This window comes from Eubalaena glacialis, chromosome 1 (assembly GCF_028564815.1).
Source record: "Eubalaena glacialis isolate mEubGla1 chromosome 1, mEubGla1.1.hap2.+ XY, whole genome shotgun sequence".
Lineage (NCBI taxonomy): Eukaryota > Metazoa > Chordata > Mammalia > Artiodactyla > Balaenidae > Eubalaena > Eubalaena glacialis.
The window spans coordinates 196,237,425-196,375,317 of NC_083716.1; the positions used below are offsets into that span (position 1 = coordinate 196,237,425).

A 137,893-nucleotide genomic window follows, 5' to 3' on the forward strand; every position below is an offset into this window, starting at 1 on the left:
TGCGTGTCTAACCAGAAATACAACTATAATTGCGTTACTGATGCGACACACACGGTTACCTCTTCAGCAAGGTGCCAGATACTCCGTAGCACTTTCTCAGTTTGAAAGCGTGCTTTAGTCTCAGCCCTTCCCCGGTGAGTCCTGAAACCCCGGTTGTTTGCCTCCTGTCTCTTGCCAAGCTTCTCTCTCCCAGGTCAACTGAGGACAGTCGGCCACGGCCACGGCTGGCCGAGAGACGCTGAGGCAACGCATTAATAGTGTTAGCATTCTGCTTGGCACTGACTCAGCGCTTTATAAACGATGGCTATTATTGTTGCTGCTGTTGTTGTTATTATTATTATTATTATTACAATTCCCAACCAGCCGGCCATCTACTCTCCGCCCCCTTCCCCCGGAGCTAGGCCTGCATCTTTTGCCTGGCGTTGGGGTGGGGGGCGTCTTAGCCGGGAGCCGGGGTGGGGGGACCTGGAGATAGATCCTCGCGTCTGCTCTCCCCCTTCGCAGCGCGCTTCCCCGGCAGGGCTGGGGCGGCGGGTTCCCCGGGGCCGCCAGGGCTGGCGGGAGGCCGGGAAGAGCAGCCGCCGACGCAGCCGCCGCCGCCGCCGCAGGAGGCGGAGCGCCGCACCTGGCGGCGGGTCCTCGGCGCTCAGCCCTGAAACGGGTGCAGCCGGTAGCGAGCGGCGGAGGCCGGGCCAGAGGAGGAGGAGAGAAGGTCGCGCCGGCCGGTGCGCTCGGCTCGCCGCTCCCGGTCCCCCCACCGGCCCGCATCCCTCCGCCGTGCCCCGCCCCGCCGCAGCCCCCGAGGAACCAGTGACCCGCCCGAGATGGTCAGCGCCGTCGCGACAGCCGCCGCCCCGGCGCCCGGAGCCGCCGCCCCGCGCCCGGGGGAGATGGCTCCCCGCGCCCCGCGCAGCTGAGCTCCCGCCGCCGCCGCCGCCGCCCGCCCGCCGCAGGTGAGTCGGGGCCCGGCGCGCGGGGGAAGGGGGCGCGCTAGGCGGGGCGGCGGGGTAGCCCCACCCTGGGCTCCCCTGCAGGGGCCGGGCCCGGCCGGAGGGCGAGGAGCCCCCTGCGGCGCGCACACCTGCTGTCGCGGAGGGGCTTCCGAGGAGGACCCTGGCGTCAGGGCGTGGGGGGGGGGTGTCTCCGCTCCCAGCCCCGCTCGCCCGCTACTGCCTCCCTCCCCTTGGATCCCGAGTCGGTTGTCATCTTTTGGGGCGCTGAGGGCAGCTACAGCCTGCACCCCCGGTGCGCCCGGCGCGGGCAGCACTTCCGCAAACGTAACTGCAGTCGGGAAAACAAAGGCGCTGCCCAAGGAAGCCGTCGCCGGCAGCAGCCAGGGTGCCGGGTGAGGGTTGCGCCCCAGTGTCCAGGCCCTTCTCGGCCCGGCCGCACTCGCGCTCGTGTCATAACCGTCCTCCGGAGAAAGAGGGAGGCAAGAACACCAGACAGTCCGAGTGCAGGGACGTAGCCACTTGGGTGGCAAGAGGAGGAAATTGACAGCGTCTGCTTACCCAGGTGAATAAACACGCAAAAAAATACCTCTTTCCCTTGCCTGCTATCATCCTGGGAGAAATTCCCCGCCTCCGTGCTGCTTTACTTCAGCCTGGCCTAACATGTCCCTAGAGCCATTTTGAGATAACAGTCAGGGTTTCTGGTCCTTTTGGGTCCTTTGTATCCCCTACACAGCTCCCTGTAAATTTAAGTAGGATGGTGAAAAATTCCAAATGCGACTTTCCCCTTCATTTATCCCATCTGCACGTGGACAGGCAGGTGGATTCATTACCCTTAAGGCCAGCACACGGTGCATTTCGCCTCTCCCACACACATTCGCAACCACAAACATTTCCTTTCATCCGAAAATCTTTAATAATTAAACATTTTACAGAGCTACTGGAACAGATGAAATCTTGCCTATTAGTAGTAGAAAAGAACCTTGAAGAGTTGAGGTTTTAATCCCAACTGGTGTCTAAATATTTGTATGCTGTTGGGCATGTCACATCTTCCTGAGCCTCAGTTTTCTCACCTGTAAAAGGAGATGGTTGGATAGTACAGTGGTCAAGCTTCCCCCTAATTGTTGTTCTAGAAGTTTAGGATTTTCTGGAAATCTAACCTCTTCAAAATAAATGAATGTAAAGGGTGGGTGGACGTACAGTTGACCAACGACATGTGATAAAAGCAGATGTGTTTTTGGTAGTCCTCTGGTGTATGCAGAGCATCTCTTCCCCAAGACATGGCCACTAGTCTGCTAAAGGTGTATGCATCATTGATGGCATTGTTAAGTAAAAGGAGAGGATAGGAAGTCGCCTCACTGGGAAGGTCGGCTTTTGACACTTTAAGCTGATGGTCGTCAGCAGACATGGAAGATATTTTCAGTTATTTTGTGGTAGTCAGATGGCTTGTGTTTACCACAAGTTGTAAGTAAAACTTAAGATTGCTTTTAGGAGGAAGCTGGGACATTGCTGCTGAGCCCAGGGCAAGACACCCTGAGGGAGTAGGAGGAGAAAGGATCATATTTCAATAATGCATTAAAGCTACTAAGCATGTTTACAGAAATTTATTTCTAAGGCACTTTCTGTATCTGTATGAATAAGGTAAATGTAAAAACATGAAGGCAAACCAAAACACAAAGATAATCGAAACAGCAAGGTTTGCAGGTATTTGGTGATATGAGGTATTGGATCACCAAGTCTAGCATATATAATTTCTGGATTATTAACAGTAATAAGGCACTTTTTGAGCACTTAGTATGTTCAAGACACCATCTTAAACACTTCATTTCTATATCTCTGTAAGATAAGTCTTGTCGCATTTTATGGATGATGAAAAGGAAGCTCGAATGGTTAAGGAACTTACACAAACCACATAATCAGTAAGAGGTGGAGTTAGGTTTGACCCCGTGTCTCTGGCTCCAAAGCCCAGGAAATTTCCACACGGTGTCCCTCCCTATTCAGGACCCATTAAGTCTCACCACCTACACAGGTGCCTTCCTTTGCTTCTTGCCTTTGAAAATTAATTTCATTTCAACATACATACATTACATATGTTAACATTTATCTGTGTAAGATAATCTGTATAGTGCATATATATTTATGCATGTATGTTTACCCATTTGTTCTCACCATTTTTAGGTTGAAGGCAAGTGTAAAAATGAATATAACCAGATATATTTAGTATTAGGCTGACAGGTTTTTTGTTTGACTTCCTTTGATATTCAGTAAATCTTGATTTAGCAGTCTCATCGTAGGGAAAGGGAGAAATGCAATAGATGTAAATGTATTTGTTAGCTGCTTTGGCACATTGTCTTGGGAAAAAATCATGATATGGTAAGTGAAAAAAGGAAGAGATTTATATACAAACCATCATACAAGCACACATATACCTTGTTGTCTCCAAACTGTTGACAGTGGCTTCCTGAAGGAAGTGGGTTCAGATGGTAAAGAGAAGAGGGTACTTTTACTTTTTACCTTATAAAGTTATGTTTGGGCTTAAAAAGCTTTTTTTTTTTTTTTTTTTTTTTGCAACAAGCATTTGTTCTTTTATTATAGAAACTAAAAAGAGAAACAAAAGGAATAGAATTGATTCACTTCATAAAAATCAAAAATAAGAAAAAAATTGAATGTGCCTAAACTCTGTAATGTTAGAGAACTGAAATATGAGACTCAGGAGATCAAAGAGGAAGGTGGTATTCTGGGAATTGCATGTGTAGGAGCAAAGGGTGACGAGTCTTGGATGACTAAGTTTTAGTTTTTCTAACAGTATCTATAGGGTGTTCTCCAGCACCCCCAATTTTCCTCCCCAATAAGAATGCTTTGGTGCACACACCCCAATTTACCTGCTGGACAGGGTGGTAAGAATTTCTTCCTGCTCTTGCTAGTGGTGGCTGTCTTTGGAAGCATAATTGTTCTTTATGTAGAAGGTAGGAGTAGGAGAAATAAATTTACCTGCTGTGTCATTTCCTGAAATTACGGCATTCTGGATGACTTCAGGTGTAATTATTTTTAGTAACATAATTTCAGGAGCAGGAAATTGTCAAGTTAATCTAGTCTGATGCATATATAAACATACATATATATGTATAGATACATATACATATGCATATCTTGTCTGATGGGTATATATACATACCGATGTATATATACAAATCCCACAATTCCCACAATTCTGTTTTATGTAATACTAATAAAAATCATTGCTTAGAATCCTTAAAAATTAATACATTTCCCTGCTCAGACTTAGAAATCCAGAATCAAATACATTCAGACTTTTCAGAATCAAGAAAACACATTCTTTCTTGTGTTTTGTACCCAAAGGAAAAGTGAATAAGGTTGGTTCATTATAAACGTAATAGGCAATCCTGAGAAAAACATAATTGTAAAATTATTTTGCAGAATAGATATTCTGACAATTTTAGGTGTCATCCAACGTTTCATTTAAGGTTCTAATTATGTTTTGGGCTGAGGGAAATCTCAGTCTTTTGATTTAGGAAACTTTGTTGCTCAGTGGGTTCTCTTTAAACCCAGAAATCAAGTGCAAAATCCTACCCTAGTACAAAGCCAGTTTTGGTAAAACCTTTTCCTCAAAGCAAAAATGAATGTGTCATTTCCCAGGGCACAGCATTTTGGATTCCTGGGAAATGCAGACGTACACATCTGCTGTGAATTCTCTGTGGGGCAAAGAAAACACCCTTAATGTCTCCATCAAGAACATTCCATTTGGATATGATTCCTCCATGTTTAATTACCCAACATTAGCTGTCTTTGGCCATTTATTATACTTTACTGGCATTTTGGAGGGTGAGAATGCCTGTGTCAGCCTGATTTGTTGTCCTAAATCCTGAATGACATGTTATCCAGTACTTAGCCCTATTGTTGGGTTTCAGTAGCTTTGCTTTGTAGCTGGTTTTCCTTCTCTGCATTTATAAGATGCTTATTTACTACTTTGTAAAATGGCATTGTTTAAATTAAGTTACTTGGCTGGGTAGCTTTTGGAAACTATCAGAGTCATTTGCTAAGATATTGATTTATTGGCGCTGAGCCCAATAGAAAACTAAACCAAACCAAAAGATAAAAAATGTGGAACACCTAAACTTTGAACCTATATATTAATATGTGTCTGCTATAGCTATTGCAACTCTGGTTGCTAGTTTGTGGCTCTAAATAGCATGCAAACACACACACACACACCCCTACCTCAGCACCAACAAAAAATACCCCAAATGTTGTGTATTAAAAGTAGCTTTCATCTGCCTTTGTCTACTGTAATGTGAATATGGCTGAGCCATAGATGTGCTGATGATTGTGTTGAAGAGAGTTAAGGTTTGGAAATGTGAATGACTGGCCTGTATTGCCTTGTGACCTGGTGGTCCTGCTGTATTTAGGAAGGGGAGAGAACGGGGCAAAGATGGGAAGAAATCTAGGCTCTTACAAAAACCGTATTCCAGAGATATAAAAGAGGATTGAGTAAAGGATGGCCGAGACATCTTTTTTGACATTTGTTCTGGCCTGTGTTTGAGTAGGGGAGACAAATTCAGGGAATGATGTGCAAGTAGAAAACAGGGAAGTCCAGCTTTGAATGACTCTGAGGAAATGTTTTGATGTGAGACCAAGAGTGGATCTTGGGGGAGAGGGAGGTGGGACGTTATGAGTCAGCAGTGGCCGAGGGAGCTCTGGTGTGGCTTTGTTGGGGATAAAAGGGGAACTGGAAAGAGGAACTGGTGTTGTCTCAACAAACCTGATTTGTGGGTTAATTGTGCCTGGCGAAAGTGAGCGAGAAGCCTAGGCTAGTAGTTAACTCCCCGCGTGGTTCTGTAGAGAGACCTGGGTGCCCCCCACGCCACTTTCCCCACGTGGCCACTGTGGGGTGAAGAGCGGAAATGGAGCGGCAGAGTCCAGGACCCCCAGAGGAACTCTGAGCCCCAGAACAGAGGAGGAGTGAGTCCCCATGAGCCATGTGTGGAATTCTTCTCTTAAAACTGCTCTGGGCTTTTTTAGGCCCAAGGTTAAGGTAGAACACACTTGGCCCAAGGTAAATAAGGCCTCTCTCAACAGAGCCAAGCCCCAAAGCCCCACACTAAACACTTAAAGCAGAGCCATACAAAGCGACGTGGACACTATCTATGACTTTTAAAGAAGTGCACTGATGTGATCCACCATAGCCAAGCTTCTGTAGCTATTGTGGGGTGCCTTCTTTCTTCTATTTCAAAATGCTTTCTGTGGAATTGTGTTTAACTGATGAACAGATGGAGCCCAAATTCACCTTTATGAGGGAGTTTGAATAAAAGAGTATCAAAGGGGTAAAAATGACACACTTTTAAATGTTATTTCCTATTAATGAGGTTCTCCTTTTTGAAGGTGTAAGATCTTTGAAAGTATCTCAAAGCTCTTGTATAACTGGCCCTTTCAGTTGTTCTACTGGTGAGCAGGATCAGCACAAGGATAGGCAGACTTCAACTGAGCACCTCCAAGTGACCTTCCAGGAACTATAGGGTCAAGGGTGTCCCAGTTATCACTCAGATACCTTGTATTTCAAATAATGCCTTTTAAATATGTATTTTATTTATTTATTTATTTTATTATTTTTTCAAAAACTTATTTATTTTTTGGCTGCGTTAGGTCTTCGTTGCTGCGCGCGGGCTTTCTCTAGTTGCGGCGAGCAGGGGCTACTCTTCATTGTGGTGCGCGGGCTTCTCACTGCGGTGGCTTTTCTTTTTTTTAATTAATTAATTAATTAATTAATTAATTAATTTTTGGCTGTGTTGGGTCTTCGTTTCTGTGCGAGGGCTTTCTCTAGTTGCGGCAAGCGGGGGCCACTCTTCATCGCGGTGCGTGGACCTCTCACTATCGCGGCCTCTCTTGTTGCGGAGCACAGGCTCCAGACGCGCAGGCTCAGTAGTTGTGGCACACGGGCTTAGTTGCTCTGTGGCATGTGGGATCTTCCCAGGCCAGGGCTCGAACCCGTGTCCCCTGCATTGGCAGGCAGATTCTCAACCACTGCGCCCTGCAGTGGCTTTTCTTCGTTGTGGCACGTGGGCTCTAGACGCACGGGCTCAGTAATTGTGGCTCGCGGCCTCTAGAGCGCAGGCGCAGTAGTTGTGGCGCACGGGCTTAGTTGCTTCAAGGAATGTGGGATCTTCCTGGACCAGGGCTCGAACCTGTGTTCCCTGCATTGGCAGGCAGATTCTTAACCCCTGTGCCACCAAGGAAGTCCCAAATCTATATTTTAAAAGTGATATATGCTCATTGGAGAAAAATCCAGTAAAGTCTAAGAAAAAATTAAAGTAACTCCTAATTTTACTTCTGAGAGATAACCCCTAGTAATATTTTGGTATTGTTTTCATATCTTTTTCTAAAGTATATTTTGTATGAAGTACATAGATTTACAAATATAAACTCTTACAATACATACAGGTTTGTGTCTTGCTTTTTTTCACTTAATGCAGTGCACAGATCATGAGCATTTCCCCATATTCTATTAATTCTATTTAAGTTCTATTAATTAACTTCAGTTTTTCCATCCTGTGGATGTAAGTTTCTATTTTTCTCTCATGTGGACATACCATAATTTATTTAACTGTTTCTATTACTGATTGCTCACTTTGTTTCAGTTTTGATCATTATGATAAACATCCATACACTTAAATCCTTGCCTTCTAGAAAGACTATACTTCTACTCTCAGTTAATGAGAGTGACTATCGATCTTCATCTTTACCAGCATTGAATATTTTCATTTTCAAAAATATTAGTATGGCATGTTTATTGAAGTATCTCATTTCTTTAATGGGCTAGGTAATAAATCTTTTTCTGAAAGAAACTGATAGCACTTGGTACCTCTCAATTTATCAGAGTCCTAACAGCATAAGAAACAAGATAATTTTAGATTACATATGCTGGAATGTGCTTAGGATATAAATGATGATTTTAGACTGTAGTGTGCTTAGGGGATATAAAGAAAAGTCATTGACGGTAGCTACATGTCTATAGAAGAATGTATCTTAAACTTTGAAGTCTGTATTTTCATCTAGATTGTAAACTCGTAAAAGATATGTCTGAGAAAGAAACACCTATAAATTTCTGTTTAGAATGCCTTGTTTTATAGATAGACTGTATACTCTTTAAGCCTCTTAAGTTTCTCAGTGTCTAATAGTGCCAGAATAGCCACATAATAATACCAGTCTTTTATTGAATAAGCGTTTATCAAGCACCCATTATAAATATAGCATTATTTTACATACATAATACGTGTACTGCTGCTCTAACCCAGTGTTATAGTACCAATACCTGGAGTTGCATTTTTATTTCTCATTATAATTCTTATTTTTCCATAGTCTACTTTTCCTGTGTTCCTAGTGTTTTTAGATTTTGGACCCATAGTCCTATACTAATTGTATTTGCCCAAGTCCTTTTCTGAAAAGATTAGAAAAAAAAATTGAATGTGTGTCTGTGTGTATAGAACAAGCATTCACATAACTAGGTTTAAAAATAAACCAAAAAAACATTTTAATAGAATTTTAATTTCTTTTTTTACTCATATATATTCTGTATAAATTGCTTCTAAAGTATAGCAAGCAGTAATTTATAGAGGAAAATCTAAAACTTTAAGTAAATAACGTAGCTTTCAATATCAATCTTCAAAAAAGTCTTTGTTTTATACTTTGAAAAGATAAGAAAAAGAAAAGATAAGCTAAGATTTTTCTGTGTTAGCTTCTTGGCAAAGAAACAAAAATTGTGTTTATAATCATTAAAATAGTAAATAATTTGATAATAGAGACAGTTTTCAAATGACAAGAGTTGACTTGCTGTGGCTTCTGCTTTCACTATGGCCTGTGCGCATGCTGACCAGGTTCCAGCCTTCCCTCTTTCTCTCCTCTTCTAACCCAGTACCTGTTCTATTACCTAGAAGGTGTTTGAAGACACCGTTGCAATTCTCAGGCTCCCACATGAAAATAATTGCACTTGTAGGATTCCCAATCTGAGAAACTGCATAATGTTGGAAAGCTAATAGGAATTGCATAAACATTTATTAGAGAAATAGATGTATGATGGTAGCATCAATATACATTTGAAAATGAGTGGAACGCGTATGTATGACACATTTATTCAGTGCTTTCAAAGACCACTGGCAGTAACTCCACGGCTCCCACAGGCTAGAACTGTTGCCCTGGAGGAAGCCAGTGGCCGGTGAGTCCATGCCCACTTCTGTTGCTCATGGCTGGAGAGGAGTGGGTAAGGAAGCTCTGGGTGGGCTTGTCTTTCGAGACCTGTTGCTGGCATTCCAGATTGAAAAGTAGAAAGAATTTCCCCCAATTTAAAAGTTATGCGCTTTGTAACACTGAGGTTAGCACTCTTGGTTCAGTAATCTGAGTACCACCACTATTTGTAAGATTATTTCAATGGGGAAATGGTTTCTAAGCTTCAGCAATTAAAGTACAATGAATATTGGAAACCCGGCTGTTCAGGAGTTTGGTTATTTTAAACAAACAATTTCATTGCCGTGTCTGGCTATTGATTTTGGTTTAGAGAGAGATGACTATGCACTGGTTCTATTTTTACAAAGTTTCTGTGGCCCCCTTAAATCCTTACATTGTTTTCCTTCTTGACAAATAAATGCAAGAGTGTCAGCAGCAGCATATTCAATTAATTTTACTTGCTATTTTCAACACCTATTGGATTTTTTTTTTTTTTTTGGTTGGAGAAACAAGATATAAATATATTTTAAAAAACCTTTTTCTTCCATGCTGTACTATGAACTGTTACTTGTTCCTCACACTGGACTTGTTTTATTTATTTATTTTTTAACATCTTTATTGGAGTATAATTGCTTTACAATGGTGTGTTAGTTTCTGCTTCATAACAAAGTAAATCAGCTATACATATACATATATCCCTATATCTCCTCCTTCTTGCGGCTCCCTCCCACCCACCCTCCCTATCCCACCTCTCTAGGTGGTCACAAAGCACCGAGCTGATCTCCCTGTGCTTGCGGCTGCTTCCCACTAGCTATCTATTTGACATTTGGTAGCATTAGGAAGTTTATTTGAGAGGTAGAAGGAAACAAGGTTCAGGGGCCTGCTTCAAATTTATACTATAAGCTCTTGGCACAATATTTAATCAAAAGCCTAAAACGAATAAATAGAAATCTGCTTCCATGATGGTTGATAAGGTCTAAGGACTTACATTACAAATTTTTTTATTGACATTTAAATGTGTCTTCCACAAAGTGAAAGTGAAAACCCCCTTGGCTTTTATTACTAAAACCACATTTAGGGTTAAAGTCTATGCCACGCCCCTGCGCCCCCCACCCTACCCCCCGTGAAAATAATTTGTTCTTTTTACCATCTTAGTAGGTGAAGGGAAATATGTTAGAGTGGGCTTCATCTCCTTTCTTTCACATTTATTATGTTACAGATATAATTAAAGTGTTCCTAAGGTGGCTATAGTTTTTAAATTTTTTTTTTTTTTAATTTTATTTATTTATTTATTTCTGGCTGTGTTGGGTCTTTGTTTCTGTGCGAGGGCTTTCTCTAGTTGCGGCAAGCGGGGGCCACTCTTCATCGCGGTGCGCGGGCCTCTCACTATCGCGGCCTCCCCTGTCGCGGAGCACAGGCTCCAGACGCGCAGGCTCAGCAGTTGTGGCTCACGGGCCCAGCCGCTCCGTGGCATGTGGGATCCTCCCGGACCAGGGCTCAAACCCGTGTCCCCTGCATTGGCAGGCAGATTCTCAACCACTGCGCCACCAGGGAAGCCCCTAAATTTTTTAGTATTTATTTACTTGGTGGCGCCAGGTCTTAGTTGCGGCACAGGCACGTGGGATCTTCGTTGCAGCCTGTGACATCTTTTTAGTTGCGGCACGTGGGCTCTGGGTTGGGACATGTGGGATCTAGTTCCCTGACCAGGGATGGAACCCGGGCCCCCTGCATTGGGAGCGCAGAGTCTTAACCACTGGACCACCAGGGAAGTCCCAGGGGGCTATATTTTATCTTAAAGTTACCATTTATTAAGAGCTTACCATGTACCAGCCCTATTAACCTGTCACATGCATTTTTTCATCTATTCCTTACAGCAATCCTAAGAGTTTAGTGCGAATGAGATTTACAGATTTATAAATGTAAAACCTAAGAGGTGAAGAGGTTAGAAACCTGGCCAAAGCCATGTGGCTAGTAATTGCTTCAAAACTCATCTTTCAGCCTCTAGTGCTCACCCTCTCAGTTATGACATGACACCCTTTCTAAGCACAACCAATCCTCTTGATCGCCCAGTGAAATAGGCTGGGCTTGTGCCCCTGTTCCCACTTTACAGGTGCGGACACTGACCTGAGTGGTAACATAACTTGCCCAAAGACACCTGGTTATTTTTTTTTATTTTTCACACACACACACTGTATTTTATTTTTACAAGAGATAAATAGACTGACACCAAGCATTGTAAATGGATGACCACAACAAAAGCAACAATGATTGCAATTACCAAACACGAAACACACTCATACTATGTCATAATATTGACATTCAGTCCAGTAATCCTCCACTGTAACACCTCCTTTACTTTGCAGTGAAAATTGATTTGTATATTTTTTGCCTCTGAGTCCTTGTGGGATTTTTTTTTTTATTCAAACAGAAAGTCACAAAAATTATAATCATCCTCATCAGTTCACTCAGTCCCAGAGGGCTATATTTTAAATGAATAGTTATTTCTTGCCGTGGATACTTAATTATCATTCTAGTCCATAATCCAACAATGTGTTCTCTAATAAGCCTGTGCACCCATCCCACCTCCCAACTAGGCTGTGGTCATGGAAATGGATATGGATGTAAATTCATGAGCCATGATGGATAAAATGCTAGCTGGGTTCCGGGGTTCAAGGGTGGTGCCAGGGATTACGAGAACACTTGGGAAGAATGCTTTTGGAGTGATTGCAAAATAAGGCCCAGCATTGTAATGAAATATCATACCCTGGAATGAGATCACAGCCACCACCACCACCGAATGTTGCTATGTTGCTTTTGAGTTAGAAAAATGCTTTTTCATGCATTATTTCATTTAAGCCCTAGAACCCCTCTGAGAGTTAATTGACTCTGGTTTGTGTTTTTAGTCTCCATTTTACAATGAGGAAAGGGAGGCTCAAAGAGGCAGTGCTTTGTCAAAGCCAGGAGAGCAACTGAGACTTCTCTCTGCACTTCCTAAAATTAATGTCTGTCACCTTAAGCTTTAGTAAAATCTTATGTGTATTTTGCCATCAGGTATTTGTCAAAAATAGCCAATATTTATTGAGAGCTTACAAGAATAAAGGGCAGTATGCTAAGTACTGGATTCCTCCCTCAAAGAGTTTATAATCTAGTTGGGCAAACAGGAAATATATATAAAAAGAGCAATAAAATTACCCCTACGTCATGCAACAGCTCAGGTGTGGGAGTAATCTTCAGAAGTAGAGGAAGGAGTCAGGAAAATACTGCAAGTTTATTGTATTTCCAGATGTTATAAAGAATTGCCTTAGATTCAGTTCATAAAGTACTGTCTAAAATGATTCCATCACAGGATATCAGTATTTGCAATTAGTGTTACACTAAAATAGAAGGTCAGATGTTAGGGAATCCTTAGTAGAGGTTGCAGTGGCAGAACCCTGCCAATCTATTTTCCACACTGACGCTACAATGATCTTTGTAAAATACAAATGTGGCGCTTCTACTCTCCCGTTCAGTTCTCTTTGGAGGCTCCCCATTATACTCAAAATACATAATACGCACAAGTTCTTACGTATCAGCCGCTGTGCTAAGAGCTCAACACGCATTATCCTTTTTCATCCTCACGGCTACCCTAACGGAAAAATATTATTATGTTCCTTATTTTGTAGATGAGGAAGAGTAAGACTTAGAGAAGTTAAAAGCTTTCCCAAGGCCACAGAACTCGACAGTGGCCGAGCTAGGATCCCAATCTCGGCCAGTCTCTCACTCCCGACTCAGGAACCCCTTGGCATCGTGCAGAAGGCCTTTCTTGATCAGCACCTCCCGTGGTCCTCCTTTGTGGGTTATGCTTACTCATCCGCTAAGGCTCCCCTTAAGGCCCCACCCCAGAGACTCCTGTGTCACCCGTGCTTTCACCTATTTTAACATTTGGCACAGCAGGTTGTGGTTGTGGAGAGACCCCTGCCTCTCTTTCTCTCCACTGGATTTGATAGCAGGGACTGCGTCTTTACACCATTTGAATTATTGATCACCAAGCATGCATCCCATTTAATGGTTGGTGTTAAATTCATGCTTGTGGGATTAAAAAAAAAAAAAAAGCGTGTCTTTATCTTCACTATAACTCTCTAATGTAGTATTTTGTATTCTACCCAGTCATCCCTCAGCTTGATACTTGGGGGCATCTGTAATCTATTGCTGTTTGCTAGCCTCGTTTGCCCTTCAGCCCCAGTATTAACCTTGTAAGTATCTCTTGCTGTCTTTTCTTTCCCCCATCCTGGAGTAGTTTTTCCATCCTTTGTCTAAGGCAAATCGTACACATCTTTCAAGGTTCAAGTTAAGTCCCTCATTCTCTCGACAACTCCCATCTGGAGTGTGGACTCTCTACTCTGAACTCCAGAAGCACCCCTGTTATCAGTAACATTTTTGGTTAATTATGCATTGTTCTGTGACTTCTCTTGTATTATTCCTCTGACTTGTCATTTAAATCTTCCTTGTGTTTTGGGCTCACCTTGTCAACTATAAAGTCTTCGAGGCCCAAGACCTCTTTGTCTAGTAGCGGCACAGTGGGTTGACAGGCAGTACCTGCTAAGAGCACAGAGTGTCTGGATTTGAATCCCAGCTCTGCTGCATATTCCCTATGTGACATTGGGGTAATTATTTACCTTCTTTGTGCCTCAGTTTCCTCATCTGTAAAGTGAGGAAAGTAATCATGTTTACCCCAGAGAACTGTTGTGAGGAATAATGAGTTAGTACATTTTAAGCCCATAGCAAGTGTTGTTTAAGTGTTGTGGTGGTGTAGTTAGTAATAATAGTGAGAATAATATAGCCCACTGAAAACCCTTATTAAAATACAAAAATGTTGTTCAAGGGGGACAACCACAGGCTGTGAATTAACCACTGTATGAATCAGTTTGTCACCTAGCAGACAGGTTTTGCTGTGAGCCTGGGAAAGGTCCATCAAGAATGACAAGGAGAGCAGGTTCTGGCTTCCGGGAAGAGTTTCAGTCCAAGTGGAATGCTGTCGCTAGCAGCTGTGCGGAGCCTGTGGGTGTAGCACTGAGTGCCTGCAGGGCTCAAACTGGACTCCGGAGAATCGGGGCTGACAAAACTAGAACTAGTTTGATTCTTTCACAATTTGATGTAGCCATAAAGGAGCCACGTCAAGATGCTCCAAAAGGAAGAGGAAGGTTCCAAAATAGTCGTTCACCTTTGCACACCTTAATGCCCTTGTAGCATGTGTAACTGTTGTAAAACCAACCTTATATTTCTTTTTCATGACATTGGCTAAATGTGTAGCAGATGCTAAAGCAATCCTTATTGATAAAGATCTGTTGGAATTGAAATTGAGTGCTGTGCTTCTGAGGAAAGCTCTATTCTGGAAAATGCCGGGGGTTGAACTGAATGTTCACAGTATAGTATGTAAATACCAGGATGCGAAGGCTCATTTAGAGGAGCTTCTTTATGTCTATGTTGGGAATACATTGCAGCAGTGATTAGAGTTCTGCTCTGGGATTCACATTGCTCAGAGGCATAGAGAGTGGTCAATAAGAGTTGACAGGGTAGAGCTAGCTCTGAGGGTTCAAGAAGTGGATTTCCCCATTTTGCAGCTTCAGTCCTGATCTCTGGGCAACATCGTGTTGATAGCAGTGGTGCCCGGAGGAATGTCCCTTCTGTGTAATCCAGGGATTGTTTCCTCTCCATCGCTGGTAGTTATGTCACTGCTACATTAGAGCACACATTATCATAGCGTTGGCAGATCTGACCTTTGGCAATTATTATTCCAAGTAATATATTCAGGTTTAAGATTTTCTTTCTTCAAAAGTTGAATCCATTTCCGTATTCATGTATTTGTGGATAACTCAATGTATTTTTGAGCAGCTTTAATTTAAATATTTAATGAAGAAAGCTATCAATTTTAACAAGAATGATTTCATCACCCCTCATCAATAATTCAGAAATACCTGCTATTTTTTAATGACTCAGTGTAGGTACTAGTAGAATGCCCTTCCAGGTTTTAAAAGGCTGTGTTATATATGTTCACAGTAATGATGTTGATTACTATCATTAGAGAGTGCCGAGTGAGAAAACTTTTCTGCTTTTCTAAAAAACAAAAGCCCTTCTTATCCAAGTAGGATTAACTGCAAACCTGTAATATAGATTTTTCTAGAGAAATTCATAGATTTATTTCTGTTTATAATTTGAAATGTCTTCTCTCTTTTTTAAAGTTTCTTTAAAAAAAATCTTTAAGATTCAGAAGTTTAAAACAAAATATTAGCTTAATGGGTTCATGTTGGTGGACTATTAAAAAAAGTCTCCCCTAGATTTGTAAACAGGTTAAGTACTTCATACAGCATGTGAATATTCTAACTGCTCCTTATACTTATTCTATCAATCCTTATGGCAAATTAAATGTAATCTAAGTCATCCAAAGCATGCCCTGCTTTGGGACGTATTTTAATTTTATTAAAATGCAGAGGTTTTTGGGGGGTTCATTAGTTTCTTTTTTGTCCCTGATCCTTTGATTACACAGATGACTATAGTTATACTTTATTTTGTTTCTATGTTCACAATGTGATTATTTCAGTTCCTTTTCATCAATATCTAAATATGACCTGCAAATATTGAGTCTAAACACTAATGTCCAGAGTTGAAACTAAAAGTTTTTGTTTGTTTGTATTTTTAGATTTGAAATTCATATAAAAGTTACTGAATGTGACATTCATATAAAAGGTACTGAATGCCATATTACAGGAACATTTTCTTCACTACTTTGCATTTGTTGATATTTTGAGAACTACTTAACATCTGGACTCATGTTAACAAGAGAAACTTTGCATAACCTATGATAATTAAAAATCATTTGAATCAGATGGAGAGGAAAGAATGGTTTAGGGGAAGTCACTCATCAAGGTTTAAATCAACCTCCTAATGTAATATATTTTGCAGCTTTGAATTAGCATTTGGAGGTTGATTCAGTTCTTCATCATCACTTGAACAATTTGGGAATTATGCTTTTTAAAGGTAACTTTGTGTCCTTCTCTGACCTACCTGTTATAGAAGCAGTAGTTGATTTATGGAGGATAATTAAATAAAAGCCACCTGACAGGAATTCATGCAGTCAGAATTCGTTCTGTACAATTCTGAAAACTATTTTTAGTCTGTGATAGAAAGATACTAGCAGCTGCTTTTGATTATCTTGTACCAAGACAAAGCCCATGTGACTGCATATTTCTTTTTTAGCTTTGATTTTTATTTTTTAAGTGAGTTATGCATGTACAAAGCTTTTTAAAAAAAATTAGCAAGTTTACAAGACTTGTTTCTTTTTTTTTTAAATCAGACTTCTACGACATCCCTCCTCATTTTCCCTCCCAGAGGCAACTACATTCTCTGTCTTTAAGGTGATTATTTTGATATTCACCAGTGCATTTTGAAATAAAAAGCTTGTATTCTTAATTCATGATTTTTAAATGTAGGCATTATCTGTTGTCTTCCCACTATGGAAGATACAGAGTTACTCTCCATGCTGCCCCGGCTCTCTGTGCCCATTCAGCCTTCTCATTTCCCTATCTTCCCCATATAGTTACGTGGCAATTTTGGTTAGTTCAGTAGTCATTACTTATGTTAGTATGACTATGTGATCGAAGCTGAGACATGTAGTAAACTATGATTATTTTTCTTTTCTTGTGCAACTTTTTGTTTTCTTACAGTGTTTTGTTTACCTTTCTCTAAACTTACCAGTAATTCATCCCTGAACTCTTCACCAGTGGTCTAAATTTCCTCTTAGGACATTCAGATGTATTGGTATTCTGCCGGTGTCACTTTGCTGACAAAGCCTCTCCTGGAGCCTGCACACCTGACCCAGCTACACTGGCCGCCTTTTGTGTTATCTTGGGATCTCCAGTCACCAGCATGCCGTATTCCCTTTGCCTCTCTCCTATGTTAGTTCTCTTATTTTCTAAATTCCATGTCTTACTCTCTCTTGTTTTGGCAGTGCACAACCTGAGAAAGGGTATATGAGAGGTACATTTTTTTGAGAAATTGCATATGTGAAATGTCTTTCTTTTACCTATAAACTTGAATGATAATTGGGTTGAGTACAGCTTCTAGTGTTGTTGTTGAGATATCTGAAGCCATTCTGGTCCCTGATCCTTAGTATGTGACACATTTTATTCTCTGAAAGTTTGTAGGGCCGTCTGTTTGTTCTAATGTTCTGAAAGCTTGATGATGTACTTTGGCTTGGATGTATTTTATCCACTGTGTTAAGTACTCCGTGGTCATTTCAGACAACTCATATATCTTTCAGTTCTGAGAAATTTTCTTGAATTAAAAAGATTCCCATCTCTCAATTTTCTCTATTTTTCTCTTGGAGTTCCTGTTTTTTAGGTACTTGACTTTCTGGGCGATCCTATATTTGTCTTGTCTTTTCTCTCCTACTTTCATCTCTTTTCTTTTTTGCTTCATATTTTAAGTTCTTTTTTTGTTGTTGAAAAATAATATAGTTCACTGACTTTTTATAACGTGAATACTTCCATTTAATAAAGATTCAGATAAAAACAAAAACAAAAAACCCCAAAACCCCCAAATTATCAGGACCCCAGAACTCCTTCTAGCTGCTATGTCACCCAAGGGTAATTACTATCTTGAATATTTTTAATTAATCTTTTTTTTTCTGAGATAATTATAGATTCACACACAGTTGTAAGAAATAATACAGAGATAGCGCATTTATCCAGTACCCACTTTCCCCCAGTGGTAACATCTTGCAAAACCTTAGTATAATAGCAAAACTTTAGTATAATAGCACAACTAGGATACTGACATTGATACAGTCAAGATACAGACCATTTTTATCACCACCAGATCCCTCACATTGCCCTTTTGTAGCCGCCTCCACTTTCCTCCCACCTCTACTCCCTACTGAACCCCTGGCAATCACTTATATGTTCTCCATTTCAATAATTTTGTCACTCTGAGAATGATATATGAATGGAATCATACAGTGGATAATCTTTTGAGACTGGCTTTTTTTACTCTTTATAATTCTCTGGAGATTCATTCAGGTTATTGTATGTGTCAGTCATTTATTCCTTTTTATTGCTGAACAATTTTCCATGGTACGGAGGTACCAGTTTGTTTAACCATTCATCTATGAAGGACATCTGAGTTACTTTCAGTTTTCGGCTATTACAGATAAAAGATGTGGTAAACATTTGTGTACGGGTTTTTGTGTGAAAATAAGTTTTCAGTTCTCTGGGATAACTGCCCAGAAGTGCAGTTGCTGGGTCACGTGGTAGTCACGTGTTTGGATTTATAAGAAACTGCCGAACTGCTTTGCAGAGTGGCTGTACCATTTTACGTCCCCAGCAGCAATGTATGAGGGATTTAGTTTCTCTTTATCCTTGTCAGAATTTGGTGGTGTTACTATTTTTATTTTAGCTATTCTTATAGGTGTATAGTGATGTATCATGTTTTTAATTTACATTTTCCTAATGGTTAATGACAATGAACATCTTTTCGTGTGTTTATTTGCATCTGTATATCCTGTATATTCTCTTTGGTGAAATGTCTCTTCATGTCTTGCCTGTTTTCTAATTGGATTGTTTGGTATATTTTCTGTTGAGTTTTGAGAATTCTTTACATATTCTAGATACTAGCCCTTTGTTGAATATGTGGCTTGCAAATATTTTCTCCCAGTTTATAGCTTGTTTTTTCATTCTTTTAATAGAGCCTTTCATAGAGCAAAAGTTTTAAATTTTGATAAAGTCTAATTGTTCATTTTTTCCTTTTTTGAGTCATGCTTTTGGTGTTAAGTCTAAGAACCGTTTGCCTAGCACTAGAACCTGAAGATTTTCTCCTAGGTTTTTTTTTCCTAAAAGTTTTACAGTTTTACATTTAAATCCATGAGTATTTAAGTGAGTTTTGAGTGAGTATTTTGAGTGAGTATTTTGAGTGAGTATTCATATAAGGTATGAGACTTAGGTTGACATTCATTTTTTGCCTATTGATGACTAATTGCACCAGCACTATTTGTTGAAAAGTTTTTTATCTTTCTCCCATCGAATTGTTTTTGCATCTTTGTCAAATATCACTTGGACATATTTGTGTGGATTTATTCCTGGGCTCTCTGTTCTGTTCCATTGATCTATGTGTCTGTTCTTCCACCAGTACCACATAGTGGTGATTAGTATGTGGCTAAGTAATAGATCTTCTTTTTCAAAATTGCTTTAGCTATTCTAGTTCCCTTTCCTTTTCAGATAAATTTTAGAGTAATCTCACCTATATCCACAAAAAAATCTTGTTGGGATTTTGATAGGGACTGTGTTAAACCTGTATATAAATTTGAGGATAATTGAAGTCTTTACTGTGTTGAGTGTTCCACCCCATGAACATGGTATGGTTCTCCATTTATTTAAATTTTTAATTTCTTTTATTAGCATTTTGTAGTTTTCAGCATACAGTCCTGTACATGTTTTGTTAATTTATACTGAAATATTTCTTCTTTCTAGAAGCTTTTGTAGCTTTTTTGGGATTTCCTACATAGACAGTCATGCCAGCTGCAAATAGAGACAGTTTCTTCCTTTTTGATCTGTATGCCTTTTGTTTCCTTTTCTTTCCTTATTGCACTGGCTAGAACTTCCAACACAAAGTTGCATAAGAATGATGAGACCAGACAGTCTTCCCTTCTTCCCTATCTTAGAGAAAAAGCATTCAGTCTTTCACCATTAAGTGTGATGTTACCTGTGGGTTTTCGTAGGCGATCTTTATCAAGTTAAGGAGGATCCCCTTTATTCCTATTTTTCTGAGACTTTTCCTGAATGAGTGTTTAATTTTGTCAAATGCTTTTTTCTGCATCAGTTAATAGGATCATGATACTTTTTTTCTTTACCTTGTTTATATGGTGGATTACACTGATTGATTTTCAAATATTGCACCAGCCTTGCATCCTTGGAATAAATCCCACATGGTCATATGCACAATTCTTTCTACATATTGCTAAATTTTCTTTTCTAACATTTAGTTAAGGATTTTTGTGTCTGTGTTTATAGGGATATTGGTCCATAGTTTTCTGGGTTTTGGACTTTTTTTCTGGAGACAGGAGTCTCACTTGATAATTCTTTTCTTTCGGCATTTAAAAAATATTGTATTCCTTCTGGTATCCATGGTTTCTGATAAAAGTCTGCTATCATTTGAATAGTTTTTCCCCTGTTGGTAAGTTGTGATTCCTGTCTCTGCCGTCAAGATTTTTTCTTTGTCTTTGGTTTTTATAGTTTGACTATGATGTGTCTTGGTGTGGGTTTCTCTTGTTTAGAATTCATTCAGCTCTTGAATCTGTAGGTTTATGTCTTCTGCCAATTTGAGAAGTTTTCAGCCTTTATTCCTTTGAGTAATTCAGTACTGCCCTTTTCCTCTTCTCCTTCAAGGACTCTGATGACATTAATGTTCAATCTTTTGTTATAGTCCCACAGGTTCTTGAGGCTCTGTTAATTTTTTTCAGTCTATTTTCTTTCTGTTGTTCAGATTGTATGATTTCTATTATTCTTTCAGCTCACTGATTCTTCCCTCTCTCTCCTCCATTCTGCTGTTGAGTGCATGCATTGAGTTTTTCATATTTTGGTTATTGTATTTTACAGTTCTAAAACTTCCATTTTGTTTTTCTTTATATATTATATTTCTTTGCTGAGACTTCCTATTTCTGTGCTTCAACTTTCTATTTTTTTTCGTTTGTTTCAAGCATGTTTGTAATTGCTTGTTGAAGCATTTTTGATAGCCGTTTTAAAATCCTTGTTACCTTATTCTAACATTCCTCTCATTTTGGTGTTGGCATCTACTGTCTTTCTTCACTCAGTTTGAGGTCTTCCTGATTCTTGGTATGGTGGTTTTTTTAATTGAAACCTGGACACTTTGGGTTTTATGTTGTGAGACTCTGGATCTTACTTAAGCCTTCTGTTTTAGCTGGATTTTTTCTGACACTGCTCTGGCAAGGGAATGGGAGATGCTGCCTCATTATTGCCAGATGGAGGTAGAAGTCCAGGTTCCCCACTCAGCCTGTGCTGACACCTGCAGTAGAGATGGGTGTTCTGGCTCATGATTAGGTGTCCACTGATATCTCCCTGGCTGGGAGGGGTAGGAGTGCCTTTTTACTGCTCCCCACATGGCCTCCCGTGGATACCACAGTGGAGGTGGGGGGAGTAATCTTGTTACTGCTGGGTGGTGGTGAAAGTTCTGACTCTCCACCGGGCCTCCTCTGACACCACCTCAGTGGGGAAAGGGTGCCTTGTTAATCTGACAGGTGGGGGTGGAAGTCCAGATTCCCCATGTGGCCTCCACTGACACTGCTGTGGGGATGTGGCCTCATTACCACCTAACAGTGATGAAAGTCTCAGCTCCATACTTGACCTTCTCTGACACCAACTCGGCTGAGGGGTTGGGGTGCTCTGTTATAGCTGGTGAAGGTGGAAGTCTAGGTTCCCCATTTGGCCTTTGCTAGTAGAGGTGCGAGTGGGACAGGCTTTTCTTTCTCTGTGGTATTTAACTGGAATAGAGCAATTATCTATAGCTTTCTGTTTTTCTAGACTGCCCTTTCCTGGTTCTTTGGCTGGAGAGGCCCAGTTCTTTTTTTTTTTTTTTTTGGTCCGTCCTCATTAACGTTTCTGAGTTCTTTAGCCCCACTCATCGTTGTGTTGTTCTTTGGGTATCAAGTCCCCTAGCAGGTCTGCCTTTTTCTGCCTACGTTTTAGAGTCTTCTATGTTTGTTTTATATATAATGTCCAAGATTTTTAGTTGTACTTAGCAGGAGCAGTAGGGAAAAGTATGTCTACTTCATTGTCTCAGAAGCAGAAGTCTACCTGGCTTATAATAGCATAAATTAGTTTTGCCAACTTTTGAACTCTGTATCAGTGGAATCATGTAGTATATGTTCTTTTGGTTTTTGCTTCTCTCATTCCATATTATGTTTGTGAGATTTATCCTTGTCATTGTACGTATTTGTAGTTTCTTCATTTTTATTGCTATATGGCATTTCATTGTATGGATATAACACAATTTATATATTCTGCTGTGGACAGGTTGCTCCCAGTTTGGGGCTATTAAAATTGTCCTGAACATTTCTGTAGATATCATTTGGTGAATATATTACTATTTAATATACATACCTTAGACTTGTCATAGGCTATACATTCAGGTTTAATAGCTATTCCCAAACAGTTATTAGTGTATCACTTTACACTCCCACCAGCAATATATGAGAGTTCCAGTTGCTCCACATCCTCACCAACACTTGGTATTATTTGTCTTATGTATTTTTCCCATTTTGGAGGTATGTTACATTATTGCATTCTGGTTTTAATTTGCTTTCACTGCTCACTTTAGTCAAATTGAGCATCTTTTTATATATTTATTCACCATTTGCATAAGCTCTTTTGTGAAGTGCCTGTTCAAGTCTTTCGCTCATTCTTCTTATTGGGCTACTTGATATTTTCCTATAAATTTTAAGAAGGATTCTTTATATATCAGATACATTCTTGTGTCAAATATATATAACATTCACCCTCACCAGAATACCTTCTCCTACTCTTTGGCTTGCCATTTCAGATTTAATGTTGCCTTTTTATGAACAGAAGCTCTTGATTTTAATGTACTCCAATTTATTTTTTTCTTCCTTAATGCTTAGCACTTTTTATGTCCTATTTAATAAATCTTTTTTCTATCCTAAGATCTTCAAGATGTTTTTCTGTGTTTTCTTCTAAAAATTATGTTATTTTATCTTTTACTTTTAGATATACAATTCATCTGGAATTTATTTTTATATGATGTGAGGTCGAGGTATCTGTTTATTGTTGTTGTTTTTTCTAAGTCACCTAAAATTTTTCTTCCACATCATCTGTTAATTTTTCATTTGTGCTCTTTTTTCTTTTTCTTTTTTTAAAAATAAATTTATAAATTTATAAATTTATTTATTTGGCTGTGTTGGGTCTTCATTGCTGCACGCGGGCTTTCTCTAGTTGCAGCTAGCGGGGGCTACTCTTCATTGCAGTGCATGGGCTTCTCATTGCGGTGGCTTCTCTTGTTGTGTAGCACAGGCTCTAGGCACGTGGGCTTCAGTAGTTGTGGCTCACGGCTCTAGAGTGCAGGCTCAGTAGTTGTGGTGCACGGGCTTAGTTGCTCTGCGGCATGTGGGATCTTTCCGGACCAGGGCTCGAACCCATGTCCCTTGCTTTGGCAGGTGGATTCTTAACCACTGCGCCACCAGGGAAGTCCCTGTGCTCTTTTTTCTATAACACATTTTTATAGCTTTTTTTTTTCATTCAAGCATTCCTTTTATTCCTTCCTCCTCCTCCTCCTTAAAAAATATGTATTATCTTATTTTTGTTTCATAGTTGCATTTCTTTTCCTATTTCTAAAGATATTAATAATATATTTTAAAAAATATTTTCCTCCTCACAGAGCTTCTATTTTCTCCATATTGTTTTTTTTTTTCCTGTTTATTTTGGTTCTATCTTTCCTGTAAGAGACTTTCCTTAAATATCTTGTAATTCTCGGTGACTGCTCATGTTTAGTGGCAGGGCTAGATAAGACTCTGAACTCCTGTGTGGAGTGATTTGGTTGGGTTCTTTAGTTGGGGAGGCTTCAATATCAGGATTGAGAGGTCATTTCTCTTGGGCTAGTCAGATTCTCCCTGGAAGAACCTTCCAGTTGTTGCCAGCCTCTGGGAGGATGAAAGCCTTGGAGGATAAAAGCCTTGCTAGCCTCTGGGAACCTAGTGAGGTTAAGTGGGATGGAGGCTGGAGTCGGGGCCAGGGCTTGAATCTAGGATGTGTGTGTTCACTTAATGCCCCCTGTTTTCAATATGGCACCCCTACTCTCAACTGTTCCTGTTGCTCTATGGCTCAAGAACCTCTGTTTCATCCTCTCCAGAGGGAAAAACCTCTAGTTGTTTGGCTAACTATGTGGAGTGGAGAAGGGAATTGGGCATTCAGAGTTAGGGGTCCAGACTTTCGATTAACTCTGTAGTTAGCAGCAAGCCCCCCTCAAACACACACACTCTTACTTGCAGATAACCTAATATGGCCAACCCATGAGCCTTTGAGGGATTCTGAGGAACAAATTGTATTAGTTCTTGCTTTTCCCATTGTCAACCAGGGTTTCAGCTTTCTCAGATTTACCGTGATTTACCAGTTGTCTATGTTCTGGCTTCCAGAATTTTATTTTATTGCTATTATGTACCCTTTAATTTTCCCAGCTTGGATTATGACTTTAAAAGTGTGTGTGTGTGTGTGTGTGTGTGTGTGTGTGTGTGTGTGTGTTGTTATTTTAGTTGGATTTAGGGATGGAGTAAAACCAGATGCACTCAATCTGCCATTTTTACCTAGAAGTGTCATATAATTTTATACATTTTAAAAACAAACATTTCTTTCAAGTTTGAGCTCAAAATGAAATTAATTTAGAAAATAAGTCCAAAGGAGAATTGCTGTTCTTTTCAGGTGATGAAATAGAATTGGAGCTCCTGACTTGGGTAGGTAGAGTCAATAATGATGAAAGAAAAATAAGTAGAGAACATTGAGGAAAACCTTTTAGTATGATTTGGGAACTAGAGAGAGGTGATGGTTGCACAGCACTGTGAATGTACTAATTCTACTAAATCTTTTACTTTGAAATGGTTGATTTTATGTTATATGAATTTTACCTCAAGTAAAAAAATTTTAGCCTAAGTAAAAGAAATACATGAACATTTTCAAAGCTTATAGCCACGTTGACACCTGGCTTTGGGGGTAAAAGATAAACTGACTTATTACACAGGCCTCAGTAAGTTATGTTTCTATTGTCTGCCTAGGAGCTATGTAGAGATTTTAAAATGTTTACAAGCATGATTCTGGAAGATCTTCAGAAATTTATTCTTCATTTGGGGAAAAGGGAGAGCAAGATGTGTTCCAAGGGGTGGCAAGTGGAGTTATTTCTCTCTAGTAAAGAAGGTGAAATGAATTAATAAGTATTTAATATGTATACCACCTACATCCAATTATATTCATTGCAACTTGACAAATCTTGATGCAAGTAAGACCTTTTGACTCTTTAATCATTTGTATAATAGAAGAAAGGGAAATTCTGGTGGAATGTGGCACAGTTCCTATAAATTTATGCCTTTGATATATTGCTTATCTTTCATATGAAGCACCCTGTCTCATAAAAAGGTTTAATAGCACTTTATTATCCAAAATATGGTATTTGGCAGTTCAGTGTGGTGTATTAGAGCATGTGTCCTAAAGCCATAATATTAGGGTTCAAATCCTTGCTCTGCCACATGTGAGTATTTAAACTCACCATGCCTCATTTTTCTCATCTGTAAAATGGAGAAGATAATAGGGTTATTTTAATGAATATGAATTAATACATTTAAAGATCTTTCAGTGTTGCCTGGCACAGAGTACATGCTCAATAAATGCTATCTGCTATTTTTTTTCTGACATTTTCTTAAACTGTAATCTATAAAAGCACATCTGGAAAATGTATGTGATATAAGCAGCATAAAGACTACTTCCTTACCAGGATATCATTGGCATGGCTGTAGTGACCAACTACAGATGCAAACGTGCAATTGGCTCCCTCTTTCTCATCACATTTGCGGTTGTGGTTAAGAGCTTATTTCTGTTTTTCTCTAAAAACTGAACGGTTTTAGCTACCTTTATTTTCTAAGAATTCTGGACTTCATAGTGCAGTGGATTTATTTGAAAAGTAAAACCAAGAAACTATAAATACTGTTTACTTTCAGTTCCCTCTATTTGGTTTGGACATAATCCCTATCATTTGTACATTTTCCCTGGGAGTCAATGAAAAGATTGAGAATGAACGTGAGCTATACACCTGTCATTAGAAGATGTAATTAGTCAGTCAGTGGCCACAAAACGAGTACTTGATTTTTTGAAAGCTATTTTTCTTTATCAGTACTATATGGCTGCAAGTGATAAGTGGTGATGGTTCTCTCTCACAATTACTATTTTTAGTTGTAGTTTGAAACTCCTCAGTTTCCGGCAAGATGAAGCTCTATGTCTAAATGTTATCATGTTCATACTAAGCCTTCTTTTAAATTTTACTTTACAGATCAACAACCAAAATTTTGAAGGTCATCAACTTTCTGATGGTGGTGATAAGCCATGGCGACAGATGATAAAGTTGCCATCTTAACCGATGATGAAGAGGAACAGAAGAGAAAATATGTGCTTGCCGATCCTTTTAATGGTATTTCCAGGGAACCAGAACCACCTTCAAATGAAACACCCTCCCCCTCTGAAACAGCTGCTATTCCTGAGGAGGAAATAGACTGGATAGAGAAACATTGCGTTAAAATAAACAATGATCTTCTAATTTCCAAGGTCTTTTATTTTTTCTTTTACTCTGCATATGGCTCTCTTTACCCCCTTTTGCCTGTGTATTATAAGCAGCTGGGAATGTCACCAAGCCAGAGTGGGCTGCTGGTAGGTATTCGATACTTCATTGAATTCTGCAGTGCCCCCTTTTGGGGTGTAGTTGCAGATCGCTTTAAAAAAGGCAAAATTGTCCTCCTCTTTTCCCTTTTGTGTTGGGTTTTATTCAACCTGGGCATCGGATTTGTCAAACCTGCTACCTTGCGGTGTGTACCAAAGATTCCTCCAAGAGCTCATTCCACCAGTTCAAGCCACCTGTTCACTCTCCTGCCAACGAATTCCTCCACTGTCTCTTCCATTACCACATCACCAGGAATTCGTGAGAAAAGGAACCTGCCTCCTTACAATGGGTCAGAGATGTTAGAAGCAGGACACAGTGTCACGGGAACTGTCATCTTCTCGACAGCTCCAAACAAGACCAGTGCGCCCACTCTGCAGCCTCAGACTGATGAAATTACTGACCATGTTATGAACTTGACCATGAACCCAAGCACTGCAACCTCTGCCCCCCCAGGAAATGCAACCTGGGAGACAACCACTTCTATTGTCACTACCACCAAATCTTTACCTTCTGACCAAGTCACTCTTGTTTATGATCAACAAGAAGTAGAAGCTATATTCTTGGTGATCTTGGTAGTTGTCATAATAGGAGAATTTTTCAGTGCCTCCTCTGTCACAATTGTGGACACGGTAACACTCCAGTATCTAGGAAAGCACAGAGACCGCTATGGACTGCAACGCATGTGGGGCTCCCTGGGCTGGGGCCTGGCGATGCTGTCCGTGGGCATTGGCATTGACTACACCCACGTGGGCGTGCTCATCAATGGGAAGGGGTGTAAGCCCCCTGAATACCGGAACTACCAGATTGTCTTCATCGTCTTTGGGGTTCTCATGACCATGGCCTTGATCGTTGCTACTCAGTTCCGGTTCCGCTACAACCACTTCAAAAACAGTGAAAATAAAGGGAAAGAGGTGGAGATCCCTCAAGTAGAGAGGAACAGCTCCACAGAATCCTCTGAGGAGACACCAACAGCCACCAGCCACTCGCAGGCCTTCAACTTCTGGGACTTAATCAGGCTGCTTTGCAGTGTGCAGTATGGCTCCGTGTTGTTCGTGGCTTGGTTTATGGGTTTCGGATACGGCTTCGTGTTCACCTTTCTCTACTGGCATTTGGAGGACCTGAATGGAACGACAACCCTCTTCGGGGTCTGTTCAGTCCTGAGCCATGTGTCCGAGCTGACAGCTTATTTTTTCAGTCACAAGCTTATTGAATTGATTGGCCACATCAGGTAAGAATATCTGTACTGTTGCTGCCCCTCAGCAGTTGAACTTTATCTTTTCATAGTTTATAGCTCCTTTGAGCACATTTAAGGATATTATCATTTGTGTTGGGGGTAGGGTTGGGGTGGGAATGGGGATTTCTGTTTCTCTTGCTCTTTAAAATAGAAACAAAAGGAAGGAAGTGATGAACCTAGTTGGATTATCTCAAACAAAATATGCTGTTTCTGCTCTGTATGCTAAGAGAATCTTACAGTAAATGTTTTCAGGTATAGGAACACCAATTTAGTCAACTGTGTTATTCCATGGACCTTGAAGGGTCCGACCACCTGTCTCAGGCATTTATGAAGAGGGACTTAAGAGGATAAAGAGGATTATGTTTTTTTAGCCTTCAGTTATTCTCAGCCGCTTGCTGACACAGAAAGACCTTGAATATATGGTGTATGAAGATGTCCATTATATTTAATAAAGCTGTGATGTGACCCACCATCATCCCTAATCCATGATATTATGTGGAAGAGAATCTTACATATTTTTTTCTGATTATTACATGAGTCTCTGCGTTTTTATCTGCCACGAAGACATGGGACATTTAAAAATCTTCCTTCTACCTAAAACTTCCCGTGTAATCCTTTTAAGCAAAAAATCTATAAATGCCCGGTGTTTTTTGTGTAATGTTTCTCACCGTTAATGTTTGTCTGAAGTTGTTTGAATAGTACCTTGCTCTTTAGAAGTCTTTCTGCTTTGCTGTTGGCTCTAAAATGTAGAGCCAGGTACACTTAAGCATTCTTACCTCATAGAAAAGTATGGCATGTCTGTCCCTAAAACTTGAAGTTGCCATAACTAAAAGAAAGCAACTGTGTGTGTTTGTGTGTATGTGGTAATCTTTAAATCTGCTGTTTCCATGAGAAATTACAAAGGAGAAATAGATAAAAGCTTTGAGAAACATGGACCTTTTTTCCTTTAATTTCCCTTTGACTAACTGAAGAAAGTATTTTCTAATGTGAAGTTTCAACCTAGAATCATTCTTCTCCCCATACAATTGTGAGTGTTTTTCCTTGTTTGGTTTGGTTTTGCTTTGGGAGGCTGTGTGCTGTTCCTTCTGTTTCTCAAATCTTTGACCCCTTTGTTGTCACAAACAAAGTCAGGCACTGTATGGGCAGTTCCCAGAGACACAGAGTCCCCGAGGCACACTCATTGGGACCAATCGGAAAAGAACCTTGTAATATTAAGGGCTGGGGATGTCCTTTGACCTTGTCCAGGTCATGTTTACATTCTCTGAGCTGTGTGGATTGACCGTGATGAATCCGGCTCACAGTGATGAATTTCTTCAGCTTGGTTGTTGGTATGAACAGGATCTCACCTCAGCTAATAGTGTGTTTAAAAACCACAGCCATTTATTCCCAGAAAGGTACCCTGTCAGGTCTTACCCGTGAGTGGAGTTCCTAGACATCATGATTTAATCACTAAATAGTGTTAATTGAATGTTGACTCAGTACAGAGTAAGTATATAGGTTTTATTTTCAAAGAAATGGTTAGGTTCTTCTTACATGCTAAGAAAAGTAGTTTCTTTTCTGTCTTTGCTTTTTGTCTGAGGTATATACCTTCATGATAAAATCCTAGTGGGTTTACTATTAATTTTGGTAATTACATGAACTTACACTTGTGTTTTCTTTCCTAAGTATTACAAGTTACTCATTATGTAAAAACCAATGGCTCACTTAACCTTAATTTTCTAGTTTTACGTACAACAGCGTCTTTTTTTTCCTTCTTTAATGATGTAATGGAAGAAGAAAGCTCTTGTCGCATTGTTGCTCCCAAAAGCCTACTGGGATTCCATCAGTTTGTGGTCATTTACCTCTTTTGGATTTTTATTCTGTCCATTAAAATGTATTAACTACGTTTAGAAGATTCTGATAGTTGTAGTGAGATTATGCCTACGTGTTCAGGTAGAACGGATATGTTTCTTTTGGTGAGAGTTTTTGGAGCCCAGTTAGTGGTGGTTGAGATTTGGGGGTTTAAAAATGTAGTGATGGAAGTTTGAACTTTTCACTGGAAGCATATTATGCATTAGTTGATGAAGAGAAATCATCTTTGTACGAATTCAGTCTTTATGTTTTCCTTGTAGGATCATAAGGAGAGATCTGTCTGGCCCTTATGTATGCACGCATGTTTTTCAGTATTCTGTGACTGTCTTATGGGAGTTTGTTTCTAGGAGTCAGCACTACCACAAAGATTGTAACTATTCTAACATAGTCAAAAGTGGATTGTCACAAATTTTTATATAGATTCATAATGAAGAAACAATTTTTAAAACAGCATGTCCAATTTTGAACCATTTACTATTATAACATTTCTGCAGTTTGGGCTCAGTTTTTCAGGGAAAAACCTATTTTGAACCATTTACTATTATAACATTTCTGCAGTTTGGGCTCAGTTTTTCAGGGAAAAACCTATCTGTCAGTCTAAACAAACACACACACATACACACACACACACACACACACACACAGAGTAAATGACTTCTGATTTTGACCTTGGGTTTTGTCCTCTTTGGAAAGTGGCTTTCTCAGGCAAATAAGATAGTGTTTACTATTTCCACTGAAAAAAGTAAATGTCTTTTGATTTGAACCTCAAGACTTTGGAATTTACAACAAGCATATTTCTAGGCTAATTTATGTAATGACGATGACTAGATTTCTTTAACTAGAGATATAAATGTTAAGGCTATATTCACCTTGCTGAATGTTTCAGCAGCCATGAGTAGGGTTGTGATCAAAATACATTGCAATTAATCATTTGTAAATTTGTAAATCATTACTATTCAATATTAGGCCATCACCTATGTTATGTGATTCAAATTTATTTACATTTTAAGGGACGCACAAAAATCTACTCAAGCAACTCTGACTGCCCTGAAATTCTTAAAGTCAGTTTTGTCATGCATATGCTATCTGGAAGGGGTAATATATTAACCATTATTAGCCATTAATTACTACTTAATAGTAGCTAAATATCCAAATGAGCTAGCCAGTCAGTTAGGGAAAGAAGGAAGTGCATGATGCAATTAGCAAGAGGAGGAACATACAGACTTTCCTGGAGGGCACTGCAGGAAGACCCAGAGCAGATAGCAAGACGCTGGCTACCAGCTGAGAACACTTGGGAGGTAGTACATGTTAACATTTTGTCATTGGAGGAATAGCAATCAGCGTTGTAAGAGGGAGGAAACTGCAGCTGGGGTGATCAGGGAAGCTGAATTTGAGCCAGCCAGTGAAGGATTTAGGATCGTGTTTATGTTTTTTTTGCTTCCTATCCTCTTCCTTGTTTCTACCCACCTCTTTGTGCCATATTTGTTGATCCTGGATCCCCTGGCTCTCAGGTCCTCTCCTTACCTTGCATGGCATGGTGCAGATTTCCACAGGCTGCTTTTTCTAGGACCCACTCTGCTGGGTTCACCTCCTGCAGTGGTACTCAACCATTAGACTTACTGGGAGAGCTTTTAAAACTCCTGATGCTCATCCTGCACTTAGACCAATTACATCAGACTCTCTCGGGGTGTTTGCAGTCATTCCAGCCAAAGCTGGTAGCCACCAGACTGGTGAGAGGCACAGATGGAGGATGAGAGGGAGGGAGGAAGGGAAAAACCCTAGCTCTCCGCAGGGTTTTGTGTGAGCCTTGGAGATTGTTCCCTCTCATCCTTTCATGTGGTTCTTGCCCTGGCCTCGGGTGGTTTCTTCACAGGCAGGTGTTGATCAGTACTCAGCTGGAGACTGCAGGGGAACTGCGGGGAATCAGTACTGCAGGGGAACCCTCTGCAGATCTCTGCAGCCCTCTCTCGATGTAGTTCCCTTCACTATGGTACTCAGCCCTGCTCCCAGACTCTCAGCCCTGCCTCCTCAACTCAGGAGTCCTCTGTACCCTGTCAGACGGCATCTCTGATAGCTGCTGCATCTCACCTATGGCTCTGCCCGCTGTGGGGGACCTTGAGCTCTGGTAACATGGCCCTCACCCTTCATCCTTCGGACCTAGACCTTGTGGAGGCTGTCTGTGGCTTTCTCACCGTACTCTGGCTTCTTGGCCCTTCCACCACCTGTCTAACCAAGCCCCCGAATTAAGATTGGTGCCCGTTTCCCTGATTATATCCTAACTTATACACAATCCTTAACTGCTTAGAACTTCTGATGACAATCGCCACAGTGAAGGAATAGAATGGAAATAGAATAACTCAATTCTTGATTTAAAAAAAAAACAAGATGGTGGACCTTAAACAACTTTTTTCCCTTCTCATGTTTTAATGGAGTGTTACTTCTTATTTAAAAATTGACTTTTACCACAATAGAAAAAAATGTTAAGGTTTATTTCTCATAGTAAATTTGAACTCATAGTAAATTTGAAATTATAATTTACACATAATCTAAAGGAGTGAGTATTACTCTGTGTTGTTTAAAAATCAAAACCCTGAATATTTGTTAAGTTTAGTTGAACAAACAGTTTATTTAGGCCTGGGGAACCCCAGATTAATAGGATGCAAGGATGAGCACTAAAAGGATGGGAGTTGGAAAAGACAGGGAGGTTGAAGGCCAGATGAGTGCTGGGATTAGGAAAAGGAGCTTTATTCTGGGTGCAGTAGGGAATTATAGCAAGGTTCAGAGCAGGGGAGGGCCACAGATTTTCATTTATTTGCAATGCAAATAATGCATTTGAAGCAGGGAGCCCACTGAGAAGCTTCTCAAAATAGCCCAAGTGAGAGGTGTTACAGTCCTGGTATGCAGCAGTAGCAACAGAAATTGAGGGAGGTAAAATCAGCAGAATCGTTTGATGTGGGAAGTGATGTAGAGACCCCCATGTTTCAGCTTGGGTACAGTGGTTCCACTAAATCCCGTAGGAAATTCAAGAAGGAGATGTAGAATTGGGGAGAGGGTGGTAAGGCAATTAGAATCCAGTGTTGGGTGTGTTTAGCTTAAAATTGGAACATCTAGACGGGAATGTCTAGATGACAGTTGACTATTATAAAACTTGAAGCTCAACAAAGAGGTTAGGATTGGGGATACAGATTTGGGACAGTTAAAACCAGAAATATGGATAAGATCAACAAGGAAATCTTGTGGTGGAAGAAGAGACATGGGCTAAGGAAAATCAATTATGATTGTCTCCAAGATTTTATTGTGAGTTTCTGATCTTATTGAAATGTTAGTTTATGTTTTATTGCTTAAAGTAAGTATCCTAATGCTTATGAGGAATTGTGTTGTATGATACTTACTGTACCTGTTTCCACATCTTGCTTCAGGAGCAAATGACTTTCTGAGCATCCCTCCAATGCCATTACCTGATCCAGGCGCCCTCTAGGAGTGTTTTATAAATGGACCTGAGACATAAACAAGGGAGAGGGAAAAGTAAAGGGAGAGGGAATAAAAGGAGCAGAGATCGAAAGTAAGAAAATAGCGAGAGGAATAGCTGCTGTCTCCAGAGGAAGGTTTCTTCCTGTCCTGATTCATGAAAGGCAGTGTTACACAGTGGTTACAAGCATGGGCTGGGAGTCACGTTGCCTGGTTCAGAGCTTGGCTCCGCCACTTGGAACCATTTGTTTTTGGACAAGTTATATTACTTTTTGTATCTCTGTTTTGTTACCTGTAAATAGGAATATCATTAGTACTAACCTCTTATTTTTTTTATGAAGACTAAATGAGATAAAAACACAGCAATTGCTTAGAACAGTGACTTGCATATATTCGGAGTTCAGTTGATTTTTTTTATTATTACTTTGCCAATCTTCTGATACATTATGTTGCTTATAAGTACGAGACCCATTGGATCTGATAAAAATACAGTGACTTAGTATATTATCGGTTGTGTACAGATCATTAAGGCTGCAAAGTTGTTTGTGGCTTTCAAAATAAGTAATTCCTCCTCAAAAACATTTTGGTCAAATTGAGATCTTCTCCCCCCAATTTATGATGACTGTAGATTGTTTATATTCTCTGTGCTATTTTTTAGGGCTTGGTGACTAACTCTGTAATAGCTGGCATACAGAATGATTGTAATTGTAGCCATTTTTATTTATATGTGGGTAGGTTTCCAGTTTTCCTATTCCTTTCCCACCTTACCTTCAAAGATGTTGGTATTCATTTTTATAGGAAAAGTCTTTTAGAGCTATTTCAAGTATAGATTCTCATTATTAATCTGTAAGATGTAGAGTCTCAAAAGTAGAAGAATTTATGATCAAGAGCTGAAAGGGCGTAATCTGGTTTTTATAGCCCCCTGAAAAGAACATCTTTGCTAAGAACTATATTACTATATTATATCATAGCTACCAGGCTGACTTGTTAATAACAGCATTACTTATAATTGAGCTATTCATAGTTCAGAATAAAAGGCCATTGTTGCAAGGTAGTGTAAGTGAATCCAGGGCTTTTAGTTATTGGTGTCATATTTGGTTTGTTTTCTCTTCCACCTTTGATGGCTGCATTGAATGAGATACTCACTGAGTTAAAGAGAGCAGGACTAACTCCGAATGAACTGTAGCTTTTGTGGTTGCAGGTGGCCCCCCTCACCATCTCAAGGGGCAAGGTGGGTAGTCCTTGAAGTGTGCACCAGACAAGAGTAAAGACAGCTCCTACAAATTTTCATGACCTAGATAACCACTGTGGAGGCAAATTCAGTAGTCCATGGTAATGTGCAAGTTGGACATTTCCTATGGCTGGAAAATTGCATATTAAGATGTATACCTGCCTAGAGAAACCTTTATACACACACAAAAAGACATGTACAAGGATGCTTACTTGCTTACTGCAGCTTTCTAACAGTGAGAAAGAGAATTAGTCTAAATATCCATCAATTGGGGAGTGGATACATTCAATATGGTGTAGTCATAAGATGGAATATTATGAAGAAGTTAAAAGGAATGGACTAGATCAATATGTCAGCATGGAAAGCTCTCAAAAATATGTTGAATGGGAAGAAAACAAGTTTCAGAATGATACACAGTTTGGTACACTTATGCAGATTTTAACAATGCATTGCAAAAGTTATACATATTTTTATGGATATACCTAATTGTATAGAAAAACATTTACATTTGTAGAGGGAAAATGCATTCTGAATTCATATTAGCCTTAGCTTTCTGGACAGGACATAAAAAGAAGGGACTGGGATGGGGAACAAAGAGGACAAGGAAAGCCCCCACTTTATCTGTAACATTTTGTTTCTTTAAGGAAATATAGCAAAATATTCATATATTTCCATTCTTGGTGCTACATATTTCTATTCCCTACCTTCTTTGGTATTTTATATTGGAAAATAGCTTGGAGCTTAGGTCTACTTACAGTGGATCAATATAATTATCCTCCCATAAAAAGACCAACTGTGTGTGTGTGTGTGTGTGTGTGTGTGTGTGTAGCTGTATATGTTTTAAAGAGACATACTGTATCCACATATATCAGGTAAACATTGAGATTTTGTGCCACTAATATGTATATTGCCCATATATTTTTCCCTAAGTAGCATAAATTTAAGTGATTAAAAGCCTACTTTACATAATTATCATGGCCTCAGGTCTTATTTCTTTCTCTTTAAAATGAAATCAGGTGCAAATTTATACCATCTCATTAGGAATTAGTGTCAAAATGTATCCAACAACCCTGATTTGGGTCATAATCATAATATTGATATTTCTTTATATATAAAAAGAAATCAGGGTACCAAAAAGCCAGGTGATATCCCAAAGATCATGAAGTTTATTGCTGACAGTGAGTCCAAGTATGAGAGTTTGCATGAGCTGTTTAATTATCTCGAGTCATACAGTGTCAATTTACTGCCTTTTTTGTACAAGTCAAAAACCTAAGCAATCTGGCTAACTATATTTCTACTTATCCTTGGAATATTTGGTAGACTGTAATTATATAATTTCATTAGGATACTTTGAAGAGTAGATAAGAAAAGAAGTATTCTTAGAGCTTACTTCATAGCATACCCCTCCAAAGCCTTTCCAACTGGAAGGAAGAACACCACCCCATTCTTATTTCTCAAGTATTAATCATCTTTTCTCTGCCTTTTCTCTGCTGACAACAACATCTTTGAATAGTAATCTGTAGGCTGACAAACAGTAACTTGTTAACTTTTTCTTTCCTTTAGAAAGATAACATGTAGATGGAAGCTCAGACATTTTTGGAAAGTATCAGTGTTAGGTTACGTTTGTCTGGGGACTGTATCTTTGGACCATGCTACTGTGTGTTGTGGACTGCTGAGTGCAGTGAGGACTCCTCAGCGATGGAGGGTTGGCATGGTCCTGGGTTACAACAGTGGATGTTGGCCAAGCATTTCACTCCTTTTAGGAGAATGAACAAGAGCAGGAAGCAGATTGGTCCAGTTTTGACTCCAGTCATCTTCCCAAGCCCTGGTAGGAGTGTTGGGTAGTCTAGTAGCTATCCTGTTTCCTTATATTCTTCTTTTTGCCAGTTCACCCGTAAAGAGTGCACACGTGTTTGTGTGTGCATGTCTGTGTGTGCATGTGTGCATTTGACCTAGGTTCAAATCCCACACTTACTGTATGTCTGACCTTGGGTAAGTCAGCAATTTAGCTTTGTTAAGCCTCAGATTCCTCATTTGTAAAATGGTGGTAATCATTGTACCTAACTTCATAGCATTGTTAAGATGAATGAGGTAATGCGTAGCACATAGTAAGTGCTCAACTGTAAACAACAGGTAGTATTAGCAATATTATTGTTATTATTAATTCACTCCTTCAACAAGTATTTATTAAGCACACACTCGGCGACAGACACTTTTCTAGACCCTGGGGATATATGGAGTGTGTAATAAGATAGACAAAGGCTGGTCCTCATGGAACTAACCTATTGGGGTAGACAGTAAACAGATTATTTCATTGCTGATAATGATGAGTGATACATGGCAAAATTAATGCAGGAGGAGGGTTCCCAGAGCGACTGAGGAGAGGCAGCTGTTTCGGCTTGAGTCAGCCGGGCGGCTTTCTCCGAGGAAGAGACACCTGAGCAGAGTGACATTTGAATAGAAGCCACCCAGTGAAGATGAGGAAGCCACAGGTGTGAATGGCCTGAGGCGAGAGTGAAGAATAATAGAAGTCAGCGAGGTGGGCAGGGCTTGTGCAAGGCCTCCAGGTCACACTGAGAGAGAGAATGTTTTTCTAAGAGAAGTGGGAAGCCATTGGTGAGTCTGAGCAAGAGGTGACATGAACAGATTTCTACTTTGATATTTCTTTAAAACACTTACATGGGTGGAGCATTTATTATTGTTTATCCTGCCCTACTTTATTATTTTTTATTTTATTTTATTTTTTGTGTGTTGTTTTGGAAAACATTTATATTAACATGTAAGGATTTACTGTGGGTTTTTTTATTATTATTCATTTATTTATTTTTGGCTGCGTTGGGTCTTTGTTGCTGAGTGCGGGCTTTCTCTAGTTGCGGCGAGTGGGGAGCTACTCTTCGTTGTGGTGCATGGGCTTCTCACTGTGGTGGCTTCTCTTGTCGCGGAGCACGGGTTCTAGGCGCGCGGGCTTCAGTAGTTGTGGCACATGGGCTCAGTAGTTGTCCTGCCCTACTTTAGAAAAGTCCCATTTTACTTCATCCTCTGAGTTTCAGAGAAATTATGAGTTGTTCTATGAGTCATAAGCTGGTGACTCATGCACGATCTTTGTTGATTTAGTGCCTTCAATCCCAGATGAAGGTTTTTTTTTTTTTTAGCAACTTCAAAATTTCAGAATAGCCATAGACTCTAGAAGATAAGCAAAAAATAAAAATTTTAAATTAAAAAACCTCCAACCTTAACAAAAAATATAATTACAGTATAATATTAATAATATATATTATTATTAATAAAAATAATAATAGTTATTACACTACCGTTTCAGCACTTATACATACAAGTGCTTACCAAGGCACTGTGCTAAATGCTTTACCTTCAAGCCCTCATTTCATCCTTGTAACAGCCTTGTGAGTTAGTCATTGCTATGTCTGTTTTAGAGAGGGGAAGTTCAGAATGGTAAAATAGGTTGCCCATGGTGACACAGCTAGTAAATAGCAGAGGTAGGATTCAAACCAAGCCACTCAGACTCCAAAGCCTATGTTCTCAGCTACCTTATAGATTCATAGGCACATAGACTTAGATTGGCCAGTATTTCGTCCCTTTATGCAACCCAGTCTCACCTCTTCATCTTACTCGTTTCTGCTCTGAGTGATCAGTGCCTGGTACAACTTTTTCATCTGTCACAAACACCCTCCTGGTAAGATCTCCATTCCTCTAAAATGCCCCATTCTCTCAAATTATCCCTTTTACCCCCCGTGAAACTCTCATTCCTCCAGATTAGTCACCCTCAAGCAGTGTTAGGAAGAGAGTAATGTGATTAAACCAACTCACACCGAATATAAGTGGCAAAAACTGTTTTTTAATGATGACTAGGTATCATATAGAAAGAGTTAATTCACAATTAAGTATTGTGTTCAATTCAATATTTCTTTAAAGAAGCCTTTATTAAATGACCAGGTTCTGTTCTAGGGATACAGTGTTGAACAAGACAGACAAGGTCCCTCTTTCATGGAGTTCACTTTCTGGTAGGGGGCGGATGACCACAAAACAAAAAGAAAATGCTGGGTGCTACAGAAGTGTTAACTTAGGCACCTCAGACACTGGGATTTGGAATAGAGTAAAGCAAATAAAATTGAGAGTTCTTTTGGGCAGGGCCTAGTGTAGGTGGAATGAGAAAGAGTTATCTTATGAATTGGATATCAGATGGGTGGTGGTGCCACTCACCAAGCAAGGGAACCCAGGGAAGGGGTATCAGTTCTGGAGTATGGGACTTGTGGAAATCCTATGAGATGGTGCCCATTGGGAAGTTGCATTTATAAGTCTAGATCTTGGGAGAGAGGATGAGGCTAGAGACATCTGTGCAAAACATTGGCATGTAGGTAGAACAGCTAGCTCCATCCCAGTGATTTGAGGTTTCTGTAATCATCTTCCTCCTGTACTCCTCTCCCTTCCCTTCCCTTCAGCTAGTAAATCTACTTTGGGAAATCATCCACCTCAAACAAGAAACATGTTGCTGTCAGTGTTACTTCTGGAAGCAGTGCCATAGAACAGGACTGTTGGGAAGCGACAAGTTCAGTGCTTCTAAGATGGGGATGAAAATTATATTCTGAAGTCAGACGTGAAGTCTTGATGGCTGTATCTTTAATGTTCTCTTGATGTTATTCACTCATAACTCAAGACCTTCATCCTACAGTGAGCCTCCATTCACCCTTACAACTGTGGCCCCTGCATTTCTGTGGGCCTGGAGAACCACAGTACCAGAGGGAATATGATGCCCAATATAGCCTAATGGCTTAGGTGTGATTTTCTGTGCCTAGTGCTTATCTGTTAAGTACAGTGTAAACTGAGAAAGAAATCAAGCCAAGACTATAACAGCAAAGAAATCATTGTTATTGTATTCAACACAAATGCCCGAGTGTAGGAGTTTTTATTGCCTTACCTCAGGAATGCTACTAATAGGTGGAATATACTTTATTCCATAAAGAAGATTCTTGTATCTTTTATAGGGAACAACTTTATGCTCAGTTTCCTAATTAGGCTAAATCAGAAAATCATTGTTTCCATTTCCAATTTTTAGATCACCAATAAAAATAAATGGAAATAATATTATTGTAGGCTTTACAATTTATACAGTTTTCATAAATATTTTTATTGTTACAACCACCTTGCAAAACTGTTAAGTTTTCTTATATTCATTTTACAGTGGTTTGATGAGAGCCTGATATCCTCCATTGGTGGAAAGACCATGTTGACTCCCAGGGGGCCTGGGGTGGAGCCCCTGAGAACCTGCAGTCAGGGTTCATGGAGCCCCAGGGTCTGTTCCTAATTGTGTTAGAGAGTGTGGGTATTAGGGTAGAGAACTGTGTTGCTATGGACTGAATTGTGTCCCCCCAAATTCATATGTTGAAGCCCCAACCCCCAATGTAATGGTATTTGGAGTTGGGACCTTTGGGAGATAATTAAGGTTAGATGAGGTCATGAGCATGGGGTCCTTATTGATGGGATTAGTGCCCTTATAAGAAATCACACTGGAGAGCTTGCTCTAGCTCTTTCTCTGAGCCATGTGAGGACAGAGTGAGAAGGTAGCCGTCTGCAAGCTAGGAAGAGGGTCCTCACCAGAAACTGACAGTGCTGGCACCCTGGTCTCAGACTTCCAGCCCCCAGAACTGTGAGAAAATAAATTTCTGTTGTTTAAGCCACCCAGAGCATGCTGTGGCAGCCTGACCAGACTAAGACACGTGCCTAAACAGATACAGCAAGGAGAGCCTGAGGAGGGTATAGACGGCTGGGATTCCCAAAGATTCTAAGAGTCAGAGGACACTAGAGTAGGAGGGACCTGTGGCCCAACATGGGGATGACAGTTAGAGTGGGTCTGGCAGTGGCAAACTTATTTCTCTGCTTGTGTACACATTCCTGGTAGCATGTGTACTGGTTGGTTGGTCAGAGCTACCATGAAAGCCTAGGAAGGAACAGATTTGCTATGATTTGCCTAAGGTCCACGCTTCTGAGTGATGGAGTAGGGACTCAGCCCAGGGTCTCTGGCTTAAAATTCCCATGCTCTTCTCAGTTTATCAAGAGCAATGTTGGTATTCATCAAAGTAGATGAAGACCAGTATCATTACTATTTCATTACTCAATTTACTATTAATTACTATTACTCTTTCATTACTATTAATTATTACTAATAATTGAGTTATTCTTAGTTCTGTTAATGAGATTTTGTTAGAAACCTAACAATCTGTTTCAAGTACAGAGAGAATATTACAGCAAATCTCTGTGAAACAAGATGTTTAAGGTAGGGTGGCCATTAATATTTTTGTGTGTGAAAAAGAGCACCTTTTAAATTTCCCTGAGTTCCCGTCAAAGTCTTACACTCATGATGGAGGGGCTCTGCTGACCATGGAAAGGGCCTGGGATCTGACAGCAGAAGACCTAGAGTTGAGTCTTGGTTCTGCAATTTATTTAGACCTTGCAACTTGGTTATTAACCTTTCAGGGCCTTGATTTCTTCAGCTGTAAAACAGAATGAACGATAACTCTTGCCTTTCCTATTGCAGAAGATTATTGGCAGGAATAAATGAGATACTAAGTGGGGAAAATGCAAAAGAATTGGAGAATATTACAAAAATGTTAGTATGGGGGAATGGGCATGGGGAGGGGCCTGCAGCAAACAGAAGTCTCAAGACCACTGATGTTGATGCTCTTTCTTCCCAAATGTCGCAAAAAGAGGGGACAGAAGTGGCTTGAACAAAATCTACTATTCAGTTAAGTTCCCTGTTTTAAAAAAGAATAGCACAGAATTCCTAGTCATAAAAATTTATTAAGTGACAAGTTTGGGGCAGGAGTTTATTGTGATTGTATTTGCATTATTTTTTCCATACTTGAAAGATCCAGAAGTTAATTGTCACTTCAGGGAGGATGTTTAGCATTACGAGTTGGGATCACATTGAATTAAGTCTGGAAGTGAAAGTTCAAGAAAGAGAGGGAGATGGCCCCAAACCCAGTGTTGCTGGAGCAGTTGAGACTCCTCCCAGTGGGTTCTGTGGAGCCACCTCAGGGGTCGAGGAATGGAGAAGATCGGGGCTCCGTTCAGCGCCCCTGGGGGGTGAGTCCATCTCGGAGACTTCCCAGGCTCATCTAGAGACCTGCAGGTGTGGTGAGCAGAGCCTGTGCCTGTGGTCGGATCTACCCAAGATGCAGCCTCCTGAACAGCCCCTGTCTTTGTTCTGCTCTCACAGTCCTGTTCTCTGTGTGGGGTTGGGGGTGAGGAGTGGGGGTGTGCCCCTGCATAGTTTCTACTCCTTACGCAACCCAAACCCTACAGTCAACTTCTGATTATTTGATTTCAAAGTCTGCTTGCTCGAGGCAGCCCTTGTCCAGCCCACAGGTGGAGGCAGAAATCCTGGCTCATCCTGTGTCCTGCCTCAGCATTGATACCTGAGGCCTCTGGGGCTACATCAGTAGAAATGGTCTTTTGGTCCATTTCATCTCAGAACACAAAATTTTGCTGGGTAAATTTTTCTTTTGTGATCCAGGATATTGGGCAGCTGTTGAGTGGCATTTGTTTTTCTACTTTTCTCTTACCTCATTCCTACTAATCATTCATCAAAGTTTAAAATATTAACCATCTTCTGAAGTCAACTCAAACATACACCCAACTTCCTTAATCCAAGTGCACAGCTGCTACCAGAAGCATAACTAGGCCAACACAACCAGTCCCTGTCTCCACTGGTCCAATCCAGAGGCGTTTCTTCAAGTCTGTGTCTAGGTTTGACTTCACGCAGGGGCCTTAGTGTAGGAACACAGCACATTGTTATTACCTGCCGAAAGAGCCCTAGGGCAAGGGGGCAGGGACCTTGACCTTCCACTGGCCCACTAACGGTGGCCCCATTCTACCTCTCTGGACCTCTATTTCCTTGTCTCTCTAAAATAAGAGGATTGGACTTGATGTTGTGTCTTTGTTTAGTTCTAACTCTAATGATCTAACTTTTTACTTTGCTTGGTTTCAGTATGTGAAAAACCACACATCAGATCTCACCCCTCCTTGCCCACCCTGCCAAGGACTCAGGCTTTGAATGGTTTTTGCTGATGAGTCAGAAATGTACACAAAGCCATTCATGCCAAGTCATCCAGGCCATGCCATGACAACAGACTGTCTGGCCAGTGATAGGGGATGTGATTTATGATAGCAGTCGTTGGGATCTGTGTAGAGAATTTTGTTTCTCCAACGCCAGCTGACTTGAATGGAAGTTAGAATCCTAAACCTTAGACATTTCTCCATGTGCTGGCTCAGACAGAATTTGTAAAAGACTTGGCTGCTCTTGGTGAAATATGTGCATTGTATTTAATGGTAGTTTACACATTTGCAAGATGTTTGCAGTTTTTCTTGACGTGCTTATTTGATCTTTTCAAAACCCCTGTAGTATAGCCCAGGCAGTTAGGACCATTCCTGAGAAAAGTCCACTTCCAGGATGCCTGTGCCCTGGATTCCACCACTTCAGCCCAGGTGCAGTGTACGTCCCACTGTGCTGCCCCTTGTGAAAACACATTTATTAGCACTGTTTGTCAAAGCCTTTCATTTTACACCAACCTCTGGAAAAGTAAATAGCAATCCCCTAGATAACGTAAATGAATAAATATAGTCAGATTGGGTTGTACAAAATGCTAACAATCCTCTGCTAAGGGTGCAGACTCACTCTCTGACTTTAGAGGCTTTAGAAGCTGCCACTGGTATCACAGGCTCTATTTCTGGTCCACAGAGTTAATGGTTCTTGAGTAAAACAACAACAACAACAACAACAACAAAAAAACTGGCACTCTTTACTAAATTTTGTTTCATGTTGGAGTTTTAAGTAGCCTTGGAGGTCATTTTTGTGAGCTGAATTGTGTTCCCTGAAAATGCATATATGTTAAAGTCCTATTCCCCAGTACCTCAGAATGTGACTGCATTGGAGATGGGGTCTTTAAGGAGATAAATTAAAATGAAGCTGTTAGGGTAGATCCCAATCCAATATGACTGATGTCCTTATGAGAAGAAGAGATTGAGACACAGACACATGCAGAGGGAAGACCATGTGAGGACACAGGGAAAAGTTAGCCATCTACAAGCCAAAGAGAGAGGCCTCAGAAGAAACTAATCCTGCCAACACCTTGATTTCAGACTTAGAGCCTCCAGAATTATAAGAAAATAAATTCTGTTGTTTAAGCCACCCAGTCTGTGGTATTTGTTACAGTAGCCCTAGCGAAATAATACAGTCAGGTAGGCCTAGCTTCATCCCAGTTTGGTTCACTTCCTCCTAATCCTTGGCAGATTGTTACTAAGCCTTTGTTTGGCCCCTTCTAGTGATATGGAAGTTGCTATCTCACAAGGTAGCTAAGATCTTGTGTTACTTAGGACTCTTTCACTTGAGGTGGCAGAAAACCTTACCCAAAGTGGCTTAAGCAAAACAAGGAGTGTATTGTCTAACTTAAAAGTCTAGCAAATGGCCTTAGGTGTGGCTTTAATCAGGTCTCAAATGATGTGATCAGAGCCTGGTCTCTCCATCTACTAGCTCTGTCTCCTGTTGGGTAGGCTTCATTTCTAGGCTTGCACCGGAGGTCCCACGCAGGTCCACATCTTCCCAGGATCAAGTCCAGTTGAAAAGAGGGAATGCCGCATTCCCTTAGTTTCTGCTTAGCAGCTAAAACAACAATATTGTACTGACTGCTCTCAGGTATGACTTTGGGCCAGCACAGCCCACACCCTGTTCAGCAGTAAAGCCCTTCACATATTTGAATGTCCCTCCTGCCGCTTTGCTTCTCCAACTCCCTCAGGGATTTTCCCCAGAATATCTTATCCCAGACTCTCCCCTTTTTAATCTTCCCCCTCATTCAGACTCCTTTCTTTTTTTTTTTTTGTCAGCGATCTCCTAATTGTACCCACTTCCTGCTGTGGTCTGGCCAAAGTCAAGAACAGTAGGATTATTATGTCCTTTTGGTTTGGTCATGATATTCCTTCAGCCTGAATTTTGATGAACTTGTTTAGTTCCCTCAAATTTAGCTTAGGGTCAGCTAAGCCTTTTTCAAATTAATTGCTATGACAAATGTCAATGATTCTTGTTTGGAAATTATAGAATTTGTATTTTATGTATACCTCAGGCCATCCCATGGAAAATTTTTAAACAAAATCATGGTGTATGTGGGTGTGTGCTGTATATGTATGTGTGTTTGGTCATTTGACTTTTACCCTAAGGGAAGGTATAACAACAAAACAGCATATTGTATCTTTCAAGTGGTTGGGTTCCATTAATCAAGGTTCTTTTTTGTTTTAAACATCCTTATTTTTCTACCTAGAGATATACACAAGCTAAGAAAAAGTGGGCAGATAAACTAAAAGAGCAATGCAAAGATGTAAATATGGCCAGGAACCAGCACCGTGACCCGGCTGATGGTTACCAGTATTTTTGTACTCTTAGCTTAGCTTATCAGTCATTTGAAGAGGAAAGATTTGAAGGCAGCAAAATAATGACTTAAGACCAGCAGAGACTGAGACTTCACTTTTATCTTTTCTTTTTCTAGCAGAAAAAAACAGAAGGAAGTATTAGTAGCTGCAGAAAACATACATAGCTAGATGAATATTCTTTTTCCCCCATTCACTCTTCTGATATACAGTGTGGTTCTTATTCTCTGTTCTACAAAGATGGGTCAATGGCCAGCTACATACACCTGTTTGGCGATAGAAGCTTGGTGGCTTCCAGGGTCTCTGTTGGTGATCCCTTTGGCTATGCTGTGGTTGGTATGGCAGTGCCACTGACTCTTTGAGCTTTGTGGCTTACATGCTAACTCTTATTCTGGTGAGATAGGCTTGTGGGTACCCAAGATCCTTGTTATCTGCTTATGCACATGTGTTGAGGATCCATTGCATGGTGCTTCAGGATACCCCGCAAAAGCAAACTATAGTCAGCTATTCATTGAACTATTCCTTGTCCACATAAATGACTGAATATTTATCTTCGAGCATAGCCTGTTAACATTAATCAAAAATATTGCCAAATGTGGACATCCATTTTTTAATCATTCTATTTCTAGGCCTCTTTTATAAGTCAGTTCATTCTTTCACATACCCATCAGTTATTCCTATACCATGATCAAGTATCTTATTATACATATATATAATTACAAGTATGCATATATAATTACCAATATAATAGGTGCCTACATACACATATAATTACAAGTATAGTATATGCATAGTTTACATTTATATCATGTTCACTACCATATGCCTGGCACTTAACACAGAGTATGTTCGTTCAATAAATATTTGTTGTGTGATGTTCTATTTAAAGTATGTATATTTTCCCTCTAGTCCATGAGTATTTACTGAGTGCCTGCTATGTGTCAAGCACACGAGATAAATCTGAGCCAACATAAAATGAAATAGACATCACTCTGCATGGAGCATACAGTCAAGTTGTCAATGTACAGTTACAACTGAGATAAGGGTTATGAGGAGAGGCACATGATGCTGTGATCATGTATAAGGAGCTGAGTGAGATCTGAAGGAGGAGTAGGAATCAGGTCACAGGTAGGGATGGGTGGGGACAGTGGCCCAGTGGGTCCACTGGGAATTCATGTGGCTAGAGGACAGAAGCTAGGCAGCGCACTGTGCCAGATAGTCTACCAAAAAAGATGTTTTATAATAGAATCTTTTTTTTGCTTGTTCTTAGCGGTTTTGATTCAAAGGTTCTCATTGTATTACATATAATACTTTCTGATGATCCAAGTGGCTCTTGAAGCAAATGAATACTTTTCTTAAGTTTATCTCTACAGACTGCCAATTTTCTTTGTCCAGAAAGAACACAATCTTGGCAATGCTGAATATTTCATGTGCCTTTCTTAACTATTTGTATGACTCTTTGACTTACACCCAATCTCGTAACAGATTCAAAAGATAGAAATAATATTGAATATTAATTAAGCTAGAATGTTGTATTATTTTTAAACCAAAATAGAAACCTAGATAATGATCCCTTCAGGTTGGAAAACCATGGGTCAAGCATCATACATCATTTACTGTGCCTATTTATAGCTACATGAAGCACAGTGACTAATCTTTATTCTTTGAGAAAGTAGATATACACATGGGAAAAAATTCAAGAGTTCTAAAAGATATTCAGTAAAGTCTCTCTCCCACCTTTGGGACAGTCCCCCAGCTCCATCCCCCACCCAGAGCCCATCAGTGATATGAGGTTCTAGTGTCTTCCTCCAGAGATAGTCTCTTCACATGTAAGTGCATACATGTGTATGTAACTCTCCTTCCCTGACGTGAGGATTACAATGCTGTACTTACTGTTCTGCAGTGACTTTTAGCTCACTTTAGGTGACAGTATCAAATAGTTAGTGGTTGGTGGATTAATGATAAGATGTAACATATTCACAACTTAAACATTTTGAAACACAAAAATATAAAAACATTTGCTAATCTTTGGTTGTAGGGCCAAACCTTTTCTTTGAAAATGATTCTGTTATTGGGGTTATGATTTCCATCAGTTTTGGTTTCTTTTGTGTGGAACACAGACATAAAGATACTTTAAAAACAATTTGGGTACAGAATTCTAGTTTTTTTATTATTTTAACCTAAGTTTTTAATGGTTGCCTTCCCATGCCTAATTTGATAGTTTTTTCCCCATCTTTTAAATGTTTATTTTTACATGATTTTCAAAAAGTACATAACTCACTATGCAAACTCAAAATCTACAGAAATACACTCCTTAGACAATGAATGGTCTGTAATCACAAATCTCCAAGGTAACCATTGATCATGGTTTGGTGTCTGTCTCCTTCTAGATTTGTTTAGGTACTAATATAACTTGAATATGGAGAGACACACACACACAGGACATTTTATGATACAGTGACCAGGAAGCCTTTGTTTTAAGGGACTTATCTAGTGCTTCCCAATAGGAGGTGTTTAGAAATGTGTGAGGGGGCATTTTAGTTTTTTCAGAGACTGTCACTTAGCGCCCAAGGGCCAGGATCCTGAACATCCCCCGGTGAATGGGTGGGTCCCATATGATAAAGAATTATACCATCCAAAATGATAGTTGCCCATCGAGAAACACTGTTTTCATGAGAATAGTGCTTCTTTTTGTCCTCATGTTTTATCCATTTACATAAGATTATATTAAATTACTTTACTATAATTCACTGAGCACTTGAGCAAGGCAGGCTCCTTTTGAGTACAAGATGAAAAAGACACAGTCCTTGCCTCCCAGGAACTCACAGTCTTCTGTGTATAGCACTTGTAGATTGTGACAAGTACCCTAATGGAAACAAAGAGTATAACAGAGGAAGAGTTATACCTGGGGACATTTGAGATGGTGAGATAGGATCAGTTATACCTGGGGACATTTGAGATGGTTTCTTGAAGAGATGAGCACTTTCAAGGGTAGGACTCTCACAATCAGAGATACTAGTGCCCAAAGTCGTGTCTTGGAAGAAGGAACAGGTGTGTCATCAGCTCTGCCGCTTCTAGGTAAGCACTGGGCATGAAGTGTGACAGCTCCTGCCACATGTTGCTCAGGTCATTGACTCTTGGCCATGTCTTCACTCTGTCTGGTTGCTTTTGCTACTACTGTGGCATGAGAAGTGTCCCGTGATGGTAGCTCGGGCCCTCTGCTTAGGGTGGGAATTCCGAGGAATGCCAGCTAGGATCCGTTCAAGCCAGCCAGCCCTGGGTATGGGACACAGGGTAGAGAGGACAAGAAAGGGGAGGTAGGACAAGAGATTCCAGACAGTGACAGTAAAACCCTATTCTGCTACATAGAGGCAGAGAAATCCTTGGAGGACACCCACAGTGACATTACATCATGCAGGTTGGTTGGGAGGAGGGGGATGAATATGAAAAAACAGTAATTTTCTAGACTAAAATTTAAGTCTTCAAGGCTTAACCTTCTATTTTAGTTATCTTCTAAAAAGTTTGGATTTATATTTTCCTACCTTTTAAAGCTGACAATCGGGAACATCATTTTACTCTAAGGTTGTCAGGATTAGGTGATTATGCTGGAAATAAGCTTCATTCTTGGGGAGGAGGGCACTGCTTACACTGAATGCTCGCATTAAGCACCAGAATCCTGACCTTAATTAGCAGCTGACGTCTGCCTGCTCTAGAAAGACATCTGTAGCAATATCTGCAAGAACTTTTTTTTTTTACTGACAAGTTCATATAGACCATAAAAGGATGATCTGGGAATGATGGAACCCAGCCTAAGGGTGAGTCCGTATACTGTTTACCATACAGAAAACCTAAGCTGATTCATATATGAGGCAAAGAGTAGACTGTGCTCCAAGTATCTGGTACTAATGACCACTTCTTTCCCATTAGGAACTGGTGTTCCTAATGAAACTCTAGCTAGGTGACATTGTCCTCTAGCTGAGGACATTGTCCCAATGGTCTGTAACCTGTCAAAATATTACTTTCTGAATCCTGGTTCGTTGCTAGTCTGTCTTCGTCTCCACCCAGCCCTGGAGCAACACTTCTGTGCGTTGGAACACTGTGTCCTTGTGCGAGGGCTTGCACCACAGGTTGAGCGCGTGTTCAGACTCCATCTGCAAATACTCCATGTCTGGTTGATAAGAACCATCCTTATCCAGGGCATTTTGTTTTCATCTAGTGTTTTTTCTTTTTTGAGGAACTTTTCTGTTTCTCCATTAGAGGCTTTGCAGCATGCTTGCTGCCAATGACTCATTCGGCTGAGAATGGGTTCTCTTTGCGTGGTGTTGCCCTTTCATCTCGTACGTCTGAGAGCATTGCAGGATAAGCCTACTTAAATCCTTCTCTGCTGCTCATAACCTGTATTGTCTCTGGAATAGAGAATAATTTCCAGATTGGATCTGGGCTGGAAAAGTTCACTCATCTCTTCATAAATCCTTAGACTTTGATCCTTCTTATATCGTTCAAATACCCTCTCTGCCTGCAAAGGCTTGAGGTTTTATGGTTAACCTTTCTATTGTTCCCTCTGCCTGTGACGCCCGTCCCTCCTCCTCTGTCCGTTTGCTTCTAACCCAAGTGTCCTGGGACCCCCAGGGGTAGCTAAGAACCTCTCCTTTGTGTAGCCATAGCACTTTGTGCAGACCTCTTAGGGTATTGTATTTAATTTATTTGCTTCTGTGCCTGTCTCCCCACTAGACTAAGTTCCTTGCAGGCAAGGAGGATTTCTCTTCATTTTTATTCCCTTTCAGTCCAGCACAGTGTATGTTACATAGTGGTATCTCAGCTAATGTTTATTGAGCAAAATTCATGTTCTTTGTAATTTAGAAATGTTCTCAGGGGTTATTCAGCCATGTTATAGATTAGATGGTTTAAATTAGAAAAGTAGGGCATCATAATTAACCCACACTCTGTTAGGAATTGCAGGATGACTCACAATTAATTGCTTCTGTATCTTGAATACTGTCTTCCTGAAAAACAAAACAAAACAAAAAAAACAAGTACCAGTTTCATTATAAGATAATCACCAATCAACTTATCCTGTCAACACTGTGGGTTGTGGTTTTGTAAGAAATTAGAAACTCATAAGTACTTTTCTCCTACCATTATATTTTGCTCAAATAAAGAATCAAGGAGTTTGACAAGTGATTTGGGTTTTCCATGGTGTAGTGTTTTCTGCTCAATCATTTGCTCCTTACCAACTGTGTTCTTTATAGATCAGTTATCTGTAACACCTGTTCTAAAATTGTCTTTATTTCTTGTCTACTTTTATACTTACTGACTTCTTGTTGTGAAATAGGAAAGCAATGACGTTGTTTCTGAGCTGTTTCACTATAGGTGTTCAATGGGTCTCTGTATGTCGCTGAGAGGCATTTTTCAGACTATTTTTCTGTATTTCCAGACCTCTTAATGCTCAGGCAAATTCTAGGACTCCAAACATATGCTCTATATTCAGCGTAAAGAATTTGTCCAGAAGATGATCTAGTAAAACATATTATAAATTCCTTTTTATTAGCAAATCCTTAATTTCATGAGTGTTCATGTATTCATTTCCTAGGGCTGCCATAACAAAGCACCACAGACTGGCTTTAAAAAACAGAAATTTTATTTCCTTACAGTTCTGGAAGCTAAAAGTCCAAGATCAAGGTGTTGGCAGGATTTATGTCTTCTGAGGACTTTTCTCCTTGGCTTGTCTTCCAGTGTCTTCACCTGGTCTTCCCTCTGTGTCTGTCTCTGTCCTAATCTCTTCTTATCAGGACACTAGTCATGTTGGATTAGGGCCCACCCATATTACATCATTTCACCTTAATCACCTCTTTAAAGGCCCTATAGCCATATCGAGCCACACTCTGAGGTACTGGGGGTTAGGACTTAGACCTTCAACATATGAATTTTGGAGGGGACGCAGTTCAGCCCATAACAGTGAATACTACGGCAGTTTAAATATCCCATTCAGATATTAAAGAGATTCTTAGGTTGCTGCAATACTTTTCAGTGATTATTCAATAAATATGTTGTCTACTTCTTTCCCTTTTCATAGATCAAAATGCTGCCTTCCTTTCTGCTCATCATTTTACACTTGCTGATTTTTTAAGCCACCGGCTTCGCCAGAATGGTTGGTGAGGGAGGAATGCTAGTGTCCTCTCTTTTGGAATTCTGGGATAAAAGTTTTATCAGAAAAAAGAAGGATACTTGGACACTTTTCTTTAAAATAATAATAATAATAGTAATAATAATACCTTTTATTGAGTGCTTATTATGGGCAACTCACTGTGTTGTAATTATCACAAGCCTGCAGAGTTGATGTTGTTGTCTACTTGATATATGAGGAAATCGAGGCTCTAAGAGATGAAGTAATTTGCGCTGGATACTTCTTATTTTGTGTTTTTACCTTTACGGCACCTGTTTGGTCCCAAAGAACTATCAGTTGTGAGATTAGAAACAGAAAAGAACTGAAAGGTATATCAAGCTCGTAGTCACTGGGCTGGTTGGTGGCAATCCGAGACCTAAGGGTCCGAGAAATTACAGACTCCAGTGGCTGAATTCCGCATGGGTAGAGAGAGGTTTGAAGGCATAGCACAGCCTACCTCTTATGGGTTACTTAGGGCCAGGCCCTGTGGACTGTGGCCTGGATTGAATAGCGGTTGTCATGGTAACCCTGATTCAGAAGTGGGCTCAAAAGAAAGGTATAGGATAGGCAATATGAACACAAGGAAGATGTAGTACCAAATCTTTTTATGATGGGATTATGGGCAAGAATTACTTGGAGCTGCTTAGAATTAGCTAGATCAGTGGTTCTCCACCTTTGGCTCAGTATCTGAATAACCTGGGGAGCTTTCAAAAGCACAGAGCCTGAGTTCCAATCCTAAAGAGCCTTAACTGAGGGTGGCATGGGCCTCGACACTGTAGTTTTTAACAGTTGCCCGAGTAAATCTGATGTACAGGCAGAGTTAATAAGAACTAATGAGCTAGGTCAGAGGTTGGCAAGCTATGGCCAGGGGCCAAATCTGGCCTGCTGCCTGTTTTGTAGGACCCAGGAACTAAGAAAGGTTTCTATACGTTCAAGTGGTTGAAAAAAAAATCACAAGAAGAATACTATTTTGTGATACATGAAAATTACATGAAATTTAAATTTCAGTGTTCATAATTCGAATTTTATTGGAACGCAACCATCCATGCTTATTCATTTACATATCGTCTATGGTTGCTTTCATGCTACAGCAGCAGAGTTGAGTATTTGCAAAAGACCTACAAGACCTATTTACTATATGGCCCTTTATAGAAAATGTTTGCTGACCATGAGTTAGGCTAAGTTGATGTCATCAGCAGGGCTGCTTTAGAATCTGGAAGGAAACATATTTGTGTAACTTGTGTGTTTGTATAGTGTATTTTGCATTTTAATCTCCTGTGGGCTCTTCGTTGCTGTTTCCTAGCAGAGGGACCCTGGCTGATGGATTTATAGCAAGTTTGTTCAGCAAACTTTTTATCAAACAGGTTTGAAACATACTTTTTTCTTCAAAACATACAAGTAAAAAGAGCATAAAGTCCAAAGAATATGACAACCCAGACCTTTTCGTTATTGAAGAGCTCCTAAATCCATTCTAATATCCATTTCCTATCCCATCCCCACCCCCTCAACCCTTATGTTGTCTTTCCCCATATTTCTTTCTGCTCCGTATTTGCAGTTAATACCAGCTGGATGCCTCAGAGCATTTCGTTTCCTTGATCCAGTGTTGGAAAAAGAGGACACTGTTTATAAGAATGATTTTAATATAAAAATACAGTTGAGCAAGATTAGGAAAATACCACTGATTGTCAAATTGGTTTATTTCTTTTACCTTCTAGTTTTCATCCACTTGGATTTAGAACACAAGAAAAGCATTAAGGTTGGGAAAATTAACAGAAAATGGAAAACAACCAAGAAAAAGAAATTCCCTGGGTTGTGTGTGTGTGTTTTTTTTTTTTTTGAAGAATTAATTCCCTCTACAATTTTTTTAAAAATTAATTAATTTATTTTTATGGCTGTGTTGGGTCTTCGTTTCTGTGCAAGGGCTTTCTCTAGTTGTGGCAAGCGGGGGCCACTCTTCATCGCGGTGCGCAGGCTTCTCACTATTGAGGCCTCTCTTGTTGTGGAGCACAGGCTCCAGACGCGCAGGCTCAGTAGTTGTGGCTCACGGGCCTAGTCGCTCCGCGGCATGTGGCATCTTCCCAGACCAGGGCTCGAACCCGTGTCCCCTGCATTGGCAGGCAGATTCTCAACCACTGCGCCACCAGGGAAGCCCCTGGGTTGTGTTTTTGTAAAGAGAAGTAGCCACCGTTTGCTTCCAAACCAGCCCGTCCAGTTCAGAATGAGAGAGATCGTAACCTTATGCTTGGATTCACCATTTTAGGCCTTTTGTTTATTTTGTTTTTACTCATAATTTTGGTGGTGGTGATTGTGAGGGTGAAAGCTAGAGGCTGACATATATTTATCAATTTTGTAAGCATGTGATATCATGGATTTTTTTTTTTTAAATAATGAACTTGTATCAGTTGAACTGATAGGAAAAAGTGTTTGATTTCCAAATAGTTATTATTCATCATTGGATGATAGTTTTCAATGACCTTGAGAGTCTCTTTGTGAAACTGCTTGGTGTCTTGGGTATCGCAAGTGAGGCCACATATTCACGTGTTCTCATTTTTAGGCTGTCCTTCCCCCATCATAGTGAAGTGGCTACAATCCCAGGCATATTTACCCTACAGCCACCTGGAAGGAAGCCAGCAATGTCATTACAGATGGCAGTATGCCCAGACTATCTTAAAAAAGCATCATCTCTGCTACTAATTAAGTTTCAGGAAGGGTGATGTTTGCTTTTATATTAACAAGCATTTTGAAAAGGCTGAGAGCAGATATGTTAGAAGCAGGTTTCTTATTCCTAAGAGTTCATGGTTAAATTTAATTGTCCTTTAGCTTCCCCACTTCTGAGTTTGGAACACTGTCTGCTGGATGATGGATGTTTGGGGCAGGGGAAAAACTAGGTGATATTTGCATGTTTTGTATCTCTACCAGAGCCTCAACTTATTTTCCTTTGCTTTTTTTAGGGTTCTGTACATTGGCCTGGCCTGCAATACGGCTCGCTATATTTATATTTCCTACCTGGAAAATGCCTGGACTGTTCTCCCCATGGAAGTTCTTCAAGGCAAGTTAACAGTTGGAATTAGAATTATTTTTCTACCTGAGTTATGACTACATGAAAGTTCAGTGGCCTTCAGCATCTGACTCTACAAAGGAAGGGCAGAGGCACTGTTTTATATGAGTTTGAAGTGGTTGTGAAGGAACAGGTTACGTCAGGGGGCTGGTTCTTCAGTTCCTCTGAGTGCTCTGTGTTTGTTGAACCAAACAAAGCTGGATTATTTCCCACACCCTTGTGATTAAACAAAGAAAGAGGAACTCTGCAATAAACTCTCATGTACAATTGTTAGGTGTACACATCCAAAGGTGGTTTTAAATATAAAAGGATTTATATTTTAAAGATTTTGGTATTTTTGTAGGTTAACTATACTTACTGCAAAAAAAGAAAAAAAAGGTTGTCATAATTATTTTATTTCTTCAGTTACTTTGATCACATCTAGTGATTTGTAACTAAAGCTTTATAGTCAGGCTGTTGTTTTCCCATGCACCTTTAAAATCTTTGCTCAAATATCCTGACCTGAGTTCTTCTCTTTGCTTCACTGGACCCTTCAACATGTAACTTTGAAAAAAATTTCTTGCCATGTGGCTTAAGAGCAGTGAAAGCATTGATTTCTATTCATTAGCTCATATAATCCAGACTGTATCCTGAGAAGTTCTGTTAGCAGCTTGGCTAAACCATTTGGTGATTGGCATTATGATTAAAATAAAGGTTCAGGATAACATCATTGGAGTTGAGGTCTTCCGGGGCTGCCCAGGCTCCTAAATCATTAATTGTACCAAACAGTCTATGACTATATACAATTTTATTAGCTTTATAGATTGCCATTGTCATTTTCCCTAACCCTGAGGATGCAAATGCCGTACAATCAACATAATTCTTTATCATAATATCTAAGATGAAAGACTCACAATTATATATCTAAACAAAATGTATAAAATGCAAAAGCTCATTCACCAAATCCCATCGTGGCAATGAAAAATAAAAAACCTATCCTAATGAAAGGAGACATAATTTATAGTCACATTAAAATTATAAAATTCAAATATGTACACACTTTAAAGGTGCTTTTCTCAGGTCTGATGCAGTGGTATAAATGATGAAAAGAGATTTTGTTTATAAATATATAGAAAATGGAAATTTGGTCTTATAATAAATTATTGTTTGTAATAATTAGAACTCTTGAATAGTCTTGAGGTGGGGCATACATCTCAGTATTGTGTCATGTAAGAAAAACAAAGCACAAAATATGAACTGCAGGAAAGAAATGTGCAACAACAAGGTATAAGCAACACAGCCTTAGGGGTTCCCACCTCTAATTCTGACTCTATTCTACGAGGCAGGGTGCTCGCCTGACTTAACTGCTTTATTTATTGGTATGACACCATGTGCAGACTCTTACTTAAAAAAAACAACAAAAAACAAAAAAACTGGTATACCTGTTATAATAATACATGAATAATACATGCATATACCTTTTTCTCTCCTTTTAATTTAATATGAATTAGATAAAAAAGGATGGTTTGCCTTAGTGACTTAAGAAAATAGAGCAGGGACTTCCCTGGTGGTCCAGTGGCTAAGACTCTGCACTTCCCAGTGCAAGGGGCCTGGGTTCGATCCCTGGTCAGGGAACTAGATCCCACATGCCGCAACTGAAGATCCTGTGTGCTGCAACTAAGACCCGGTGCAGCCAAATAAATAAATAAATATATATATATTAAAAAAAAGAAAAGAGAGCAAAAGAGAGAAGCTTTTTTAAAACAGTGGTTAAAGAAGACATTTATAACAAGAGAAGAATTTTATAAGAGGGAAAAAACAAATGCTGTTGCGAATCGAAAACGTCTTTTTTCCTGTTAATTTATTAAAGGTATGTTAAATAGCCACCAAGAGTCACGCAGCATGCTGAGTGCTGGGAATATAATTAAAAAACAATATATTAACTTAGACCTCAAGGTCTCACTGTCTGTTCTGGAAGCCAGATGTGTAAATACATAATTGCTACCCAGTGTGTTAGATGGATTAGATGGAATCAGAAAAATGTGCCAGGTAACAGAGAAGGAGCTCCATGGAGGGAATGATTAGCTTTGTGAAGCAGAGAGTGGGAGGATGATATTATTTATTTATTTATTTAAATTTTATTTGTTTATTTATTTATTTTTGGCTGTGTTGGGTCTTCGTTTCTGTGCGAGGGCTTTCTCTAGTTGCGGCAAGTGGGGGCCACTCTTCATCGCGGTGCGCGGGCCTTTCACTATCGCGGCCTCTCTTGTTGCAGAGCACAGACTCCAGACGCGCAGGCTCAGTTGTTGTGGCTCACGGGCCTAGTCGCTCCGCAGCATGTGGGATCTTCCCAGACCAGGGCTCGAACCCATGTCCCCTGCATTAGCAGGCAGATTCTCAACCACTGCGCCACCAGGGAAGCCCTGGGAGGATGATATTATTAAAAGATTCCCCAAGGAAATCACAGATAAGCTGGATTTTGAAGGGTGACCAGGACCCCACCCGGTGGCCTAAAGAGAAGCAGACATTTTGGCACAGAGAAGAGCCACGTGCCAAAGCACAGCCATGGAGAGCGGAATGGCATCTCAGGAAACCTGAGTGGGAGGCTTTGGCTAGGGCTCGATGGGTTTGTCATCCTAAGCTGCTGACCCAGTACATATTTGTATAATATGTATTTATGTGCACCTTAGGGCAGTTTTCCCTGCTTCCCATGGCAGGCTACAGTTTATACCTCTGTGTTTCATTTTATTTCCCCCGTGCCAGTAGAAACCTAGTTACTGATCTGAAGCAAGTAAAAAGGGGGAACCTGTAAATACGGGGAGTCTCCGCATCTAACACAGGGCTCTGTGACCAGTTCCACAGAGCTCTTTGCGTCTAAAACTGGAGGAGACGGTTTCATTCCCTGGCAGAAGTGAGTGCTGAGTGTTTTGGCTGTACAACAAAAAATCCCTTGCCTTTGTTTGACCCATGCCCACCCTACGGAAAACAGTGGATTATCTATGCGGAATAAATCCTGTTTCATAGGAACACACTTCTAACTGAACAGGTTTGTTTTTCCAGTCTGAATTCTTCCAAATTTACAAGGCTCATCCAAATGACTTTAAAGTCCCTGTGCTTAAGGCAGCTCTACTTAGGATGCAGTAAAACAAGAAATGATGACAAAACATGGAATGATTTAATTACAGGACAAGCCCACTATCATGATAGATGCCCCTTAATCCCTTGACTGGAACTGCTACCTGATGATTTCCAAAGACCCAGCCTTAGGAGGGGGAGGGTGGGGAAGCAGGACATTGGCTCTCATCACTGATGGTCGTGACACTGAACAGTCAGCACTTCCACTCTTTGATTCCGGCCCCAGCGCCACACAGAGGGTCTTCTTAAAAAATAGAGGTGGGGGCTTCCCTGGTGGCGCAGTGGTTGAGAATCTGCCTGCCAATGCAGGGGACACGGGTTCGAGCCCTGGTCTGGGAAGATCCCACATGCCGCGGAGCAACTAGGCCCGTGAGCCACAACTACTGAGCCTGTGCGTCTGGAGCCTGTGCTCCGCAACAAGAGAGGCCGCGATAGTGAGAGGCCCGCGCATCGCGATGAAGAGTGGACCCCGCTTGCCGCAACTAGAGAAAGCCCTCGCACAGAAACGAAGACCCAACGCAGCCAAAAATAAAAATAATAAATAAATTAAAAAAAAAAAAAGTTAAAAAAAAAAAAAATAGAGGTGAGGTCTAGCTCTTCAACCTTTCACCCCGTGCCTCATCCCCAAAACACCATGAGAACTCGTACCACCTAGTGGAGCAACGGAAGGGGAGGAGACAAGGGATGTGCTTTATTCCATATCTCTGGCTACTCATCTCTTCCTCTTTGGGGTTACCTGTAACTGACGGAGGAAGATTCCTTGTTATCCTTCATTCCCTGAAGCTCTTGGTCGTCATCTCAGCATTTGTCTCCTCAGGCTATGTTGGTAATAATTAGCAGATGGGATGGGGATAAAGCAAATTTCCTCCTCTCTAGACCCCTAGGAAGGAGGCTATGTGGGTATCTATTTTAGGGTCAAGGTAAGACTGTTGGAGATTATGAGGATGTTTCTTTCCTATGATCTTTCTCACATTTAGTAGCCAGTGTCTCTTGCAGCCTTTTAGCCGTTCACTTGTCTTTTGCAGCAAACATGTTATTCAGTAGGCAATGGGTGCCACCATGTAAAGAAGCAGAAGATGTATTTCCTACTTATAAGGAGTCTGTAATTTATTTTAAAAAGAGACAGTGGGTCTAAGTGCCTAAAAGCATTGCTGGGTGCAGTGGAGGGATTAGGATAGTTTATATTTATTTATAAGATCTCATTTTAAGAACCCACGTGTTTTTCTCCTTTACTTCTGCACGAGAAGTATTTAAACATATTCTTGATTGTGATCCGGAGTATACACTTATGATAAAAATCAAAGTCAAATTTGTTATGCTCATTTTTATGCCGGTGTTTGTTGTGAATCCTTGCAAGACTTTGAGATGAATGTGATTCAAATTATTTTTGCTATTAAAATGTATTTAAGGAGAGTAAGGCCAGACCAGGGCTGCTGTAACTAAAGAGGTCCTTTTGTGGTACTCAAATTAATGGCTCAAGCACTGAAGGGTGAAAATGAGGTCTGTGTCGCGTCCTTCTCTGCAGGTTGCTTGATCGGTAGGATCCGGGTTAAGATTTTGATGAAAGATAGTTTTTTAATGTCACCAGTAGGAAAGCTTGAACTGACATTTATGAAGCTTTACTCTCTTATTTAGTATGCCTACTCAGCCGAGTGAGAATCATGTTTTCCTTCCTCTCATGTTCCGGAAGAACATGGAGAAATTATGAAAGCATTACAATGTAGCCCTTATCTGACAGTGGAAATTCTGGCCGTGATTCCAGGCTGTTATCATCCATATTGGAAATTTTCTGTCTGACTTAACCCTTAAAACACAAGTAGCTTGTCACATGAATATATAAGATATACAAAATGCTCTAAGTTTAGTATTTCAGTGAATAAATTGGCATACGGATGTCATTGATGTTACTGCTAAAGTTAATTTTTAATCAGAATAGTCATAAATTGTAATAGAGCAGTTTTATTCTTTATCATTCCCATGCTTTACAGTTACTAAAAGTTCTTATACAATCTCTTAAAAATAGACATTATTTTGTCCCTTCAGAATTCATTTTAAATATCTTCTGCTGCAACAATCCTTTTCTGGCAAACTGCATCTGACACTTAGCTCTTCCTTTTCTGAATTGTTCTCAGAGTTACGGACTATGTTACACAGTTTAGCACTTAATTGTTACCCAATTATTTTATTTAACAAATACTAGTTTTACTTTCTGACTTAGTTTTAACCCTTAAGTGCAAAGACCACGCCTTACAGTTTTTGAATTCTCCAAGGAAGCATGCACACAGGAAGATATACTGTAAATGCTTGTTGTTTGATTTCACAGTCCCCTGCAAAATGTACTATAGTTGATATTTTCTAATTATTAAAGCTTTTGAATAATAGAGGAAGTTCTATCTCAGAAGCTTATAAATATGTGAAGGAAAGCTGAAAACTAAATTTAAAAGTTGAATCTTTAATATGTTAGCTTTTTCCCTAGGATACCATCCTGCCATCCATTGCACATTTGTAAAAACAGCAGTGTGTTTTAATCATTTACTTAACTTATGCCCCACCTCATTCTACAAATTATTTGAGACAGCTTACCAAAATATGCAGTAAGCTGGAAACCATAAAGTACTCAGGCTTGAATTAGACTATCTTGTGTTCCAGCTCCCCTGCCTATAAGCTCTGTGTCCTTTAGGCAAGCTGCTTAATCACTTTAAGCCTCTTAGACTTTTGTGCTACAGAATAGGCTAATATGAGTATTAAATAAACTATTCTATGCAAAGTATATAGCATATTACCTGGCACATAGTTAGCCTTCAATAAATGTTAAGTAACATGCAATAAAAGTAAAATAAAAAGTTATAATAAAAATCAGGACCAGGGGAAATGTAACTTAGAAGATTCTACCCTAAGAGGTTACATTGCAATTATGCATGAAAGCCCGGCCATAAATGACTAGTCAGTGTACAGTGTTTTTAAAGTTATCTTTGGGGAAGTGAAATTTTTACTGGCTTTGCTGTAAAAGCAGTTCTCATGTGTGGCTTGCTATGAGGAGACATTGGGCATATAGTATATAGTGTTGTTAAGTCTTGCCCTTAAACACAGGCAGTTTGGGGTGGCAGTCTCCTAAGACCTGTTTTAAGGTATGCCAAGGGTATAATGCCAGCATGTAAAATTCACGAAGGCCCCCAAAACATTGTTGTATATTAGTTATAGACTTTTTTTTTTTAAAGCAACTTACATGTCTTTCTTTTTTTAACTTGCAAAGTGAAGCTTATAGAAACTTCATTTCTTCTTTCCATTTTTACTCATACATGGGAGTTGGAATTTTTCTCCATTGTTACCCAGGGTACCTTTTATCCACAAGTGCTTTCTTCCTCATATCCCAGCCCGCAGGCCACTGCCTGCTCAGTTTCATTTCAGCTCTCTTTTGCTCAGCTGCTGTTATGCGTCAAGCCCTGTGCCAGGTCCTGGTATGTTTGTTCTCCTCAAGGAGCTCAGTTTGCTCCTCCTTCAGGTAAATCCTGCCCCCTTCCACCCACCAGACTATAGGCTTTGTGGTGGTTAAACACGTGTTCTGTATATCGTCACAGTCTCGGTGCAGAGCAAGGGCTCCGGCACGTGGTCTGGGTGCTCAGTAAGGACTATTGAGTGAATGAATGCAGGAGATTCTTGCAGTGCTGCACATGGGAGGGCGTGGAAGTGCTGATTGTTGCGTGTCATATATAAAGTCGCTTTCATGTGACACAAGAAGGTTCATGAAGCTTCTGCTAGGTCCACTGCTCTTTGTGGGGTCCTCTACTCTTTTTGGAAGGTCCATTGCTGTTGGTGGCCCTGACTTTGGCAGAGATACTGGCTTGTTGTTCACCTGCTACTTCCTTTTCTTCATGGACACACACTGGACCCCACTTCCTAGCCTTCCTTGCAGTTAGGTATGAGCGTATGACTGATTCTGCCCAGTGGAATGTAAGCAGGAATGACGTGTCACTTCTAAACCCAGCCCATAACATTTTCCATGTTCCATCCTCTCCTCCGTCCTCTGCTGGATATCGGTGCCCAGGGTAACCATGTGAGGAAGAAGACAGAGTCTCTGCAGCCTGGGTCCCTGAATGACTAAAGCAGAGCTGCTACTCTTCCTGTCCCTGGACCATTGGACTTTATATGGGCAAGAAAAGAAAACATCTAATGGGTGAAACCACTAAGATTCTGAGGTTTCTCTCTTACAACAGGAGCATTACCTTAACCAATACTGACTCCTTTTATTGCCTGCCCAGTGGAGGGTTTGTTTTTGCTTTGGTTTGGTTTTTGTTTTCTTGCGTTGTTTTTTGAAGAGTAGTCTCTTACTGGTTTTTACCAGGTTGATCTTTCAGAAACTTTTTTTAATCTCAGCATTTGAGAGGTACATGGAGCTAATTGAAATGTATGCTTTGTTCCATCAATGGAAAAGGTTTGTCACAACTGATTTAGTGTGCCACTGCTAAAGGGATATGTATGTTTTGTTCAGTAAGCACAAGTCAGTGGCAGAGCAAGAAAAACAAAACAAAACAATACTAGTTCCCCGATACCGCATCAGTTCTCACCCCTCCCAGCCATTATGATGTGATTTCCCCAAGCCAAGCAGCACTGTACAAAAAGAAGCTGTCTTCTTGGGAAGAAAGGATTTTTTCTTGTTCATATCAGTACATGCCATGTATTGCACTAGAGCATTCTTGTGGGCCAAGACTGAACAATCTTGAAATTTGTGTTGCAGAATCAGGTAAGAATGTTGAATATTATAAGGTAAAGAGTTATTTGGGGCATATAAAAAACTTGATATTATGTGTGATGTGAACTCTTTTAGGAGGGAGGGGAAGAAGGTAGTAAGAATGTACATTTTAAAAAAATTGATAGATTATTGGGCATGTTTGATATTATCAAGAAAACCTCTCAAATTAGATGATTACATTTATTATAGAATACTTTTAACAGTGGTTATGAGGATGTATAGTATAGTACTTAAGCACTGAAGTTCCGAGCTTAGACACCTTGGGTTCAAATCCTGTTCCACTACCCTGTTGTCTGTGTCACTCTGAACAAGGCACTTTAATCTCTCTGTGCCTTTTTGGAAAATGAAGAAAAAAATGGTACCTATTACTAGGAAGAATAAAGGAGATAATCTACGTAAAATACGTAGCACAGCTCCTGGTAGAGTAAGCTGCTATAATAATGTTATTAATGAGAGAAATTAAATGTTAATCATAATTATTTCTAATGGTTCTAGGTTATTCAAATGTAGTGTATTCACAAACAGTTAAGGTCTTGGCAGTAGGTGGTGTGAAAATATCTCTGAGTTTCTGTTAGCCTTGAAGGTAATCCCGAGGGACCCCAGTAAAGGTAAGAAAGGACTGAGAAGCTAAGTTTCCATGACCTATGTGGTCTTTGAGCGTTATTTGTTGTCAGTTAACATATGGTGTTGAATTGCCACTCAAACGTATTTATTAAGCACCTGTTATGTGAGTTGGTGTTGAATTGCCACTCAAAATTATCAGTAGTTTTGTAACAAGTAGCCAAGGAAGAGTTAATAACATATTGCAAGGAGAGTCATTTCATGTGCCTTTGTTACTACTGTCAGTCACAGAGGTAACATCCTTTTATTCTTATTGTTTGATCCACCAACTTAGTTACCTCATACTAAAAGGTTTAAAAAGGTATAGCTCTAGGGTAAACACATTTACCAGTGACACAATACATTTGCTTATTTATTTCATCATGTAGAGGATAATCATCTACTCCTTTTTCACAGTTCTCTAATAAAAGGGAAAGAAGTAGAAACATTTTCTTTTTTCTGCTTATGATATCTTTTACCCTCTAAATTTTAAAATAAAGTTGTTTTATACCTAAAATACAATTTTACAAATACGGAAAATGATGGAATTTTTTTTTTTTAGATTTCTAGATTGCTTTATTATAGAGGACCAGAACACAAGTGTAGTAAAAAGATTGGCAAGAGTTTCAGATTATTAATATGATTACTAGGTTGCATATTCAAGTTTAAGAACAAGAACCAAAACTCCACAGTTGTCATTTGTATACAAGGTATTGTTATCAACCCAATCCCCTCTTGTGGATTTACATTTGCTAGTTCTTTTCTAGGAAGTAATATGGATTCTTCTATTTACATGATATTTTGAAATAAAGGTATTTCAGAGAAACCAATTTTAATTCTACATCTACCCTGGAAAATGTTGGAACATACAAGCCAAATGGCTTTCATTCTTCTGCTTTTAGTACCAGAGAAAAAATTTTTTACTGAATGCTTTACTATTTTTCCCTTCAGTTAATGCCCTGAGTTGCTTTAAAGAATGTAGTTTCCAGTGATCTAATCAGTCCCAAAAAAGCAACGAGGAAACTCTGGAATTCTAACTACAGAGACTCTTTTATAACTGCCACTTAATACCAGCCAACAAATTTTAACAATAGTTTAAAAGTATCCTAATTTAAGTCATCCTGCTGGAAAATGCTTTAATTATCTTAGAAGACTCAAAGGTTTAGAAAACCCTTAGAATTAAAAAAAAAAAAAAAGAAACCCTATTATTGGAAGATTTTGTGTGTGTGCAAGCCTTCACATTTAAGAGAATAACTGCTAGAATTATATTTGATCTAGAATTATAGCAAAAATATATTTGTTACTGTTTTGGTCACATAAATACATAGACCCATCTTTGCCTACTTGTAAATCCTGTAATTGATTGCTCAAACATAGACATAACAATAGTCTTGGCATCACCATTAAAGTTAATTGACAACCATTTGATGTGGTTTCAGGTCTTTGATGATTCACCTTTAAGAAATAATTTCCAAAATCTATGCTGGATGTTACTATTGAATCTAATTAATGTTGAATAAATTTCATTTTATTTCTCATAATATTTTTGAGTTTCTTCCTTAGTGTTAATGAAAAACTATGCATATCTGAAAAGAAATGGAGTTAGCAGCATCTTTAATAATCTATTCTTTAAAATATATAATATTTTAATTGTGTACTACTGTGTCAACATTTACAGTTAAGACTCTATCCAGGCATTATTCAATTCTGAGAAGGCTGGCATTATCTAAGGTACTGCAATTGTTTAGTCAGATAAAGCAAATACTTCATTTGAATTCTGTGGAAATTAATTAAGTGTGCATACTGCCTCTTCCATCTTTCTAGTTAAAAAACAGCCTACTTGAAATTATTACTGAAACATATAAGAAAAATTATTTTGATATTTCTCAGTTTACTATAGGGCATATAATCTAATGTACCCAGTGAAAATAGTGTTCATTCTATTATGGATCTACTTAAGTAAAATCATACTGGTAATTTGATTATATGTCCGACATTGTGAATTTTACCTTGTTAGGTGCTGGATATTTTTGTATTCCTACAAATATTCTTGAGCTTTGTTCTGGGACACAACTAGATTACTTGGAACTAGTGTGATCCTTTTTAGTCTTGCTTTTAAACATTACTTAGATGGTACCAGAGCAGTGTTTAAACTAGGGCTAACTCTTTCATAATACTAACACAAGACCCTTTTGAGTACCAATTTTTGAGTACCCTTTTACCAATCCCAGGAATCATGAGTTTTTCCAGTTTGGCTGGTGGAAACAGGTATTATTCCCAGCCCTGTATGGGTTCTGAGGAATGCTTTCTGTAATGCTTTTGGGCGGTTCTTTCCCTGGCTTTGGATAGTTTCTATACACGCTCTTGCTGATCAGTACTCTGCTGAATACTTGAGGGAAACCATCTGCAGATCTCTGGAGTTTCTGTGAAACTCTCTCCTCTCTGGTACTCTGACCTGGAGCTCCAGGTGCCTTGGTCTCCCCAGACTGTCAGCTCCATCTCCTCAACTCACCGGTTCCCCCTCTGTGCCCTGCAGCTTTCAAACTCTGACCAGGCAGTAAGCTAGGGCTCCTCCTTGTTTCCCATCTCTCTGAGATCACTGTTCTTGTTGGTGATGTCCAGTGTCTTGGGAACTATTGTTTCATATATTTTGTCCAGTTGTTTGTTGTTTCAAGAAGGAAGTAAATCCAGTCCCTGTTATTCCATTTTGGCCAGAAGCAGACTAATGTCAGATTAAATCTTAAATGAATATTAATCTTTCAGTTTAATTTTCTAAAACATGGGTTAAGAATTTCTGATGATATTATCTCCAAATGAGATTATTTTTCAGGAAGCAAGTCCAAGACTTAATCTAGGCAGAACCAGATGATCTCTTAATCCTTTCCAGCTATCTATAAAACCTGTTGTGACAATATCTTCCTATTACATTTATTTTCCTTATTAGTTTTTTGGCTGCATTGGGTCTGAGTTGTGGCATACGGGATCTTTGTTGAGGCATGTGGGATCTTTTTCGTTATGGCATGCAGTCTGCTCGGGTTTCTCTCTAGTTGTGGCATGCAGGTTTTCTCTTTCTAGTTGTGGCACGCGGGCTCCAGGGCATGTGGGCTCTGTAGTTTGTGGCACGTGGGCTCTCTCACTGGGACGTGCGAGTTCAATAGTTGTGGCGCGTGGGCTTAGTTGCCCCGCGGCATGTGGGATCTTAGTTCCCCGACTAGGGATTGAACCCACGTCCCCTGCATTGGAAGGTGGATTCTTCTACCACTGGACCACCAAGGAAGTCCCTCTTCCTATTACACTTAAAGCAGTGCTCTAATAAAGATTTAAATTCATACAGTGCACAGTTGCTGTACATTAAAATAATGATCAAATTTTCTTTCACCTGTTATCTTTACCCTCCCCTCCCTGCCAACAAATGGTGAAGATATAATGAAACTGGTAATGAGGCATTGTAAATAGTCTGTACACTCTTGGAAAACAAATTGGAGCTGTATATTAAAAGGCAAAAAAAATATTATATTCTTTGAATCATTAACCCCACTTGTAGAATTATAGCCAATGTAAATAAGATATGTAAAAAGCTGTATCTCCAAAAATGTTAATCATAGTGCTAATTATAATGGAAAAAATGGGAAATAATCTTTTAAAAGTGAAGTACAGTTGATTTACAATACTGTGTTGGTTTCAGATTACAGCAAAGTGATTCAGTTATATTTTTTTCAGATTATATTCCATTATAAGTTGTTATAAGATACTGAATATAATTTCCTATGCTATAAGTAAATCCTTGTTGCTTATCTACTTATGTATAGTAGTTAGTATCTGTTAATCCCATACTCCTAATTTGTCACCCCTCCTGCCCTCCCTCTTGCTTTTGGTAACCATATGTTTGTTTTCTATGTGAGTCTGTTTCTGGTTTGTATATAGATTCATTTGTATTATTTTTTAGATTCCACATATAAGTGATACTGTATAGTATTTGTCTTTCTCTGTCTGATTTACTTCACTAAGTATAATATTTCTAGGTCCATACATGTTGCTGCAAATGGTAATATTTCATTCTTTTTTTATGGCTGAGTAGTATTCCACTGTGTGTATGTACATATATATATATGTATATATACCACATCTTCTTAAGCCAATCATCTGTTGATGGGCACTTGGGTTGCTTTCGTGTCTTGGCTATTGTAAACGGTGCTGCTATGAACGTTGGGGTGCACGTACCTTTTCAAATTAGAATTTTTTCCGGATATATACCGAGGAGTGGGATTGGTACCTCTATTTTTAGCTTTTAAAGGAAACGCCATACTGTTTTCCATAGTGTTTGCACCAATTTACATTCCCACCAACAGTGTAGGAGGGTTCCCTTTACTCCACACCCTCTCTAGACTTTTTAACGATGGCCATTCTGACCCGTGTGAGGTGATACTTCATTGTGGTTTTGATTTGCATTTCTGATAATTAGCAGTGATGAGCATCTTTTCATGTGCATGTTGGCCATCTCTATGTCTTCTTTGGAGAAATTTCTATTTAGGTCTTCTGCCCGTGTTTTTGATTGGCTTGTTTGTTTTTATGATATTGAGTTGTATGAGCTGTTTATATATTTTGGATATTAACTCCTTGTCGGCTACATCATTTACAGATATTTTTTCCCATTTCTTAGATTGTCTTTTCATTTTGTTGATGGTTTCCTTCGCTGTGCAAAACCTTTTAAGTTTGATCAAGTCCCATTTGTTTATTTTTGCTTTTTATTTCTTTTGCCTTGGGAGACTGATCTAAGAAAATATTGCTACGATTTATGTCTGAGAATGTTTTGCCTATATTCTCTTATAGGAACTTTATGGTGTCATGTCTTACATTTAGGTCTTTAAACCATTTTGAGTTTATTTTTTGTATATGGCATGAGGGAGTGTTCTAGTTTCATTGATTTACACGTAGCTGTCCAGCTTTCCCAACACCACTTGTTGAAGAGACTGTCTTCTCTCCACTGTATATTCTTGCCTCCTTTGTTGTAGATTAATTGACTGTACATGCATGGGTTTATTTCTGGGGGTCTATTCTGTTCCGTTGATCTATATATCTGTTCTTAATGTCAAAATAGGTACCCAGTAAGAGGTCAATATCCAAAATATATAAGGAACTCTGACAACTCAACAGCAAAAACCCCAAACAACCCAATTTGAAAATGGACAAAAGACTTTCTCTAAAGAAGATTTACAAATGGCCAAAAAACACATAAAAAGATGATCAATATCACTAGCCATTAGGGAATGCAAATCAAAAGCACAATGAGATACCACTTCATACCCATTAGGATTGCTATTATAAAAAAACACAGAAAATAACATCTGGTGAGATGTGGAAAAATTGGAACTCTTGTGCATTTCTAGTAGTAATGTAAAATGGTGCAGCTACTGTGGAAAACAGTCCCTCAAAGTATTAAATATATTATTACCATATGACCTAGTAATTCCACTTTTAGGTATATACCCAAAAGAACTGACAGCAGGGACTCAGATACTTGCACATCAGTGTTCACAGCAGCAGCATTCACAATAGCCAAAAGGTGGAAACAGCCCAAATGTCCATTAACAGATGAATGGATAAACAACGTTACAAGGCTACATATCCTTTAGCCTTAAAAAGGAAATTCTGGCACATGCTACAACATGGATGAACTCTGAAGACATTGTGCTAAGTGAAATAAGCCAGACACCAAAGGACAAACACTGTATGATTCCACTTATATGAGGTACCCAGAGCAGTCATATTCATAGACAGAAGGTAAATGGTGTTTCTCAGGGCCTGGAGATAGTATTGTTTAATGGGTGCTGAATTTCAGTTTGGGATGATAAAAAAATTCTGGAGATGGATGGTAGTGATGGTTGCACAACACTGTGAATGTACTTAAAGCCACTGAACCATACACTTAAAAATGTTTAAACGATAAATTTTGTTATGTGTATTTTACCACAAATAAAATATTTATCTTTATTAGGTATATATATGTGTGTGTGTGTGTGTATATATATATATATATGTATCTAGTTAAGTAAATAACTCATGTTCCAAAAAAGAGTAATGTAAGGAGTGCTGATCAGTCACCCTGCCCACTTCTCTTCCTCTCCAGGAGTGACACACGCGGCCATCTGGGCAGCCTGCATTTCTTATCTCAGCGCCGCGGTTCCCCCAGAGCTGAGGACGTCTGCTCAGGGCATCCTGCAGGGCCTTCATCTGGGTTTGGGGAGAGGTTGTGGAGCCATGATCGGAGGCGTGTTAGTCAATTATTTTGGTAAGAATGGTTTTCTCTTTTTCCCTTTCTTCTTTGATGAAAACTTACAAATTTTTTTAGCAACCCCTCAATAAACACTCAAATTATTACTGAAGATTGCCAGAAGCTAAACTCCACTGTTCATATATTCTCTTTCTAGCTTTCATGGTAGTCAAAATTGCAGAGCAGTATGCTTCAGTAGTTAAGATGATTAGAGCCAGCTTGTAACCGTGCACGCTTCTCTGACAGCTTAATGCGATGCTACACGGATACCTCAAAGGAGCCAAACAAATGAATAATCACACGTGCTTTTGGTTTGAAGTAAAGTACCCTAAACCTGCTGGTAATAATGCTAGAGGAAAGAGAGTTCATCATTGTTGTTCCATCAGGAGATTTTGAACCAAAAAAATCTAACTATATGCTGGCTTTGGTAATGTCACTGCATCTGTGATAACACAGTCTGTCTGCCCTGTCAGATCTCCCTTATTGGAAATACAAGGGCGGGGCTGAGGTGGAGATGGCATTATTCTGCTCCAGGAATCTTGACTATTCAGGTCCCTAGAAGGTGGGCTCAGAGATGTCTGAATTTATAGCACTACCTGAGCTCGGCTGTTGTAATTACAGATTAATAAGGTTGTTTAATCTATAGTTAGGTAAATGGTCTTTATGAAGAGAGCACCACTGAATTTTAAAAAGGCACTCGGAGACAGTCCTTTATTTTATAAATGCAGTTTTAAAATTTGATCAATGACAGATATCCAGTACCAGCACTTGGATCTCGTGACACCTACGCAGACCTGTGCTTTTCCTACTATAGGAAGCTAATGGCCATTTGCCAGTCTTTGCTCTGCTGCCTTTGCGCTGAACTTTAGAACATTGACAGTTTTGGATGAGGGCTGCCTGTCTTTCTGGGAATCACTCTACGGAGTGCTGCCTGTTTCCACAGGGGCTGCTGCAACCTTCCGAGGAATCGGCATGGCCTGCCTGGTGATTCTCCTGCTCTTTGCCCTGATCCAGTGGCTGGCAGTGCCAGATGAGGAAGAAGGTAAACATGTGCACTGCTCCCTAATGGTTCTAAAGGTTGAAGCCATGGGGGATTCTACACACACCCCTCAGAAACCCAGAGGTGGCAACAAGAGTGTACCACAGACCTGCATGGCTAGATTTTCTCAGTGGTGTATCAGTGAACTCATGTGCACCATTGCTGGAGAGAAGCCACTTGCTGTGTTGAAAAGAATACTGGTTGTTTTAAGCAGCTTGCTTTTGTTTTGCTTTATGGTACAAGGTACTGGGGAAAGTATTGGTTTTAAATTTCTCTGGTATTCTAAAGAGATTTAAAATTTAAATCAAATACATATAGGATTATACAGTAATTTTACTATTAGGGATAGGAAGTGGTATTAATCTCTATACTTTTAACCTTCATTTGATAAAAATGTCTAAACCTTAAATGTGAAGTTGTCCCTTAATTAGGCATGGCCTTCTTAAAAGTATTATACAGAAAGAAGGTTATATCCAATATAATGTGTTGATGAGAACAAGCTTTCAACTTTTTGGGGGAATCAACTTTTTTTTTTCAATGAAGAAGGCCAACCATTAAAACAAATATTCTTTCTCAGCTCTTGGGTCCTGGAACAGGGCTCACCTTCTGTGGTGTCCTGTCCTTTGAGGAGCGTTTGCCTCAAGTACCTGAAGTGCTTCTGTTAAGAGAAAAACTAACTAGTTACAGAAACCCCAGAGACAGATTTTAATTCCAACAAGTTACTCAAAAAGAAAGACCAGTACTGACTTTTCTTATTCTTGTTCTTTTATAATCCTAACTAGATCATATCTCTTATGCAGCTTAGTCCATGCCTTCAGTAAAAGGCCAATAAAAGCAGCTACTGTGTGATTTTTCCTATTTTGATGCTTATCTTTAAAATCTCAATCCCGTAAGTGGGCCTAAGGCAACATTCACTATAACCTATGCCCCACAGATGTTACATACGTTAACTGAACCAATACATTTCATAAATAAATATAAGTTAATGTCTATTAAGCCCTGTAAGGAGACCCTGGAAGGTAAACATCACATTCATTTGCTCAGTACTTGCGCCAAGTAGAGAAGCCACCCTTGGTACACAGCAACGTATCAACATTCCCAAGCATACCAGAATGGGCTTATCGAGGTTGTCCATTTGTTCAGTTTTTATTATTTATTTATACATACATACATACATCTGTTTAAATATGTAAAAACTCTGAGAAATGATTTAAACATGGCTTTCTCTCCAGACAAGACGATGCTGGCAGAGAGGATTCCTGTTCCTTCTAGTCCCGTTCCCATAGCAACCATTGACTTGGTCCAGCAACAGACAGAAGATGTTCTGCCACGCGTTGAGCCCAGACTTCCACCCAAGAAAACCAAGCACCAGGAAGAACAGGAGGATGTGAACAAGCCAGCCTGGGGGGTCAGCTCCTCTCCCTGGGTGACCTTTGTTTACGCGCTCTACCAAATTAAAGAGATGATGCAGCTAACAAGAGACAACCGTGCTTCTGAGATACAGCCTTTACAGGTAAAAAGTTCCTCTGCTGCCCTGCCTTAAGCAGGCTCAGTTGTTTCAGTTATTCAGTTATTCATTCAACAAGATTTGTGGGAGGTCTGGTGGGGGACATAGACATGCAGACAAATAATTTCAGTGCTTTGTGACAAGTGTATTATAGAGGTGTATACAAGGTTCCATAGAGGGAAAATTCTGCCTTATGGGGTTCAGGAAGGCCTCACAGAGAAGACAGTACCTCTTGAAAGAAAGAAAATAAATCCATTCTGATTTTATATATTTCTTTGAAATGTCTGTTTTGGTGGACATGAGTTACAGTGTGGATATATGGTTCTTGCCTTGGTGAATTATATATATTAATCTCTGTAATTTAAAAATTCTAATGGGGACATTCTATATAATAGGACCTCAATAAATATCTGATCAATTAAGTAATACTCTGAGGCCACTAAATGGGTCTGACAGGACACCTAACTCAGTGGAAATGTGGTTTTGCTAGCGGGCTCACCTGAAAGATAAAAAGTGTGGTTTTTCTTGTCCCTAGAGGTGTGGTCTCTCCTGAGCGTCGAATCGCATGGATAAACACACTGTAGGTAACTGTAACTGAAGCTATATAATACTTTTGGAAAATGTTTAAGCGTGACTTCTATGAACAGTTTGGCCAAAGTAATGAGTCTACGTCCCTGTGTTTTTATGAATCACTCCCTTTCACTTGATGAATCATGTCAGCTCTATATCTAGAGTAGCTTCAGAGGACACAGGAGGAAAAAAAATAAAGGGGAAAGACTTTAAGAGTAGTTTGAGTCATTTCCTTAATTTGAACTACCTTAATTAAATTTATCACAATTTTGTAAACTGACATGTAATATTTCTCTAATTTAAACCAAATCTGATTCTTCGCTGATAACCAGGATGCGTTCTAGTCCATGTTCGCTGATAACCAGGATGCATTCTAGTCCATGTATGACCCTACTGGTTTATCAAGATAATAAACTCACAAATCCTCTGCTCACAAGTCAAGGAAGATATCAGGGTGGGAGGAGCATATAAAGGATGGGAAGCAAGGAGGAGATGCAGGAGGAAAGATGAGTTCTGCCTGAATGGCAGTGTTTTCATTACTTTGGATACTCACCCTTGTTTTCACAGAAGCCTATTAGGCTTAAGTATCATTAAAATTTTTTCTGATATATTAAGATTAATAAAACCTGGCTGGTATGGCTTAGCTACTCTTATGAAGAAGTCATTATACTAATATTTTTTCTTTCACAGTTTAGAATTAATTACAGAAATAAAACTTTTTTTTTTTTTTCTTTTTTGCTGCTCAGCTCTTTGAAGTGATGGGTACTAATTCAGAGGAAAATCCATTAAAAAAGAAATGTTTCCTGATTTTTACAAATCAGGAGTGTGGCATTTTACAGACATGCTGCAGGTGATGTGCTGGAGTGATAGGTACTCAGTTACTCAAGCCAGTGGGTTACATACGTGCTTGTTTACATTACTTTTTTTACGTGGATGTTCTCTCTTATTTAACTTTTAGTGTGTACTTTAAAATCCCAACTATACATCAGGACTCAATTTCAGGACCTTCTTTTCCTGGCCCTGTCTCCGAGGCTGAGGATGCCTTCCTCACTTCCTGTTGGACAAGGTGCTTTCCAGCCTTGAATTCTCTGGTCTTAGCAAGTGGCCTGAGTTCCCGTTCCGTGCCGCTTGCCCAGTGACTTGCCACAATGGCTGGTGGGGGCCCAGTAGATATGTGCTGATATAAATTGTTCTCCTAGGAGTAACAGGCATGTTGGTAGTAACGTTCCTTTATCCACAAGATACGTCTGCTTATAGTGTCTGTGTTTTTCATGCGGCTTGGACAGTTGCACGTAGGAAAGGAGATGAAAGGTAAGAAAGACATTCTATCCTTATTCCTCTGTTACTTGTTTCCTGAAGTGGTTACTTCAGGATGATCTCCCCATGTTTCCTATATCTTACTTGAAAGCATATAAAAAGTTTGCTAGCATTGACCATGGGGCACCTCCTGTTTTTTCCTTCCAGGGGACCAGTGAGGATCAGGAAACTTCTCCAACTGGTGGAGCCCGGCCTGGACCATGTGAGGCTCCCTCTGACCCATCGAGAAACCAGCCGTCCCCTCAAGCAGCAGCATCTCAGACGCAGAGCAGCCCCACTCACCCCGGTGTAGACCCGCGCAGGGAGGAGGCTGAGGACCAGCAGGCTCAGCCTGCCTCTGGGGGACACTGAGGGGTCCTGCTCGTCTCACACCCTGCATGGAACTGGGCTCCTCTGCCAGCACAGAGGGAGCACCTCGAGGAGCACAGCACCACATACGCTGCTGAGCACCTGAACTCATCAACGCAGAAATACACACACACACTCACACATATAGAAGCTACAGTACATATTGGCAGAAATAGGTCAACTTCCGTAGTCCCGCTAGAGTCACAGAAGGAAAATGGATCTCAGTGAGGACGTTCAGTTCTTGGATTGGTAGGTTAAGGACTACAGGACTTCTCTGCCAGGGCAGTAAGCGTCGAAACCAGCAGTTACACTAAATGCGTGGAGGGAAAGAAAAGTGTTTCAAGGTGAATGCTGCTATAATTTCCCTCTTCTGATTATTTATCCTAATTATTTGGTTCTTAATGCAAACTGGGAAGAAACAGAATACATCTATAATTTTGTTTCTCTTAAAGAGAACAATTAAAAAAAATTTAAGACGTATTTTAAAAGTAACCAGATAAAAGTTAGTGGCATCTATGCTTTTGTTTAAAAAAAAAAGGAAGACGTTTCATCAGAAACTTGGCATATCTCTAGCAAATATATTTTTATATGGGTATGGTGTATAATGAAAATAGTCAGTTCTTTGAGTGGCAAAAGCTGTTACTGACTACTGCAAGCTAAGCTGAGCTTTAAAATGCCTTTTGTTTTAAATGGGCTTTAAGACCAGAGGAGGGAGTATTTGACATAAACCAACCAACTTAGTATCCTGTGGCTTGATAGACAAGGGTTTACTAAATATATTGATACTGTAAATAGCCTCTATCACTATTTACAACTTTATAGTGATTTGGGCTCTAATTAGCTGATGGACTAAAACACACACACAAAATCACTGAATTCCTAAGGGTTTCTTTAATTAAGCAGTACTACTTACAAATAACAGTATAAGATTTAAGTGCCTGGGGAAGGGATACAATTTTTAAAAATTACATACTGGTTCAGTTTTTTTGTTTTGTTTTTGGTGAGGGGAAAAGGTGGTGAATAGGAAACCAGGAATGGAAAAGACAGAAATAAGAAGTAAGTACACTTTCCAATGACTAAAGAAACAAATCTCAGTATATTCTTTCCCATGAAGACATAGTCAGACACTGGACAGTTCAGATACCGGCATGCTACTGTAAATATTACAGCTACAGTCAGGACAATGGCCGGGTGACTCATGCATAAAGCTTGCTGCTAAAAATGAAAGCTGAGGTTATAGGAAGCCTTGGGGGAGGGCTGTGGACAAGGGAACATTGCTTTAGCTGAAGGAAGGTCAATTATATAGTGTGTACAATACTGTGGATGAGCACAGGAGAGAGGAAAGAAAAGAACAGAGTTAAAAAATGAGCAACTCACCTTACTCTCTGACTCTGATTAGGCAGGACCAATTATAAAGTGAGGGCTTCTCCACGATACCATACTTCTGCCCACAACTGCATCTGGAAGAAGAAAGTCTACACTTGGATATCTAGCTTCACCACAGAACACAGCTTAAAAACAAAATAACGGGAAGAAATAGAATTAAGCAAATAGTTATTTTTGCACTTGAACTGAAATGTACTGTACTGTAAATTATCATGACTCATTTTAAGTGACCTTTAAAAATCAGATGTATTTATTATGCTTATGTAATTATAGAAATAAAGAAATGGGTGACAGGCTGAACCTCACCTATGAATGTACAGTATGTGGATTTGTGAAACTGACTGTAGGAAGTCAAAAAACTTCTACTGTGTCTTGTGTTTACAGTTCTGATTTATTCCTCTGAAAAGCCTGCTGTTTTGGAAATGCACAGTTGACATGTTGAAATAAAAATAAATACCATTTTTAAGTATTTCTTAAATGATAATGATGTGACCAAACAAATAAAAGTCCTTCACTCTGTAACGAATGAGATCAAACTCTACAGGCCTTTTGTTATGAGACATTTACTGTGAGAGGTGATTAAACAGTGCAGTAATTTCCAGCCTTGTAGAGCAGACACCTTCATGGGTTTGTGGCCTTTGTGACTTCCTCCTGTCCTCAAAGTGCCATTTTAAAAAAAAATTAAAGTGAATTCAAATTAAATTTTGATTTGAGAATTTTCTAATCCCCTTTGCGATCCCCTGGAAATACCCAGGGAGGTCACAAAGCCCAGGTCGGTAATCACAACCTTAATGACTTGTTTCATATGCTTTTCCCCATAATTGTAGAAAAAGTGAATTACGCAAAGTGCTGAGCTCATGTGGATCCAAAGAGGTTAGTTACTAATTATTAAACTATTACTCAAGGCCTTAAGTAGAATAATAGATGACAATAACACATATACCTCCACCAGCCAATAAACCTCATGAAAAGCCTAAGGAATTCATAGGAAGAATATCGCTGCCTTACTGGCTTATTAATCTTGTCACGGGCCACACGAAGCAGACAGTTGGCTAAGTGCTTCCCTCTGATTTGCCGTTCCTCCAAGACTGCTGGGCGTGGAGGCTACTGCTGGTGCTGAGACCATTATTTAAGTGGTATTCCTTGCAGCCAATCTGGAGTTAAGCAATGATTCCAGGAAACAGGGAGCCACACCCACTGTTACTGGGTGCTTGGCGTGTGCTGATGACATTATCGTTTTGTCCTAACAACAACGCACTGTAATACATATCACTATCCCCTCTTTTAATATGAGGATTTTGGAGCTGAACTCGGCTTACGTTATGGGAACAAGGTCACAGTGCCAGGATTCAAACTCAGACCCGCCTGACGCCCAAGTGCAGGTCCACCCAGGACCTTCTCCAACCCCAGGAGGCGGGGAGGCCACTCTCTGCTTCTGTTGCGGTAGAACAAGCCTGAAAGCAGCCCCGGCCATTCTGACCCTTATCTTGTGTGCCTGATACTCACCCTGTGTGGCTGCAGTTCCATTTAGGATTGCTAGCTACTCCCAGATACACAGAAATCCAGCGCCTGCAAACTCCTGCTGCTCTGTTAGTCGTGAGTGCCGCTCTGGAGATAACTCAGAAGGTCTGGCAACCCTGCAGAGAAAACTTGGAGGTTGCAGGGACTCTGAAGACCAGTGCCACAGGAGCTGGGAAGGGCCAGCAGACACACCCACCGCTCAGTATCCTGAGGCAACAGCTTCGTAGAGCAGCACTGTCAGGTGTGGTGGCCATTAGCCACAGGTGGCTATTAAGTGCTTACAAGGTGGCTAGTGCATCTGAGGAATTAGATTTCTCATGTTATTTATTTTATTTTTTTAACTAATTAATTAATTAATTTTTGGCTGCATTGGGTCTTCGTTGCTGTGCGCCGGCTTTCTCTAGTTGTGGCGAGTGGGGACTACTTTTCGTCGCGATGCGCGGGCTTCTCATTGCAGTGGCTTCTCTTGTTGCAGAACATGGGCTCCAGGCACGCGAGCGCAGTAGTTGTGGCTCGTGGGCTCAGTGGTTGTGGCATGTGGGCTCAGTAGTTGTGGCTCGCGGGATCTAGAGCACAGGCTCAGTAGTTCTGGTGCATGGGCTTAGTTGCTCTGCGGCATGTGGGATCTTCCTGGACAAGGGCTTGAACCCGTGTCCCCTGCATTGGCAGGTGGATTCTTAACCACTGCACCAACAGGGAAGTCCCTCTCATGTTATTTAAATTTAAACAGCCATCTGTGGCTTGTGGCTACCATACTAGACAGTGCAGGAACAGAGGAAGAAATTACCTTTGGGAGATCTCTGGGTCTTATTTTCTTATCTTCATTGTGAAAGGCTGGACCCTAAAATTAACATTATTCTGTGAAGATGGGGGCATGCTGTGACAGAGCTGACTGTAGGCAAATAAAAGATGATTTTCCCTTCAGAAATTATTCTCTCCTTGGGTGCAGTGGGACAAGACAAAGCTACTTCTGAAGCCCCAAACCACTCCTGTGTCATTTCAGCAAAGTTCTAAGAATACCTGGCTCAAAAATTCCAAACCATCAGGCAGATGGGAGAGAGGTCAGTGCCTGGATGGGAACAGAATAAAGTGATGAGAGAAAGGGGGAGTGGGTTCTCAAATCACTAAGTAATTTACCTTATGAGAGGACAAACTGCAGTTTAAGATAAGAGAGTAACTGGAAACTTGGTGATGTCTAGAATGGGGAAGAAATGAGCCAGTCCAGGTGGGCGCCTTACTCTCACTCAACTCCCACCTGCTTCGGGCGGCTAATACAGGACCACTTGCCCCACTGTGGCTCCAGGGAGGTCCCAGTCTTTAGATGGCAACCCAAGGACCTTATAGTGCTGGGGTTAGGATTGCCGGCTCTGGAGCCCCATTGTCTGGATTTGAGTCTTAGTTCTGCCAGTGAGAACTCACATTAAGTAACCTCTCTGGGTCTCACGGCCCTCCTCTGTAAAATTAAGATGATTACATTATCTGCCTTACAGGTTCTTTTGATGGTTAAATGACATACCTGACACACAGTAAACACTCCATAAATGTTGCCATTATTTTTGTGTGACAAATAGCCCATGCATGGCAAGGGGAGTGCTGTCTTATTTCCCCATCCAGGCCCTAGCTCTTAGTACTTTGTTAACATTAATCTATAACCATATTGCATGCTCCCAAACTACAGTGCTATGTTAAACGTTTACCTATACCTAATAAGCTGTCTAGTAAGACATTCAGTTCCAACATGCATTGTAAACATTAAGTGGTTGGAGATATGAATTAGTTAAGGGACAAAATTAATCAAAACATAAGTTGAAGAGAATGGGGAAAAATGACAAGTAATGTTATATGGCAACAAATTGGACAGCCCAGAAGAAATGGACAAATTTCTAGAAATATTCAGCCTGCCAAGACTGAGTCAAGAAGAAACAAACAATTTGAACAGACCAATCACTAGAAGTGAAATAGAATCTGTAATGATAAAAACTCCCTGCAAATAAAAGTCCAGGACCAGACGGCTTCACTGGGAAATTCTACCAAGCATATAAAGAAGAACTTATACCTATCCTTCTCAAACTATTCCAAAAAACTGAAGAGAAAGGAACACTCCCAAATTCATTCTACGAGGCCACCATTACCCTGACACCAAAACCAGACAAAGACACTACGAAAAAAGAAAATCAGAAGCCAATATCTTTGATGAATACAGATGCAAAAATCCTCAGCAGAATATTAGCAAACTTCAATGGAACAGGATAGAAAGCCCAGAGATAAACCCAGACACATATGGTCACCTTATCTTTGATAAAGGAGGCAAGAATATACAGTGGAGAAAAGACAGCCTCTTCAATAAGTTATGCTGGGAAAACTGGACAGCTACATGTAAAAGAATGAAATTAGAACACTCCCTAACACCATACACCAAAATAAACTCAAAATGGATTAAAGACCTAAATGTAAGGCCAGATACTATAAAACTCTTAGAGGAAAACATAGGCAGAACACTCTATGACATAAATCCCAGCAAGATCCTTTTTGACCCACCTCCTAGAGAAATGGAAATAAAAACAAAAATAAACAAATGGGACCTAATGAAACTTCAAAGCTTTTGCACAGCAAAGGAAACCATAAACAAGACAAAAAGACAACCCTCAGAATGGGAGAAAATATTTGCAAATGAAGCAACTGACAAAGGATTAATCTCCAAAATTTACAAGCAGCTCATGCAGCTCAATATCAAAAAAACAAACAACCCAGTCCAAAAATGGGCAGAAGACCTAAATAGACATTTCTCCAAAGAAGATACACAGATTGCCAACAAACACATGAAAGAATGCTCAACATCATTAATCATTAGAGAAATGCAACTCAAAACTACAATGAGGTATCATCTCACACCGGTCAGAATGGCCATCATCAAAAAATCTACAAACAATAAATGCTGGAGAGGGTATGGAGAAAAGGGAACCCTCTTGCACTGTTGGTGGGAATGTAAATTGATACAGCCACTATGGAGAACAGTATGGAGGTTCCTTAAAAAACTAAAAATAGAACTATCATACGACCCAGCAATCCCACTACTGGGCATATACCCTGAGAAAACCATAATTCAAAAAGAGTCATGGGGCTTCCCTGGTGGCGCAGTGGATGAGAATCTGCCTGCCAATGCAGGTGACACAGGTTCGAGCCCTGGTCTGGGAAGATCCCACATGCTGCGGAGCGACTAGGCCCGTGAGCCACAATTGCTGAGCCTGCGCGTCTGGAGCCTGCGCCCCGCAACAAGAGAGGCCGTGATAGTGAGAGGCCCGCGCACCGCAATGAAGAGTGGCCCCCACTTGCTGCAACTGGAGAAAGCCCTCGCACAGAAACGAAGACCCAACACAGCCATAAATAAATAAAAAAAAAAAAAAAAAAAAAAAGTTAAAAAAAAAAAAGAGTCATGTACCAAAATGTTCATTGCAGCTCTCTTTACAATAGCCAGGACATGGAAGCAACCTAAGTGTCCATCAACAGATGAATGAATAAAGAAGATGTGGCACATATATACAGTGGAATATTACTCAGCCATAAAAAGGAACGAAACTGAGTTATTTGTAGTGAGGTGGATGGACCTAGAGACTGTCATACAGAGTGAAGTAAGTCAGAAAGAGAAAAACAAATACCGTATGCTAACACATATATATGGAATCTAAAAAAAAAAAAAAAAAAAATTGGTCATGAAGAACCTAGGGACAACACGGGAATAAAGATGCAGACCTACTAGAGAATGGACTTGAGGATACGGGGAGGGGGAAGGGTAAGCTGGGACAAAGTGAGAGAGTGGCATGGACATATATACACTACCAAACGTAAAGTAGATAGCTAGTGGGAAGCAGCTGCATAGCACAGGGAGATCAGCTCAGTGCTTTGTGACCACGTAGAGGGGTGGGATAGGGAGGGTGAGAGGGAGGGAGATGCAAGAGGGAAGAGATATGGGGAAATATGTATATGTATAACTGATTCACTTTGTTATAAAGCAGAAACTAACACACCATTGTAAAGCAATTATACTCCAATAAAGATGTTAAAAAAAAAAAGAATATTAGCAAACTGAATCCAACAATGCATTAAAAGGATCATATAGCATGATCAAGTTGAATTTATTCCGGGGTCACAAGGATGGTTCAACACACATAAATCAATCAACGTGATACACCACATTAACAAAAGGAAAGACAAAAACCAAACGATCATCTCAATAGATGCACAAAAAGCATCTGACAAAATTCAACATCCATTCATGATAAAACTCTCATCAGAACAACAAAATGGACACAACAGCAAGAACAAGCAGACACACCAATGTTCCATGCAAATCAAGGGATTATTGAATCTCATGGGGAGAAGGGAGAATGAACTAAATGGTAGATTTTCACACTCAGGATTCAGTAAAGGATCTTTTGTTTGCTGAGGGGAAAAAACCCCACAAAAAACCAAAACTCTCATCAAAGTGGATAGAGAAGGGAACATATCTCAACATAATAAAGGCCATTTACTACAAACCCACAGCCAACACAATACCCAATGGTGGAAAGCTGAAAGCTTCCTACTAAATTCAGGAACAAGACAAGGATGTCTACTCTCATAGTATTGGAAGTCCCAGACAGAGCAATCAGACAAGAAAAATAAAAGGTATCCAAATTAGAAGAGAAGAGGTGAAACTGTAATATTTGCCCATGACATGATATTCTATACAGGGAACCCTAGAGTCTCCACCCCAAAACTATTAAAACTAATAAATGAATTCAGCAAGGTTGCAGGATACAAGATTAATATACACAAAATGCAAAATATTTCTATACACTAATAATGAAATATCAGAAAAAGAAAGTGAAAAAACAATCCCATTTAAAATCACATCAAAAAGAATAAAATATCTAGGAATAAACTTAACCAAGGTGAAAGACCTATATGCTGAAAACTATAAAATATTGATGAAGGAAAATGAAGATTCAAAGAAATGGAAAGATATCCCATGCTTTTAGATTGGAAGAATCATTATTATTAAAATGGCCATACTACCCAAAGCAATCTACCAACATAATGCAATCCCTATCAAAACACCAGGACATTTTCCACAGAACTAGAACAAATAATCCAAAAATTTATATGGAACCACAAAAGACCCCAAAGTGCCAAAGCAATCCTGAGAACAAAGAACAATGCTGGAGGTGTAACCCTCCCAGACGTCAGACTATACTACAAAGCTACAGTAACCAAAACAGCATGGTATTGGCACAAAAACAAACACATAGATCAACAGAACACAGTAGAGACCCCAGAAACAAACCCACACACCTATGGTCAATTAATCTGTGACAAAGGAGGCAAGAATATACAGTGGAGAAAAGACAGTCTCTCCAACAAATAGTGCTGGGAAAGCTGGACAGCCACATGTAAAACAAAGAGATTAGAACATTGCCTCACACCATATACAAAAATAAACTCAAAATGGTTAAAAGACCTAAATGTAAGACATGAAACCATAAAACTCCTAGAAAAGAACACAGGTGAAACACTCTGTCATAAATCACAGTAATATTTTCTTGGATCAGTCTCCCAAGGCAAAAAAAATAAAAGCAAAAGTAAACTAACGGGACCTGATCAAACTTAAAAGTTTTTGCACAGCAAAGAAACCATCAACAAAATGAAAAGACAACCTATCGGGGAAAAAAAAATTGGAATGGGAGAAAATATTTGCAAATGATGCGACCAACAAGGGGTTAATATTCAAAATATACAGAAAACAGCTGGCTCCCGGGTCAGATAAAAATACCTGTCTCACTGTGGGGGATCTTCAAAATTTCACATCTATTATGTTATCTATGCATAGGATCCTTTTTTCAGTTGGACAAAAGAAAAAGGTGATTTAAATATTGTACTTCTCTAACTCTGGGGAATAATCACATACAAATAATATAAGATCCTTTTTCTTTTCTTGACATTCTGGAGGCCTTAATTCTTCCACATGTTTCGATGTCAGCTATTCCAAACCTCTTAATATCTAAAATCTCATAAATTTCTAGATTTAAAAAGTCATAAATTCAAGTATTGTCCTAAATGTCAGATGGACACTTCCCTGTAATTCAGCTCTAAGTATTATTGGCAAACTATACAACTAATTGACAAAGCATTTTTTGTGATATGTAAAATGTGTTTTAAAACCTTTAAAAAATAGGGACTTCCCTGGTGGTCCACTGGTTAAGAATCTGCCTTCCAACGCAGGGGACGTGGGTTCGATCCCAGGTCGCGGAACTGAGATCCCACATGATGCGGGGCAACTAAGCCTGCACACCACAACTACTGAGCATGTGCGCCACAACGAGAGAGAAGCCGGCGTGCTGCAATGAAAGATCCCGCGTGCCACAACTAAGACCCGACGTGGCCAAAAATAATATTTTTTAAAAACCTTTAAAAAATAACATTGAATATGACTGTTTAAGCATGGTGACCTACACTACATCTCACTCATATGTTTTGGGGTCAAACAGTCCAACTTGCTAACAACAGTGAGCTTCTGTGAGGCACCTCGTGGGCGCACTAACACAACAAAGGTTCTGTTGTGCTCCACAACTGCACACCTAGGGTGGCATGAGGCACAGAACCAACTGTCAACAACCTGTGAAGGGTATAACCATTTTACTGAATGGTCATTTAAATTGTTTAAAGGCCTTTAAATAAATGAAGAAAAAGAGGAGAGAGGGAGTGGGGTGGGGGGAGAGAGAGACAGACGGATAGACAGGGGAAGGGAAGAAGGGAAGGAGAGAAAAAAGATCTCTTAGAGGAGCTGTCATACACACTGCTTGATGGGGACTAGACCTATGATCAGCACTACAACGAACCCCAATTCAAATAAACACAACAGAAATACACCCAATATATCGAAAGCAATGCTTTTAATTATTTAGCTTCTCACAGTACTCATGTAACAGAAACTGACAAATCCATGGTTTCCTCTAAAAGTAAACATGAAAAACAATATCCCCAAAGCCTCTTGTTGCTCTTTTTCTCTTCCTTTAGCTATTTTTATTGCAATAAAAATCACAATAAAAACAGCTACACCTAGCTTCTTGGCCCACCAGGAACTGCTTTCTTCTACTGTCGGCACCTGTTCACCCTGGCGCAGGTGAGGCCCAGTGGCTGTCTTGGCTGGGTGTCCCCTGGGAACTCCAGCAGACTGCACACGTTATGCACACACACATTTTGTAGTACACACACCGCCTCTTGGTGAGCACAACCACAAACACATCTGATACATTTATAATATAGCACCAATAAACAGAATTACAAAAAATAAAAATCAGATTAAACTGTAACAAAAACGCTATTACAACTGTTTACACTTACAAAAGTCATCATCTTCATAAATCTGAATGGAAGATACTTTGAATTTTTTATATCAAAGTCTATGTGAAAGCACAGATTAAATTTAGCGTATTTCACAAAAATAGCAAAGCTCCTGATATTAAAAGGTGTCTGGCAAAAATAGAGACCCGTAGAACACTGACACACTGCTTCAATGAGAAAATATCATTTGGAAATCAATCTAAAGAATTACAAACAGGCAGCCACACTCTTATTCAACGATTTAGAAAAACGCTATACCAAATTTGGTTCCGGAAAGCAGTGCCCAAATGATCTGTGTGTCCCTCCTCCATAACCCTTCTAGAAAAGGGAGATTCCTCATTCTTTATGCTGCTACTCTTTATGGCCCCACCACAGCAAAAGAGCCTGCGTTTGATTCTTAAAGAGAAGTTAGCAACATCTTAACCCTTGGATTGTTTTGCCATGCTCAGATCTTTTCTCAGACCAATGTTTTGGCCTCTTTTCCTCAGGGTCAAAGCTCATGGTTAGTCCCTCATTTCACTCTGGAGTCTAAAATCATGAACCACAAGAAGAAAAATGATTTGTTCTCTATAAGAAAGATCACAAATCTGTTTTGTAGGAAATTGTTATAAACACGTATAACTAAACAATTTTTTAAAATAGGCCAGTCGAGGGGCTTCCCTGGTGGCGCAGTGGTTAAGAATCCGCCTCCCAATGTAGGGGACATGAGTTCGAGCCCTGATCCGGAAAGATCCCACATGCCACAGAGCAACTAAGCCTGTGCGCCACAACTACTGAGCCTGTGCTCTAGAGCCTGCGAGCCACAACTACTGAGCCCGCGTGCCACAACCACTGCAGCCCGTGAGCCTAGAGCCCGTGCTCTGCAACAAGAGAAGCCACTGCAATGAGAAGCCCGTGCACTGCAACGAAGAGTAGCCCCCGCTCGCCGCAACTAGAGAAAGCCCGCGTGTAGCAATGAAAGACCCAATGCAGCCAAAAAAAAAAAAAAAAAGAACTGTTGTAGAAATTCAGGTGTGAACACTATTGAGACCTGAATTTAAGGAGTAAAAATAAAATAAAATAAAATAAAATAAAATAGGCCAGTCGACTTGAGGTTAAATGCCTTCAATTTCAACAAAAAAATGTAAAAAGTAATTCTAAATTCTAATCTTTATATATGTCTATAAAAGTCTTATTAAAACTTTAAAATATAACCTTAGGAAATGTTTCTCTTTATCACAGTTATCAAACAGTTAGTTGGCTATTATTAAAAAATAAAAACTAAGTCATGAATATTGTGAGACCCAAGGCTGTGGAGAGATGGCTGTGGAGAAATGGCCCCTCACACCAATACTGTGAGACCCAAGGCTGTGGCGAGATGGCGCCTCATTTCTAAAAGTCTCTTCTTCTACCTGAGTCATTGGAAACAGTAGGGCTGGAGTTCTAGTCCCAGGGCTGCCTCTAAAAAGCCCTGTGGTCTTGGACAAGTTATTTAACCTTCTGAAACCTCCATTCCTCCACCGTCAGCGTTTTCCAAACATGTGTTCCAAGGAATATTAATCTCATGAAAAAGGGTTCTGTTGTCAAATTAAGTTGGAGAATGCTGCACACAATTTCTCCTCTTTAGGAGGTTCACAATGTGCATTAGCATTATTAAAGGCTCTGAGAAGTCCTGCAGTACATTTGTTTAATCATGCATCCATCTTAGTTGACCTCAGGATTCCTTTACCTACTAACACTTGTTAGCATCCTGTGGACTACACTTTGGAAGATACTGGTCCAGTGTATCTCAGGTCTCTTCCAGCACTTACACTGATAACACGCAGGAAGAGCAATGCAGAGTCTTTTGACACAGGTTCTGGGGATTAAGAGAGGATTTAATGCCCTGCAGTTGACAAGGCACCTATTCACATTAATTGGCCCCTTGAAGATCAACATGATCCCTTTGTTCCTAATGAAAGTCTTCATTCAAGGATAGTGGTAATGACTGTCACAGAATCGTGGTGGCCACCTACAGTACAATACACAGAACTGTCCAAGAAGGATCAGTTATCTTCAATACAGTTTAGTTTTCCTTTCCAGTGTGACTTTTCTCCATCGTGAATGCTTTTGCCACTGTTCCCCGGCACAGTTCTGCCCACCTTTAATAGGATCCCTGTCCTTCCCCACTTCCTTGTCCAGAATGAAGTCAGTGTGCAGGTAGACTGTCAGGAGTCCTCAGGTTAAAGAGCTGCTCTTCCAAGAAGGCACCCGCAAGGCCATATTGTTCTTCATGCAGCCTAATTTCTTCAGGCGACAAGTGGCTTCCTCCAAGAACAAAGTCTGCAAACCTAGTAAGTATTTGTTTTAAATAAAGTTAATGTTATCACAGAGAGGTTTATTTGGAAGATAACATGTTCCCTGGCTACTTATCCCCTTTAATTAAATTTGACTTTGCATCAATAGAGGATGGCATTTGCACAGTGGGTGTAAAAACAGGAATGGCTTATGTGGCCCTTCTCTAGACGTTCAGGGAAAGGATCGAGAAGTAGGCAGACTTAGGAGCACCTAATGCTGCCAAATATACCCATTCCTGCTTTCTAATCCCTTCTTTCTCTCTTTCTTATTAAACGTATTATTTATTCATTATTTTAGTGTCAAGACTTTCCCCCTTCAATCTTTAATTTGAGGGCCCTGTGGTTTGGATAAAGCTAGGAACAAGGGAAAGCAGTAGGGAAAAGATGCTGGGGCAGAGATGTCTTTCTTGGTGATCTTTACAAATGACTTTTCCTCTCCCCCGTAGGAAGAGAAGCAGGTGACACATCCCATTCCGTCTCCCTTCTCCTATGAGTTATCTTTATGGCCTTCCCTATGAAACACATCTGATCAACATTTATTCTGACACTGGCAGTTCCACGGGGCGAGGCAGAGCACTGAAACAAAAGCGACTCTGACAGCTTCCATGTCATTTGCTACCCAGGGAAGTTGTCTGTTTCTAGCCTGAAGTATCTGATCCAAACCATCATGTTATTTTCACGGTAACTCCAACCCAAGCTGTGTTGCGGACAGTGGAGCGGGGCTTACGTTTTAGGCGCCCGGAGCCTGGAGACGGCCAGCCAGGACGGGAAGCCGGGGCTGCAGCAGGCCTGGCGCAGGTCCTCCAGGGCGCGGGTCGTCGCAGCATCGGCTTGTTCCCTGTACTCGTCTTCAGTAAGAAACTTGACCACCAGCTTTTCTGATGTAAACCATTTCTTCATTTTCCTAAAACAGGCTGCATTTGGTTGCTAGATTCCTGGCCATATTTGGTTGCTCAATTCAACCCTTAAGATTTATAAAAATACATTTCTTTGACAGTAATGGTAATAATTCTTAACTTCCTCTATATCACACTATACTTTACTATTGTTATCATGACGGAGGTTTACAGAACGTGTAGTTTGGGCCTAACAGTACATTTCCCCTCTTCCTGGACCATCTGAAATAATGTCCTACGGCGTTTGAGGATCAATTTCTGATAGAGATGTTGATTGCATTTTTCTTCCTCAGTGATTTCAAATCAGACAATCAGACAAGTCTGGCTTCTTTATGCTTGCCCTGCTGATTTTCTTAGCAGCAAGCCTCTGAGATGTCCTTTTATGGAGACCTAGCAGAATCACTTGCCACTTAGTCTGAACAGAGAAGCCAGGAAGATTTGTGGAATATCGCCTCCACCTCGTGGTGGGGATTCTGACTAATCTTAGAGGAAGTAAACACTGTACAAGGGTCGTGTATACACAGTCATTTATAATAATTCTTCCACTGCTACATGCTGAGGGGCTCATGACTGGAATTTTTTTCCAACCAAAAAAGTCCTAAAGGGAAGAATCTCATAAAAATGGTAATGATGAAAAGGTTTTAACATATATGTTATACTTACCAATGAGTTTAAAAAAATGTTTTTAGGTGGTTTAAAATTTAATTCAACCAGAGATTCCCAAATATAAATGAGCATCAGAATTACCAGGAGGTGTTTTAAACATACATTTTCTTGAGGTTTGGGACTTGAAAAATCTTTAAACTTTTATTGATTGTCTGGTGGTTGATGAGCTGAATTAGGGAACCACTGACATTATTTCCTTCTCCTTTTCTGAATACCTAGACTGTCTCCCTAGAGGAAAACTCCTGGGCTCTGAGGAGAAGCCTGGGACACAGTCCTGACTTTGAGCTTTACCCACTGTGTGAACTGGGGCAATTCCTTCACAGTTCTGAGCCTCACCTTGCTCACATGGAAAAAAATGAAAGCAACAAGGAGGTCACTGTACAGATGAAATACATTATTTTGTGTCAAGTGCTTAGCACAGTGAGTGGTCTATAATAAGTGTTCAACAAAGATAATCAAAAGAATAGCTACCATATATTATTAAAATATATTCAAACAGCTCTTTGCAAACTAGAAAGTACTATACACATCGAAGTATTTCCTCTGGTTTATTATTTAACCTATAAGTTCCTGTTTTATCCCCTAATGTTTCACATAATTACTCACTAGCAAGATGAAAAGTTGAGGAAGTTACAATACATTTTGATCATTACGTTTGTGTTAACAGAACGCACAGCAAATGCATTAAAGGATCACCGTGCAGGTGACAGAACACACTTTGCTCTTGGCAGGGCAGTGGATGTTTAAAGGGAAAGTGGAAGGAATTCTCTCTTGGGCTCCTCGGGCCACAAGCCTGGCAAAGGACCAGAGGTCTGAAGGATGTGTAGCGGCCACTGTCCTCCTGGCAGAGGGACCTCTGAGACCCCCAGTCACTGTCTACCTCTGAGACAGGGCAGGGGGAAGCAGTCAGCATCAGTCCCCCGACCCTGCTGCCTTTCAGTCTCCCCAGCACCCTCTGCAGAGGGGCCCTGCCCTGTCGCTGGTGCATTTTAACCCTGTGACGTCACCACACATGCAGTCATCAGATCCAGAAACTACCAGTTACCACAGAGTCTCCTTCCTCACAGCCAAGTTTACCTTGTAAATATTTATTAACTCCCTCTTCCTGCCTTGATCTCACTGCCCTACTCCAGGCCCTCATCGCCTCTTGCGTGGATTGCTGTGATGTCTGGTGACTGGTCTCCTGCCCCAGAACCTCCCCTTAACCTCCACCCTCTGTGCCAGAAGACAGATGGGCCCCTCCTACTGCCCGAGGCATGGTCACGGTCTCTGCTTTGATTTTTGCTTGTTGAATGTATTTTTATTTTCAGATTAGTTGCCAACATTTAAACATTGTGTCAGAATTTACATTCTAATCCACATTCCCAGCTTTTCTAGAAACCCAGAAGAGCCGGCCAGGCGAGGCCCATATTCCCACATGGCAACAGTCAGCTCAGGCCGAATGGCAACTGACCCCCTTTCAAGGAGGCAACGTTGTAGAGTTTCACACAGTCCTCACCACTGCCTTCCCTCTGCTCGGACTCATTCCTTCAGTACCTTCTGGGCCCCAGGCATTTGATTTCTAACCCTGTCGAGGCAGTAGTCAGAGAGCACTGACGAAGATGCGTAACGGCCAGCTGCCTCCGCCGCGTTACAGGATCAGATCAGATTCTCCAGCAGGGCCTGCGATGCCTCCATGACCTGGCCGACACCCACCTCGCTCGCCGGCCCTGCGATGGTACCAAACTGGGCTTTCTCCCCGTCAGGAAGGCCCTTCCTACATTTATTCATCTGGCTGTTTTGATTCATTAAAATTCAGCCCACTGACCTCCTCCAGGAACCTTCCTGAACTTTTTCTACACACCACAGTTCCTGTGCAGGCCTACTTTAACACTTCAGAGCTGTAGAAACACATGCCTACGCGTCAACAAGTGCACCTCGAGGGTGGGGACCATCTCCTTCACCTGTGCACCTGACACAAACACAGGCGCTCAGACTCCATGACTGAGGACATCATAAAGCCGTGACAACAGAAGCTGTCTCATCTTTCTTTCTGTCCTTTCCAAAGGCTTAAGCCTTATCTTAAAACTTAAGAAAAAAGAAAGTCCGAATTATATAAATCGTAACTTTCAATCATTTGTGATTCATTTCTGTTCCCTAACTCTTATCTCATATGCACAATTACCTCTAAAGCAGTCCTGGGCCCTAAGAAAAGGAAACGTAGAATGAAAGTAGAAATTATAGGCGACCCCGAGCCCAAGTAACTTTGCCACTGATTTTAGTGAATTCTGGGTGAGCTGTCAGTACCTAGTGATCGGTGGTGCACCTCTGACAGATGAACGACGACTAGCAATGGAGATGGGATCAGATGCTTATTACGTTCTCTAACTGTCCCCCTCTCAGAGGGAAATATCCAGATGAAGTGGAGTTAATTGTGAGATTAACTATGATGCATCCAAAAAATTCCCCCCCCAAAATAAATAAAACCAGAGCTCAAAATGTCAAATTTATGATGGAAAAATTAAAAAAAGATACGCACCATCTCACGTAAGCGAGTGCTCGCAGTGGGTAGTGCAGGACCTTGGATGACAGGACGAGGAGCATCACCGCACAGGCGACCTGAGGAATGGCCACGCCAGCGTAGACCAGGAGCAGGGAGAGGAGCTGCAGCGTCCACGCCAGGAGGGTCCTGCTCCTCTCCTCCACGAGGGGCCCATGCTTGTAACAAACGGTAAAGCTGACACACCCAACTACCAAGACGTAGCCTGTAAAAGCAGAAGAATGTAACATAATGTAACGCTGAACTGAAAAGTTATGGGAAGAAAAACCGGCAGAGCCATGACTTAGAGCTAAGAACATATCAGAAAACCTTCATTTTTGTTTTCTTTTTCCAATGAAGTTGAAAAATGCATTTAGGGCTAGTTATTCCCTCCATGTGAGATATTAGGCTGACTTTTGTAATAATTAAGGATGTATAATAATAAATTATTATAATATTAATAGGTAAGTATCCCTATTTTCTGGTCCAGAGTCCTAGAGGGCAAATGTGATCACAGTTGCTTTGGTCAGGAATAAGCCTCAGTGTATGTCACAGTCTGCTACAAAAGCTATTCCTAATTCTTATTTTCTAGTCACTAAATGAAAATATAATTTTACAGTGGAGGGATCAGGCTGTCACCCTCGTAATCCAGTGCTCAGTTTCTGTATTACCAAAAGAGGGACGGTGAGATATTCTGTGGTGTCTCCTGTTGTGATCCAATGTCACGTGCACATTGCCTCTTACGTATTTTGCCAAGTGTTTCATTTGTATGTAAGCAAGCCTCAAGATCTAATTTCCAGCTTATAAAAAATACAGGGGAGAGAGAAACAAATTAAATTATACTACAAAGGAATAATCAGAGAAATCCAGAAAGTGGGACATTCTATAGGACAACTTGGTCTCTTCAGCATATCATTGTGATGGAAAAAAAAAAAACCCCAAAACCTGTTATGGATTAAAAGAGACTGACAGGACACAATAGATGCAAAATGTGATTCTGGACTATATCCTACCTTATACAAAACAAGCATCAAGGATGTTTAGGAAATTTGAACATGGCCTGGATAATAGATGATTTTATGTAACTATTCATTTTTTTAGATTTAATAGTTACTTAACTATAGAGGAAAATGCTCTTGCCTTGTAGAGATGCTTAGTGAAGTATTTAAGGAAACACACCATAATAGCAATAATTAACTTTGAAAATACTTTAGCGTAAAAAGAAAAATGGGCTAAAAACATAAAACCTTCAAGTGAAACAAAGAATTGATTGCTTTTGTTCTGGGTGGGTGGACTTATGGGAGAAATTTGGCACTAAGAGGTTAGGAGAAAATTGATTCTCCCATCTTCTATAATTTCCCAAATAAAACACTTTAAAAAGTTGGGTTTTTCTTTTTTGTTTGTTTTTTAAAATAACATCAAACAAGAAGAATAAATGTCTCTGTTTCTGAAAAGTCAAGTTTTCATTAGTCATTTATATTTAGGATTTCTCACCTTTCATACTGAATAAATTAAGAAAAAGAAATAAAGAGCCACATTTTAGAGAAGTTTTTTCATTACAATTTAGATGTGGTTAGAGCGTAACCACAACTCAAAGGCACATGCAGTCAAAAAGGGCAAATGCTTTTTTGCTCTTTTGATCATTAGTATAGAAAACTAAGAAGGATGTCATACAGAAATAGTCTAAAATGAGAACTAGTGAACTGAAATCACCAACCATGGGAATAAAATAAAATATTATTTTTAACAGTTCTTCTCCTTAGTTCAAAATGAAAATTTGGATGCTGGAGAGAAACGTAGGTCAAAAGAAGGCCTCTGGCTGTACTTCTCAGCTTTACCAATAATAGACCATATTTTTTAAAGCTTTACCTACCTAATATATATATTCTGTTTTCACACCACAGCCACTTCAGATCTTCCATCAGTTGCCACACAACATAAACTGAAGCAAACCAACAACCAACCATTAGAGCCCAAAAGGTGCTATACTGTGTGTGGAAGAAAATAAATGACACAGTTTTTGGTTCATTCACTCTCATAAAAATAGAAATAAACAAATAAACCCTTTGTATTCAAAACTTCTATATCAAACTGCACTGAAGTCAACTCAAGGCACTCTTCTCGAGTCTTGTTAAAGGTCTGATCCACGCACCAGCAGCTTCGATGTCACCTGGGAGCTTGCTGGGATGCAGACTCTCAGGCCCGCTGAGACTCCTGAATCAGAGTCTGCGTTTCAACAGGACCCCCGGGTGACTTGCATGTACATTACAGTTGGAGAAGCACTGTTCTAAAGAATAAATTTATCTCAAAATAATGCTGGTGTTGCAAGCTTTCATCAGAGTAACTACAACATGAGCATCATGAACTAATATATATGTATCCGCAACTAAGTGCGGGGCATTCTTTTATTGAAGGTGTTTTGGGGGAACTAATAATGATGAAGAAATCCCCAGATGTAGCAATGCTGTTATTCAAGGCCCCAATGGTTCAGCATCATGACATTCCTCAGCTAAGCCAAGAGAAATTTGCACTCAGCATAGAATAAGCCCCCATCACTCATAAGAAAAACGTATTATCTAGAAAATAAAAGGGTCTCAAAAAAAGTATCGCCAAAACTTAATACTTAAGCCTACACATAGTAATAAATAAAAATGGAATCTCTTGGAAAAAATACAATTTAAGCCAGTTTATACAATGCAGAAATACGGTTTGAATTAGGAACTTTCATAATAAACATGAATTAATTTTAATCAATTTTTCATGTTTATGAGATCATGATTTCCATTTTTTTATTCATTTGTACATGGTATACCTACCTTAGGAATGAACTTTTTCACCAGCAACAGGACGAAGACTAATGTCATTAGAATACCTAGCATAGTCCCCGAAGAGTAAAAGAAAACAGGGCTCCTGTCAAGACAAGCAGATAAAAGCCATTTAAATGCCAAGTCGCTCTTTCAGTATTAGAAACATGTTTAACTTGACAGTAGTCATAAAGATTACTAAGAAGAAAAACTCAGATGGCAGCTTTAATTACATCCTATACCCTTAAAAAGTGAAATCTCTACTTGAAATTTATGGTAAATAGCTTGCCACTAACTCGAAACAGAATGTCTGAGTTATCTTCTATGTTTAGAATCTGGTCCAATAATAATTATTGGAGCACCTATCACATAGCAGGCACTTGTCTGAGAGCTTAACATGCTCTCACAACAGTCCTGTGAAACAGCTATCCATGTCTAAATTTTACATGGGAGGAAACTAAGGCGCCAAGAAATTAAAGGCTTTCCCAGGTCAGTATCTGCCAGTTGGAGGATTCAGGCCTGCAGCCCAGCTCCTCTGAGTCCAAGCTCTACTCTTCAGGCTATGTAAGCAACATCCAATTTATTAAGACCATGGAGAACATGAAACACACTCTCTTAAGCCATAAGGAAAAACTTGAAAATAAACAATGGCCAGAATAGCAAGTTAAGAAGTAAAATATTATTGGAATTCCTTTTTCATGAGAGAAGTTATAAGAAAAAAAGTATCAGGAAAATATGTTAAATTCAACCTTCTGTATCAGAGCCACAAATCTAGGAGGTGGTGCAAATGTAAGAGAGAGGAAGGCAGCCAGCATCAGAAAACCTGAGTACAAATTTCAGCCCTGGCAAGACTACTCATGTAATGACGGATGTTGGTTTTCTCACTTATAAAATGAGAACAATAATCCAGAGCTCACATAGTTGTTAAGAGAATCAAATCGATTAAAATATTGTATAGGGGCTTCCCTGGTGGTACAGTGGTTAAGAATCCGCCTGCCAATGCAGGGCACACGGGTTCGAGCCCTGGTCTGGGAAGATCCCACATGCCGCGGAGCAACTAAGCCCGTGCACCACAACTACTGAGCCTGCGCTCTAGAGCCCGTGAGCCATAACTACCGAAGCCCGTGTGCCTCAACTACTGAAGCCTGCCCGCCTGGAGCCTGTGCTCCGCAACAAGAGAAGCCACCGCAATGAGAAGCCCTAGCACCGCAACGAAGAGTAGCCCCCGCTCGCTGCAACTAGAGAAGGCCCGCGCACAGCAACAAAAGACCCAACACAGCCAAAAAATAAATTAATTAATTAAAATAAAATCTATTAAAAAAAAGTATATTGATACGTAATACAAAATAATGCATGTGAAAGTACTCTGTAACCAGTACATATCATACTATACAAACAAATGTTACCGGTTTTAAAACCTTTCAAACACTGTCTTCAGACCAATTGTTTGCAAAATCTAAAGCAAGACCTACAAACTAGTGTGGAAATATTCAGCACAGGGTCAAAAATGTCCTACTCTTTTTGATTCACAAATTTAAGAAAGTAAAAATGAATACTTACTGACTCAAGGTCTTTGCATAAAAGAAGAGGAAAATGCCCGCCATAAACACAAGGAAGAGTTTGAAATCCACAACTGGAGCAAAAAAGACACAGACATACAACAAACAAAGATTTTGTGTCAATGTAGTGTTAGTGAAAAAAAGTCAATTTACTGAAATGTCACTCCAGAAAAACTGATTCCAGAAATCAAGTATAATACAAACAGACTTACTGTTTCGATTCACGCTTACTGTATAGATAAATATCTTCCTGGCAGGCTTCACAGAGAAGCACACAGTCTCCCCATATGGATTGATGGTTATGGTTATATCATTAGACTCCTTTGGTGTCCAAAAGTTATGAATCACACATTTGATAATAGATAGAATGGTTTCTGGATACTGGCAATTATATCTTTCTGTGATATATACGATACTGAGCAGGCCTGAACTGGTAATTTTCACCTACAAAACAAGAACAAACAAATTCACAAACACAGAAGTTAAAACTTCTTATAAGCTTCTTAAAATCATGAGAAAAGGAGTAAAGAGAGCCCAAGACTGGTTGAGTAAAGAACACTCAGAGGTACTTGGCAATGTTCGGATCCCAGGGACAGACCCAGAGATCTGTGTTTAGTCAACACACACTGGAGCACAGACACTTTTTAAAGTGGATGTTTCTTCCCCTGAGTTGTGGATGATGGAATTCCCTCTTCCAGCAGGTTACTGTGGCCAAGGGACATGTGAAAATGGATGAGACAGAAAATAATAGGTAGCAAACTATTTGGTTATAAACCTAATGAGAATAGAGTTTATATATCTACCACTTCTACTGTGATTGAGAAAAAGCATTTCTATCTTACAGATCAGCTGAGCATATGTGATTCAGGCTTCTCTCACCATGGTCGCTGAAGAAGGATCAGAACCCAACCCCAGGTCCTACTCAAGTCTCACAGCAAAGAACCAACTACAATACTAAGCAGATGATGACAGCCCAGGGATCATTAAAGGACAACTCCGCTGCTGCCTTTGTCCCTCTCTGTTTCTCTTCTTTGTCCAAGGATAGGGCAAGCCTGAAAAGGGGAGAGAGAGCACCAGCTCCGAATCTCAGGCATCAGGTGAAATCACCCACTATCTGTCTACCTACGCCCCGATTCTCTTGGATTTTAGCTCCTGGCTCTCTGTTGCTCTCTCTCCAATTCTACTTCCTGTCATATGTCTCTGGGATTAAATATACACAAGATACACACAAAACTCCTTCCAATATCCTGTCCTCTTGGTTCCTTGAACTCCTCCCCTCTTATGCTCCACTCACCTCAGCTAATCATGCCTGCGGCCACACCCTGATCTTGTCAGTCCCAAACTGCAGCCCCCAATACAGGCTGCATGAAATGCACCCCACTAGCTGACCACCACCTCCTATCTTTCCAGCGTGCCCCCCTTAACACCCCGACCCCAGCAAGCATTAACCCCAGCAGGGAGCAAGCACCTTTCCTCTGCTCCTCACCCTTGATGTCCTCAGCCCCTTCTTTTCCAGCAAGTTCCATGATCAATCATTATAAAGCATTCCCTTATATGCACCCTTAACTTGTTTGTACCCCTCGTGCTTTGTCACACTCACTTGCAAAATCCAACCCTCCACCTATTCCACTTTTGCATCTGCACCACCGATCATGCTGGAGAAACTCGCAGTGCTCTCACTTCAAACCCTTGACTGTGAAGCTGAAGTAGGACCGGAAGGCTGCCGGCAATCATACCACACGTTCCTATCCAGTCGCTCGTCCACTCTCTTCAACGATGACCTCACGGCTTCTCCTTCCTCAATACCCCAACAACCCCTCCCTCCCTCACTTCTGGCTGGTGAACCTTCCTACTTCACAGAGAACGGAAGAAATCGGAAGAGAACCGGGAGGGCTCTTATCCCCATATCCACCCACCTGTCAGCATCTGCAGGCACATGCTCTGCTTCTGGCCTGTGCATTTCCGGAGGAAATTTCTGCCACAGAGGAGATTTACATGCTCCATTCTAAAGGCAAGCCCCCAACCTGTGCACTGGATCCGATCCCCCTTTGCTACTCAAGGACATCCCACCAGTACTGCTTCCTGCTCTACCAGACCATTCCTATCAGCTTACAAACATGCTGGCATTTTTCCCACTTAAAGAAAAACACACAAAACCCTTTTATTGACTCCATTTTCCCCTTCAGCTATCACCCCCTTTCCTCGCTTCCCACTGCAATAAAATTCTTTTTAAAAGTTGCCAATACCTGCAGCCTCCAGTTCCTCTCCCCCGTTTCTCTCTTTAGCCACTTCAGTCAGGCTTTCATTTCCAACAGGCTGCCCTTGACAAGGTCATCAGTGGCCTCCATGTTGCTAAACCGAGTGGTCAACTCATTGCCAGTCATTCTATCTGATCCGTCAACAGAGTCTGGCGCTGCTGATCACTCCCTCCTCCCTGTCGCACTTCCTGGGGCTCCCTGGGCACCTCCTTCGCTTGTTGCCCCTTCTCTCTCTCCTCTGCTGGCCCCTTCCTCCTCCCAGACCTCTTACTATCTGACTGACCCAGGCTCAGTCGCTGGTCCTCTCCTCTTCTCTGTCTAAACTCACTCCTTAGTCCCATGGCTTTAAGCACCATCTATAAATATGCATCACCACTTACTTTTGTAAAAAGAAACACAGGAAAGATATACCAGAAACTAACAAGATTGATTACCTACATGGGTTGGGTGGGAAGGGATGAAGGGGAGTGACACTTCTCTGAGAACACCTTTGTGTAGTTTTGACTTTTGAGCCATATTAATATTGTACATACTAAAAAATAATGATAATAAAATCAACCAGGATGAGGAAAAACTCTGACATGGAAACAAATAAAAACAAGTGTATTTCAGATGAATAATATAACCATATTGAAGGGGGATGGGTGGGAATGAATTAACCCAAGTAACTTTTGAGCACAGTATTTAGACTGTGACCCCTCAAACTAAAGATAAAACACACTGTAAACAAATACTGAGCTCTTGTTACTAGGTTTGTTTTTCACAACGGTATGGCTTAGCAACTCTGAAATTACTCTAGGATTAGGCAAATAAATCAATATATTGACGATAATGGGAACCAGGTTTCTCACATTCAGAGAAGAGAGTTATAGATACAGAAAGGAGAAAGACTAGAGTGAACCCAGTGGTGCTGGAGAGATCAGAATTCATGGTTTTTGAAGACAAATAGACAGGAAGAAAGAAGAAAGAAAGGAAGGAAGAAACAGCCATGTGTATAGGAGTGTGGGTGTGTATATACACATATGATAATGATATCCAGTAGTAATGAATACACCTGACACTGAATGCTCCCTGGAAAAATGTATGACTCCAGAGCTGCGTCTAAGAAATTACAGGGTAAGCTTGGGAACCTCTTGTTTGCCAGAAGGTAAAGAAGTGCTCAAATAATGATAGGCACAAGTTAAAGAACATAAGAGCTAGTTCGAAGGGGCTCCTACTGGCCAAATCTAGGACAATTTGAATAACAAAACAAATAATAAAAGTAAGGAATTGTAGTCCAGCAAATGAATTGGCAATCCATGAAACTATATGGATATAAATAAACTGGGGAGGTAAAACTCTTCCTTATAGAAGAATGCCAATGAATGTAGAAGGATAATGGAATTAGAAAATCACCATTTGATAAACATCGTGATGATAATCGATTCAGGCAAGCATCATCAACAGATAATAAAACTAGGGGGTGAAAGTTTGATGAGGAATAGAATATATACATAGTCTCAAATTATCCCCTCAAAATAGTCATTCATTACAGAGGTGAAAATAGTTATTTTACAGTGGTAAAACTGTAAACTGACAGATAACACCTTAACCAAGTGACCAACGTGGTGTGTATTATCAGTAACAGTACAAAGCAACATCAAGTGCCTATTGATATGATGATGTCCTAGTTCTTCCCTCAGATACCCTGTTGGGTAACTCACATCACTGAGATCTTACTCATGTGTCACCTTTTCAATGAGAACGACCCTGACCACTCTTTTTAATACTGCAACTTGCCTCCACCCACCTCATTCCACTTATCTCACTCTACATTTTCTTTTTTTATAGCACTTACTAGTTTTATAATTTTCTTCTCTTTTACATTTATGGCTAACCCCACCCTACCCCTTACCCCCATTCCCAAGAGTGTAAACATCACAGGAGCGGGGATCTATTTTGTTCACTGATGGATCCTAAGAGCCTAGAATAATTCCTGGCACTTAGTAGGTGCTTAATAAATATTCATTAAATGCTGAAGGAAGGAAAGTGCTAGGCTATTAAGAGTAACTACTATCTTGACCATACCTGGGATCAGAGATAACTTCAGAATTTCTATAGAGAAGGGTTTGAGATAGCAATTACTTTGGAAAGTAGGCGACAGGGTATTGTCTTGAGCCATGTCCGAACAGCAAGCACACTGCACTCAGATAGTATATCTACTTGGAGTGGTTGGAGAGGGGCTGATGAAGAGTATGGAGGTTAATGTCCCCTCCCATAGCCCTCCCCCTGAACTACTGTGTGTAATCCCCCAGGCAGCTTTCATATTGATACACAGCTCTATGTCATACAAAAGCTACTTCTACTCTTGAAATAGTACGTTTTAACTCCCTGTTCCTAAGACATAATTTGAAAGTAGGCTCTTACCTGCACAGTCGACCATATATACTTCCATTTCACTTGGGATTTTTGATTGTAGCAGTAACAGTCTGACTGAGACGTTTTAATTAAATCCATTTCCTTCAAAGCTTTACATCTTGGAACTGAGAAACGGAAAAGAGAATATATATCCTAAATATGTAATTGCCCAGAATCTTATCTTCTTTCTTTTTTAATCACAGGGTTAATGACGGCTGTTTTTATAGTCTATGGCCAGTAAATTCTTCTACGTGGTAATTATAGTCCTTCAGTCTCTCCAATCTAGCAGGAGGCAGACAAAAAGATTACAGTCCAGTACCAATACTCTTATGACAGATGGAGGGACTGTAAGAGCACAGAGAATAGGCACTTCTTCAATCTTGAAGTAGAGGGCAAGGATTGAGGGAGGCTTCCCAGAAAGGAGGAAACGTGAGTGGAGCACTGAAGCACAGTCAGAGGCAACGAGACAGAAGTCAGGGGGTGGGGTGACAAATGTGTACAGAACCATGGAGATGAGGGAAATCATGGAAGTGCTTCGACCATTCACGAGGACGGAGTGTAGGGAATACACAGGACATTTCAACACCTGCAGCTAGAGAGCTAGGTGGTTTCTATTACACTGAGGAGTGTGGACTTCACGCAGAAAGCAGAGCATTGAAGGATTTTAGGTAAGTGTCAAAGTCTCAGCAAGACACTGCTGACATTCCAAAGGGTTTAACTGAGAAGAGTTCAGTGAAGATGTAGGCAGGGTTAAGGCATTAACAACAAGGAACCGTGAAGTTCCCAGGCACCAACAAGAGCAGAAAGCCTTCAACATCCCTAGGCCTGAAAAGGCAAAGGGAGGACCCGTTGTTACTGGAGCCAAAAGGACAGCAGTCTAAGGGAATGCAAACCCTGCCAGAACTTCAGGGGGAGCTCTCTCCTGCCCTCCCGTCAGTGCCTCTCATCTGCCAAACCCAATCGGAAGCCAGAGGGCAACGAAGCCCACAGAGGCCAGCTTCCAGGAACTGAGCAGGGGAGAGCAAGGCAGAGAATGGATCTGTGGGAACAGAGAACACAGTCGTGTCTTAGAAAGAGCATTCTGCAAGCCACGCAAAATGTTAGAGGGGAAGAAGACTGAAAGCAGAAGAACTGTGGAGGCTCCCGAAGCAGTCTAAACAAGAAACAAACTAAGTAGGCAGGAGAAAGAACAGATGTAAGAGCACCTAGGAAGTGGAATCAACAGACTCAGAGATTCAGAAATGACCTGATGGTGCTGGTGAGTGGGATAAGGAATACTAGAGAAGAAGCAAAAAAAGGGGAAGAGTTCAATTTTAGAAGTATTGAGTCTTGGTTGGTGGGGCTAGGTGAAGATGGATAGGTCTGTAGCACAGGAGAAGTTTGGCTGGAGACAGATGTAATACATACATATGTGGTGTGTTCTGTGTAATACACAAAAAATATTTTATATATAGTATGTAATATATAATACAATATAACACAGTGTAACAGAGAGAGAGAGAAGACAGGTGCTGCATTACAGATGGTAAATGTAGTAAATGCCACAAGAAAATTATGAAGTAATGGGGTTCATTTTATTCTGAGGCTGCTGCTATATTTGAATTTAAAATGAAGTGAGATAAAAGTCACAGATGCTTCTGGACCCAGGATAGGGTATCACCACTACGTCTGTCAAATATGAAACACCAACAGGGAACGTTTATGCGCACATCGAGAAACGGGCCTTATGCCCAAATCCCCGCTCCTCTAAGGAGAGTGTGATCAGCTATTTCTCCAGAAAAACCTGAAATGAAGCTAGAACAACCTGCTACACCAAAGTTGGGGACGGATCGGGTAACCAGTAATAACAAGTCGACAATTACATCCATTTAGGGAATAACACTAAGTAAGCCCAGATAGGTCCTGGTCCTGCCTAGAAACATCCTTAGCATTAAGCTGGAGAAAAGTGAAGAAACAGACACTGTGAATGCCTATCACCTCTGGAAATACAACTGCATAAAAGTCAAGGTTCTCAGGTGGCTGCACAAAGCAGGGAAGTTACACGAGGATCCAGTACCCTCCACTGTGAAACCATTTAATCTTTACTCTTAACATTGTGATGCATATGTTTTTAAATATACCAAGAAATTTGCAGAGCTTGAGAGTCTGAGATGCAAATATAAGAATCCAGGTTAAGAGGCAGATCTCAAAAAGACATGAGAAGGAAGCTCTAGAGGCTCTCTTTTAAATATAGGCTACAAAAATTAAAAATGCATTCTTTCATGGTCTGTTTATACACAAGGGCAAAAAGGAGAATGCAGAACAGTGTTAGCAACACACAAAGCAACAGATGCTGAGGAGCCTTCTTGGGTGTATCTGAGACACAAATGACTCCTGGCCACGGGCTGCACAGGGGACAGGGCCCTCCCAGGACCCCAAGGGGCTGCAGCTGGCCGTATGAAAGACGCGAGTCCAAGGAGGCAGTGCGGATCCTGGAAGGGCCTGAGCGACTGCGATGATAACACACCACGCACGTTAAAAGCCCTCAGCTAGTGAGCAGCAGGGGCGGCTCCGGACTCGCCTTCTGGTATCCCACGTGCTGCCTTCCACGGTCCCCTGTGGGCTCTCTAAGCAGGAACAGGGTGAAATCGGGCGGCTGGAGTTGAGAACCTTATGCTGGGAGTCCCCAGTGGAAGAGGGGTTCCTACCTATCGTCGGGGAGGGAGCACACTCTGGGGGTGGCGGCAGGTGAAGAGCGTGAGGTCTATGGTCTGCAGACGCCAGCAGCCCAGACCATCATGAGAACGTTAACTGCAGCCCGTTCTTTCTTCAGGGTTATTCCTAACACCATACGCGTGCTCACTAGGGGCTTTTCTTGTGGTCTTTCCAGGGTCCCTCCGTGCATCCCCTCTCCTAGAGAGCGTTCCACTACTTCAAGGGCTGAGTCAATTCCCCTAAGTACACGAACTACCCTCTTGTTAGTGGTCTGAGGAAAAACTCTTTGGAGCCTGAGCTTTGCAAACAAACGCTGCCTTCCAGTGAGTTTTTTTTTTTCCATTTTGGTCCTGAGACTGTCTCCTAAATCATTTGATGTCTGTAACTCTTCAGATAAGAGCAAGATGACGCAATTTGGGTAGAGTGCAATAGCTTGAATTTAGGAGTAAATGCTTCTCTCCTGTCCAGGCCGCAGTCTTCTTGCACTTGGGTTACTATAAGGGACTTCTAGCTGGTCTGCTTCCAGGATCGCCCCTACGATGCTCCCCTACAACCTGTTCTCTAATCAGTACAGGGACCTTTTAGAAACATCAACCAGAGCACAGCATTTACCGGCTCAAAACCCTCCAATGACTTCTCATCACACCCGTAAGAAAACCCACCCTCCTTTCCTAGGACCTGGGTACCTCCGACCTTTCCTCCTGCTTGGCCTCTCTGGCCACACCACCCGTCCTGTCCTCAGGATGCCAAGCCGCCCCTGCCTCAACCTTTCCTGCATGCTGTTTCCTCCACCTGCAACCGGCTTTCCCCAGATCTCGGCAGAGCTTGCTCCTTCTGATAGATAACGTATGTATTTGCTCAAAATTCACCTTCTCAGGAAGGCCTTCTCTGACCCCACTGTCTAAAATGGCACACTCCAACCCCTTTCACCCACCTTCTTCTTACTCTGCTTTATTCTCTTCATATTATATATGTATTTTTTAGTTTATACTCTCTTTCCATGAAGTCAGGGACGTGGCATGTTCATTAATGTATCCGTAGCATTTAAATATTTGTCTTTCATGTGTGTGTTGTAATTCGAGAGGATTGGTAGGTTATTTGGGCGTGCACAGCCGACCCAGTGAAAGCCTGGCCAATCTTTATAAGAGGCTGGCCAGTGCCAGCACCGTAAAAGGGGGTGCACTCTGCTCTTCCCCTTGAAGCAACCTAATGCTGGACACCTGTCCAGCCCGTGCCATTGTCATCCCACCCACAGAACCTGCAGGCTACGCCTCCTCCTTACCCTACCCCATCATCAATGTACCCTTAACTAGAGGGTGGAGGGCTGTAACCCTTAATACCCCTTGGGCTGAGAACCCTCTTCTTTCTCCTCACCAGGTAGAAGAGGGCAGAGGGAAGCAAGCGTGTTTTTGTTGTACTCTGTATGGTACATCAGTGTACTCTGTGTAAAGACCTCCCAGTTAGAAGAAAAGAACTTGCTCTGATTCCACCTTGGTCTTCAACCACATTAAGGAAAGTACAGATAGGGGTACGTTGCCCTGATTCTTGATACTTATAGAAACACTACTAAAAGCATGTTGCAAACGGCATCTCCCCTGGAATTCTCCAGAGCGGCCTCTGGCTTTTGAGGTGAAACTGATGTTGAATTCACACAATACATGAGACATTATAGACAAGGTGTCAGCATTTCATGGTGCCCTCTGGCTGCCCTCATTGTTATCACCTGTCTCCTGAGGTGAACGCACCTCAATCAACCCACACAAGAATTCCTAATTATCTAAGGAACTAGAAACTCACAGCCACAAGAAACCACAACCCTAGCTCCAAGGGAGTTCATGTGAATCTTAAGCCATGGGCAACTAGCATAAGACAGTGACTTGGACAATCAAGATTCTTATCGCAGCTGGCCTACTGCCTTCCTAGAGGGAGCCAGATCTTTTAATCTTAGATTGTTTATAAACGTTGTCTTTCCTAGGCCTCTTCTCCCTTCAGTAATCTTCTTCTAGAGACATTTCATTATTAAGCTTCTACTTCCTCTATCTCTGCCTGCGGGTAGGAAACAGAAATTATAGCCAGCTTGACTGCTTAGCTGAACTCTATCACCTGTTCCAGCCCTGACACTGAGGGCTGTGAAGCTGCTGGCAGGTCTGCAGGCGTCCTTTATTCATGCAGTCTCAGTCTTTGCTGGTTCATTCAGCTAGGATTGGAACCTCCTGGTGTCAGATCTGGGCAAATCCAAATGTATCACAATATCAACAACATCCCCTCACAAGGCAATCCAGAAAACAAAAGGGAATTTCTAGGGATTCATAAAAATGTAATAATAATCATTCATTTGGTCAGACGAGAACAACACCTGCCTAGGGAGAGCCACTGCTTCCCCCTGGAGCTGAAATATGTCTCCTCCCCAGAGGGTGCTCCCATAACCTAGGCATTCACTTCCTCAAGCCTGATTCAGGTCAGGAGAGGGGTCTGCAAGTGTGGGCTATCCCAGCTCTGCCTCATTTCCCAAATACTTAGGAGTATAAGCAGGACCAACCCCGAATGCCATGCTTATTATGGCTACCCCAGCAAGGCCACGGACCGAGCACGGCCCTCCTTAACTACCTGCAGTCCTCGGCAGGCCCTCTTGAACCTTTCAATAAACCTGACTCCTGGAGAACAGTGTATTTCTGGACAGTTGTGCCCAAACTGCTATGACAAAGTGCAATTCTTTACATTACCAAAGGATTTGAGTCAGGGTTACCTTTACCAGTGAAATCCCTTAGTTCATTTTAAATACCACTCAATTTGAATATATTCAATTAATCTAATATTAGGACTACATATCATATATAAAAAAAGAGACAACTGCACATCACTTGCTTTAACTGATAAATTAAATTTAAAATTACTCTTTTGTACTACTGTTGTCGTTTATGTTTTCCTAAATGTATAAAGATATAATTAAGTTAAAGAGTTTAGTCATAAACTAAATTACCTTTTATTTTAAGGTAAAAATATTCAGTCAAAACTTCAGAAAAGGGCAGGCAGTACTTAAACCTACTTATAGAATACGCTAAAAATAAAAAGCACATACACTCTTCTAATCTAGCAGATCTTAAACAATCTCCAACATAAAAATATTTCAGCAATGTTCCTTCTGAAAATTTAACCTTACAGGGCCCTTACGGGAAGAAATATCTTCAGATGAAATTATAACTGAATAATAAAATCACTTATTAGACTGCCACTTTCTCCATCTGGCCTACGTAACTGCTTTTCTTTTGGGATAAGGAAAGGGAGGGAGAATAGTTAAGACAAAAAGCAACAAACCTTAACTCCTGAGAGTTCAAAGGGAGGAAGGATTTTTCTTGGTATTATTTTGTAAATTCAAATTCAAAGTAATTAGCATGTAGTATCAAAGTTACAAAGGATCTTCTCTATTAACCCCAGTTGTTGTTCTTCTAACCTGGCTTGAATATGAATCTTGATTTTCATTTCTCCAAGAATGTGCATAGAGAATGGAACTGCAGCTATCACATGCTAATGCACATTCAGGCTTGATTTTAACTTCAAGTATTGATTTTCTTCTCCATAGATGAATTTGAAAGCTGTGGTTTCAAATGGCCTATTGCTATGGTTCATTCCTGGGCGTGAACTTCATCTCAGGACATCTCATGGTTTCTAGGGACCTCACAAACTATGGGTGACTCTTGTCTTCAAGTTTCTCTTCCTCTCAGCCCGACAACTATCCGCCTGTCCTGTATCAACTGCCTCTGACCTTCCTCCAAATAGGGAACCAGAAAGCTGGCTTCAGTCTGGATGTTCTCCATTCCATGGAAGGGTGTGTGTGTGTGCTGAAGACAGAAATTTAGAACAGGAAATATCATTTAATCCAAGCTTCGCACATTATAGTTGGGCCCTATTTTTTGAAAAGGAAGTACCAGCTGTTTGATTTCAGGGTTCCTCATAAAACTGCAGACTTTTAGAGCAGCAATGGGTCTCAGACCCAGTCTAGTCCAGAGGTGTCACTGGCACACCACAGTATCCAGGATGCTTCAAAGTCTCAGTTGTGAAGCCCATCTGGAAGGGCAAGTGTTGCTATAAGGCTACAGAAGTTGCCATTTTCTTAGCTCTGGACTAGAATTTTATCAACTCAGTGGGCATCCTGCATGTCTCAGGCAGAACAGAAGCATTTATGTATGATTTGATTAACAAAATAAAGAAGTTGACATTGTTAACACTAAATCTGGTAGCATAAAAACCTGAAAAACAATGGGTTCATTGAGGCAAATAAAAGGTAAGGAAATTATTGGAGAACATTCAGTAATAGAACATCTTCATCTTTACTGATGAGAAAACTATGGCCCATAAAGATTACGTGCCTGGACCAACGTAATTCTGCAAGTGGGTGGCTGAATGTAATGACCAAACTAGAGAAATCAAGGTTATGGATGCTGGTCCAAGGCTACTTACAATTTTCTGGCTGCTGCCATGCTCAGAAACGCTCCTTCTTAGACAGATCTGTGATTTATTTTTTCATCAGTATATACTGGTTACCTCTCTTACTACCAAGCCTTTGTTCCCTCTTTTGTAAACTGGGTATATAAATGGTACCTACCCCATAGGGCTACTACGAGTATTAAATAAGATAATGCAGTTAAAGCACTTTTAACACTGCCTAGCACATAGTAAATACTCAACAAATGTTCATTCAGTGAAAACTGGTATAGAAGAGTCCCTCAAGGCATACCTCACTGCAAGATACAGAGGAGTTGGTAGCTCCAGCTCAATCTTATAACTGCCTTTATCCTTAGACAAACAGTCCTGATTTTATTGGAGGGGAGCAGCTATGCCCAGCTAAAAGCCCACACTTGGTTGCCTCCCTTGCAACCAAAGGGGGGCAATAAGATGAAGAGAAGTTAGTGGACAGTGATTCCAGGAAATCTTTTAAAAATAGTGAAAACAGTGAAAAAGTTAAGCTCATAGCAAATTAGTAGCAGCTGTGGAGTTAGAACTCCTGCCTTGCCCCACTCCAGACAGCCCATAACAACACTATGAACAGCTACCGTTTCTTGTTTCCTTTGTACCAGGCACACGTTAAACATCACAGTAATCCTGCGAAATATTATTATCCGTGTTTTACATGCGACCAGTAGTAGCATGACTCACTCAAGGTCACAGAGCTAGTAAGAGCAGAGGAATTTCAGTCCAATTCTAAAGCCAAAGCTTTTACCTTCTCTAGTCTTGAGTCCAAAGTTTTAGCTAGATAAATAATAATATTTTCAACCTAAGTTGATGTATACAAATGCCCTGTGTTGAAAGTCGGGAGACTAGGATCATCTGTACAGTGACTATCTGTGTGTCCTTGGGCTAATCAAAACTTCTCTGGGCTTCGGTTGCTTCTGTAAAACGAGGGAACTGGGCCAGAATGAACTCTGCAGTTGCTTCTAATCCTAAAATTACAGTGTCCAAGTGCCAGCAGAGACCAGGGAAGCCCAAGCAGGCGGTAAGGGAGGCCGCGCCCGCGGAGGGAGCCTTAAGCCCGGCAGGGAAACAACTCCCCGCACCCCGCCGCCGGGGAGAGGAGAGCTTGGTCCATCACCGGAGAGCCGGGCGAGACTGGGGGAAGGGGCAAGGAAGGGGGGGTAGGGAGCGGGGAAGCCGAGGAGCGTGCGCGCGCCCGCCGCCCGTGCCCGCGGTTACCTGACAACGCCGCCTCGTTCTCCTCGCCGCGCACCGCGCCCGTCTGCAGCACGGCCAGCGGCGGCAGCCAGAGGAGCAGCCAGCACGTCCCCGGGGGCGGCCGCATCCCGCCAGGGGGTCAGCTCCGCGCTGCCCAGGGCGGGACGAGCCCTGGGGGACCCGCTTGGCCGAGAGTAGCGGAAATGGCGCGGGGCCCAGAAGGAGACCAGGGGTCGGTGCGGCCTGCTCGCGGGAACGCGGAGGTCCCGCCCCCGGCGGAGGAAGAATCCGGCCGCCGCCGCCGCCCCGCTCGCGCCCTGTCCCGCCCCTCCCGCCTCCGGGGTCCTCCGGGCTCCGCCCCGTCTCACCCTGGAGGGTGTGGGGAGGAGGAGACCCTTCGTCTGTGAATTGTACCTAAAACTGCCCTGACCCGTGACTGTGGGGCTTTAGGGCTCAGTTGTCAGAGCTTCTGAGAGTCATACCCCAGGAAGGCGAAGTCCCTTCAGCAACCTTCTTATTTAGAAATAAAAATCAGTTTATTTTTCCTTTTTGTTTCTCATTTTCCTTTTTGTTTGTAACAATAACAGATTGGCAATTTGGTTGCTTAAATAGCATTGACTTTTCACATTTCAGTATAAAGAGCATGTAAAACGTTCCCTCACCAATATATCCCTTAAAATTAGCGCGTGTGTGTGTGTGTGTTTAAAAAGACGTAGAGAACAGGTTGGTGGTTGCCAGGGTGGGGGGAGGTGGGGGAACTGGGTGAAGGTGGTCAAAAGGTGCAAACTTCTGCCAGTTATACGATAAATAAGTTCTGGGGATGTAATGGTGACTAAAGTTAACAGTACTGTAACGAATATTTGAAAATTGCTAAGAGTTGATCTTAAAAGTTCTCATCATTAAAAAAAAATGTGTAACTGTGAGGAAACGGATGTTAAATAAATTTATTATATGTGCAATATATACATATATCAAATCATTGTGTTGTACCCCTAAAAGAAATACAGTGTTATATGTCAATCGTATCTCAATAAAACTGGAAAAATATCTTGAGTGGTTTTAATATCGATAATGAGTATAGAGCTTGTAGTCTTAAACACTATTATACTGTACTTTTTTTTTGTTTTTTTAAGGCCCAGACCCTCCTCAGGCCTTGGAAACCCATTAACGTGATTCAATATTTCCTACTAAACACTCGGTGGAACAAAAGGTCATTTCCTCTTTTCTAATTTTGGGCTTCTGCTAAGGTACTTCAGAGAAGCCAGTTGTAACAGAAATCATCCTCTAAAAATAGCTTAGCCTCATTTTCCCCAAAGGTCTGAGTAGAACTCACTAGACTTTCCCTGGCTTCAAAGTTAGGTTTAACCAACTGCCTTCAAACCCCTGGTGCCATGTGCACACCCATATATGGCTTTTCGAAAGTTCAGAAATCTCCTTGTAAAGGACTCCTGGGGAGGATGATTTTTACAGATAAACTGTTATTACTTGAACTCCTACCTTGCCTGACCCTGCAAACTGTCTCCAGAGAAATAGCAGAGACCCTGACCCCACTTGCCTCTTGCCCATTTTTTTTCCCTAACCATATTCATTTTGATTTAGTTTAATTTTGAGTGGCACTATGAAACGTGACTAAAAGAAACAGGTATATTCTTTTTTTTTTTTTAATAGGTATATTCTTGAACGACAAGTGTGTTTTCCTACAGCTGTATCAGGTAGAGGAATAAAAGGACAGGAAGTAGTGTATTAAATTAATATTTAAAGTGCTATTCATGTAGCATACCCTTAATAAATATCTTTAGCTTCTTAGTAAAGAAGCTAACTCAAAACACCACATTCCTTTTTATAGGATAGCAATAAATTTTTTTCCAGAGATAACAGACTCTTAGGAGGTGATAATTTTGTCATTGGGGGACCATGATGAAATCTGACCTAACCTCCCCAAACCTTTCTCTCATATGAAAACCTCTCATATGAAAATAGATAAGCTTTGTGGTGACAATGCAATGAGAAGAAGGGAAAAAAGACACCAAAGAACCGTGGAGAAAGAAATAGAAGAAGACAGAATAAGGAGAGTGGTCAGATTTAGGAAGGCTCATAGGTCCTTTGACACATCATGGAACACTGCTTCCTTCTCACGAGGAGCAGATGGGATTAACAATCTGTGATTAGTGCAGTCTATTGTTTTTTTTGTTGTTGTTGTTTGTTTTTTTAATTTAATTTTTTTATTCTTTTTTTTTTGAATCAGTCATCAATTTTATACACATCAGTGTATACATGTCAATCCCAATCGCCCAATTCAGCACACCACCAGCCCCACCCCACTGTGGTTTTCCCCTCCTGGTGTCCATACGTCTGTTCTCTACATCTGTGTCTCAACTACTGCCCTGCAAACCGGTTCATCTGTACCATTTTTCTAGGTTCCACATACATGCGTTAATATACGATATTTGTTTTTCTCTTTCTGACTTACTTCACTGTATGACAGTCTCTAGATCCATCCACGTCTCAGCAAATGACTCAATTTCGTTCCTTTTTATGGCTGAGTAATATTCCATTGTATATATGTACCACATCTTCTTTATCCATTCGTCTGTCGATGGGCATTTAGGTTGCTTCCATGACCTGGCTATTGTAAATAGTGCTGCAATGAACATCGGGGTGCATGTGTCTTTTTGAATTACAGTTTTCTCTGGGTATATGCCCAGTAGTGGGATTGCTGGATCATATGGTAATTCTATTTTTAGTTTTTTAAGGAACCTCCATATTGTTCTCCATAGTGGCTGTATCAATTTACATTCCCACCAACAGTGCAAGAGGGTTCCCTTTTCTCCACACCCTTTCCAGCATTTGTTGTTTGTAGATTTTCTGATGATGCCCATTCTGACTGGTGTGAGGTGATACCTCATTGTAGTTTTGTTTTGCATTTCTCTAATAATTAGTGATGTTGAGCAGCTTTTCATGTGCTTCTTGGCCATCTGTATGTCTTCTTTGGAGAAATGCCTATTTAGGTCTTCTGCCCATTTTTGGATTAGATTGTTTGTTTCTTTAATATTGAGCTGAATGAGCTGTTTATATATTTTGGAGATTAATCCTTTGTCCGTTGATTCATTTGCAAATATTTTCTCCCATTCTGAGGGTTGTCTTTTCGTCTTGTTTATGGTTTCCTTTGCTGTGCAAAAGCTTTTAAGTTTCATTAGGTCCCATTTGTTTATTTTTGTTTTTATTTCCATTACTCTAGGAGGTGGATCAAAAAAGATCTTGCTGTGATTTATGTCAAAGAGTGTTCTTCCTATGTTTTCCTCTAAGAGTTTTATAGTGTCCGGTCTTACATTTAGGTCTCTAATCCATTTTGAGTTTATTTTTGTGGATGGTGTTAGGGAGTATTCTAATTTCATTCTTTTCCATGTAGCTGTCCAGTTTTCCCAGCACCACTTATTGAAGAGACTGTCTTTTCTCCATTGTATATCTTTGCCTCCTTTGTCATAGATTAGTTGACCATAGGTGCGTGGTTTTATCTCTGGGCTTTCTATCTTGTTCCATTGATCTATGTTTCTGTTTTTGTGCCAGTACCATATTGTCTTGATTACTGTAGCTTTGTAGTATAGTCTGAAGTCAGGGAGTCTGATTCCTCCAGCTCCGTTTTTTTCCCTCAAGACTGCTTTGGCTATTCGGGGTCTTTTGTGTCTCCATACAAATTTTAAGATGATTTGTTCTAGTTCCGTAAAAAATGCCATTGGTAATTTCATAGGGATTGCATTGAATCTGTAGATTGCTTTGGGTAGTATAGTCATTTTCACAATATTGATTCTTCCAATCCAAGAACATGGTATATCTCTCCATCTGTTGGTATCATCTTTAATTTCTTTCATCAGTGTCTTATAGTTTTCTGCATACAAGTCTTTTGTCTCCCTAAGTAGGTTTATTCCTAGGTATTTTATTTTTTTTGTTGCAATGGTAAATGGGAGTGTTTCCATAATTTCTCTTTCAGATTTTTCATCATTAGTGTATAGGACTGCAAGAGATTTCTGTGCATTAATTTTGTATCCTGCAACTTTACCAAATTCATTGATTAGCTCTAGTAGTTTTCTGGTGGCATTTTTAGGATTCTCTATGTATAGTATTATGTCATCTGCAAACAGTGACAGTTTTACTTCTTCTTTTCCAATTTGTATTCCTTTTATTTCTTTTTCTTCTCTGATTGTCATGGCTAGGACTTCCAAAACTATGTTGAATAATAGTGGTGAGAGTGGACATCCTTGTCTCGTTCCTGATCTTAGAGGAAATGCTTTCAGTTTTTCACCATTGAGAATGATGTTTGCTGTGGGTTTGTCGTATATGGTCTTTATTATGTTGAGCTAGGTTCCCTCTATGCCCACTTTCTGGAGAGTTTTTATCATAAATTGGTGTTGAATTTTGTCAAAAGCTTTTTCTGCATCTATTGAGATGATCATATGGTTTTTCTTCTTCAATTTGTTAATATGGTGTATCACATTGATTGATTTGCATATATTGAAGAATCCTTGCATCCCTGGGATAAATCCCACTTGATCATGGTGTATGATCCTTTTAATGTGTTGTTGGATTCTGTTTGCTAGTATTTTGTTGAGGATTTTTGCATCTATATTCATCAGTGATATTGGTCTGTAATTTTCTTTTTTTGTAGTATCTTTGTCTGGTTTTGGTATCAGGGTGATAGGGCCACATAGAATGAGTTTGGGAGTGTACCTTCCTCTGCAATTTTTTGGAAGAGTTTGAGAAGGATGGGTGTTAGCTCTTCTCTGAATGTTTGATAGAATTCGCCTGTGAAGCCATCTGGTCCTGGACTTTTGTTTGTTGGAAGATTTTTAATCACAGTTTCAATTTCAGTGCTTGTGATTGGTCTGTTCATATTTTCTGTTTCTTCCTGGTTCAGTCTTGGAAGCTTATACCTTTCTAAGAATTTGTCCATTTCTTCCAGGTTGTCCATTTTATTGGCACAGAGTTGCTTGTAGTAGTCTCTTAGGATGCTTTGTATTTCTGCGGTGTCTGTTGTAACTTCTCCTTTTTCATTTCTAATTTTATTGATTTGAGTCCTCTCCCTCTTTTTCTTGATGAGTCTGGCTAATGGCTTATCAATTTCGTTTATCTTCTCAAAGAACCAGCTTTTAGTTTTATTGATCTTTGCTATTGTTTTCTTTGTTTCTATTTCATTTAGTTCCACTCTGATCTTTATGATTTCTTTCCTTCTGCTAACTTTGGGTTTTGTTTGTTCTTCTTTCTGTAGTTCCTTTACGTGCAAGGTTAGATTGTTTACTTGAGATTTTTCTTGTTTCTTTAGGTAGGCTTGTATAGCTATAAACTTCCCTCTTAGAACTACTTTTGTTGCATCCCATAGGTTTTGGATCGTCGTGTTTTCATTGGCATTTGTCTCTAGGTATTTTTTGATATACCCTTTGATTTCTTCAGTGATCTCTTGGTTATTTAGTAACGTATTGTTTAGCCTCCATGTGTTTGTGCTTTTCACGTTTTTTTCCCTGTAATTCATTTCTAATCTCATAGCATTGTGGTCAGAAAAGATGCTTGATATGATTTCAATTTTCTTAAATTTACTGAGGCTTGATTTGTGACCCAAGATGTGATCTATCCTGGAGAATCTTCCGTGCGCACTTGAGAAGAAAGTGTAATCTGCTGTTTTTGAATGGAATGTCCTATAAATATCAACTAAATCTATCTGGTCTGTTGTGTCATTTAAAGCTTCTGTTTCCTTATTTATTTTCATTTTGGATGATCTGTCCATTGGTGTAAGTGAGATGTTAAAGTCCCCTACTATTATTGTGTTACTGTCGATTTCCTCTTTTATAGCTGTTAGCAGTTGCCTTATGTATTGAGGTGCTCCTATGTTGGGTGCATATATATTTATAATTGGTATATCTTCTTCTTGGATTGATCCCTTGATCATTATGTAGTGTCCTTCCTTGTCTCTTGTAACATTCTTTATTTTAAAGTCTGTTTTATCTGATATGAGTATAGCTACTCCAGCTTTCTTGTGATTTCCATTTGCATGGAATATCTTTTTCCATCCCCTCACTTTCAGTCTGTATGTGTCCCTAGGTCTGAAGTGGGTCTCTTCTAGACAGCATATATATGGGTCTTGTTTTTGTATCCATTCAGCAAGCCTGTGTCTTTTGGTTGGAGCATTTAATCCATTCACGTTTAAGGTAATTATCGATATGTATGTTCCTATGACCATTTTCTTAATTGTTTTGGGTTTGTTTTTGTAGGTCCTTTTCTTCTCTTGCGTTTCCCACTTAGAGAAGTTCCTTTAGCATTTGTTGTAGAGCTGGCTTGGTGGTGCTGAATTCTCTTAGCTTTTGCTTGTCTGTAAAGCTTTTGATTTCTCCATCAAATGTAAATGAGATCCTTGCCAGGTAGAGTAATCTTGGTTGTAGGTTCTTCCCTTTCATCACTTTAAGTATATCATGCCACTCCCTTCTGGCTTGTAGAGTTTCTGCTGAGAAATCAGCTGTTAACCTTATGGGAGCTCCCTTGTATGTTATTTGTCATTTTTCCTTTGCTGCTTTCAATAATTTTTCTTTGTCTTTAATTTTTGCCAATTTGATTACTATGTGTCTCGGTGTGTTTCTCCATGGGTTTATCCTGTATGGGACTCTCTGTGCTTCCTGGACTTGGGTGGCTATTTCCTTTCCCATGTTAGGGAAGTTTTCGACTATAATCTCTTCAAATATTTTCTCTGGTCGTTTCTCTCTCTCTTCTCCTTCTGGGACCCCTATAATGCGAATGTTGTTGCGTTTAATGTTGTCCCAGAGGTCTCTTAGGCTGTCTTCATTTCTTTTCATTCTTTTTTCTTTACTATGTTCCACAGCAGTGAATTCCACCATTCTGTCTTCCACGTCACTTATCCGTTCTTCTGCCTCAGTTATTCTGCTATTGATTCCTTCTAGTGTATTTTTCATTTCAGTTATTGTATTGTTCATCTGTTTGTTTGTTCTTTAATTCTTCTAGGTCTTTGTTAAACATTTCTTGCATCTTCTCGATCTTCGCCTCCATTCTTATTCCGAGGTCCTGGATCATCTTCACTATCATTATTCTGAATTCTTTTTCTGGAAGGTTGCCTATCTCCACTTCACTTAGTTGTTTTTCTGGGGTTTTATCTTGTTCCTTCATCTGGTATATAACCCTCTGCCTTTTCATCTTGTCTATCTTTCTGTGAATGTGGTTTTTGTTCCACAGGCTGCAGGAATGTAGTTTTTCTTGCTTCTGCTGTCTGCCCTCTGGTGGTTGAGGCTATCTAAGAGGCTTGATGGGAGGCTCTGGTGGTGGGTAGAGCTGACTGTTGCTGTGGTGGTCAGAGCTCAGTAAAACCAGTCTATTGTTCTTAAATTACACCAGCATTTGTGTGCCTCTTTCTAGGAGATGAACTATACTGATTAAACAAACCAAACCAAAACTGAATCCCGTATAAACAGGACACCTGCAGAATCTTCTGTTCAAAGCCTCCTGGGATTATTATGCAGGTTTGCTTTCTATCTTTCTGTTAGAAAATAGAGAATATGTTTGCCCATCAGTGGGTCAGTGAGGTGAGAAAATTGTAGTTGGGGGTCACCATTAAATTTGCCCAGGTGATGTAAGACGATTAATTGGAACTGGATTTTAACACCAGCCCATACATTTCTACACCAAAAGAGATGCTTGAAAAAGGACAAAATTCATTGTCTCTTTGAAGAAGTTGCCCAATTGTATTGCCTACAGATTTCAGCTATGGATTTTTTTTTTTTTTTAATAACAACATTGGCAATACTTTGAGTATTGTCACTATTGCTTTTGCTTGGGAAACAATTTTTAATATTTGTTTATTTATTTTTGGCTGCGTTGGGTCTCCATTGCTGTGCGCGGGCTTTCTCCAGCTGCGGCGAGTGGGTGCTGCTCTTCGTTGCGGTGCGTGGGCTTCTCATTGCTGTGGCTTCTCTTGTTGCAGAGCACGGGCTCTAGGGGCACGGGCTTCAATAGTTGTGGCACGTGGGCTCAGCTGTTGTGGCTCGCAGGCTCTAGAGCATAGGCTTAGTAGTTGTGGCGCATGGGCTTCGTTGCTCCATGGCATGTGGGATCCTCCCAGTCCAGGGATCGAACCCGTGCCCCCTGCACTGGCAGGCGGATTCTTAACCACTGTGCCACCAGGGAAGTCCCTCAGGTATGGATTTCTGGTAAACACCCCATGTCCGTCTCTAAGACAAAATGAAGCACTGCCACTTGGGGGATCTGGATCTCATAGACAGGGAAGAAGTTGGAACTCTTGCCAGAATGCTAGTTGTGTGGGTAATATGTAAATGTTTAGCACTGTAAATGCAGATTCCCAGGACATACCCTCCAGAGACTGATTCAGTCCATCTGGCATAGAGCCCCAAATGTCTCTTCTTAACATGTAACCCAAGTGAGTCAAGAGTATTAGGACTAAATTTTGAGTTTTACAAGTTTCATGCTTGACAGTAAGTAGAATTTTGGGCAAGTTTATAATCACAGCTAAAATATTGTGTGTGCATTTTATGTAATTCATATTGCTAGGATATGACATATTCTTATTTTAAAAAACCAATGTATAATAAAGAGCTTCCTTAATATTATTTTAGTGACCCAAGTTCTTTAATTCCATTTGACTATTTCCACATGGTGTGAAAAAGACTGCAATTCAAATTTCAGCCTCTGCATTTTTATTTCTAGAGTTCTTGCTCTTCATAACTAATTAATTTTCTGTAACTGTCATAGGGTTATAATCAGTCATTATGAATCAGAAGTAAAATTTAGCTCATGTCAGAAATTATTTAGGAGCTTTCACTTGGTTTCTAGGTAGGTAGAACATTTAATTAAATGTATTAGAAGAAATAGGCAAAGTTCTACTACTTCGGGTTCTTTCATAAAGAAAGATTTAGAAAGACTGTAATGATATCCACCAATGCTGCAAAGATTATAGAAGTTATATGTCATCATTTCTTCCTTTTAAAAATTCCCATTTTTAGAATTTTATATATCAAGAGAAAAAAACAGGCTGTTCAAGACTTCTCCATAAAAGAAAAGAATAAAAATAGACGTTGACTTGTTGGATCATGATTTTCTTAGCATATTTCATTTAGGAAATACTTTGAAACTGACTTGCCATATACTAGTTCAGTAATTTTAATAATTCATGTCAGAAGTAAAAGATAGGTAGCTCTTCAGTATGAATAAATGATGTTGGGAGGGATTAGAATATAATTCATTAAGAAATACATCAAATGTTCTCTAAACTAAATTGCTAAAGTCCTTGATAAAAGATAATTGGTCAAATTCAACTCAGGTCTTTCCATTCAGATTGAGAGCTGTGGAATTCTTTAAAGTAGTGGTTCTCAAATTTTGGTGTGGATAAGAGTCCCATCTCCAAAGATTCTTATTCAGTAGGTACAGTGTATGGCCTGGGAATCCACATTTATGATTCTGAGGCAAATAGTCTTTTGACCATGCTATAAAACTGGTGGGGAAAAAATATTCAAAAGTGATTGATGATTAGTTGATGATGACTGGAAAATAGTACTGTATCTATGGGAAAAGATTGATGTTCTTGGTTAATCTGAGAAAAAGAAGGTTGAAGAGTTGCAGCTTTCTAAGAGTTAATTTAAGGAACTAGGATACAGAAAAATAGTCACCAGTTATTTGTTATGTTTTCTTAAGAGCAAAAAAGAAATAGGTTTAAATAGGTTTAAATTGCAGTGAGTAAGCTCAGGATTGCATGTAAAATGCAATACATTTTCCCAGCACTGGGTTTCTAGTTTATTTCTTACCTGGACACCATCCAATCCCGCCACTCCACTTGACTTGATTCCTAAAGAACCTCTGCCAAAGTCTTCTTTTCTGCCAACTCACCCTTAGGGAGCATTTTTCTTAATCGGCCATTCTCTACAATCTTGGTCCTCCCACCCTGCCCCCCGCCCCACTGGAGTAATCTCTCCAAAAAATAATTTATAGTGAGATAATTATATTTGAAAGTCTTTTCTTCTTTCGGGGAAGCTATAAACTGCAGATATCCTTTTAGTTAAGTTCTTTAACTGCCTTATTAGTCATTTATTGACAATGTAAAAGATCTCTGTGTAATTTAAGGAGCCCTTCAATTCAGTTAAAACAGAGATTTTCTCTTCTTGCTTTCAGTTTCCCACCAGCTACTTCAGAATGTCCCCAGTGGTCACAGTCTACTCAGAAAAATTCTTCAACCTATATTCTTTCAAGTGTTTTTAGAAAGAAATCTTTTTTAAAAACGGTATGTGGAGGCTGGAAGATGGAGATAAATATGTCTCAGGTTTTGTTCTTCTGCTGTTTCTCTCCCCCTTTGCTTCTCTAAGTCAGATCTCAATAGCCTCTATTTCCAATATTGCTGTCTCTTTGTATTCTATATCTGGCTTGACCCAAGTGTATTATGGAGTTGTTACACAGATTTTTGACTCCCTTATTTTTCCAGGATGTTATTGTGACCATGGGTGTGGAAAGACAGTGTAAGCTACTAACTGTTAGGAAGAAATTTATAATGTTTTATTTATAATAAAATAATACTTTATTTTTTGAAGAAAATTGACACAAGAAAGTCTATCTGTTCTGAGCAGTTTCTATAACAAAATCATAATTTCTAGATTAGTCATGTTTCAATAGAGATTGTGGCAAGTATAAATAATTCAACTAATGTACTTCTGTTTTGCTAATATTATTAATCATCTTTTGCCGATAGAGTCTATCTGACAGAAATTATATATATTTTTGCTTGCATTAAGCAAAGTCTGTAAAGCTGGATGAAAAAAATAATTATTTAGGACATTTCAGTAACATTCTGCCCAACTCAATTACATTTGCTTACTTTGATTTATACCCTGTCCTTATTGACTGGGTCAAGAAGTCTACCTGTATTATCAGAGTATGTATTAGGATGTTTCCAAATACAAGTAACAGAATTTCCAAGTAAAAGTGTCTTAAAACAATGAAGACATTTATTATGTCACATGGAAGTCCCAGCAGGTTGATTCAGCAGCTGAAGCATCCTATCAAGGTCTCAGGCTGTTTTCAGTTCTCTACTCCACCACTCTCAGCTTGTTGGGACTTGTTTTCAAGCTTTTCTCCTCATAATTGAAAAAAGCTGCCATTGCCACTGATATTGGGTCCTCCCTCACACAACTGTACCCAAAAGCAGGAGCACTATTTCCCCTTCCATCGCTTGAAGAGAGAAATACAGCCTTTCTTAGAAGCTCTCACCTTCACCTTCTCAGCTAACTCTCTTGCTAGTCCCATTAGCAAGTGACTGGCCCATGTCCTTGTTAAACCGCGTGGAGTGAATGTTCGGCATTTCCAACCTCAATGGTGGGAAGTGGTATCGCAGAAGACAAAAACTGGAAGAACAGATAGGGAAAAGTTTATTATGGTGATATTTTTGACAGCTTCCGAAAGCCCTCATAAGTGTCTGAAAATGGTAGTTTGAAACTTTATGCTAACTTAATAAATGAGTTTTTGCATTATTCTCAACTTCGATAAATGTTTTCTTTTTTTGAAATTTACACATTGACTCAAAATGGGAGTTACTTCTACACAAATCACATGTTTTTCCTTCTATCGGTCTTGTTTAGTGGATTTACATATCATCCTCATTCTAAAGCATTCAATTTCCAAAATAGCAAATATTTTCTATTAGAATAATGAAAGAGAAGAAAAATTAGACAAAGGAGTGTGGGTTATAATGGGGAAAATGAGGAGAAGATAATAGGAATGGTAGAAAACAAAAAAGGCAGGGGAAAAAAAAGGAGGGATAGAGTAGGATGAGCAATGACTAATCTGGATGATCTAATGTGACAGAGTTCAGTTAACTAGGTCACTTGCCCCTTGAAATGATGGGCAGGATAAGCCATTAAGACATTGGAGCAAATAGAAGAAAAGGAGGAGGAAGCCAACTCTTCAGGCATGCATTTTGCAGGTTAGAATTTGGTCCTAACCACACTGCGGGTGTGTCCCTGGAAACTCATGTTCATGTGGCTTGGCAGTAGTGTTCTGATGGCACTCTTGGTTTTTTTCATTTAAAGATAATTTGCCTAACAATGATGTTTAAAATAATCCATCTAAATATTTAAGGCTCTTAACTTGTCTCAGCAATAATTAAAACAAGGAAATATTTAGGCTCTGAGTTTCAAAGGGCCAGACTTTCCAAATGATTGGGGCTTTATAAAGATTTATTCCTCTGTGTACAATCTAAACCCACTTTAGAGAAAAGAGCTCACCTAAACCTACGAATATTGCTTGGATTTGTTTTAGGATTAAGAGGTTACTGTCCCTGCCTTTCATTTCACCATCTCACCTGGTTCTTTATTGACTTTTCCTCGTTTTTCCTCTTTCCACTCTTTGCCAGATATAATAATCACTGGAAATATAATAGGTTCTCTTTGATACTTTATCAATCTTGAATAACATACATGAGAGGATTTTGTTGAAATTCTCCCTTTCATGTAATAGGTATCCTTTATGTTAAATAGGTTTTTATTACTTTTAATCCTTATATCTATTGTAAAATAAAAGATTTAGAAGGCAATGCAAAATAAACGTATACCCCAATGAGTTGTTATAAGGCAAACACTCTTGTAGCCAAGACCCAAGTCAAGAAATAGAATTTTCCAGCTATTCCAGAAGTCCTCCATGTGCTTCATTCCAATTTCATATCACCTCCCGCCCCTCAAAGTACCCACCATCTTGATTTTCATAGTAATCATTTCCACTTGTTTCCTTATAGTTTATGACACCCAAATGCACATCCATAGACAGTTTTGTCCATTAAAATTTTTTTTGGATATGTCTTTTAAATCTCTCGTATTGTACAGTTTCACTCTTCCATTGTTTCTTTTCTTTATGATTTATCTATAGAAGAACTCAAGTTTTTTGACTTGTCAAGTTTCCCATAGTCTGAAGTTTGCTGTTTTCATACTCATTATGCAGTGTGGCATGTTCCTCTGTCCTTGGTATTTCCTGAAAACTGGCACCTGGATTCTGAGGCTTCATTGGACTTAGTTTTATTCCTTTGGGTAAGACTATAGGTTGTGTTGTGTTCTTTCATCAGGAGACATACAATGTCTGGTTGATTCTCTTTTTGTGGTATTACTAGCTACTGATGTCTAGATCCATTAATTCAGCGGGGGTTGCAAAAGGGTGATATTCAGATTCCATTATTTCTTTTTCACTTATTATATTAGCTGAAATGCTTTGACAAGGAGACATATCTCTCATCTACTATTTGGTTACCCAGTGATACATTTCATGTGGAAAAGGTAGGTGCTCGGTTCTTTTCCTCTATTTACCAGTTTTTAAGAGAAGAAATTGGTTCCTTATCCTTCTCTGAAGGTCACCAATTCTTTGTTTTTAAAAACATTGTCATGAACTCATGATTTCAACATATTTGATAAAATTTCAATCAATAGCAATTATAACTTTTTTTTTTGAAGCTCAAATTGTCCTATCTTTGGCCAGCAGGATTCTCTTCAGGTTGGTCTGAGCCCTTTTGACACACCCTAGTAATTTTTGAGAACTTCCCTGATTTTTAATAACAGATGTCCACATTCATCTTGTATGCATCCTGCCCCAGATAGGAAATCAGTCATGTTTCCAAAAGCCTTGATTTCTTCTACGATTTCAAGACCACGATCTGAGTGCTAATGCTTATTGCTACTGGGTTGATTACTTATTGCTACTTGGCCTTTTCAGCGGCAGAGCTAGGAAATCTATCTATCTATTGATAAATATACATATAGATATAATTTTACAGATAAAATATCTAATGATTATGCTGATATTTCCAATTAAAAGTCAGTACTATGGGATTTTAACCTAAACTTTTTTATACTTTTACTGCATCTATATCTCTCTTCCTCCATAACAAGATTTCTGGTTCCCAAGTGTACAGTAGATGATGGAATTGTATCTCATAATTACTCATTTACATTATTCTACATTGTACACACGACAGGCTTAGAATAACAATACACATATTACCACCACCAATATAATTACAAAGAACAGCTGAATTTTTTTATATGCTCTCCTCACCCTCATCCCATTTTTTAGTTATACTATATCTACATTATGTGAGAATATAGCCTTTATATGTTATACTCTCATTTAACTCTCATTTATTATTAGTTCTTCATATAACTATGTTTTACCATCTACCACCTGATGTCTCTTTACTGATGTCTCTTTACTGATGATGTCTCTTTAATCATTTTGATTGTCTAATACTCGTCCTTCTCTAGATTCTTGAGAACAATATTCTCTGAGTCCTTGCATATTGATAACTGTTGTTTTGTGCCTTTTATAGTTGAAAGTCAGTTTTGCAGAATATAAAATCCTTGGTTTACATTTTATTCCTTGTGTCTCTTAAATATGTTATTCCATTTTCATCTGGCATGAAGTATAGCTGTCAAAAAAACCCTGATGATAATCTACTTTTTTACCTTTTAAGTCACTTTTGGTTTTGATTGGATACTCAATGTAATTTTTTTTTTCTTTAAAGTTCATCCATTTTGTTAGAAATTTGTCTTGGTGTTGATAATTCTGGGTCAACATTCTCAGCTACACAGTATATTTTTTCAATATGTAGTTTCATATTGTTTTTTATAAAGAAAATTTCTCTTTAATTATAATTTTTAGTATGTGTTTTGTCCCCTTGCTTTACACTTCTTCAAAGATTCCAATTATATGAGGTTGAATCTTCTTTGTCTATCTTTAATATTTGTCGTTTTCTTTCTTTTTTCTTTTTTTTGGCTGCGTTGGGTCTTCGTTGCTGCGTGCAGGCTTTCTCTAGTTGCGGTGAGCGGGGGCTACTCTTCGTTGCAGTTTGCGGGCTTCTCATTGCGGTGGCTTCTCTTGTTGTGGAGCACGGGCTCTAGGCGCGAGGGCTTCAGTTGTGGCACGTGGGCTCTAGAGTCCCAATATTTGTCATTTTCTGTCAAATGTTTCTTATCTTTTTCTTTACTTTTTATTTAAAAAATGTCCTCCTTTGGGACTTCCCTGGTGGTCCCCTTCCACTGAAGGGGGCCGGGGTTCGATCCCTGGTCAGGGAACTAGATCCCACATGCATGCTGCAACTAAGAGTTCACATGCCACAACTAAGAAGTCCACATGCCGCAACTAAGAAGCCCACATGCCGCAACTATGAGCCTGCATGGGGCAACTAAAAAAGATCCCGCATGCCGCAACTAAGACCTGGCGCAGACAAAATAAATAAATAAAAATAAATAAATATTAAAAAAAAAAGTTTGTTGGGAAAAAAATTTAAAATGTCCTCCTTTTAATATTCTATTTCTTTTAAGGCTTAATCTGTTTTGTTATGTTTGCTCTGTGTTCCTTCATTTTAGTGTCACTTCTGAAATAATTTTTAAAAAAATTTCTAATTGTCTCCTGGATTTTACCACCTCAGTGGCAGAGTATTTTAATAATGTTTTCATTTCATGTCTTTATCGTTTTCTTAATGTATTTTAGCTTCTTTTGAGATAGAAGATAATAGTTTTGATTTGTTCTGTGAGCATGTCTTTCTGGTGTAGGGATATTTATTGTGCTCATTGTTTTTCTTAGAAATAACTTTGCAAGGCATTTGGCCTCAATACTTTTCTGTTTCTCATTTTTATGTTAAAATGGCTTTCCAGAACTTTAGTAGGAGACACAGCTTTGAATAGCTTTTCTAACTTCATAAACTCCCTCTTCTGTTGTTTTCAGGTAGTGTTAAGAAGGGTCAGCTTGCTTTATGAGATTTCCTGGTTCTGTTCCCTTCCCCCCCGCCTTTTATCTGGGTCTCCTCTATCTGTTGTTCTTTCTGTCTCTGTCCAGCTTAATTTTGATTCCACTCTCAGCATTTCTCTTCAGCGTGACACTCTGTCCTGAAAGGAAGCTCTGGCAAGTCAGTCTCTAGGGCTGCTTAAGCACCTTCAGTCTTTGTAGCAGACCCCTTGCACTCACCACCTACCCGATCGGGCAAAACCTGACCACATGCTTTCCAGTAAATAGTCCTTGCTATTTAGGGCTTCTCTTCTCAAGTCTGTCAAAGTCTGTCAAGTTTCACTGCTTCTCTCTCCTTTTCCTGCTCACATGCTGATAGGATCCAGGTCTTACGGCTGTGGGTGGTCTGTTCTCATTCACATGTATTTTGAAGTTTGTGTGGATGCCTTGCAGCCTAGCATCTGTGTAAATGTTGTCCATGGGATTTTGATTTTGCTAAGTTGTTGTTCTATATGTTTTCTTTTTTAATGTTTTATTTATTTACTTTTGGCTGCGTTGGGTCTTCGTTGCTGCGCATGGGCTTTCTCTAGTTGCAGCAAGCGGGGGTTACCCTTCATTGTGGTGCGCGGGCTTCTCATTGCGGTGGCTTCTCTTGTTGCAGAGCACGGCTCTAGGCACGAGGGCTTCAGTAGTTGTGGCACGCAGGCTCAGCAGTTGTGGCGCACGGGCTTAGTTGCTCCGCGGCATGTGGGATCTTCCCGGACCAGGGATTGAACCCGTGTCCTCTGCATTGGCAGGTGGATTCTTAACCACTGAGACACCAGAGAAGCCCCATATGTTTTTATGTTAAGATTTGGATTCAAAATTATACTGCTGCTGTAGTCATCTTCCCTGAACCCACTAAACAGATTTAAACTACTCTCTTCTTTAAGTAGAACCCGCATTTTCACAAGAGTTAGAAATAGTACATTACTAATAACTTCCTAAGCTTTGATAATTTTATTATAACTTCAGAAGGGTTTGGGAAATGTATTCTCCATGTTATAAAATCCTCTGAGAACTTTGGAGCAGTGTAATTTTTGTTTTACTTCTGGTACAATTAAAGAGAGAAAATTTCTGTGTCCCTGAACCAGTAAAAAAAAATTAGGTGCTCCATGTATTATTGGAAACCAACTTTATATAAACCTTTGACATAATATATCTGTGCTATTGAATACAAAAAGCGTATTTTCCATACATGCCAGCAAGTAAAATTTTCGTTATAGGGAAATGTAGACTGTTCCTCTGGTGGCTCTTGGTGCCTCCTGGCGTGTTACCATGTACTCCTGAAGTGTTCCTCAGTCTGAAAGCATAAGAAGAAATACAGAGAAGTAGACTGGGGCTCCATCTTGGGAGTTTGAAGGTTTTGCTAAATCTTTGGACTTTGTTCTGTAGACACTGAGGAACCAATGAAGCATTTCAAAAAAGAAAGTGACCTGATCAGTTTTGTGTTTTAGAGGAATGGCTTTAAATTTCTTTGATCATCATCTATAGTAAGAAATACAGGGCTTCCCTGGTGGCACAGTGGTTAAGAATCCTCCTGCCAATGCAGGGGACACGGGGTCGAGCCCTGATCCGGGAAGATCCCACATGCCGCGGAACAACTAAGCCCGTGCACCACAACTACTGAGCCTGCGCTCTAGAGCCCAAGGGCCACAACTACTGAGCCCACGAGCCACAACTACTGAAGCCCGTGCACCTAGAGCCCGTGCTCTGCAACAAGAGAAGCCACCACAATGAGAAGTCCGTGCACTGCAACGAAGAGCAGCCCTGCTTGCCGCAACTAGAGAAAGCCCACGCACAGCAACGAAGACCCAATGCAGCCAAAAAAAAAAAAAAACTTTTACATGCCAATATATGCAGATTATATATAATATATATGCATATGCATATATGTGATTACATATGTATATATGTAAAATAACAATTTGTTGAAACTTGACTGATATTTATATATTTTCCACCCTAACCAATTTCATCTAGGAAAAGTTAATGCAATCCACTAAGTTGGTTGCACAACCCCTGATGGAGGGCACCTCAGGTAACCAGAGAATTTATACACTTCATTAATATTTTGAATGGAACAAAGTTGTACTCATTAAGAAACACTTCAATGCTTCTTCCAGGAGGTTTAGAAGATGTTATTGGGAAGGAAGAGGACGGGAGGTTCCTCGGCCCTATGACTATGATTTTCCTGGCAGCCTGCACACCCTTTCCCTGGGGCCAGATTCTCTCTGCTCTCCTCTGTACCATTCATTCTCTTGCAGCCTGCCCCCTTCTCTCCTAGGATAATTGATTTCATACAGAACCTTCTCTAGTCATCCTACTTGAGAAGACCCAAGAAGTGGGAGAGGGTAATCTCTGTATTGAACTTTAACTCTCTCTCTCAGATAGAGAACACTGAGGGTAAAATGTAGCACATAATGAAGACTATATGTATTAGTTTCCTAAGGCTGCATAACAAAGTACCACAGACTGGGTGGCTTAAATAACAGAAACTGATTTTCTCACAGTTCTGGAGGCTACAAAGTTAAGATCAAGATGTCAACAGGGCTGGTTTCTTCTGAGGCCTCTCTCCTTGGCTTGCAGATGGCTAACTTCTCCCTGTGTCTTCACATGATCTTCCTTCTGTGTGTCTGTGTCTTAATCTCTTCTTATAAGGAGACCAGTCAGATTGAATTAGGGCCCACCTGTAAGACCTCATTTTCACTTAATTACCTCTTTAAAGGCCCTATCTCCAAATACACTCACATTTTGAGGTACTAGGGTTTAGGACTTCAACATATGAATTTTTTTGGCCGGGGGACAAAATTCAGCCCTGTAAAAAACTAATAAACAGAAATCTCAATTAAATACAGTCAGGAGACCAGAAGGGGGAGCTCTCATGCCCTACCATGAGCCCAACGGGAAGAAGAAAGACTCCTTCTTCTTTCCTGGTAAGCACCCAGCCTATGAGAGACAGTCATGACTCAGCCAATGAAAAGCCATGGGCTCTTTGTTTACTATACCTCCCCCCAACTTCTTTTTCCACTCTGTAAAAGAGTTCTCTCCATTTTTGTGGAGCCACTTGCACATGGCTCACCATGGTTGCACACTGTGAATTGCAATTCTTTGTTGATCCCAAATAAACCCATTTTTGCTGGAGAAATAACTAGCAGTCTATTTGTTTTAGGTCAACAGTCCATAGCACCATTTATGTTTATTTTTAAAAAATCAAATACAGCCATTTTTATGTTATACAAAATAAATGCCAAAATACCAGCATTACAAATAACATCACAGCTTTATTTTCGTGATATAATGAATTCAGTTACTTAATTCTATTATGGATAGACAGAGTTTCCATTTTAGTGGCCCCCCCCAGGAGAGTCTTGGAGGCTACCAACTTAATTTTTTTTTTTCAAATAAGGAGGTCTTAGTTTTTATTTTTATTTTACTGTGTACTTAACTGTGTGCCCAACTGCTTCACCCTGCCCTTGACTGGATGTCCTCAACACATAGAAAAATTTGCACGAAAAGCTGGTAAATGGTAATTAAAGGACTTCAGTAAAAGAGAAGAGAAAGAGAAGAAATCTTTGGTTTGGGATTCACTGGGCTGACTGAAAAGAGAAAACCCAAACAGCCCTTTCTCTCTTTGGGAAGTTCTGCAAGAAGCAAGCCCAGAGGATCTGAATTAGCTCAAAGGAAAAACACAGGCTAAGACCAGTAGAAACGGGACATGAGCTCCTTAGCTAAGCTCTGGTCTGATAAGGCCACTTCCCAGCCAGGAAGCTCATATGGTTACAGACGGACTGGGCGTCTCCAGTCCCCCACTCAGCTGCGCATAGACAGGCCCTGCAGCATCAGAGCGGGGCTCTTCCTAGTCTGCATCCTGCTGTGCCGGTCCACATGCCTCACCTCCTGCCTCTTACCTCTCCGTGGAGTGAACACTCCCCGGCTTCTGCTTCTGAGTTTCTCATTTTATATTTATTTCAGGAGGCTGCTGCGGGGGTGGGGGTGGGGGGGCAGTGCCCTTGTTTCCAGTTGGTTGATTGATTTATCAGACTTTATAGACTCCCCATACTACTCCTTGGCCGAGTCCTTTTCAGCTCTCTGAGTCTGTAATTCATTCTATAAATGTGGTTGTTCATCAAGATGATCTCTGTGATTCCTCTTCCCTCTAATGTTATATGAATCTATTCTTAAGTTTCAGACTTTAAGGCAGATTTAAAAAAAAATCCCATGTATAGTTACAAAAGAAACTTAATATAGATGCCTTTGCCTAACAGATAGAGGGAGAAAAGGTACCCCTTTCTTCCTGGGATTTTAAGCTTATTTTAGATAGAAAATTTAAGCTTACCTCGACTACGGGTCTTCAGCTCGCTCCTCTGCTCTGCCTTGAGCCACTCTTGTTTATGGAGGCAACTCTGAGATTCTCCTCAGTGACACTGGCAGGTTCACTGCCAACTATCAGGCTAAATAACACACATATAATTCTGAATGACATAATTAAAAATTAAAAATGACTATCTGTAAGATGGCATTATCAGCAATGCTTTGCTTTTTAAAATTAGAATTGCTAATGAATTGTTTTCTAATGTTCTTTTGTACTGTCCTATGGATATTTTCTTAAGATATTCACATTTGCAGAATGCCTTTGTACTGTTTTCTCCTCTCGCCCACTCATTGCCCACACATACCTGGCCTCCTACTCCTTGCTAACTCATGGGCCCAGCCTCTGCCCACACACACACTCAGTGACCTGGCACCTACTATCGACCCTCTCCTTTGTTCTCCCGCAAATCCACCCACTCATCTTCTCTCCTTTACACAGGTGGACACATTCGTACTCGTACTGCTCAGCAGCCAAAACACAATAATGGCTTGAGGGCGGGGAGAGAATAATTTTTCCAACGACCATTATGTTTTTTTAAATTAACAAGCTCTATCCACACATGAATAGTCAATAAACAGTTCTTTTATTCTTAAATTGGCTGTGAATTATGCCAGAGCAACTCCAGAGCCAACACAAGGGTCAGCCCACTCATCAAAGCCCTGCCAAGGCCTCCTCTTGGGGAGGCTCGCCCCCGAGGAGGCGGGGAGGCCAGTCTTTGTTCCTTGTACGTATTTTTAAGGCCTTCCCCAAATCACCCTCAACCTGATGTTGCTTCGCCTAAAATTCCAGCATTAGAGAGTCATTCCTGAACCTTCTCAGTATTTAAAGTATGAAGAATTAGAAAGATATTGCTGGAGTTTCTTCCCATTTGTGGTAACTATTTTTATCTTTTCAAGGAGCTCAGATAATATGCCACATGTTGTGAAGAGAATCTATTCTGCAATATTACAAGTCCACTCGTTAATAGGAAATAAGAACATAATGGTGGGTTTTAAGAAGTGCACAATTGAATTTTTGTTGGTATTTTTTTATTTTGTTTTGTCGTTTGGCTTTCTCTATATTAAATTGATGTGCACTCCTTGAAGGAAGGCTGGGACCATTTCTCCTCATTTATCTCTCTGAGGTGTAGTAACATGCCTAACAAGGCTGGTAATTTCTCTTGTCAGCACTAAACCTTAGGGCCAATTTTATTCTACTTTTTATCCACCAGTATTTTACTCTTTATTTTGAATATAACTACTTTCTCCTTTAAATCTCCACAATGCTGGCTCTACTCTCTTATGCATTTATCACTTTCTCTCTTGTATCATATTTAATCTTAGAGCTCATCATGACTCATAAGGACTTTTAAGTATATGATTTAACTTTATGTCCTCACACTAAGCAAAGACCCTTACATAAAAATAACTCCTCGGGACTTCCCTGGTGGTCCAATGGGTAAGATTCTGAGCTCCCAATGCAGGGGGCCCGGATTCGGTCAGGGAACTAGATCCCACATGCATGCTATAACTAAGAAGTCTGCATGCCGCAACTAAGAAGCCCGCATGCTGCAACTAAGAGCGCGCATGCCGCAACTAAAAGATCCCGCATGCTGCAACGAAGATCCTGCATGCTGCAACTAAGACCCGGCGCAGCCAAAATAAATAAATAAATAAATAAATATTTAAAAAAAAAACACCTCACATAGAAAGATGCAGGCAAAGCATAAAAAGTAAGAAACAAATACCTCCTAGACCATTCCACAGTTACAGTGGTGATATGACTGCCACCAAGTTTCTAGCTGTGAACTTATAGCTAAAGATGGTGCAACAAACAGAGGCATATATCTCCTCTTAGTAGAGATCAGAAGAGGGGTTATGAATAGATGCAAGATTTCAATAAATATTTGGTGGAAAGAGAATGGGGGAATGCTAAGTGGCCCAATGGGAGACGAAGTCACAATCTAAAGTGTGTGCAGTGGGGCATGCTGAAGATAAGAAAGATACTTCACCTTGAAGAACCTGAAAGAGGCTCAGGACTTGGAGTCACCACATTTGGCAGAAAGTGAGGGTAAGGTGTGCAGTGTAAAGCAAAAGTTGAAAGCTTATATATGGAACAGTCACCTACTCTTATACCCCTAGGCACAGAAAATCAGCAGCCAGCCTACTCCTTTTTGGAGGGTGAGGAGGGAGATTTATTCCTGGAGATACTCAGCAGGAAAGGCCTGGGCATCAGAGAAATCAGGTCTACAGAAGACATGGAGGGACTTCCCTGGTGGCGCAGTGGTTAAGAATCTGCCGACCAATGCAGGGGACACGGGTTCGATCTCTGGTCTGGGAAGATCCCACATGCCATGGAGCAACAAAGCCTATGCGCCACAACTACTGAGCCTGTCCTCTAGGGCCCGCGAGCCACAACTACTGAAGTCCGCGTGCCACAACTACTGAAGCCCGCGTGCCTAGAGCTCGTGCTCCGCAACAAGAGAAGCCACCGCAATGAGAAGCCCATGCACCGCAACGAAGAGTAGCCCCCACTCACTGCAACTAGAGGAAGCCCGCGCACAGCAACGAAGACGCAATGCAGCCACACAAAAAAAATAAATAAAAAAATTTTTAAAAAAGAAAAGGGAAGACATGGATAAGGCATGGGGATATAAACAGCAAAATGAATTCAAGGTCTGCATTGGCTGGATCATCTGTGCCCTCTCCACTGCCACACAATCAAAGCACTGTTAATCAGGAAACTAACCCCTAGGCTAGGCTTTTTCAAACTGTGGGTTATGAAATAGTTATGATTAGTGGATTATGAAATCACTTTAATGGGTCATAACGAACACTGTCATTGGTTGGGTTCCCTAGGAAGCAGATTCTGAGACAGAACTGAGAGTTCAGAATATTCATTAGGGTGAGACATTGGGATCAAAACCGGTAGAAGGAAACAGAATTGGACAAAAGATGAAGTAGAGCTGTGATTCAAGGCCCAATGACCTCTTTGGCCAAGCCCATGGGGAATACTGAAGCTAGAATGGCTCTTCAGAATTGTCCCAAGTCAGGCCAAGGTAGCCAGGCCTTTATCCCCTTTACCTTTGATTTGGTGATGAGGTCTTTAAAGAGGTGATTAAGTTAAAATGAGGTCTCAGGGTAGAGCCCTAATCCAATGTGACTGGCGTTCTTATAAGAAGAGAAAGAAACATCAGGGGCATTGCATAAAGAAGAGGCCATGTGAGGACACAGTGAGAAGATGGCCATCTGCAAGCCAAGGAGAGAGGCATCAGAAGAAAACAAACTGCTGACATCTTAATCTTGGACTTCTAGCCTCCAGAACAGAGACAAAATAAATTTCTGTTGTTTAAGTCACCCAGTCCACAGTATTTTATTGTGGCAGCCCTAGGAAATTAATACATTCTCCCTCATTGGATGTGGCCATCCCACGAAGTGTGACCTTGGGCATGTCAACTCTCTGAACTGAGGGAATCCCTGGAGGGGCTGACAGCTGAAGACTGCCCACCAGCAGTGCTCAGTGACTGGGGCAACCAGACTTTCATTGCAGAGAATATGACTGGTACCTCACAAGGTCTGTCACAAACATTAAAAAAAAATAAAATTCAATAGACTAAATAGAAAATATCTGAGTGCATTATATTTAGAAAAGTTAAATATTGTTTCATGAAACTTTTTTGCATATACATATATACATATATGTACATATATGTGTGTGTGTGGACTGGACATGATGAAAAATAATTTCTTTCTGTCAAAAATGTTTAAAAGTCACTTCCCTAGGCAAGAGATTAGAGGAATGTTTTTCAAAAAAGCTAAACTGACTCTGAGAAGAAACAAAATGTTTTCTCCACCATCCAAAAGTGAACCATCGCCTTGTAAACACCATCCACACTCACAGAGTTCCTCATCAGCTCTTTTAGCATGCTGTTCTTAAATATGAACAGACAAAAAAAGACCACCAGGTATATAAGGCAAACTCTAACCTAAAAAAGAGGACTCATTATGATACACAGAAAATAGAATACAAGAGAAAATGATAGAGAACAGAAAAATACTGTTTATATGCTAATTTATAGCCTCAAAACATTATGAGAAGATTTGTATATGTAAAATAAAGGCAGAATGCTATGATAAAAAGAACGTTAAGAAAAAAACAAAAGAGGGCTCTTGGAAATTAAAAATATAATAATAAAACTTCAGTAGAAGAATTGGAAAATAAAATCAAGGAAATCTGAAAATAGAACCAAAAGATCAGTAGATGAACAATAAGAAAGAAAAGATATGAGATTTAGAGACTCAATCCAGTAGGTACAATATCTGACTAGAAGGAGCTCTAGAAAGAGAAGAAATGGAGGGAAAATTATCCAAGAAAAGTTTCCAGAACAGGAAGGCGTAAGTCTGAAAATTGAAAGTGCCTACCAACTACTCAGCACAAGTAAAAAAGGGCACATCATTGAGAAATAAGTGTCAGACCACTGGGAATAATGAAAGAATCTCAAAAACATCCAGAAAAAGAAAACAAATGAGTCTTACACTAAAAAGTAGGAATCAGAATGCATCAGGTTTCACAACTACAATAGCAATGGACTCAAAAAAGCAAAGGAGCAATGCCTTATGAATTATGAAGGATAATTTTTTAACCTAGAATGCAACACCCAGCCAAATTATCAATAAAGTGTGAGGGCAGAATAAAGATATTTCAAACATAGAAGAATTCAGAAAATTTACCTCTCATGTGTCTTTTGTAGGAAGCTACTGCAGGATATGATCTAGAAAAATAAGGGGGGGAAGACAAGAAAGAGAAAGACGTCGGATGCAAAGAAAAAAAAGGAGAGCCATCACATTGGGAATCCACATGATCACTGTGTCATTGTGAAGGTGATTTGAGCACAGCAGCTCTGCAAGAAGCCTAGAGAGCAACAAGTTCAGACTGATGCAAGAGGACGCAGGGCTTCAGGAAGCAGGTCTCCAAGAAAATTGAGAAATTTACAGAATGCGTCATGAATTTGAATGTATTGAGCGATCTGCATTTCTGGAAGAGAATAGGGAATTTTTTGACAAGTACATAGAAAAGCAAGCATACAAATAAAATGAGATGATCAATTCCAGGGAAAACAAATTTGTTCTGAGAAAGGTAATATAATCATAGTATATTACATGCCTCAGCCTTAAATAATATTTACATTATCTTAATTATATAAAACCGAATACTGACCTGAAAAAAGCATTGTGATATAACTATATTAGGAGAATGAGTGGAGGGTATAAGAAGCTAAATCCATATCTTCCATAGAAGAGAGTCCTAGATAATATCTGGAACTTTGAAAAACCAAGAAATAGCATTAGAAATATGGAGATAAATACCAGAAGAAATGGCTGAAAGTTGAGTGTGGTTGCTTTGGGGATGGAATTAGAACTAGAACTTGCAGATTGTGTGGGGAAAGGGGCTGCTCTTTTTCTTTTGGATTTTGAAGAGAGGTTTGGCTTTTTAAACTCTGTACATTTATAACTTAGATGAAAATATAAACAATTTCAGAAAGAAAAATGATAATATAGGCATATCATTTTTCAGATACGGAGGCAACCATCTTTAAAGCTACAGGAAGTCACAGGTACATAATGAACACGTAGGGAATATAGTAATAATATTTTAACAACTTTGGTGATGGATGGTAACTGCACTTATTGTGGTGATTATTTCAAAATGTATAAAATATCAAATAATATTGCATGTTAAGTATAACTTAATAAAAAAAAGCTAAAGGGAAAATTTTGAAAGTTTTTTCTGGGGGCGGGGGGTGGAACAGGACTGGAGTTGAGCTTCACTGTAAGCACTATTAAACCATTTGATTTTGTAGACTTGTGACGACCTTACATTGAATACATTTTTTAAATGAAAAATAAAAACAATTAATTTGCAGGAATGAATTCAGGCACATAGACACTTAGGAAGGGCTTTGAATTTTAGCTCTGCTGCTTGCAGGTTCCTAATCTTTAAAATCTTTAACATCTTCCTTACAAAGTGTAAGGAGTTCGTGAGAAAAAACATCTGGAAGCTCCTGGTGGGTTGAAAATGATCAATATAGGGCCTCCCTGGTGGCGCAGTGGTTAAGAATCCACCTGCCATTGCAGGGGACATGGGTTTGAGCCCTGGTCCAGGAAGATCCCACATGCTGCGGAGCAACTAAGCCCGTGCGCCACAACTACTGAAGCCTGCGCTCTAGAGCCCGTGCTCCACAAGAGAAGCCACCGCAACGAGAAGCCCGCGCACCGCAACGAAGAGTAGCCCCCTCTTGCCGCAACTAGAGAAAGCCCGAGCGCAGCAACGAAGACCCAATGCAGCCAAAAATAAATAAATAAAATAAATAAATTTAAAAAAAGAAAAGATTAAAAAAAAAAGAAAATGATCAATATAGGTTCCCTTCTTTCCTCTTACAGATAAAAAACCAAGACACTAGTTTTCAGTAGTATAAACTCATTCTTTGAAACCCCTCTTTGCTTGGACTCACAAGGACCCTCCCATTACACTTTGGATATAAAAGGAATACTTAGTGTGCACATAAATAATGAAGGCATTAAAATAGTACCCTATGTGAAATAAGAAATGCCCTTTGTGTAATCTGGCTAGCTTTGCAATGAATCTATTTTTTTCAACAATAAAGTGCAATACATAGTTTACTCACTTGACTTTTCTCAAGCCTTACTGATTTTTGAATAAGTTCCAGATTCAAATTTTATCTAATAGTAATTAGAACCAATCTATCCATTGTGGAATCCCATTAAAGCTGGGCTGTGGGGAATGGGTCAGGAAGGGGGGGTTGAGAAATTGATCCCCACATTTCTTAGGGTAGGTGGACCCCCTGAATCAGCAGCCTCTGGCCAAGAACAGCCTAACTGTTTTATACAGTACTGTATGATTATTATGAGTTTTCTTTGAGTGCCCTGTCATGAAAAAGGTTGGGAAGCAATGCCTTACCCAGGTGCCATAAAAATCCATTATAAGGAATGACAGCTATTTAGACAAAGTCTGAAAAAAGTTGCTTCCTTATTAAATTTATAAGAATAGTTAAATTTGCATGCCTTTAGATGATTTTTTGATATCTCCCAAATCTGAATGGAAATTATGTAACATTAGGTTTATGTATTACTTTGGATTACTAAATTCAGCTTCAAGTAACTTAACAGAGACCCCAAGATGGTTGTTTAACAATTAGATTACTCCCTCCTGTAAAAAGAACTCTGGAGAAAGTAGCCCAGGGCTAACACGGTGGCTTCATAATCATCAAAATTCCTGCTGCTTTATTGCTAAGGCTCAGGGAATGTAAGCCAGTACATCCACACCCCAAAGAGCAGGATGGAGGAGGAGAAGGGTGCGCCCTTTCTCTCAGGAAGACTTTCCAGAAGTCACCATCCTACTCCCATTTAGGTCTCCTTGTGAGGAATTTAGTCACATGACCAATAGCTGCAAGCTTGGTAGCAAGTTGTGGTCTTTTAGGTAGGTAACAATATGTCCAGCTTGAGACAGGAGTTTCATTACTTTGACAGAGGAGAATGAATATTTGATAGGCAAAAAGCAATCTTTACATGTTTTAGTAACTGCTGTGTAATTCATTTCAAACAAAAATAATCTGTCGATTTGTTATTTTATATATACTGCTGGAAAAGCTGACATAAGCATTAAGTAAGACTAATTAGCAAATTCATTATCTGAAGTTTTGATTACATATTTGTGTTGGATTTAATAATTCATGACTAAGGGAGTGTAGCTAGGAGGTAAAATTCAGATTCTGAAGCAGACTGCTGGCTTCCATCTATTAGTTGTGTGACCTTAAGAAAACTGCTTCAGTGCTCTGTGCCTTAGCTTCCTTTTTCGTAAGGTGGAGATAAAAATAATAGTACCTATTTAATAGGGTTTTGGAAGATTAAATGAGCTAATACATGTAATGTACTTAAAATAGTATCTGGCATATATAATAAGTTCTCAATAAATGTTAGCTATTAATATATCTTTTACTTAAATTAAAATCTTTTCCTTTAAAATCATAGGTAGAAAAAGGTCATGAAGAACCTAGTGGCAAGACGGGAATAAAGACACAGACCTACTAGAGAATGGACTTGAGGATATGGGGAGGGGGAGGGGTGAGATGTGACAGGGTGAGAGAGTGTCATGGACATATATACACTACCAAATGTAAAATAGATAGCTAGTGGGAAGCAGCCGCATAGCACAGGGAAATCAGCTCGGTGCTTTGTGACCACCTAGAGGGGTGGGATAGGGAGTGTGGGAGGGAGGGAGATGCAAGAGGGAAGAGATATGGGAACATATGTATATGTATAACTGATTCACTTTGTTATAAAGCAGAAAGTAACACACCATTGTAAAGCAATTATACTTCAATAAAGATGTTTAAAAAAAAAAAAAAGAAAAAAAAATCATAGGTAGCTGTGACAATCTGATTCTCTATTAAGAATTTCCAGGTATGCAATATTTTCCTGGTTTCGTATTGGTAGATAACTTTAAAATGCTGATGCGTGGAGTCAAACCATAGGGCTTTACTTGAGCTAATAAATGTTCTGTTCCACAGTAGCATTATGAAAGGAAAGGAGTTAGACACCGGTAAAACTGAACAATAACTGGTTTGTCTCTTTTTCTCTCCCCTTCTCCCACTTCCTCCGTTAATAGACTGTACTGATGATATCACCGCCTCTCCTCTCCCTGCCACAGCCTGACAGTCCCCTGTTGCCCCAGGCTATACAGATTCTTGGTATCTTTACCCCCAGCACTGCAGCATGCCTTGCCCATCCATAGTCATCACCAGTCATGTTCCCTAATCATTTCTGGTGGTTCAAAATTATAAACTGTCCAGATTGGGGGAAAAATGTCATTTTCATGTGTTTCTCTATTATTTTCTGTTGTTTCTTTTCCAGGTTTTCCTCAAACATCTCCGCAAGTATGAGAGAATCTATTTTCCTTTTAGAAAAGCAATATTTAAGTGAAATTTCGATTATTAATAGCATTACAACTATAGCTAAAAGACTTTCACACCTTTTAAAAATAACAAAATTTATATTAAGGAAGTTTTAGAAAAAATAAAAAATTCACATTTCCATTAATGTGTGGCTTTCATCTTTAGACCTAAGGCAACTGCTTCAGTTGTCACCATTTCCTTTCTAGAGAGAGGGTAAATAAGGGATGGAGAACATGTGTCTCATCACATTTCTGGGCAAAACTGGGAAGTTGTACACATTTCTTCTGCTCATATTCTACTGGTAAGAACCTAGTCACATGGCAATACCTAGCTTCAGGGGAGGCTGGGAAATGTGTTCCGTAGCTGGGACCAGCTAAAACTGGAGGTGGGGTTTCTATTATCAAAAGGAGAAAAGAGAGAACAAATGTGCAGAGTGTTAGCAGTCTTTGCCACACAAATGTTGATCACATAGTTGCAATATAGTAAAAGCAATTTTATTTTGCTTTTTACTTAACATTATATCAAAAGCTTTTTTTTTCATGTTACTACATGGTCTTCATAATTATAAAGCAATGGCTTTATAATAATTGTGTGTATAATCAATAAATTCTTTGACCCTTCCTATTATTGAAAATGAAGATTCTTTTCAGTTCTTTACAATGTCACAATAGATCTTTCCATAAGTATTATTTTTTTTTATCTTGGGATGATTCCCTTAGGATAAATTCCCAGAACTAGGATTACTAGGTCAAAGGGTGTGTGAACAGTTTATGATTCTTAATGTTTTTGTTCCAAATTGGTTTCTGAGAAGGCAGTACCAATTTGTTCCCAAAGGAAATCTGCATATTTTTCTATGAATGTGGGGCGGAAGACATATTCACATATCCTCGTAGGTAGAATATTTTCAATTTTCAGGGTCTGGCTGGAATGATCAGGAAACACAAGACTTGGGTTTGAGTCTTATTCTGCCACTTCCTAGTTATACAGCTGTAGGCAAGTTCTTACTCTCCCTGTGCCTCAGGTTCCTTATTTTAAAATTGAGGATAAAAATTCCCTCATAAGGTTGTGTGGTAATCTTTAAGGTTGTTGACAAATATTGTTTT

The 137,893-nt window shown here is 40.1% G+C and overlaps 2 protein-coding genes across 7 annotated transcripts; one reads left to right on the plus strand and one right to left on the minus strand.

The window, feature by feature from the left end:
* The first annotated feature begins 621 nt into the window (after window positions 1-621).
* On the plus strand, window positions 622-75,541 carry MFSD6 (major facilitator superfamily domain containing 6). Of its 3 annotated transcripts, XM_061185797.1 has the most exons (8): window positions 622-953; window positions 26,274-26,647; window positions 26,816-27,885; window positions 53,987-54,084; window positions 68,685-68,846; window positions 69,772-69,870; window positions 71,100-71,380; window positions 73,409-75,541. In XM_061185797.1, exons 2-8 carry the CDS (start codon window positions 26,327-26,329, stop codon window positions 73,610-73,612), a joined length of 2,235 nt encoding a protein of 744 aa, XP_061041780.1. In that variant the 5' UTR covers window positions 622-953; window positions 26,274-26,326; the 3' UTR covers window positions 73,613-75,541. The 3 variants fall into 3 exon arrangements, with proteins under 3 accessions (XP_061041780.1, XP_061041764.1, XP_061041771.1); XM_061185781.1 differs by having other exon boundaries at window positions 26,274-27,885; XM_061185788.1 differs by lacking the exon at window positions 622-953 and adding an exon at window positions 1,483-1,515 and having other exon boundaries at window positions 26,274-27,885.
* NEMP2 (nuclear envelope integral membrane protein 2) lies at window positions 48,064-107,981 on the minus strand. Of its 4 annotated transcripts, XR_009700486.1 has the most exons (11): window positions 107,692-107,981; window positions 99,319-99,434; window positions 94,867-95,098; window positions 94,656-94,728; window positions 93,108-93,201; window positions 92,165-92,279; window positions 90,292-90,517; window positions 76,502-76,632; window positions 74,987-75,069; window positions 49,842-49,875; window positions 48,064-48,148 (listed from the first exon to the last, which is right to left on the minus strand). XR_009700486.1 is itself a non-coding variant. In XM_061185826.1 (9 exons), exons 1-8 carry the CDS (start codon window positions 107,795-107,797, stop codon window positions 76,536-76,538), a joined length of 1,059 nt encoding a protein of 352 aa, XP_061041809.1. In that variant the 5' UTR covers window positions 107,798-107,981; the 3' UTR covers window positions 74,585-75,069; window positions 76,502-76,535. The 4 variants fall into 4 exon arrangements, 2 of the variants coding, with proteins under 2 accessions (XP_061041809.1, XP_061041793.1); XR_009700485.1 differs by lacking the exons at window positions 48,064-48,148; window positions 49,842-49,875 and adding an exon at window positions 73,024-73,919; XM_061185826.1 differs by lacking the exons at window positions 48,064-48,148; window positions 49,842-49,875 and having other exon boundaries at window positions 74,585-75,069.
* Between the last annotated feature and the right edge of the window lie 29,912 nt (window positions 107,982-137,893).

Coding starts and splice junctions, on each gene's coding strand:
- MFSD6 (XM_061185781.1), top strand. CDS start 26,327: ATGGCGACAGATGATAAAGTTGCCATCTTAACCGATGATGAAGAGGAA. Junction 27,886..53,986: donor GAATTGATTGGCCACATCAG/GTAAGAATATCT, acceptor TGCTTTTTTTAG/GGTTCTGTACATTGGCCTGG. Junction 69,871..71,099: donor AGTGCCAGATGAGGAAGAAG/GTAAACATGTGC, acceptor CTTTCTCTCCAG/ACAAGACGATGCTGGCAGAG.
- NEMP2 (XM_061185810.1), bottom strand. CDS start 107,797: ATGCGGCCGCCCCCGGGGACGTGCTGGCTGCTCCTCTGGCTGCCGCCG. Junction 94,729..94,866: donor AGTAAGCGTGAATCGAAACA/GTAAGTCTGTTT, acceptor TTTTTGCTCCAG/TTGTGGATTTCAAACTCTTC. Junction 92,280..93,107: donor TGAAAAAGTTCATTCCTAAG/GTAGGTATACCA, acceptor TTCCACACACAG/TATAGCACCTTTTGGGCTCT.